At 44.2% G+C, this 141,533-nt stretch overlaps 2 protein-coding genes across 2 annotated transcripts in view; both read left to right on the top strand.

Moving 5' to 3' along the window:
• Window positions 1–71,372: 71,372 nt before the first annotated feature.
• On the top strand, window positions 71,373–114,878 carry nckap1l (NCK associated protein 1 like). Its single transcript, XM_039006534.1, has 31 exons — window positions 71,373–71,522; window positions 72,071–72,181; window positions 72,273–72,365; window positions 73,372–73,428; window positions 73,680–73,822; window positions 74,946–75,036; window positions 76,251–76,388; window positions 77,219–77,267; window positions 77,382–77,538; window positions 78,017–78,073; window positions 78,320–78,416; window positions 78,714–78,823; window positions 79,621–79,753; window positions 80,045–80,126; window positions 80,429–80,487; window positions 83,454–83,599; window positions 85,394–85,526; window positions 89,424–89,543; window positions 90,772–90,911; window positions 93,682–93,813; window positions 96,218–96,436; window positions 98,100–98,230; window positions 105,687–105,784; window positions 106,265–106,358; window positions 106,724–106,806; window positions 107,080–107,160; window positions 110,282–110,375; window positions 110,704–110,820; window positions 113,672–113,781; window positions 113,913–114,005; window positions 114,289–114,878. The coding sequence occupies exons 1-31, from the start codon at window positions 71,421–71,423 to the stop codon at window positions 114,403–114,405; spliced, it is 3,387 nt and encodes a 1,128-aa protein (XP_038862462.1). The 5' UTR covers window positions 71,373–71,420; the 3' UTR covers window positions 114,406–114,878.
• Window positions 114,879–122,577: 7,699 nt separating this feature from the next.
• LOC120023968 (calcium/calmodulin-dependent 3',5'-cyclic nucleotide phosphodiesterase 1B-like) overlaps window positions 122,578–141,533 on the top strand; it is a 47,122-nt gene continuing 28,166 nt past the window's right edge. Inside the window, exons 1-2 of the mRNA XM_038968068.1 lie at window positions 122,578–122,957; window positions 134,857–134,970. Of these exons, the coding sequence (XP_038823996.1) occupies window positions 122,905–122,957; window positions 134,857–134,970 (167 nt within the window). The 5' untranslated portion in view covers window positions 122,578–122,904. The remainder of the gene's footprint in view (window positions 122,958–134,856; window positions 134,971–141,533) is intronic.

Genomic DNA, 141,533 nt, shown 5'->3' on the forward strand with positions numbered 1-141,533 from the left:
TCTTTTCTGGATGGAGTGTATCTGGAAAGGTAACTAGAGGCTCTGGGAGTGATAGAGACGGGGGGAGAGAGAGTCAGAGAGAGGGGGAAAGATAGAGGGAGGGAGGGAGGGAGGGAGGGAGGGAGGGAGGGAGGGAGGGAGGGAGGGAGGGAGGGAGAGAGAGAGAGAGAGAGAGAGAGAAAGTGCAACACACACTGGAGGAGAGGCCTTAACTCATGCCGTATTAAATAACCACTGAAATAACAAAAGCCTAGGACATCACCCTGTTGGATTGCAGCAGAAATAACTAGTGTGACAGAAACCAGAGGTTTTATATTCGGTCTTTAAAACACTACTGCCCTTGTCACACCTTCAATATTACTATTAAGTCATACACCTGGCTCCCTATTCATAAAGCATCTCAGAAAATGAGTGCTGATCTAGAATCAGCCCCCCCCCCCCTGACCATATAATCATAGTTAGTATATAAAAGGCAAAACTGATCCTAGATCAGCACTAGGATCAACACTAGGACTGAAAATAACTAACCAGAGCCATTAACAATTAACCATGAGTCTTAGTACCATTAAGTTGTTAATTGACCAATAAGCTGCAAAGGGGCCTGGGATCTGTTTTGGAACTACAGTATATATAGTGGGGGCTAAATAACTGTCTACAGGACTGTCTAGGGGACTGTCTAGGGTTAGGGCTGTTAAGGACCTGTCTAGGGGACTGTCTAGGGGACTCTCTAGGGTTAGGGCTGTTAAGGACCTGTCTAGGGGACTGTCTAGGGGACTGTCTACAGAACTGTCTAGGGTTAAAAGTTCTGCTTGATTTGTGTGTTTTCTCTCTATTTAAGTCAATGTATATCACCTAACGCACTGTTTGTACTCATGAGGGAGAGAAGGATTTCAAGGACCAAGAGAGTTAAAAGTTATGAAGGCAAAACCAACGATGTACTTTTGTCCTGCCAATGGAACGTTTTAGATTTAACTGAGTAAAGAGAGTGTTGAGTGGGCATACTGAAAGGATTATGAAATTAGGTGATTTGGAGAAATAGAAAGAGAGAGAAAATGAAAGGAAAAAGAGGAACGTCAGAGAATGTGATGGCAAACTGGGATCCATGGAAATACCTCACAGAGGTGGGGGTGAGGAGCATTTCTCTCTCTATCTCTCTCTCTAGCTTTCTCTCTCTCTCTCTCTCTCTCTCTCTCTCTCTCTCTCTCTCTCTCTCTCTCTCTCTCTCTCTCTCTCTCTCTCTCTCTCTCTCTCTCTCTCTCTCTCTCTCTCTCTCTCTCTCTCTCTCTCTCTCTCTCTCTCTCTCTAGCTCTCCCTCTCTCTCTCTCTAGCTCTCTCTCTCTCTCTCTCTCTAGGTCTCTCTCTCTCTCCCTCTCTCTCCATCTCTCTCTCTCTAGCTCTCCATCTCTCTATCTCCCTCTAGCTCTCTCTCTAGCTCTCTCTCTCTAACTCTCTCTCTCTAGCTCTCCCTCTCTCTCTCCCTCTCTCTCTCTAGCTCTCCCTCTCTCTCTCTCTCTAGCTCTCTCTCTCTCTCTCTAGTTCTCTCTCTCTCCCTCTCTCTCCATCTCTCTCTCTCTAGCTCTCCATCTCTCTATCTCCCTCTAGCTCTCTCTCTAGCTCTCTCTCTCTAACTCTCTCTCTCTCTCTCTAGCTCTCTCTCTAGCTCTCTCTCTCTCTCTCTTTCTCTCTCTCTCTCTCTTTCTCTCTAGCTCTCTCTCTCTAGCTCTCTCTCTAGCTCTCTCTCTCTCGCTCTCTCTTGGACTACTTTGCAGAGAGAGAGAGAGAGAGAGAGAGAGAGAGAGAGAGAGAGAGAGAGAGAGAGAGAGAGAGAGAGAGAGAGAGAGAGAGAGAGAGAGAGAGAGAGAGAGAGAGAGAGAGAGAGAGAGAGAGAGAGAGAGAGAGAGAGAGAGAGAGAGAGAGAGAGAGAGAGAGAGAGAGAGAGAGAGAGAGAGAGAGAGAGAGAGAGAGAGAGAGAGAGAGAGAAAGAAAGAAAGAGAGAGAGAGAGAGAGACAGAGAGAGAGAGAGAGAGAGAGAGAGAGAGAGAGAGAGAGAGACAGAGAGAGACAGAGAGAGAGAGAGAGAGAGAGAGAGAGAGAGAGAGAGAGAGAGAGAGAGAGAGAGGATGAGAGGGAGAAGGGACAGGAACCAAGAGGGAGGGAAAGAGTGGAGGGAGAGAGAGAGAGGGTGAAATAAAGGGAGGGAAGAGAGGAATAGAGAAAGAGGGAAAGAGAGAAAGAGAAAAAGAAAGAAGGGAGGGAAGAGAGGGATAGAGAGATAAAGAGATGGTGGGAGAGAGGGTAAGAGGGAGAGAAGGAGAGAGAGAGGGGAGGGAGGGAGAGAGAGAGAGAGAGTGGAGGGGAAGAGAGAGAGGGGAGGGGGCAGGAATGGAAAATTCATGTGCATTATGTGAATGCTGACGTAGAGAGTTTAACTGTTGCCCATCCTTCTATCTTCTGAGACTTCCAAAGGAATATGAAGTATTTATGATGACCTGTCAAATACTATGACAGTAATCACACTCCACCCTTCTTCATCATAGCACAAACTGAAAATCAAATCAACTGATTGATTTAGGCATAGAAAGCATCTTCTCTTGAAGTGTTCTACTGCCTGATAATTCTGTAAATAGGTGCAAGAGGTTAAACATATTTAGAAAGTTAGCTGAAATATGACTGATCATCTTGTTCTCTCTGTGTGTGTGTGTGTGTGTGTGTGTGTGTGTGTGTGTGTGTGTGTGTGTGTGTGTGTGTGTGTGTGTGTGTGTGTGTGTGTGTGTGTGTGTGTGTGTGTGTGTGTGTGTGTGTGTGTGTGTCTGGTATGACCGTAAGCGTGCAGGCAGCTCTGTGAGGCTGGCTCTGACTGTAGGGATTTGAGAAGGGCTGTGTTACCACTGGCCTGTCTTGTTTCTTGGTAGCTGTTTTCAATACAACATTTACATCCAACAGTTTTCCAGGAGAGAGAGAGAGAGAGAGAGAGAGAGAGAGAGAGAGAGAGAAAAAGAGGCTATGTCATGGATTTCAAATAATAGGTTGAGTCATAGAGGTAGATAGAGGACTCACCTTTGTATCTCCATTTTGAAGTAGTCAATTTTCTTCTTCTTTGGTGTTTGAAAAAAGCGGGACTCTAATTTTAGTGATTCGCTGCTACTTTCAGTGCTTGAGTTATGAAACAAATCTTGTGTGTCATTCATTTATTGTGGCCGCTAGCTGGTGAGGATATAGGCTAAAATAATCTACAAACCATAGGCAACGTAATTTGATGAATTCTCTGATCATTGGCTGATCCACCCAACCCATGGGAATCCCCACCCAGTTGACTACTTTAAAATATAGTGCAAGTTTTCAATGGCAATGTCCCATGCTAAAACTGGTTTTATCCATCTAGAGTTCTCTATCTATCTCTATGGTGCAAGTGCACACTTCAGTAGAAGGTAACGGAGCACTTTAAACACTGAAACCACCCATGAAGACCCTGACTCTCAGACCTGCTCTGTTCCTTCCTCCCAACCCATCACATCTGCTCTCTATGGTCTCTCAGCTTCTCCAATAGCACTGTAGAGTTTTCAGACTGGCTATTCAGCAGCACTGTGAGCTATCTCTCATACACCCACATTAGCTCTCTCCATCATTCAGAGATTACACATGGATTAGTCAATAAATTATTGCTTTTTGGAAATGCACTATCCTCTTCAGTTGTTGTTGTTGATAAACTTGAGGGGAATTCTGCCTTTCCATTATCGATCTGAGAATAAGATGGTCACATTTCAGGACCTTTTCCTGTGTAGGAAAACAGATCATGATTTGAATGTTCAAGGTATCAGAGGTAACAGAATGGCATGGAAGACAGTTCTATGCTGCATCTCATAGCCTTGATGACACATATTTTCTTTCAGCTAGCCTGCAGCCATGAGAAACTTCCTTCAGCTAGCCTATAGCCATGAGAAGCTTCCTTCAGCTAGCCTATAGCCATGAGGAGCTTCCTTCAGCTAGCCTATAGCCATGAGGAGCTTCCTTCAGCTAGCCTATAGCCATGAGGAGCTTCCTTCAGCTAGCCTACAGCCTTGAGGAGCTTCCTTCAGGTAGCCTACAGCCACGAGAAGCTTCCTTCAGCTAGCCTGCAGCCATGAGGAGCTTCCTTCAGCTAGCCTATAGCCATTAGAAGTTTCCTTCAGCTAGCCTATAGCCACGAGGAGCTTCCTTCAGCTAGCCTATAGCCATGAGAAGTTTCCTTCAGCTAGCCTATAGCCATGACGAGCTTCCTTCAGCTAGCCTATAGCCATGAGGAGCTTCCTTCAGCTAGCTTATAGCCACGAGGAGCTTTGTTCAGCTAGTATATAGCCACGAGAAGCTTCCTTCAGCTAGCCTGCAGCCATGAGGAGATTCCTTCAGCTAGCCTATAGCCACGAGGAGCTTCCTTCAGCTAGCCTATAGCCATGAGGAGCTTCCTTCAGCTAGCCTATAGCCATGAGAAGTTTCCTTCAGCTAGCCTATAGCCATGAGGAGCTTCCTTCAGCTAGTCTATAGCATGAGAAACTTCCTTCAGCTAGCCTATAGCCACGAGGATCTTCCTTCAGCTAGCCTACAGCCTTGAGGAGCTTCCTTCAGCTAGCCTATAGCCACGAGGAGCTTCCTTCAGCTAGCCTACAGCCATGAGGAGCTTCCTTCAGGTAGCCTACAGCCACGAGAAGCTTCCTTCAGCTAGCCTGCAGCCATGAGGATCTTTCACTGCCGGGAATACACCTCAGTGTATGGACTAACTTCTGGCCATGGATGAGGCATGCGACAACATCAATTCAGACCAATGTCAAGCTTGGATTCGCCGTGCCAAAAGGTTTTTCCCGCTAACTAGCCATTTCGCATCGGTTACATATAGCTTAAAGTGAAAACTGGGTAATCTACTGTAATGTACAGTACTGTAGCATATTGCTTTCAGCACTTCTAAGTGCGATTTGAAACACATACAGTATCTTACATTGTTTGCTATTATGATTAACTGCTAGTTAAAGCGACTAAATTGAAATTATATCATGTTGTGTTTTGGTGATTAAACGAATGTTCTCATTACATTTTACAATAAACGTATATTTTGAATAAACTTATATTTTGAATAAATGTATATTTTGAATCAATGGATGTCACGTTCCTGACCTGTTTTCTGTTGTTTGGTATGTGTTTATTGGTCAGGGCGTGAGTTTTGGGTGGGCAGTCTATGTTTTCTGTTTCTATGTTGGTTTTGGGTTGCCTGGTATGGCTCTCAATTAGAGGCAGGTGTTTGACGTTTCCTCTGATTGAGAGTCATATTAAGGTAGGTTGTTCTCACTGTTTGTTTGTGGGTGATTGTCTCCTGTGTCAGTATGTTACGCCACACGGGACTGTTTCGGTTTGTTTGTTTGTTCATTGGTTTATGTAGTCTGTTCCTGTTTCATGCGTTCTTCGTGTCATGTAAGTTCCTATGTTCAGGTGCGTCTACGTCGTTTGTTGTTTTGTAGTTTGTTAAAGTGTATTTCGTTTCGTCTTTGTCTTGTTAAATAAATCATTATGAATTCACACCCCGCTGCACTTTGGTCCAATCCTTGCTACTCCTCTTCGGATGAAGAGAAGGAGGAGGCCCGTTACAATGGATGTGTGGCGAGAGATGTTTACAATTCAAATGAACGCACAATGACCGGTTTTGAATGAAATACTGGCTACAAAATACTGGCTACAAGTGTGCCCAGTTTGGAGTTACGTACTAAGAGTAGTGAACATGTATGACGTACTTGTGAAAATAGTACCAAAGGGATAATAAACAAACCCGAATGTGGTCTACTTGTGAATGCGTTCTCAACATTAGAACTGTAAAAAAAATGAACAAATCTGATGCAAGAGACATTTTTAAATTACTTTTTTCTTATGAAATAGTCAATATTTCAATACATTAAGACATTATTAACATGTTTTATTTTGACATCTACACATGTATTTCATTAGCAGTACTTATGTCTGTCAAAATGCAACTGAGTTGATATTTTCCTACATGGACATCAGATGGATCTCACTGTCACGGCCGTCGAAAGAAGTGGACCAAAGTGCAGCGTGGTGAGCGTACATTTCCTTTTATTATAGAATGTCGCCAACAAAACAAGAAACAAAATAAACGACCGTGAAGCTTACTATGTGGCTATAGTGCCACTAACAAAGACAACTACCCTCAATCACAGGTGTGGAAAAAGGGCTGCCTAAGTATGATTCCCAATCAGAGACAACGATAGACAGCTGTCCCTGATTGAGAACCATACCCGGCTAAAACATAGAAACACAAATCATAGAAATAAAGGACATAGAATGCCCACCCAAATAACACCCTGACCAAACCAAAAAGAGACATAAAAAAGGCTCTCAAAGGTCAGGGCGTGACACTCACACTATAAAACCCTACAGAGGAAGTCTGCTCAGCCAATCTTACTTTCCATCAGAGCAGGTTCAGTTATATTTTGTTTTGGCAAATATTTAGCTAAATATAGTTTCACACACGATGACAGCGAACAGTACAGTAGCTCCTTGAAAACATTGGTTCCATAGATATGTCATATACAGTAGTTGATGGCGATGGTTGGAGACTGGGCCCAAACAAGTCAGGTCGTTGTTGTGAGAGAGAGCTCAGTGTTACGCCTTATGATGAGATTCACATACCCTGTAGGTATGGAGTTAATTTCCTGCCATAGGGTTCCGGTGAAGGCATGAAAGGAGGGCTTTATGGAGCTAGCTATGAGACAGCTAGCTAAGAGACAGATAGCTAGGAGACAGCTAGCTAGCAGACCGCTAGTTAGGAGGCAGCTATCTAGGAGACAGCATGCTAGGAGACAGCTAGCTAGGAGACAGCTAGCTAGGAGACAGTTAGCTAGGAGACCGCTAGTTAGGAAACTGCTAGTTAGGAGACAGCTAGCTAGGAGACAGCTAGCTAGGAGACAGCTAACTAGGAGACTTCAGTGTGTTAGTAGAACAAGTTTGTGAACTCAGCCCCAGGACCAGCTGGATGAGGGGACTATTTCTTTGCTCAGCTCTTGGCATTGCAGGGCTTGGTAATGATATTGCTCTTTTTTTATTTTTTATTTTTTATTATTAGTGGATATTGGCCTAATTCTGCCCTGCATGCATTGTTTGTAGTTTTCCTCTGGACATGTAGGAGAATCTTACAGAACTCTGCATGCAGGGTTTCAATGGGGTGTTTGTCCCATTTGATGAAATCTTGTTTTGCAAGTGGACCCCACACCTCGCTGCCATAAAGTGCAATTGGTTCAATTACATATTCAATTATTTTTAGCCAAATTTTAATAGATATTCCAATTTGAATGTGCTTTTTAATGGCGTAGAATGCCCTGCGTGCTTTCTCTCTCAGTTCATTCACTGCCTCATTAAGGTGTCCAGTTGAGCTTATTTTTAAACCTAAGTAATTGTAGTGTGTGCAGTACTCTATATACAGTATTTTGTATCAATTGAGAACTTTGGTCTAATTCCCTGAGATCTGGATCTTCTCTGGAAAATCATTATTTTAGTATTTTTGGGGTTTACTGCCAGGGCCCAGGTCTGGCAGTACTGCTCTAGCAGGTCCAGGCTCTGATGTAGGTCATGTGCTGTGGGTGACAGCAGGCATAGGTCATCTGCAAAGAGTAGGCATTTAACCTCTGATTTGTGGAGACTAACACCAGGGGCTGAGGATTTTTCTAGAATAGTGGCCAATTAGTTGATGTAAATATTGAAGAGTGCAGGGCTCAGATTACAACCCTGATGAAGGCCCTGCCCCTGGTTAAAGAATTCTGTTATTTTCTTGCCAATTTTAATGCTGCACGTATTGCCAGTATAGTGATATTGATTTATATTGACAGTATATTGATTTAATTATGTCATATGTTTTACCCCCTACACCACTTTCAATAACTTTGTAGAACAGTCCTGTATGCCAAATAGAATCAAATGCTTTTTTGGAATTCGATAAAGCAAGCGTATATTTTGGTATTATTTTGGTGGACATGCTTATCGTTCAGGGTGTGTACGGTGTAAATATGATCAGTTGCGCGATGTTTTGGTATAAATCCAATTAGTTTTCTACTCAAGACATTGTGCTTATTAAGGAAGTTTAGAACTCTTACATTTATAATACTACAGAAAACCTTCCCCAGGTTACTGTTCACACAAATGCCTCTGTAATTGTTAGGGTCATATTTGTCTCCGTTTTTAAAGATTGGGGTTATGAGTCCTTGATTCCAGATGTCAGGGAAATAACCTACACTCAGGATCAAATTAAACAGTTTTAATATAGCCAATTGAAATTTTGCACTAGTGAGTTAGAACAGCTCATTTAGGATGCCATCAGGTCCGCATGCTTTTTTAAATTTGAGAGCCTGAAGTTTCTTATAGAGCTCCTGGTCAGTAATTGGGGAGTCTAATGGATTTTGATTGTCCTTTATAGCTTTTTCTAATCCATTCAACTTCTCATGAATTTGGCGTTGTTCTGCGTTTGTGTCAATTTGAACGGTGTTGAGAGTGTTTTAAAATGGGTTGTCCACATGTCACCATTTTGTATCGCTAATTCTCTCTCTCTCTCTCTCTCTCTCTCTCTCTCTCTCTCTCTCTCTCTCTCCTCCTGTCTCTCTCCTCCTGTCTCTCTCCTCCTGTCTCTCTCTCCTCCTCCTGTGTCTCTCTCTCATATAGATTATGTAAACAGATACACCGTACAAGGTCAGATGTGTAGCTTCATCTGCATCTCTGATATTAGTGCCCATCTTTAGTAGAAGCACTAGACGTATTTCTATATCCTCACTGAACCCATCAATTAAACTGTAAAAAAAAAAAATCAACCTCACTGAACCCATCAATTAGACTGTTAAAAAAAAATCAAAGGACAGCTTCGGCTACCAGATAATTATTCATCAAAAGATAAGTCAACGTCAAAGAGGACTGCAGGGTTTAAGATACCACACCTACATTTGGTAGTGATTACAAGGCTGGCTAACTGGCTGACTGGCTGGCTGACTGACTGGCACAGTGTGTTAATGGGTGAACCCTTACAGAGACACAAAGACTGTATAGACTACTGTACACATTAAGCGTTCACAGTAACCACCCTAATTCACCTCAGATCAGGCTTTACTCAACCTGAGGGAATATTAATAAAACACTTAATGCTATTGGCCGACTGGCTACACACTCATTGAATGAAGCTAGTATACTGTTTGATAATAGGGTCAACATACTGCATGCCAGACGTTTCATCGACCAATCACCAAGAGCTGTTTATAAATGGTGAGGTTAAAGCCTGCCAGTGTAGCAGATGACAGACATCCTGAACGAAAAACAGAAAACATGCCATTAAGTTGGTAAAGGAGCTGCCTATTTCCTTGAAGCTACTCTGTGTCGCTCGTGTCTTCAGCCAGTGGCTGCCTGCTATTCAACCGTTCAGCGCTCGGCTAAAAAGGAAGGCTGTACTAACTGACTGACTTATTTTGAGCTCCTTGCACAATCATCTCTAAATGACATGTATACATTATGGAGAAAAATCAAAGAGCTTTTCTGAGTCAGAGAACTACTAAACCTACAGCCCAGCAGAGACAATGACAGACAGCCACTGACATTCATTTTCACAAAAGAAAACTGCCAACTCAAGTATTTTTCATGAATCCTCAAGAAGTAGAATTTATTTATCTTGAGTCCTCGAGAAGTAGGATTTATTTATCTTGAGTCCTCGAGAAGTAGGATTTATTTATCTTGAGTCCTCGAGAAGTAGGATTTATTTTTCATGAATCCTCAAGAAGTAGAATTTATTTATCTTGAGTCCTCGAGAAGTAGGATTGAACAGCTGTCATATTTCTGTGTTGTAAACTGTCAATCACAAGTAAAAGACAAAAACCACTTACTGTCACATTCATATCCCTGGAGATAGTTAGTGTAGACAACAAATCAGTGTAAATCAAGCCAGTCATTGTTGTTCCGTAAGATGATAGTGATGAATGACATTAAACTCATTTTTTTTTCTTTCATATAATGACGTTCACATAAAAACAATGGAATACCTAGCTATGTAATAATAATAACTAGCTATTTCCCAATTCTCCACCTTTTAACTTGAAGTGGTGCACCCTACGTATATTTAACAGCATATGATTGGTGTACGATACAATAGTACTTTGAGCATAGGTTATGGGAAATAGTGCTGTATGTTTCATGAGAGAGAGAGAGAGACCGGCAAACATAAAAAGACATGGCTACCCAAAGAGGAGCGTGTATGTGGTCACTGCACGACAGGGGAGGTAGAAACAGAGATGCACTTTCTCCTTTACTGTGATAAATATTCCTCACCAAGAGATTCATTATTCACAGAAATGACTACATTTATTCCAAATTTTAACTTATTAAACCCAGAGGAAAAACTAAAAATACTCATGGGCGAAGGAGCAATGGCTCCTCTTGCAGCCAAATATGTATTTGCCTGCCATAGCCTGAGGGACACTGAATAATAACATCTGCATAGTAAGCAGTAACTTACTTATTATGACTGTTATTGTTATTACTGTTATTGTTATTACTATTATTATTGTTGTTTATCATTCCAAATAGTAGTGGTATGGGTGGTAATGGTAATGATAGCAGTTTAGTGATGGTGGTGGTGGTAGTGGTGGTAATGATGATAGTAGTTGTAGTACCGATGTAATGGTGAAGATGACCGTTATTTAGTTATAAGTTAGTTATAGTTTATTTTTTTATTTTTTTTATTACAATGTATATTGTATACATTGTTGCTTTGGCAATATTGACACAATGTTTTTCATGCCAATAAAGCAGCTTGAATTTGAGAGAGAGAGAGAGAGAGAGAGAGAGAGAGAGAGAGAGAGAGAGAGAGAGAGAGAGAGAGAGAGAGAGAGAGAGAGAGAGAGAGAGAGAGAGAGAGAGAGAGAGAGAGAGAGAGAGAGAGAGAGAGAGAGAGAGAGAGAGAGAGAGAGAGAGAGAGAGAGAGAGAGAGAGAGAGAGATAACTACTTCCTCTTGGATATCTGTAGTATCACTACACTGTCTGTAGTGGTGTAGGGGAACTAAAGGGTTATAATATATATATATATTCACACTGTACCACTTTATATTGCACACACACACACACACAACCCAATAATGTAATTATTATTTCAATACGCAGAGAACTAGGTGCTTCTCTGTGTGTACAGTAGAATCCCTTGAAAGACGTAGTTTATGGGAAATAGTGCTGTATGTTTCAGATATGTATCTGAGCTTGCTGCAGTGTCATTTCCAACATATTTCAATCTCTATTCCAAGAGAAAACCCACCGTAAAACCAGGTAGTTTTTGTCAGGAAATGATGGCGCTGGTGAATAGAATTGACATTGCATAATAGCGCAAGACAGGCAGGGTCTACTGCTTCCTACTGGTGGAATGTTCTGCTTATAGTTCCAGTGTTTCAGCTCCCAGCCAAGAATCATGTGTGTGTGTGTGTGTGTGTGTGTGTGTGTGTGTGTGTGTGTGTGTGTGTGTGTGTGTGTGTGTGTGTGAGAGTGAGTGAGTGAGTGAGTGAGTGAGTGAGTGAGTGAGTGAGTGAGTGAGTGAGTGAGTGAGTGAGTGAGTGAGTGAGTGAGTGAGTGAGTGAGTGAGTGAGTGAGTGAGTGAGTGAGTGAGTGAGTGAGTGAGTGAGTGAGTGAGTGAGTGAGTGAGTGAGTGAGTGAGTGAGTGAGTGAGTGAGTGAGTGAGTGAGTGAGTGAGTGACAGACAGACAGACAGACAGACAGACAGACAGACAGACAGACAGACAGACAGACAGACAGACAGACAGACAGACAGACAGACAGACAGACAGACAGACAGACAGACAGACAGACAGACAGACAGACAGACAGACAGACAGACAGACAGACAGACAGACAGACAGACAGACAGACAGACAGACAAAGAGAGAGAGAGAGAACTACTTCCTCTGGGATATCTGTAGTATCACTACACTGTCTGTAGTGGTGTAGGGGAACTAAAGGGTTAAAATAACTATATATATATATATACACACTGTACCACTTTATATTACACACACACTGTACCACTTTATATTGCACATGCATGCACACACACACACACACACACACACACACACACACACACACACTGAGCTAAAGCTGCTGCTTTCAAGGAGCAGGACTCTAACTCGGAAGCTTATAAGAAATCCTGCTATGCCCTCCGACGAACCATTAAACAGGCAAAGCGGCAATACAGGACTAAGATCGAATCGTACTACAACGGCTCCGACACTTGTCAGATGTGGCGGGGCTTGCAAACTATTACAGATTACAAAGGGAAGCACATCCACGAGCAGCCCAGTGACACGAGCCTACCAGACGAGCTAAATAACTTCTATGCTCGCTTCGAAGCAACTAACACTGAAACTTGGATTGGATTTGGTTTCTCCCTCCCTCCCTCTCTCTCTCTGAATTCCAGGGGAGCAACTTTCTCTAGGGACGGGGAGGACCTGAAATTGCATTTTTGTACAACCTAGGTTTATCCTTGGAATGTGATTCTGACGCCTCCGAGCGGTCAGGTAGGCTGTTTGGAGTGTTTATCCGACAGGATAAAAAATAAATAAAAAATGTCCCCCCCCCACTTCTAAAACCAAAGTTGTGCTAAATTCAATTCAATTCAAAGGACTTTATTGGCAATGGGAAACATTTGTTTACATTACCAAAGCAAGTGAAATACGGTGGGCAGAACCGAAAAAGGCGAGCAAAGAGGCCTACAAACCTGACTCAGTTACACCAGCTCTGTCAGGAGGAATGGGCCAAAATTCAAAATTCACCCAACATATTGTGGGAAGCTTGTGGAAGGCTACCCAAAACGTTTGACCCAAGTTAAACAATTTAAAGGCAATGCTACCAAATACTAATTGAGTGTATGTCAACTTATGACCCACTGGGAATGTGATGAAAGAAATAAAAGCTGAAATATTTCATTCTCTCTACTATTATTCTGACATTTCACATTCGTAAAATAAAGTGGTGATCCTAACTGACCTAAGACAGGGGATTTTTACTGGGATTAAATGTCAGGAAAGGTGAAAAACTGAGTTCAAATGTATTTGGCTAAGGTGTATGTAAACTTCCGACTTCAACTGTATGTGTCTCTAATATGGTCATACATTTGGCAGGAGGTTAGGAAGTGCAGCTCAGTTTCCATCTCATTTTGTGGGCAGTGTGCACATTGCCTGTCTGCTCTTGAGAGGCAGGTCTGCCTACGGCGTCTTTCTCAATAGCAAGGCTATGCTCACTGAGTCTGGATATAATCAAAGATTTTCTTAATTTGGGATCAGTCACAGTGGTCAGGTATTCTGCCACTGTGTACTCTCTGTTTAGGGCCAAATAGCATTCCAGTTTGCGCTGTTTTTTTGAAAAAATCTGGATGTTTATAATTAGCGGGTATCGGTCTAATTCTGCTCTTCATTTATGATAAGGTTAGGTGTGTTGGCTCCAGTAGGAGCCTGGATTTGATTGCTTTTTATTTACTGCTGTTTGTTCTTCACTGGTTGTCCTTTTCTTGTGGCCACAGACATTTTGCTGCGATGATTTGCACACTGCGGTATTTTGCATAACACATATGGGTGCTTGTCAATATTGGATGTGTTTTCAAATTATTTTGGGATCCTTGTAATCTGAGGGAAATGTGTATCTCATATCGTCATACAATTGGCAGGAGGTTAGGAAGTGCAGCTCAGTTTCCACCTCATTTTGTGGGCAGTGGGCACATATTCTGTCTTCTCTTGAGATCCAGGTCTGCCTATGGTGGCCTCTCAATAGCAAGGCTATCCTCACTGAGTCTGTTGAGAGCCAGGTCTGCCTATGGCGGCCTCTCTCAATAGCAAGGCCATGCTCACTGAGTCTGTACATTGTACAGTTTTCTATCATTCACTCTTTATCTCCCTGTAAAGGATGAAGAAAGGATCCCCAGCAGGTTAGCAGTGATCTATGACCGGCCATGCGCTCCATTATGTCCGGTGGTGATTTTATGAATTGTTCAGCAGTCTACTGGCTTGGGGGTAGAAGCTGTTGAGGAGCCTTTTGGTCCTAGACTTGGCGTGCGGTAGCAGAGAAAACAGTCTATAACTTGGGTGACTTGAGTCTCTGACAATTTTATAGGCTTTCCTCTGACACCGCCTATTGTAAAGGTCCTGGATGGCAGGAAGTTTGGCCCCAGTGATGTTCTGGGTTATTCGCACTACCCTCTATAGCGCCTTACGGTCAGATGCCGAGCAGTTGCCATACCAGGCAGTGATGCAACTGGTCAGGATCCTCTAGATGGTGCAGCTGTAGAACCTTTTGAGGATCTGGACACCCATGCAAAATCTTTTCAGTCTCCTGAGGGGGAAAAGGTTTTGTTGTGCCTTCTTCACGACTGTCTTGGTATGTTTGGACCATGATAGTTTGTTGGTGATGTGGACACCAAGGAACTTGAAACTCTCGACCCGCTCCACTACAGCCCTGTCGATGTTAATGGGGGCCTGTTCGGCCCGCCTTTTCCTGTAGTCCACGATCAGCTCCTTTGTCTTGCTCACATTGAGGGGGAGGTTGTTGTCCTGGCACCAAACTGCCAGTACTCTGACCTCCTCCCTATAGGCCGTCTCATCATTGTCGGTGATCAGGCCTACCACTGTTGTGTCGTCAGCAAACTTAATGATGGTGTTGGAGTCATGTTTGACCACGCAGTCGTGGATGAACAGGGAATACAGGAGGGGACTAAGTACACACCCCTGAGGGGCCCCAGTGTTAAGGATCAGCGTGGTAGACGTGTTGTTGCCTACTCTTATCACCTGGGGACGGCCCGTCAGGAAGTCCAGGATCCAGTTGCAGAGGGTGTTTAGTCCCAGAGTTCTTAGCTTGGCGATGAGCTTTGTGGGCACTATGGTGTTGAACGTTGAGCTGTAATCAATGAACAGCATTCTCACATAGATGTTCCTTTTGTCCAGGTGAGAAAGGGCAGTGTGGAGTGTGATTGAGATTGCATCATCTGTTGTGGCGGTATGCGAATTGGAGTGGGTCTAGGGTGTCCGGGAGGATACTGTTGATGTGAGCCATGACCAGCCTTTCAAAGCACTTCATGGCTACCGACGTGAGTGCCACGGGGCAGTAATCATTTAGGCAGGTTACCTTCGCTTTCTTTGGTACAGGGACTATGGTGGTCTGCTTGAAACATGTTGGTATTACAGACTTGGTCAGGGAGAGGTTGAAAATGTCAGTGAAGACACTTGACAGTTGGTCAGCGTATGCGTCCTGGTAATCCATCTGGCCTGTGGCTTTGTGAATGTTGACCTGTTTAAAGGTTTTGTTCACATCGGCTACCGAGAGCGTTATCACACAGTCATCCAGAACAGCTGGTGCTCTCGTGCATACTTCACTGTTGCTTGCCTCGATGTAAGGATAAAAGGCATTTAGCTCGTCTGGTAGGCTTGCGTCACTGGGCAGCTCGCGTCTGGGTTTCCCTTTTAGTCCGTAATAGTTTTCAAGCCCTGCCACATCCGACGAGCATCAGAGCCGGTGTGGTAGGATTCGATCTTAATCCTTTATTGACGCTTTGCTTGTTTGATGGTTCGTCTGAGGGCATAGCGGGATATCTTATAAATGTCCGGATTAGTCTCCCGCTCCTTGAAAGTGGCAGCTCTAGCCTTTAGCTCGATGCGGATGTTGCCTGTTGTCCATGGCTTCTGGTAGGGATATGCAGTACAGTCACTGTGGGGACGACGTCATCGATGCACTTACTGATGAAGCCGATGACTGAGGTGGTGTACTCCTCATTGCCATTGGATGAATCCCGGGAACATATTCCAGTCTGTGCTAGCAAAACAGTCCTGTAGTGTAGCATCTGTGTCATCTGATCACTTCTGTATTGAGCGAGTCACTGGTACTTCCTGCTTTAGTTTTTGCTAGCATGCAGGAATAAGGAGGATATAATTATGGTCAGATTTGTCAAACGGAGGGCGAGGGAGAGCTTTGTAAGCATCTCTGTGTGTGGAGTAAAGGTGGTCTAGGATTTTATTTCCTCTGATTGCACATGTAACATGCTGGTAAAAAATTTGTGAAACTGATTTAGTTTGCCTGCATTAAAGTCCCCGCCACTAGGAGCACCGCTTCTGGGTGAGCATTTTCTTCTTTGCTTATGGCATAGAGTTGGTTGAGTGCGGTCTTAGTGCCAGCTTCGTTCTGTGGTGGTAAATAGATGGCTACGAATAATATAGATGAGAACTCTCTTGGTAGATAGTGTGGTCTACAGCTTATCATAAGGTACTCTACCTCAGGTGAGCAATACCTCGAGACTTCTTTAATATTAGGCATCGCACATCAGCTGTTATAGACAAATAGACACACACCCCCACCCCTCGTCTTACCAGAGGTAGCGTCTCTGTTCTGCCAGTGCATGGAAAATCCCGCTAGCTCTATATTGTCCGTATCTTCGTTCAGCCACGTCTCGGTGAAACATAAGATGTTACAGTGTTTGATGTCCCGTTGGTAGGATAATCTTACTCGTAGGTCATCAATTTTATTTTCCAATGATTGCATGTTAGCAAGAAGAACGGATGGCAGTGTCACGGCCGTCGAAAGAAAGAAGAGGACCAAAGTGCAGCGTGGTGAGCGTACATTTTCCTTTATTATGGAATGACGGCAACAAAACAAGAAACAAAATAAACAACCGTGAAGCTTACGAGGGCTAAGTGCCACTAACACAAGTCAACATCCCACACTGAAAGGAGGGAAAAAGGGCTACCTAAGTATGATTCCCAATCAGAGACAACGATAGACAGCTGTCCCTGATTGAGAAACATACCCGGCCAAAACATAGAAATAAAGAAACATAGAAAACAAAGCATAGAATGCTCACCCCAAATCACACCCTGACCAAACCAAATAGAGACATAAAAAGGCTCTCTAAGGTCAGGGCGTGACAGTACCCCCCGCCCCTCCCCCCAAAGATGCGGACTCCGGCCGCAAAACCTGAACCTATAGGGGAGGGTCTGGGTGGGCATCTATCCGAGGTGGCGGCTCTGGTGCGGGACGTAGACCCCGCTCCACCTCTGGCTCACCCCACTTTGGTGGCACCTCTGGTGCGGGGACCCTCGTCGCCGACCCCGGACTGGGGACACTCGTTGCGGGCCCCTGACTGGGAACTCTCGTTGCGGGCCCCGGACTGGGGACCCTCGCTGCCGGCCCCGGACTGGGGACCCTCGTTGCGTGCCCTCTACTGGTGACCGTCGCTGGAGGCTCCGGACTGGAGACCGTCGCTGGAGACTCTGGACTGTGGACCGGCGCTGCGGGCTCCGGACTGGGGACCGTCGCTGGAGGCTCCGGACTGGGGACCATCGCTGGAGGCTCCGGACTGGGGACCGTCGCTGGAGACTCCGGACAGGGGACCGTCGCTGGAGGCTCCGGACAGGGGACCGTCGCTGGAGGCTCCGGACAGGGGACCGTCGCTGGAGGCTCCGTGCCATGGATCGTCGCTGGAGGCTTCGTGCCATGGATCGTCGCTGGAGGCTTCGTGCCATGGATCCTCGCTGGAGGCTTCGTGCCATTTATCATCGCTGGAGGCTTCGTGCCATGGATCATTGCTGGAGGCTTCGTGCCGTGGATCATCACTGGAGGCTTGGAGAGCAGAGCTGGCACAACCCGTCCTGGCTGGATGCTCACCCTAGCCCGGCAACTGCGGGGTGCTGGCACAGGACGTACTGGGCTGTGGACACGCACCGGAGACACAGTGCGCAGAGCCGGCGCATGATATCCTGGACCGAAGAGACGCACTGGAGGCCAGATGTGCTGAGCCGGCACCATCCGTCCTGGCTGGATGCCCACTCTAGCCCGGCCGATGCGGGGAGCTGGAATATAGAGCACCGGGCTATGAGAGCGCACTGGAGACACCGTGCGCTTCACCGCATAACACGGTGCCTGACCAGTACCACGCTCCTTACGGTAAGCACGAGGAGTTGGCTCAGGTCTCCAACCTGACTCTGCCAATCTCCCCATGGGTCCCCCAAAAAATCTGCCTCTCGTGCTTGCTCCGTGCTAGCCGTGTTCCCTCGTAACGCTGGGACCCTTTACTCGCTGCCTCCGCCTTCCTCGATGCTTCCACCTGCTCCCACGGCAGGCGATCCCTTCCGGCCAGGATCTCCTCCCATGTCCAGGATCCTTTGCCGTCCAGGATGTCCTCCCATTTCCAGTCCTCCTGAAAACGCTGCTCCCCCTTACCACGCTGCTTGGTCCGTTTGTGGTGGGTAGTTCTGTCACGGCCGTCGAAAGAAGAGGACCAAAGTGCAGCGTGGTGAGCGTACATTTTCCTTTATTATGGAATGACGCCAACAAAACAAGAAACAAAATAAACAACCGTGAAGCTTAAGTGGGCAATAGTGCCACTAACAAAGTCAACTATCCACAACCACAGGCGGGAAAAATGGCTGCCTAAGTATGATTCCCAATCAGAGACAGCGATAGACAGCTGTCCTTGATTGAGAACCATACCCGGCCAAAACATAGACATAAAGAAACATAGAAAACAAAGCATAGAATGCCCACCTCAAATCACACCCTGACCAAACCAAAAAGAGACATAAAAAGGCTCTCTAAGGTCAGGGCGTGACAGGCAGTATCTCTCTCTCTCTCTCTCTCTCTGTCTCTGTCTCTGTCTCTGTCTCTGTCTCTGTCTCTCTCTCTCTCTCTCTCTCTCTCTCTCTCTCGCTACCTACAGGAGCACGATTTCGTAATACCCCCCCCCCCATCCTCTGCTTTCCTCATCAATGCCCCGTTTTTGAGTTGTTGGTTGTTTAGGTAGAATAGAAACACAGTGATTGAGAGGAGGAGAAGGAGAAGTCTTGTTGACGATGGCCGGCATCCAACAGAAGTGGAAGTGTGAGTGGAGGGACGGAAGCAAGAGGGAGGTAGGGGGGGAGAGAGGGTGGGAGGGAGGTAGGTAGGTAGGTAGGGAGGGAGGGAGATAGGGGGGGAGAGAGGGTGGGAGGGAGGGAGGGAGGTAGGTAAGGGGGAAGAGAGGATAGGAGGAAGGTAGGAGGGAGAGAGGATAGTAAATTTTTACATTTTTAGTCATTTAGCAGATGCTCTTATCCAGAGCGACTTACAGTAGAGTGCATACATTTTATTACATTTACAAGTAGGGAGTAGGGAGATAGGGAGGGAGAGAGGGTGGGAGGGAGGGAGAGAGGGTAGGAGGGAGGGTGGATAAGAGGGAGGTAGGGAGGGAGAGAGAGGGGGGAGAGAGGGTGGGAGGTAAGTAGGGAGGGAAAGAGGATGGGAGGGAGGTAAGGAGGGAGAGAGGGAGGGTGGAAGGGCGGGAGACAGGGTGGGAGGGAGGGAGGGAGGGAGGGAGGGAGAGAGGGTGGGAGGGAGGGAGGTAGGGAGAGGGTGTGTGGATGGGGGGGAGGGAGGTAGGCAGGGAGAGAGGATAGGAGGAGGGGGGAGAGGTAAAAGAAGACCTGCTTGCTTCCATTTGAGGAATCTTAAGGTGATTCCAGTGGTTAACCTGGGTTTGGTGTGTGAGTGCTCTGACTGTGTGCTCTCCATCCCACTGCCCCGCTCACACAATGGAGCGCTGTATGACCTAGTGAGGAATGCAGTGAGATGGCAGGGCAGTGGGGAAAAGAGGGAGGGGTGGGTGGGTGTTAGGGGGGTGGAAGGAGGAAGGGTGGTAGGTAAGGCGGCCGGGGGGTAAGGTTGGGGTCGGGTATGAAGACTGAGTACTGGAGGTCGGGAAGGAAGGGGAGAGGGAAGGGAGGGGAGAGGGAAGGGAAGGGAGCGAGGGAGGGAGGGAAATGAGTGGTAAGGGGACAGGGGGTAAGAGTGGGGTATGTAGGTATGAGAACTAGGAGGTATAGGTGGAGGGAGGGAGGGGTAAGGGTGGGGTGAGGTGAGGTACGTTTGAGCACTTTAAGGTAGGGCAGGAGGTAAGGGTGGGGTATGTATCTATGACAACTGGGAGGTAAGGAAAAGAGGGAGGGAGGGATAGAGTTAGAGAGGAAGGGGGAAGGGGAGGGAGGGGGCGGCAGGAAATTCATTGACTCCAGTGTGTGAGGAGAGGAGGCTCCCGTGGTCTACAGGGTGAATGGGTCTCTGTGAGGCAGGCTGCCCAGTCAGGAGAGGGCAGAGCGGGGACTGAGAGGGGACAGAGAGGGGACAGAGAGGGGACCGAGAGGAGACAGAGAGGGGACTGAGAAGGGACAGAAAGGGAACTGAGAAGGGACAGAGAAGGGACAGAGAGGGGACTGAGAAAGGACAGAGGGGACTGAGAAGGGACAGAGGGGGGACTGAAGGGGGACAGAAGGGGGACTGAGAAGGGACAGAAAGGGGACTGAGAGGGGACTGAGAAGGGACAGAAAGGGGACAGAGAGGGGACAGAGAGGGGACAGAGAAGGGACAGAGAGGGGACAGAGAAGGGACAGAGAGGGGACTGAGAAGGGACTGAGAAGGGACAGAGAGGGGACTGAAGGGGGAGTGAGAGGAGTGTAGGGCTGGAACAAAAGATTGCACTCAAGAGTAGATGGTTGGCCACCCTTGTTGTTTCCCTATCTGTTTTAATGAGAACCAGACCCTTACTACTACAGCTCTGTGTCTCTGTGTTGCATCACAATCTGGACAGGCTGACAACACTGAGACAACAGACTCTGGTGTGGTGGATTCCCCCTACATGACATGTGCTGCCCACAGATACAGCCGGCCTGCTGCTTGCACACTGACATCTTCCTCTGCCAAGATACAGTGTGTTTAGTGACATACGGTTGGCTTTGAGTTGCTTGTGTTTTTTGTGGAGAAAGTTGTGAGTTTAAGCCCCACTCGGGGCAGAGCAGATTACACTCTTGTGAGGTACATACTGCACAGGAAGACAGGAAAGCAGGAAGACACAGGAAGACAGGGAGACACAGTAAGAAACAAAGACAGGAAGACAGGAAGACACAAAGACAGGAAGACACAAAGACAGGAAGACAGGAAGAAACAGGAAGAAACAGGAAGACAGGAAGAAACAGGAAGACAGGAAGACAGGAAGAAACAGGAAGAAACAGGAAGACAGGAAGACACAGGAAGAAACAGGAAGACACAGGAAGAAACAGGAAGAAACAGGAAGACAGGAAGACACAGGAAGAAACAGGAAGACAGGAAGACAGGAAGACAGGAAGAAACAGGAAGACAGGAAGAAACAGGAAGACAGGAAGACACAGGAAGACAGGAAGACACAGTAAGACACAAAGACAGGAAGATAGGAAGAAACAGGAAGACACAGGAAGACAGGAAGAAACAGGAAGACAGGAAGAAACAGGAAGACAGGAAGACACAGGAAGACAGGAAGACACAGGAAGACAGGAAGACACAGTAAGACACAAAGACAGGAAGATAGGAAGAAACAGGAAGACAGGAAGACACAGGAAGACAGGAAGACACAGGAAGACAGGAAGAAACAGGAAGACAGGAAGAAACAGGAAGACAGGAAGACACAGGAAGACAGGAAGACACAGTAAGACACAAAGACAGGAAGATAGGAAGAAACAGGAAGACAGGAAGACACAGGAAGACAGGAAGACACAGTAAGACATAAAGACAGGAAGACAGGAAGACAGGAAGACACAGGAAGACACGAAGACAGGAAGACAGGGAGACACAGTAAGAAACAAAGACAGGAAGACAGGAAGAAACAGGAAGACACAGGAAGACACAGGAAGACAGGAAGACACAGTAAGACATAAAGACAGGAAGACAGGAAGACACAGGAAGACACGAAGACAGGAAGACAGGGAGACACAGTAAGACATAAAGACAGGAAGACAGGAAGACACAGTAAGACATAAAGACAGGAAGACAGGAAGACACAGGAAGACACGAAGACAGGAAGACAGGGAGACACAGTAAGAAACAAAGACATAAAGACAGGAAGACAGGAAGACAGGGAGACAGGAAGAAACAAAGACATAAAGACAGGAAGACAGGAAGAAACAAAGACAGGAAGACACAAAGACAGGAAGACACAAAGACAGGAAGACACAAAGACAGGAAGACAGGAGGACACGGGAAGACAGGAAGACGGGAAGACAGGAAGACAGGAAGACACAGGAAGACAGGAAGACACAAAGACTGGAAGACAGGAGGACACGGGAAGACAGGAAGACGGGAAGACAGGAAGACAGGAAGACACAGGAAGACAGGAAGATAGTAAGACACAAAGACAGGAAGACGGGAAGACAGGAAGACACAGGAAGACAGGAAGACAGGAAATCAGGTGACTTGGGCAGCAGAGAGAGGTAGAAACAGACAAGACCTAGCATTCTGGAGAGGTTAAAAGGACACTTCTGACCTGTAAATGGACTCACCCTAACTTTAACCAAACCCTTGAACCTAATCCTAACCCATACCATAACCTTAACCTAATTTCGACCAATTCTAAAATTAAATATCGTTTTGCAGGTCAGGAATGTCGATATAGCCTTTTCCTTATTATTCACTCAGAAATATATGAAGAAAACCCAAACATGTTGATGTGATTTCTTAGGATACAGAAATACTGTTTACCATTGAAAAAAGGACAGAGCGATATCGTGTGTGTGTGTGTCTGTGTGTGACACACAATGATGTCTGTGTGATTTATATGAGAGTGAACCTACTCTACCAAACATGCGTCGTCTATACATCTGTAATTATGATGGCGCCCCCTTGTGGAAGGAATGCAGGAATGCACCACTCTACTCTCACTTGCTGACGAAGCTCCACAAAACCCTGTCAGCAAAACAGCCCAAATCCTGTAAAGCACCTTAACAATGGACACTTATTAACAGACGCATGGAGGTTTACCACTGAATACAAAGAGAGTCTAAGTGTGTCTTTCAACTGTCCTTCAGACCTCATAGACCGGGACTGTATCATAACACACTTTACACACACCATACTATTACAGACTTAACTTTCACAAACTGTATTGCTGTGATGTGGCTGACCAGACCTATAGAAGCAATGCTCAAAATTCGCATTGAGTCTCAACAAAATCCTGTGGGTCTGGTTAAAGTGCTTCTTCTGAATTGCTTGGTGTGTGTGTGTGTGTGTGTGTGTGTGTGTGTGTGTGTGTGTGTGTGTGTGTGTGTGTGTGTGTGTGTGTGTGTGTGTGTGTGTGTGTGTATGACGTTAAGACGTGCAGTATGCCATTAAGACGTGCAGTATGACATTAAGACGTGCAGTATGACATTAAGATGTGCAGTATGACATTAAGATGTGCAGTATGACATTAAGATGTGCAGTATGACATTAAGATGTGCAGTATGACATTAAGACGTGCAGTATGACATTAAGATGTGCAGTATGACATTAAGAAGTGCAGTATGACATTAAGACATGCAGTATGACATTAAGACGTGCAGTATGACATTAAGATGTGCAGTATGACATTAAGACGTGCAGTATGGCATTAAGACGTGCAGTATGACATTAAGACGTGCAGTATGACATTAAGATGTGCAGTATGACATTAAGATGTGCAGTATGACATTAAGACGTGCAGTATGACATTAAGGCGTGCAGTATGACATTAAGATGTGCAGTATGACATTAAGATGTGCAGTATGACATTAAGATGTGCAGTATGACATTAAGATGTGCAGTATGACATTAAGACGGGCAGTATGACAATACGGCGTGCAGTATGACATTAAGATGTGCAGTATGACATTAAGACGTGCAGTATGACAATACGACGTGCAGTATGACATTAAGACGTGCAGTATGACATTAAGACGGGCAGTATGACATTAAGACGTGCAGTATGACAATACGACGTGCTTTCAAACTGTAAGATTTACTCAGTTACTAAGGTATTGTCCTCAGCCTACACCAACGCCTAACACATATCTGAGGTTGGAAACGACAGGTGGAAGAACTTTATATAACAACACAAGGACAGCTGTCCATATTGTATACATTTATATTTGAATAATTTAGCAGACGTTCTTATCCAGAGCCAGTGATAGTAGTGAGTGAATACATTTTAGTACTGTTTGTGTTTAGACGGTAGCAGGTAGCAAAACACCAGAGAGTGAATGTAGTCAGTCAGTCAGTCAGTCAGTCAGAGACTAAGAGGTATAATTTATGTAACACTATGCTGCTAGTCTGTGAGTCACACACAGGGCTCTTTTAGGCTGTGAAATTAGGAACAAACTAATTAACAAAGACTCCGTGGTTGTGTGCGTGTGTGTGTGTGTGTGTGTGTGTGTGTGTGTGTGTGTGTGTGTGTGTGTGTGTGTGTGTGTGTGTGTGTGTGTGTGTGTGTGTGTGTGTGTGTGTGTGTGTGTGTGTGTGTGTGTGTGTGTGTGTGCGTGTGTGTGCGTGGACACATGCGTATGTGTGTGCACAATGATATTTGTGTGCGTCAACCTGTACTGTGACATAACAGTCCACCTGTAATCTGTACAACATTCCTCTCCACTCTGGGGCCACACCTCCAACTATTAGTTGTACCAGTATTCCAGTCTGGGAGAGAGTATTGATGGCTGTCTCGTAGCAGTATTCCAGTCTGGGAGAGAGTATTGATGGCTGTCTCGTAGCAGTATTCCAGTCTGGGAGAGAGTATTGATGGCTGTCTCGTAACAGTATTCCAGTCTGGGAGAGAGTATTGATGGCTGTCTCGTAGCAGTATTCCAGTCTGGGAGAGAGTATTGATGGCTGTCTCGTAGCAGTATTCCAGTCTGGGAGAGAGTATTGATGGCTGTCATGTACCAGTATTTCAGTCTGGGAGAGAGTATTGATGGCTGTCTTGTAGCAGTATTCCAGTCTGGGAGAGAGTATTGATGGCTGTCTCGTACCAGTATTCCAGTCTGGGAGAGAGTATTGATGGCTGTCTCGTACCAGTACCAGAGAAAGAGTTCTGTCACTACACAGAACTGTCATTTATAAAAGAGTGTCACTAATTGTAGTCAAAGCTGCCTAACCTTGTTCTGCAGATCTGTTTACAGATTTTAGATGAGAGAAAGTGACAGAGAGAGTGACAGAGAGAGTGACAGAGAGAGTGACAGAGAGAGTGACAGAGAGAGTGACAGAGAGAGTGACAGAGAGAGTGACAGAGAGAGTGACACAGAGAAAGGAAGAAGGAGATACTATGTGAGGCCAGTGTGAATCTATATAGAAAAGGGGAATATCTGCTCACTATTTTGCTGCTCTCAGGTATGATATGTTGACAGCGCTTAGATGATACAATCCCTCTCCAATCAGAGTTCATTTACACATTTGCAAAGCTGTGTCTGTATTAAGAAGCAGATTGCTGAACAATATTGTATCACTTATTCAGAAACTAGGGCAGAATAAATAGTTTGTAGCTACAGGATATACGTGTTGGTGATTAAACCCCAAATTTATATTTTCTGAATAATCACACATATTCCTCACATTCTTTTCTTCACCTGAAGTGATTTTTTACTCAAGTCAACTTCCATTTACCTGTATACCAAAGGAAAAAAGACTACTCTATTCACTTGTACAGGGAACCTGAACCTTTCACTGGACACATTAACAACTGGCCATTCTGAATTCTAATTCTGAATTACCAATGGCTGGAGTTTAAAATGCTAGCCAAACATTTGCTGGGTCCATGTCGAGGGAGAGAAATAGTTTGTCTTGTCTCATTCTTTCGACCTCTACCTCAGAGAGTTTACCTGTGGTATCAGCACAGGTAGGGGAGATTGTAGTGCTTCAACTAAACTTCAGCTATGTGGATGTGTCTCTAGACTCAACTTTAAAAGATAGATCAAATCAGAATAAAATAGATCAAATCTACAGTATTTGTCATTTTTAAGAAGAAGAAACAACAAAACTGTACTGAATAGTCAGAACCAGAGAAGAAGAAGACATCTGACCTCAAAAAGAAAGACAAATCTAACTCTTCTGCATCTGGCCTCTTTCATCTAAAATGGCGGAAATGTGGCTGACTCCCTCTGTGATCTGCATGTGAGACAGACAGACAGACAGACAGACAGACAGACAGACAGACAGACAGACAGACAGACAGACAGACAGACAGACAGACAGACAGACAGACAGACAGACAGACAGACAGACAGACAGACAGACAGACAGACAGACAGACAGACACAACAGCTTAGTCAATCCGTCTTCCATGTCAGCTGAAAGGCAGGAAGCATTGCACAGCCCACTACTACTGCTGTCTTTCCTCTAGCTGTCTGAGGCCTGCGTGTTAGATTAGGAGATCTGGTGAGAAAGAGCTGTTTAATGACTGACTGCTCCGCTCTGCTCTGCTACACAGTCAGCTGCTTGCACTGGAACTATTCCAATACTATAGATGCTAGCTGTAGATACTAGCTGTAGATACTAACTGTATATACTAGCTGTTGAAACTAGCTGTAGATACTAGCTGTAGATACTAGCTGTAGATACTAGCTATAGATACTAGCTGTATATACTAGCTGTAGATACTAGCTGTAGATACTAACTGTATATACTAGCTGTTGAAACTAGCTGTAGATACTAGCTGTAGATACTAGCTGTAGATACTAGCTATAGATACTAGCTGTATATACTAGCTGTAGATACTAGCTGTAGATACTAGCTGTAGATACTAGCTGTAGATACTAGCTGTATATACTAGCTGTAGATACTAGCTGTAGATACTAGCTGTATATACTAGCTGTAGATGCTAGCTATAGATGCTAGCTATAGATACTAGCTGTAGATACTAGCTGTAGATACTAGCTGTATGTACTAGGTGTAGATACTAGCTGTAGATACTAGCTGTAGATACTAAGTGTAGATACTAGCTGTAGATACTAGCTGTATGTACTAGCTGTAGATACTAGCTGTAGATACTAAGTGTAGATACTAGCTGTAGATACTAGCTGTAGATACTAGCTGTAGATACTAGCTGTATATACTAGCTGTAGATACTAGCTGTATATACTAGCTGTAGATGCTAGCTATAGATGCTAGCTATAGATACTAGCTGTAGATACTAGCTGTAGATACTAGCTGTAGATACTAGCTGTACATATTAGCTGTAGATACTAGCTGTAGATACTAGCTGTATATACTAGCTGTATATACTAGCTATAGATACTAGCTGTAGATACTAGCTGTAGATACTAGCTGTAGATACTAGCTGTAGATACTAGCTGTATATACTAGCTGTATTTGCTAGCTATAGATGCTAGCTATAGATACTAGCTGTAGATACTAGCTGTAGATACTAGCTGTAGATACTAGCTGTAGATACTAGCTATAGATACTAGCTGCAGATACTAGCTGTAGATACTAGCTGTAGATACTAGCTGTAGATACTAGCTGTAGATACTAGCTGTATGTACTAGCTGTAGGTACTAGCTGTAGGTACTAACTGCATGTACTAGCTGTAGATACTAGCTGTAGATACTAAGTGTAGAGACTAGCTGTAGATACTAGCTGTATGTACTAGCTGTAGATACTAGCTGTAGATACTAAGTGTAGATACTAAGTGTAGATACTAAGTGTAGATACTAAGTGTAGATACTAGCTGTAGATACTAGCTGTATGTACTAGCTGTAGATACTAGCTGTAGATACTAGCTGTAGGTACTAGCTGTATGTACTAGGTGTAGATACTAGCTGTAGATACTAGCTGTAGATACTAAGTGTAGATACTAGCTGTAGGTACTAGCTGTATGTACTAGCTGTAGATACTAGCTGTAGATACTAAGTGTAGATACTAGCTGTAGATACTAGCTGTAGATACTAGCTGTAGATACTAGCTGTATGTACTAGCTGTAGATACTAGCTGTAGATACTAAGTGTAGATACTAGCTGTAGATACTAGCTGTAGATACTAGCTGTAGATACTAGCTGTAGATACTAGCTGTAGATACTAAGTGTAGATACTAGCTGTAGATACTAGCTGTATGTACTAGGTGTAGATACTAGCTGTAGATACTAGCTGTAGATACTAGCTGTATATACTAAGTGTAGATACTAGCTGTATGTACTAGCTGTAGATACTAGCTGTAGATACTAAGTGTAGACACTAAGTGTAGATACTAAGTGTAGATACTAGCTGTAGATACGAGCTGTATGTACTAGCTGTAGATACTAGCTGTAGATACTAGCTGTATGTACTAGCTGTAGATACTAGCTGTAGATACTAAGTGTAGATACTAGCTGTAGATACTAGCTGTAGATACTAGCTGTATGTACTAGCTGTAGATACTAGCTGTAGATACTAGCTGTAGGTACTAGCCATAGATACTAGCTGTAGATACTAGCTATAGATACTAGCTGTAGATGCTAGCTATAGATACTAGCTATAGATACTAGCTGTAGATGCTAGCTATAGATACTAGCTGTAGATACTAGCTGTAGATGCTAGCTGTAGATACTAGCTGTAGATACTAGCTATAGATACTAGCTGTATGTACTAGCTTTAGATGCTAGCTATAGATACTAGTTATAGATACTAGCTGTAGATGCTAGCTATAGATACTAGCTGTAGATACTAGCTATAGATACTAGCTGTAGATACTAGCTATAGATACTAGCTGTATGTACTAGCTGTAGATGCTAGCTATAGATACTAGCTGTAGATACTAGCTATAGATACTAGCTGTAGATGCTAGCTATAGATACTAGCTATAGATACTAGCTGTATGTACTAGCTGTAGATGCTAGCTATAGATACTAGCTATATATACTAGCTGTAGATGCTAGCTATATATACTAACTGTAGATACTAGCTATAGATACTAGCTGTAGATACTAGCTGTATGTACTAGCTGTAGATACTAGCTGTAGATGCTAGCTGTAGATACTAGCTGTAGATACTAGCTGTAGATACTAGCTGTAGGTACTAACTGCATGTACTAGCTGTAGATACTAGCTGTAGATACTAAGTGTAGAGACTAGCTGTAGATACTAGCTGTATGTACTAGCTGTAGATACTAGCTGTAGATACTAAGTGTAGATACTAAGTGTAGATACTAAGTGTAGATACTAGCTGTAGATACTAGCTGTATGTACTAGCTGTAGATACTAGCTGTAGATACTAGCTGTAGGTACTAGCTGTATGTACTAGGTGTAGATACTAGCTGTAGATACTAGCTGTAGATACTAAGTGTAGATACTAGCTGTAGGTACTAGCTGTATGTACTAGCTGTAGATACTAGCTGTAGATACTAAGTGTAGATACTAGCTGTAGATACTAGCTGTAGATACTAGCTGTAGATACTAGCTGTATGTACTAGCTGTAGATACTAGCTGTAGATACTAAGTGTAGATACTAGCTGTAGATACTAGCTGTAGATACTAGCTGTAGATACTAGCTGTAGATACTAGCTGTAGATACTAAGTGTAGATACTAGCTGTAGATACTAGCTGTATGTACTAGGTGTAGATACTAGCTGTAGATACTAGCTGTAGATACTAGCTGTATATACTAAGTGTAGATACTAGCTGTATGTACTAGCTGTAGATACTAGCTGTAGATACTAAGTGTAGACACTAAGTGTAGATACTAAGTGTAGATACTAGCTGTAGATACGAGCTGTATGTACTAGCTGTAGATACTAGCTGTAGATACTAGCTGTATGTACTAGCTGTAGATACTAGCTGTAGATACTAAGTGTAGATACTAGCTGTAGATACTAGCTGTAGATACTAGCTGTATGTACTAGCTGTAGATACTAGCTGTAGATACTAGCTGTAGGTACTAGCCATAGATACTAGCTGTAGATACTAGCTATAGATACTAGCTGTAGATGCTAGCTATAGATACTAGCTATAGATACTAGCTGTAGATGCTAGCTATAGATACTAGCTGTAGATACTAGCTGTAGATGCTAGCTGTAGATACTAGCTGTAGATACTAGCTATAGATACTAGCTGTATGTACTAGCTTTAGATGCTAGCTATAGATACTAGTTATAGATACTAGCTGTAGATGCTAGCTATAGATACTAGCTGTAGATACTAGCTATAGATACTAGCTGTAGATACTAGCTATAGATACTAGCTGTATGTACTAGCTGTAGATGCTAGCTATAGATACTAGCTGTAGATACTAGCTATAGATACTAGCTGTAGATGCTAGCTATAGATACTAGCTATAGATACTAGCTGTATGTACTAGCTGTAGATGCTAGCTATAGATACTAGCTATATATACTAGCTGTAGATGCTAGCTATATATACTAACTGTAGATACTAGCTATAGATACTAGCTGTAGATACTAGCTGTATGTACTAGCTGTAGATACTAGCTGTAGATGCTAGCTGTAGATACTAGCTGTAGATACTAGCTGTAGATACTAGCTGTAGGTACTAACTGCATGTACTAGCTGTAGATACTAGCTGTAGATACTAAGTGTAGAGACTAGCTGTAGATACTAGCTGTATGTACTAGCTGTAGATACTAGCTGTAGATACTAAGTGTAGATACTAAGTGTAGATACTAAGTGTAGATACTAGCTGTAGATACTAGCTGTATGTACTAGCTGTAGATACTAGCTGTAGATACTAGCTGTAGGTACTAGCTGTATGTACTAGGTGTAGATACTAGCTGTAGATACTAGCTGTAGATACTAAGTGTAGATACTAGCTGTAGGTACTAGCTGTATGTACTAGCTGTAGATACTAGCTGTAGATACTAAGTGTAGATACTAGCTGTAGATACTAGCTGTAGATACTAGCTGTAGATACTAGCTGTATGTACTAGCTGTAGATACTAGCTGTAGATACTAGCTGTATGTACTAGGTGTAGATACTAGCTGTAGATACTAGCTGTATATACTAAGTGTAGATACTAGCTGTAGATACTAGCTGTATGTACTAGCTGTAGATACTAGCTGTAGATACTAAGTGTAGACACTAAGTGTAGATACTAAGTGTAGATACTAGCTGTAGATACGAGCTGTATGTACTAGCTGTAGATACTAGCTGTAGATACTAGCTGTATGTACTAGCTGTAGATACTAGCTGTAGATACTAAGTGTAGATACTAGCTGTAGATACTAGCTGTAGATACTAGCTGTATGTACTAGCTGTAGATACTAGCTGTAGATACTAGCTGTAGGTACTAGCCATAGATACTAGCTGTAGATACTAGCTATAGATACTAGCTGTAGATGCTAGCTATAGATACTAGCTATAGATACTAGCTGTAGATGCTAGCTATAGATACTAGCTGTAGATACTAGCTGTAGATGCTAGCTATAGATACTAGCTGTAGATACTAGCTATAGATACTAGCTGTATGTACTAGCTGTAGATGCTAGCTATAGATACTAGTTATAGATACTAGCTGTAGATGCTAGCTATAGATACTAGCTGTAGATACTAGCTATAGATACTAGCTGTAGATACTAGCTATAGATACTAGCTGTATGTACTAGCTGTAGATGCTAGCTATAGATACTAGCTGTAGATACTAGCTATAGATACTAGCTGTAGATGCTAGCTATAGATACTAGCTATAGATACTAGCTGTATGTACTAGCTGTAGATGCTAGCTATAGATACTAGCTATATATACTAGCTGTAGATGCTAGCTATATATACTAACTGTAGATACTAGCTGTAGATACTTGCTGTAGATACTAGCTGTATATACTAGCTGTATGTACTAGCTATAGATACTAGCTATAGATACTAGCTGTAGATACTAGCTGTATGTACTAGCTGTAGATACTAGCTGTAGATGCTAGCTGTAGATACTAGCTGTAGATACTAGCTGTAGATACTAGCTGTAGATACTAGCTGTATGTACTAGCTGTAGATACTAGCTGTAGATGCTAGCTGTATTTATTTGCTGTAGATACTAGCTGTAGATACTAGCTGTAGATACTAGCTGTAGATACTAGCTGTAGATACTAGCTGTACATATTAGCTGTAGATACTAGCTGTAGATACTAGCTGTAGATACTAGCTGTAGATACTAGCTGTATGTACTAGCTGTAGATACTAGCTGTAGATGCTAGCTGTATTTATTTGCTGTAGATACTAGCTGTAGATACTAGCTGTAGATACTAGCTGTAGATACTAGCTGTATTTATTTGCTGTAGATACTAGCTGTAGATACTAGCTGTAGATACTAGCTGTAGATTCTAGCTGTAGATTCTAGCTGTAGATACTAGCTGTAGATACTAGCTATAGATACTAGCTGTAGAACTAAGGCCAGGAGTTTTTCCTGGACTGGTGACACGATGAGGAGAAACTAATGACCCCGTGACCCGTCTCTTAGATAAAGCAACTCCAGTATCATAAACTGTCCATTTAGCTTGTGTCTCTCATCTTGCTCTGAGGTCTTTTCTGGAGCTGATCTCCTTCCCAAATCCACACTATTCTTTTCTCAGCATTTGATATTGTTCACTACAGGTTTGTGGCCTGGTTGCCATGTGAGTTAGCTGGAGCAGGCTCTTTCTGAATGATTCTGGGTGAATAAACAGAAAGCTATTTAACACAGCCAGTTTATTCAGCCTAATGTTGTCAAACCAATCTGACACTGGCTGATTAAAACACATGACGGCGCAGGGAAGGCAGGGGCACTGTCGACCGGGCTCCCCCACTGAGAAGTCAGGTGGGGAGGTGGTGCATTGGTGGTTTGGTTCCACCCTCCACATTCACACAAACACACACACACACACACACACACACACACACACACACACACACACACACACACACACACACACACACACACACACACACACACACACACACACACACACACACACACACACACACACACTAGTTCACAAACATTCCAGATAAGAAATCTGTAAACCCACTCAACTTTCAAACTTCTCTGATCCTATTTTACTCAATGAATAAATCCAATATTTAGTTTCACAGTAAATGAAATAAACCTAGGTCCAGGAGAGTGATGGCTTGAGGAAAAGTTTGGTGGGTAGTGAGGTCCGTTTGAGTACCACAAGAAACAATAGTGTAGCCTTGGTTAGAATATCCTCTCTCCATTGTAGGGTAACTTCCATGATTAATCCAACATTAACTAGATCAAAGTAGCCTGTGTGGAGAAAGAGGTTTCTGTTTCTATGTTTCCTAAACTGAAGGAAATGACTCTGTACTCCCAGAGGAGAGGAGGCAGGAGAGGAGGCAGGAGAGGAGGCAGGAGAGGAGGCAGGAGATGAGGCAGGAGATGAGGCAGGAGATGAGGCAGGAGAGGAGGCAGGAGAGCACAAGTCCTCTCTGTATTCTAGAGAAGAAAAACACTGCAGTACTGGCAATGCGCCCCAAATACCACCCTATTCCCTATATAGTACACTACTTCAAAAGTAGTGAACCACCCTATTCCCTATATAGTACACTACTTCAAAAGTAGTGAACCACCCTATTCCCTATATAGTACATTACTTCAAAAGTAGTGAACCACCCTATTCCCTATATAGTACACTACTTCAAAAGTAGTGAACCACCCTATTCCCTATGTAGTACACTACTTCAAAAGTAGTGAACCACCCTATTCCCTATATAGTACACTACTTCAAAAGTAGTGAACCACCCTATTCCCTATGTAGTACACTACTTCAAAAGTAGTGAACCACCCTATTCCCTATGTAGTACACTACTTCAAAAGTAGTGAACCACACTATTCCCTATATAGTGCACTACTTCAAAAGTAGTGCACTATATAAGGAATGGGTGTAACGATCGTCTGTGGTGGTAGAAGGATCGGACCAAAGCGCAGCGTGGTAAATGTTCATGTCTTTTTAATAAACAAAACTGAACACTGGAACAAAACAATAAACGAAGTGAACAAACGAAACAGTACCGTGTGGCGACAAACACTGACACGGAAGACAAACACCCACAAACCAAAAGACAAAACAGGCTACCTAAATATGGTTCCCAATCAGAGACAATGACAAACACCTGCCTCTGATTGAGAACCATATCAGGCCAAACGACAAACCCAACATAGAAACACAAAACATAGATAACCCACCCAACTCACACCCTGACCACACTAAAACAAAGAAAATACAAAAGAACTATGGTCAGAACGTGACAATGGGGTGCAATTTGGTACTCATGCTCAGTGTTTTACTGGGGATGAAAATACCACCGTGGTTTTTTATCTTGGCTGGGGAAAGTGTAATATTTTAGGGCAAATACTGTATGGCCAGTCAGCAACCTTAGATATTGATTTTCGCTCTCCAATCAGTACTTGACTCTTTCTTCACACAGCCTTTTGGAGGCGTTATCACTCCGCTGTCTCACACTATCCTGCCGACCCCAACCAGACTGTTCTGGCTCAGATCATTTATTTTCACATTGTCCGTTTCAGAACGGTTCCAATAACAGGCCATCTTAGTACAGTTCGGTTTAGCTCGGCTCAGCTCGGTTCGGCTCGGCTCAGCTCGGTTTAGCTCGGCTCAGTTCGGTTTGGCTCGGTTCAGCTCGGTTTGGCTCGGCTCAGTTCGGTTTGGCTCGGTTCAGTTCGGTTTGGCTCGGCTCAACTCGGTTTGGCTCGGCTCAGCTCGGTTCGGCTCGGCTCAGCTCGGTTTAGCTCGGCTCAGTTCGGTTTGGCTCGGTTCAGCTCGGTTTGGCTCGGCTCAGTTCGGTTTGGCTCGGTTCAGTTCGGTTTGGCTCGGTTCAGTTCGGTTTGGCTCGGCTCAGCTCGGTTCGGCTCGGCTCAGCTCGGTTCGGCTCAGCTTAGTGTGAAATGCTCTATTTATAGAGCTCACACTCTTACCTCTGAGTAGTACTGTATCATCCAGTCTGTTTCCCAGTCAGTCAAGTCAGACTCTTGTGTGGAAAGGGAAAGGAAAGAGGATATCTAGTCAGTAAGAGGTCAGTTGCACAACTGACTGCGTTCAACCAAAATGTGTCTTCCACATTTAACCTCTCTCAATCAGGAGGCCAGTGTATTGTGTTTCTGGCCAGACTGGGGCTTCTTTGAGTGCCACTCTTTCGGGTTATTCAGCACTTTTGGCAACAGACCACACACTACGCCTCTCTCCCCCTCCCTCCTTCCACCCCCCTCTCAGCCCTCTCATCCTCCTCTCCAGCACAGTAGCAGGGGGTCCACCATACAGCACATTTACTGTACAGTAAATACGCAGAAGAAAGAGAGTAAGAGAAAAAAAGACAGGGAGAGAGAAGAGACAGGGAGAGAGAAGAGACAGGGAGAGAGAAGAGACAGGGAGAGAGAAGAGACAGGGAGAGAAAAGACAGGGAGGGAGAGAGAGAAGAGACAGGGAGAGAGAAGAGACAGGCAGTGAGAGACAGGGAGAGAGAGAAGAGACAGGGGGAGAGAGAGAGCCGGAGAGAGAAGAGACAGGGAGAGAGAAAGAGACGGGGAGAGAGAAGAGACAGGGAGGGAGAGACAGGGAGAGAGAGAAGAGACAGGGAGAGAGAAGAGACAGGCAGTGAGAGACAGGGAGAGAAGAGACAGGGAGGGAGAGAGAGACAGACGGGGAGAGAAGAGACAGGGAGAGAGAAAGAGACGGGGAGAGAGAAAGAGACAGGGAGAGAGAAAGAGACAGGGAGAGAGAAGAGACAGGGAGAGAGAAGAGACAGGGAGAGAGAAAGAGACAGGGAGAGAGAAGAGACAGGGAGAGAGAAAGAGAGAAAGAGACAGGGAGAGAGAAGAAACAGGGAGAGAGAAGAGACAGGGAGAGAGAAGAGACAGGGAGAGAGAAGAGACAGGGAGAGAGAAGAGACAGGGAGAGAGAAAAGAGACAGAGAGAGAGAAGAGACAGGGAGAGAGAAAGAGAGAAAGAGAAAGGGAGAGAGAAAGAGAAAGGGAGAGAGAAGAGACAGGGAGAGAGAAAAAAACTATACATACCTCGGCCTAAACATCAGCACCACAGGTAACTTCCACAAAGCTGTGAACGATCTGAGAGACAAGGCAAGAAGAACATTCTATGCCATCAAAAGGAACATAAATTTCACCATACCAATTAGGATCTGGCTAAAAATACTTGAATCAGTCATAGAGCCCATTGCCCTTTATGGTTGTGAGGTCTGGGGTCCGCTCACCAACCAAGATTTCACAAAATGGGGCAAACACCAAATTGAGACTCTGCATGCAGAATTCTGCAAAAATATCCTCCGTGTACAACGTAGAACACCGAATAATGCATGCAGAGCAGAATTAGGCCGATACCCACTAATTATCAAAATCCAGAAAAGAGCCGTTAAATTCTACAACCACCTAAAAGGAAGCGATTCCCAAACCTTCCATAACAAAGCCATCACCTACAGAGAGATGAACCTGGAGAAGAGTCCCCTAAGCAAGCTGGTCCTAGGGCTCTGTTCACAAACACAAACACACCCCACAGAGCCCCAGGACAACAGCACAATTAGACCCAACCAAATCATGAGAAAACAAAAAGATAATTACTTGACACATTGGAAAGAATTAACAAAAAAAACAGAGCAAACTAGAATGCTATTTGGCCCTAAACAGAGAGTACACAGTGGCAGAATACCTGACCACTGTGACTGACCCAAACTTAAGGAAAGCTTTGACTATGTACAGACTCAGTGAGCATAGCCTTGCTATTGAGAAAGGCCGCCGTAGGCAGACATGGCTCTCAAGAGAAGACAGGCTATGTGCTCACTGCCCACAAAATGAGGTGGAAACTGAGCTGCACTTCCTAACCTCCTGCCCAATGTATGACCATATTAGAGACACATATTTCCCTCAGATTACACAGATCCACAAAGAATTTGAAAACAAATCCAATTTTGATAAACTCCCATATCTACTGGGTGAAATTCCACGGTGTGCCATCACAGCAGCAAGATTTGTGACCTGTTGTCACAAGAAAAGGGCAACCAGTGAAGAACAAACACCATTGTAAATACAACCCATATTTATGCTTATTTATTTTAACTTGTGTGCTTTAACCATTTGTACATTGTTACAACACTGTATATATATAATATGACATTTGTAATGTCTTTATTGTTTTGAAACTTCTGTATGTGTAATGTTTACTGTTAATTTGTATTGTTTGTTTCACTTTGGTTTAATATCTACTTCACTTGCTTTGGCAATGTTAACATTCCCATGCCAATAAGGCCCCTTAAATTGAATAGAAATTGAGAGAGACAGGAAGAGGGAGAGACAGGGAGAGAGACAGTGAGAGAGAAAGAGACAGGTAGAGAGAGAGAGTGTGTAGAGAGAGAGAGAGCGTGAGAGAGGGAGTAAGTGTGAGAGAGTAAGAGAGCGAGAGAAAGAGAGAGAGAGAGAGAGAGAGAGAGAGTGGGGTCTGGGTTCAAGCAATCTACAGCTGCAACAGGGTCCTTTCTCTGCAGTCACATCACTCTCCTCACGCCACCCCCCCACCACATCAATCTCCTCACGCCACCCCCCCACATCACTCTCCTCACGCCACCCCCCCACCACATCAATCTCCTCACGCCACCCCTCCACCACATCAATCTCCTCACGCCACCCCCCCCACATCACTCTCCTCACGCCACCCCCCCCACCACATCAATCTCCTCACGCCACCCCCCCCACATCACTCTCCTCACGCCACCCCCCCACCACATCAATCTCCTCACGCCACCCCCCCCCCACCACATCAATCTCCTTTGTCCTCACTCTCCTCACGCCACCCCCCCCCCCACCACATCAATCTCCTCTGTCCTCACTCTCCTCACGCCACCCCCCCACCACATCAATCTCCTCCATCCTCACTCTCTCACCCCTCTCCCCTCACCCCAATCTGCTGTATCCTCACTCCCTCACCCCTCTCCCCTCACCCCAATCTCCTCCATCCTCACTCCCTCACCCCAATCTGCTGTATCCTCACTCCCTCACCCCAATCTCCTCTATCCTCACTCCCTCACCCCAATCTGCTGTATCCTCACTCCCTCACCCCTCTCCCCTCAACCCAATCTGCTGTATCCTCACTCCCTCACCCCAATCTGCTGTATCCTCACTCCCTCACCCCTCTCCCCTCACCCCAATCTCCTCCATCCTCACTCCCTCACCCCAATCTGCTGTATCCTCACTCCCTCACCCCTCTCCCCTCAACCCAATCTGCTGTATCCTCACTCCCTCACCCCAATCTGCTGTATCCTCACTCCCTCACCCCTCACTCCCTCACCCCAATCTCCTCCATCCTCACTGCCTCACCCCAATCTCCTCCATCCTCACTCCCTCACCCCAATCTCCTCCATCCTCACTGCCTCACCCCAATCTCCTCCATCCTCACTCCCTCACCCCAATCTCCTCCATCCTCACTCCCTCACCCCAATCTCCTCCATCCTCACTCCCTCACCCCAATCTCCTCCATCCTCACTCCCTCACTCCTCCGCCCTCCCCTCTCTTCTCACAGAAGCCTGTAATCGTACTGTAATAGTATAGTCTTATTCAGGATGCACAAGCTAAATAATTATGACATTGTTGAAATGGTTACTTGACCTGGGAAAGAGCCTTCTGCATGTCAAAACTAAAATCAAATTCATTGTGTAACAGAGATATGAACATAAGAACCATCAACGCTATACAGTTGTAGGATCTTAATTTGATCACTCTTTTGTTACAGAGAGTTTTTCCTGGACAGCAGGAAATATATACTAGTTGTGTATTCAAGGTTTAAATAGGCTTCTAAAGTTTATAATTTGGACTTTCCATAACATAAAATCAACCCCTACAAAAAAATATCCATTAATTATAATCTGCATAATAATTCACATTTCCTGTTTCTGCAGGATTATTTTCTCATCAGACCTACTCTATATCTATGAGAGATACTCTGAGATTTAACTCTCATAATTGCTCATGTACTTTCCCCAAATGGACATGCTTGAAGAGCTACTGTACTTCACTTCAATTATTCCAACATTGACTCTGGTCTGGAGAGGGAAGCAGGACAGTCCATATGATGGAGGAAGCTAGTATACCACATCACATGGTCTGATCATGGCATTCCTTGATACCATGCTACCAAACAATAAGCATTCAGTTGAGGACATGCAGGTTGATTGGTTTGTCAGACACTGTCCCTCAACTTATGGCAGGCAGCAACGTAGTGCGCTGCCAACCCACAGCTATCTGCGTCCTCCCCCAACAGCACGGGTAGCCTACTGTCATCAGAGAGGTCTTTGAAACCTTGAATAAGGGTTTCAAATTTGGGGAAATTACACTCTCTAATTGTTTTCTATTTTTGAAATTTTGTCAGGAAATGCAGCTCTGTCTCGTGTTCTGCTGTGGTGCAGTGGTTGGTTGCACAGCCTTTCCTCTACAGGGAGCCAGGTTTTCCTGTGTCTACCCTTCTCAATGGCAAGGTTGTGCTCACTGAGCCTGTACTTTGTCAAGGTTTTTCTCAAATAGTTAGCCACGGTGAACTGTCGATTTAGGGCCAGATAGCACTGCATTTTGCTGTTTGTGCTTGTGTTTCCTAATAGGTAATGTAGTTTTGTTTTGACTGTGTTATAATTTGGTTTATTCTGATTGGTTGGATGTTCTGGTCCTGAGGCTTCAGTGTGTTAGTAGAACAGGTTTGTGAACTCAGCCCCAGGACCAGCTGGATAAGGGGACTCTTTTCTTTGCTCAGCTCTTGGCATTGCAGGGCTTGGTAATGATATGAGAGGGGGTCACTGTATTTTAGATGTTTCCAAAACATAATTGCTCTTTTTTTCGTTTTTTTTTATTAGTGGATATTGGCCTAATTCTGCCCTGCATGCATTGTTTGTAGTTTCCTCTGGACATGTAGGAGAATCTTACAGAACTCTGCATGCAGGGTTTCAATGGGGTGTTTGTCCCAATTGATGAAATCTTGTTTTGCAAGTGGACCCCACACCTCGCTGCCATGAAGTGCAATTGGTTCAATGACAAATTCAATTAGTTTTAGCCACATTTTAATAGGTATTTCAATTTGAATTTGTTTTTTAATGGCGTAGAATGCCCTGCGTGCTTTCTCTCGAGCTTTCTCTCTCAGTTCATTTACTGCCTCATTAAGGTGTCCAGTTGAGCTTATTTTTAACCTAAGGAATTGTAGTGTGTACAGTACTCTATATATTTTGTACCAATTGAGAACTTTGGTCTAATTCCCTGAGATCTGGATTTTCTCTGTAAAATCATTATTTTAGTCTTTTTGGGGTTTACTGCCAGGGCCCAGGTCTGGCAGTACTGCTCTAGCAGGTCCAGGCTCTGCTGTAGGCCATGTGCTGTGGGTGACAGCAGAAATAGGTCATCTGCAAAGAGTAGGCATTTAACTTCTGAATTGTGGAGACTAACACCAGGGGCTGAGGATTTTTCTAGAATAGTGGCAAATTTGTTTATGTAAATATTGAAGAGTGCAGGGCTCAGATTGCAAACCTGGCGAAGGCCCTGGTTAAAGAATTTAAAAAAAATCTTTCCAATTGTAATGCTGCACGTATTGCCAGTATACTGATATTGATTTATATTGACAGTATATTGATTTAATTATGTCATATGTTTTACCCTCTACACCACTTTCAGTAACTTTGTAGAACAGTCCTGTATGCCAAATAGAATCAAATGCTTTTTGGAAGTCGATAAAGCAAGCGCATATTTTGGTATTATTTTGGTGGACATGTTTATCTATCAGGGTGTGTACGGTGTAAATATGATCAGTCGTGCGAAGTTTTGGTGTAAATCCAATTAGTTTTCTACTCAAGACATTGTGCTTATTAAGGAAGTTTAGAACTCTTACATTTATAATACTACAGAAAACCTTCCCCAGGTTACTGTTCACACAAATGCCTCTGTAATTGTTAGGGTCATATTTGTCTCTGTTCTTAAAGATTGGAGCTATGAGTCCTTGATTCCAGATGTCAGGGAAATAACCTTCACTCAGGATCAAATTAAACAGTTTTAATATAGCCAATTGAAATTTTGCGCTAGTGAGTTTGAGCATCTCATTTAGGATGCCATCAGGTCCGCATGCTTTTTTAAATTTGAGGGCCTGAAGTTTCTTATAGAGCTCCTGGTCAGTAATTGGGGAGTCTAATGGATTTTGATTGTCCTTTAGCTTTTTCTAATCCATTCAACTTCTCATGAATTTGGCGTTGTTCTGCGTTTGTGTCAATTTGAACGGTGTTGAGAGTGTTTTAAAATGGGTTGTCCATATGTCACCATTTTATATCGCTAATTCCTCTTGTTTTGATTATTTTTCTTTCCAATTTTGCCAGAAGTTGTTTGTGTTTATGGACTCCTAGTGTCAGCTGCTTTCTGTTGTACTGGGCTTTTTTGGTTCTGAGTGGTACGTTTATAGAGTTTTAAAGCCTCACAGTAATAAAGGTGTAATTCACCATTATTTGGGTGTCTGTGCTTTTGGTTGGATAGTGGACTAATTTTTTTCCTTATAATTTTACAATCTGCATCAAACCAGTTGTCATCTGTGGTCTTTTTTGTTTAGTTTAATTATCAATTTCAGTTGTGCTTCTTTTGCCGTTTGCCTGAATATATAGTTGATGTTTTTAACTGCTAGAATGATGCCTTCTTTACTGTGAGTGAATGTGGTATCCAGAAAGTTATCTAAGAGTGTTTGGATATTTTGGTTACAGGTTGCTTTCTGGTATTCTTCTTTGCTGTTTTAAGCCCATCTGTATGAATGTCTGATGTTGTACAGCTTACTGGGCTGTGAATGTGTGGTTGTTTCCATGTCTGTTCTTTTGAGGAACAACGTAATTTGGCTGTGATCAGACAGAGGTGTTAGTGGCTTGACAGTGAATGAGCTGAGAGAGAAAGGGTCAATGTCTGTAAACATATAGTCTACTGTGCTGTGGCCAAGATGTGAGCAGTAGGTGATTAAGGCAGTTAGAAACAGTATGGCCTGTAATAAAGCTGTCCCCTCGTGTAGTTGTTAGATCAAGTTCTCTCTCTCTCTCTCTCTCTCTCTCTCTCTCTCTCTCTCTCTCTCTCTCTCTCTCTCTCTCTCTCTCTCTCTCTCTCTCTCTCTCTCTCTCTCTCTCTCTCTCTCTCTCTCTCTCTCTCTCTCTCTCTCTCTCTCTCTCTCTCTCACACACACCAGGTAAATGATCTGAGCTCTCAACTTCAATTTCTTGTCTGTCTGTGACATGACAGTAGCCATGGCAGTAGCTCTGTTGTTCAGAGTATATGTAGTCCGGCATACTGTAGAAAGGGAACCATCCTCTGTTGCAGAGCACAGCCAGGTTCATTTCAGAAATTTGAGGAGTCTATTTTTGAGTTCTGCCCTTTACCAGAATGAGTGGAAAAGACATTAGACAAGCTAAAGTGCCTTGTGTTGTTGTCAGAAAAGAGATTTGGCTTACAGACAGTCACCCAGTTAAATGTTCTCTCTCAATTCAATTCAATGGGCTTTATTGGCATGGGAAACATGTGTTAACATTGCCAAAGCAAGTGAGGTAGCAATACACAAAAGTGAAACAAACAATACAAATTAACAGTAAACATTACACATACAGAAGTTTCAAAACAATAAAGACATTACAAATGTCATATTATATATATATACAGTGTTGTAGCAATGTACGAATGGTTAAAGCACACAGGTTAAAATAAATAGGCATAAATATGGGTTGTATTTACAATGCTGTTTGTTCTCTCTCTCTCTCTCTCTGCAGCAGTGTTACACTCCATGGCATCAGGCCTTGATCTTTCTATCTGACCGTGCCCAGTAATCAGACAAAGGAAACCTCCTAGCACACACAGATAAAAAAAACACAAGCAAAACAAGGAATGTGAAGGGAAATGAAATGAATAAAGGCATCTCTCCCTCATAATTAGACATCACAATTCTAGAACAAAGACTGAAATCATTGTAATTATTAGAGGCCATGAGTTTTCCTGACCACATGACCTGAACAGGAAACATAAACAAACTCGTGTTAAAGTCTATAACTTGAGTCGAGAGTTTTTCCTGGTCGGATCACAAAAGCTCCTGGTCTTGGCATTGGGACTGATGTAATTAGGTGGACAGACCCACATGAAAATATACTACAGTTTACTATCAAATAGAATACTACAGTACTCACTATACAATTCTGTAGTGAAGCTCTCCTGAGTGGCGCGGCGGCCTAAGGCACTGCGACGCAGTGCTTGAGGCGTCATACAGCCCCAGGTTGGATCTCAGGCTGTGTCACAGCCGGCCATGACCGGGAGACCCATGAGGTGGAGCACAATTGGCCCAGCGTCGTCCGGGGTAGGGGACGGTTTGGCCGGCCCGGGATTTCCTTGTCACATCGCGCTCTTGCGACTCCTTGTGTTGGGCTGGGCACCTGCAAGCTGACTTTGGTCTCCAGCTGGACGGTGTTTCCTCTGACACATTGGTGTGGCTGGCTTCAGGGTTAAGCGGGCAGCGTGTTAAGAGGCAGTGCGGCTTGGCAGGGTTGTCTTTCAGAGGACACATGGCTCTCGACCTTCACCTCTACTACAAACTATAGTATCCCTCAATCATGTGTAGTACTTACTATAAAATGTTGCAGTGTACTGTAGAATAATCTAGTAAACACTACAGTATTATCTGGAGAAAAAGAACTGTAGTAAATAGTGCAATAATGTCCATAAAAACACTAAAGTTCACAAAAAACACTACACTTGTAACTATAGTTATACTACTGTATTTAATTACCATATTGTCACGCCCTGACTGTAGAGATCCTTTTTATGTCTCTATTTTGGTTGGTCAGGGCGTGAGTTTGGGTGGGCATTCTATGTCTGGTGTTCTATGTTGTCCTTGTTTTGTATTTCTATGTGTTTGGCCTGGTGTGGTTCCCAATCAGAGGCAGCTGTCTATCGTTGTCTCTGATTGAGAATCATACTTAGGTAGCCTGTTCCCACCTGTGTTTGTGGGTGGTTATTTTCTGTTTAGTGTTTGTCGTCACCTTTACGAACTGTTTGTTTGTCGTGTTGTTGTTTTGTTAGTGTTCATATTTATTAAAGAAACGTGTTGATGAATACTTACCACTGTAACGGTCGTCATAGTCGTTCTCCTCCTCCGACGAGGAGGAGCATGGATCGGACCAACACGCAGAGTGGGTAGTGCTCATGATAATTTATTAAATCGAAACCGAACACTAACATGACACAAAATAACAAAATGAATACAACCGACAACAGTCCCGTGTGGCACGAATACAAACACGGAAACAAACACCCACAACACACACGTGAAACCCAGGCTGCCTAAGTATGATTCTCAATCAGGGACAACGATTTACAGCTGCCTCTGATTGAGAATCATACCCGGTCGAACACAAACATCCCAACATAGAAAATCACACATAGACAAACCCACCCAACTCACGCCCTGACCAACTAAATAAATACAAGACAAAAGAAAACAGGAACGTGACAACCACGCTGCACCTTGGTCCTCTTCTCTTTCTCCAGACGACGTTCGTTACACATATACTCTGCCCATTCGCCTCCCCCAAATCCAAATTTGTGCCACCCATAAATTAGAAACCTACATGCCAAGAACATATACAGCATACCCTACAGGTTGTTAAAAATCTATCTGTTCAGACCCCAATCCTACGTACCTACAGGTTGTTAAAAATCTATCTGTTCAGACCCCAGTCCTACGTACCTACAGGTTGTTAAAAATCTATCTGTTCAGACCCCAGTCCTACGTACCTACAGGTTGTTAAAAATCTATCTGTTCAGACCCCAGTCCTACGTACCTACAGGTTATGGAACATCTATCTGTTCAGACCCCAGTCCTACGTACCTACAGGTTATAGAACATCTATCTGTTCAGACCCCAGTCCTACGTACCTACAGGTTATAGAACATCTATCTGTTCAGACCCCAGTCCTACGTACCTACAGGTTATAGAACATCTATCTGTTCAGACCCCAGTCCTACGTACCTACAGGTTATAGAACATCTATCTGTTCAGACCCCAGTCCTACGTACCTACAGGTTATAGAACATCTATCTGTTCAGACCCCAGTCCTACGTACCTACAGGTTATAGAACATCTATCTGTTCAGACCCCAGTCCTACGTACCTACAGGTTATAGAACATCTATCTGTTCAGACCCCAGTCCTACGTACCTACAGGTTATAGAACATCTATCTGTTCAGACCCCAGTCCTACGTACCTACAGGTTATAGAACATCTATCTGTTCAGACCCCAGTCCTACGTACCTACAGGTTATAGAACATCTATCTGTTCAGACCCCAGTCCTACGTACCTACAGGTTATAGAACATCTATCTGTTCAGACCCCAGTCCTACGTACCTACAGGTTATAGAACATCTATCTGTTCAGACCCCAGTCCTACGTACCTACAGGTTATGGAACATCTATCTGTTCAGACCCCAGTCCTACGTACCTACAGGTTATGGAACATCTATCTGTTCAGACCCCAGTCCTACGTACCTACAGGTTATGGAACATCTATCTGTTCAGACCCCAGTCCTACGTACCTACAGGTTATGGAACATCTATCTGTTCAGACCCCAGTCCTACGTACCTACAGGTTATGGAACATCTATCTGTTCAGACCCCAGTCCTACGTACCTACAGGTTATAGAACATCTATCTGTTCAGACCCCAGTCCTACGTACCTACAGGTTATAGAACATCTATCTGTTCAGACCCCAGTCCTACGTACCTACAGGTTATAGAACATCTATCTGTTCAGACCCCAGTCCTACGTACCTACAGGTTATAGAACATCTATCTGTTCAGACCCCAGTCCTACGTACCTACAGGTTATAGAACATCTATCTGTTCAGACCCCAGTCCTACGTACCTACAGGTTATGGAACATCTATCTGTTCAGACCCCAGTCCTACGTACCTACAGGTTATAGAACATCTATCTGTTCAGACCCCAGTCCTACGTACCTACAGGTTATAGAACATCTATCTGTTCAGACCCCAGTCCTACGTACCTACAGGTTATAGAACATCTATCTGTTCAGACCCCAGTCCTACGTACCTACAGGTTATGGAACATCTATCTGTTCAGACCCCAGTCCTACGTACCTACAGGTTATAGAACATCTATCTGTTCAGACCCCAGTCCTACGTACCTACAGGTTATAGAACATCTATCTGTTCAGACCCCAGTCCTACGTACCTACAGGTTATGGAACATCTATCTGTTCAGACCCCAGTCCTACGTACCTACAGGTTATAGAACATCTATCTGTTCAGACCCCAGTCCTACGTACCTACAGGTTATAGAACATCTATCTGTTCAGACCCCAGTCCTACGTACCTACAGGTTATAGAACATCTATCTGTTCAGACCCCAGTCCTACGTACCTACAGGTTATAGAACATCTATCTGTTCAGACCCCAGTCCTACGTACCTACAGGTTATAGAACATCTATCTGTTCAGACCCCAGTCCTACGTACCTACAGGTTATAGAACATCTATCTGTTCAGACCCCAGTCCTACGTACCTACAGGTTATGGAACATCTATCTGTTCAGACCCCAGTCCTACGTACCTACAGGTTATAGAACATCTATCTGTTCAGACCCCAGTCCTACGTACCTACAGGTTATAGAACATCTATCTGTTCAGACCCCAGTCCTACGTACCTACAGGTTATGGAACATCTATCTGTTCAGACCCCAGTCCTACGTACCTACAGGTTATGGAACATCTATCTGTTCAGACCCCAGTCCTACGTACCTACAGGTTATAGAACATCTATCTGTTCAGACCCCAGTCCTACGTACCTACAGGTTATGGAAAATGTGCTCTTTTAGCACTTCTCCAGTAGGTTTCCTCAATGAAAAAGCCCCCACTTCTTTGTCAAAAATAAATAAAACACTAGAGTAAATAATAAAGTAATGGCCGTATAAATGTAGTATTTATACTAGAGTATTTTTTAATGTGGAGAATGATTAATCACAGACAGAGGGAAACATAGTAGGCTGAGCATCACTGTGTCACTGGGTGGTGGGTTGTAGGTGGCACTCCGCCTAGCTGAGTCTCTCTATCCCTGGGTGGTCACTCAGCCTAGCTTGGTCTCCCTCTCTCCCTGGGTGGTCACTCAGCCTAGCTTGGTCTCCCTCTCTCCCTGGGTGGTCACAGCCTAGCTTGGTCTCCCTCTCTCCCTGGGTGGTCATTCAGCCTAGCTTGGTCTCCCTCTCTCCCTGGGTGGTCACTCAGCCTAGCTTGGTCTCCCTCTCTCCCTGGGTGGTCACTCAGCCTAGCTTGGTCTCCCTCTCTCCCTGGGTGGTCATTCAGCCTAGCTTGGTCTCCCTCTCTCCCTGGGTGGTCACTCAGCCTAGCTTGGTCTCCCTCTCTCCCTGGGTGGTCACTCAGCCTAGCTTGGTCTCCCTCTCTCCCTGGGTGGTCACTCAGCCTAGCTGGGTGTCTCTCTCTCCCTGGTTGGTCACTCAGCCTAGCTGGGTCTCTCTCCCCCTGGGTGGTCATTCAGCTTAGCTGGGTTTCTCTCTCCCTGGGTGGTCACTCTGGGTGTCTGGGTGTCACGCCCTGGCCTTAGTATTCTTTGTTTTCTTTATTATTTTAGTTAGGTCAGGGTGTGACATGGGGAATGTTTGTGTTTTGTCTCGTTTTGGGTGGTTATATGGAAAAGGGGGTGTTGGGTTTAGTGTATGGGTTTGTGTTGAGTGAATGTTTCTAGGTATGTCTATGGTTGAGTGAATGTTCTAGGTATGTCTATGGTTGCCTGAGTGGTTCTCAATTAGAGACAGATGTCTTTCATTTGTCTCTGATTGGGAGCCATATTTTAGGCAGCCATAGGCATCATGTTTTTGTTGGGTCATTGTCTAGGTCTGTGTCTGTGTCTAGGTTGCATGTTTGCATTTTGTTCGGTTATAGCTTCACGGTCGTCTATTTGTTGTTTTGCTTCGTTCGTTCATCTCCTAAATAAAGAGAAGATGTATTTTTTACACGCTGCGCCTTGGTCCTCTCTCTCTCCCATGGTCGATCGTGACAGAATGACCCAACCACTCAGGACCAAGCAGCGTGAAAGGAGGGAGCCAGAGCCAGTTGTGCAGATACTGGAGGTGAGCAATGGGAAGGATACAGAGACTGTTAAGGATTTATTGAGGAGTTTGGAGGAGAGTGAAAAGAGGGAGCTGCTGTGTTGGTGCGTGAGGCACAACATCCACCCGACAGAGCGTGTGCGGGATGTGATGTTACCTGAGTCAGCTCTTCATGCTCGTCCTGAGTTGCGTGCTAACCGTCTGGGAATGACAGTCCCACGAACCAGGCCTCCTGTGTGCCTTCCTAGTCCTACACCTCCTGTAACACCTTCCCGCCCCAGCCCGGTACCACCAGTTCCGGCACCACGCCCCAGGATTCCAGGGTGTCTCCAGAGCCCTGTTCGCATTGTTGCTTCTCCCCGCACTCGCCCTGAGGTGCGTGTCCTCATCCCGGTACCACCTGTGCCGGTACCACGCACTAGGCCTATAGTGCGCTTTGAGAGCCCAGTGTGTCCTGTTGCTGCTCCCCGCACTAGCCCTGAGATGTGTGTCCCCAGCCCGGTACCACCAGTTCCGGCACCACGCACTAGGCCTAATGTGCGTATCCAGGGTCCAGTATGCCCTGTTCCTTCTCCCCGCACTAGCCTTCAGGTGCGTGTCCCCAGCCCGGTACCACCAGTTCCGGCACCACGCACCAGGCCTATAGTGCGCCTCAGCCGGCCAGAGCTGCCCGTCTACCCAGTGCCATCTGAGTCATCCGTCTACCCAGTGCCATCTGAGTCATCCGTCTACCCAGTGCCATCTGAGTCATCCGTCTACCCAGTGCCATCTGAGTCATCCGTCTACCCAGTGCCATCTGAGTCATCCGTCTACCCAGTGCCATCTGAGTCATCCGTCTACCCAGTGCCATCTGAGTCATCCGTCTACCCAGTGCCATCTGAGTCATCCGTCTACCCAGTGCCATCTGAGTCATCCGTCTACCCAGCGCCATCTGAGTCATCCGTCTACCCAGCGCCATCTGAGTCATCCGTCTACCCAGCGCCATCTGAGTCATCCGTCTACCCAGCGCCATCTGAGCCGTCAGCCAGCCATGACCAGCCCGAGCCGTCAGCCAGCCATGACCAGCCCGAGCCGTCAGCCAGCCATGACCAGCCCGAGCCGTCAGCCAGCCATGACCAGCCCGAGTCGCCCGCCAGCCATGAGCAGCCAGAGCCTTCCGCCAGCCATGAGCAGCCAGAGCCTTCCGCCAGCCATGAGCAGCCAGAGCCTTCCGCCAGACCGGATCAGCCAGAGCCTTCCGCCAGACCGGATCAGCCAGAGCCTTCCGCCAGCCATGACCAGCCAGAGCCTTCCGCCAGCCATGACCAGCCAGAGCCGTCCGCCAGCCATGACCAGCCAGAGCCGTCCGCCAGCCATGAGCAGCCAGAGCCTTCCGCCAGCCATGAGCAGCCAGAGCCTTCCGCCAGCCATGAGCAGCCAGAGCCTTCCGCCAGACCGGATCAGCCAGAGCCTTCCGCCAGACCGGATCAGCCAGAGCCTTCCGCCAGCCCGGATCAGCCAGAGCCTTCCGCCAGCCATGACCAGCCAGAGCCTTCCGCCAGCCATGACCAGCCAGAGCCGTCCGCCAGCCATGACCAGCCAGAGTCGCCCGCCAGCCATGAGCAGCCAGAGCCTTCCGCCAGCCCGGATCAGCCAGAGCCTTCCGCCAGCCCGGATCAGCCAGAGCCTTCCGCCAGCCCGGATCAGCCAGAGCCTTCCGCCAGCCCGGATCAGCCAGAGCCTTCCGCCAGCCCGGATCAGCCAGAGCCTTCCGCCAGCCCGGATCAGCCAGAACCTTCCGCCAGACCGGATCAGCCAGATCCGTCAGCCAGCCATGAGCAGCCAGATCCGTCAGCCAGCCATGACCAGCCGGATCCGTCAGTCAGCCATGAGCAGTCAGATCCGTCAGCCAACCATGAGTCATCCAGCCAGGATCCGTCCCTCAGTCCGGAGCTGCCGTCCCTCAGTCCGGAGCTGCCGTCCCTCAGTCCGGAGCTGCCGTCCCTCAGTCCGGAGCTGCCGTCCCTCAGTCCGGAGCTGCCGTCCCTCAGTCCGGAGCTGCCGTCCCTCAGTCCGGAGCTGCCGTCCCTCAGTCCGGAGCTGCCGTCCCTCAGTCCGGAGCTGCCCCTTATCCTGGTGCTGCCCTTTATCCTGGTGCTGCCCTTTATCCTGGTGCTGCCCTTTATCCTGGTGCTGCCCTTTATCCTGGTGCTGCCCCTTATCCTGGTGCTGCCCCTTATCCTGGTGCTGCCCCTTATCCTGGTGCTGCCCCTTATCCTGGTGCTGCCCCTTATCCTGGTGCTGCCCCTTATCCTGGTGCTGCCCCTTATCCTGGTGCTGCCCCTTAGTCCGGTGCTGCCCCTTAGTCCGGTGCTGCCCCTTAGTCCGGTGCTGCCCCTTAGTCCGGTGCTGCCCCTTAGTCCGGTGCTGCCCCTTAGTCCGGTGCTGCCCCTTAGTCCGGTGCTGCCCCTTAGTCAGGTGCTGCCCCTTAATCCAGTGGGGTTAAGTTGGAGGATGGCCATTTGGAGGAGGCTACGAAAGCGGGTAGTGACTATGGTGGGGTGGGGACCACGACCAGTGCCGGAGCCGCCGCCGTGGACGGACGCCCACCCAGACCCTCCCCTAGACTTTGTGCTGGTGCGCCCGGAGTTCGCACCTTAAGGGGGGGGTTATGTCACGCCCTGGCCTTAGTATTCTTTGTTTTCTTTATTATTTTAGTTAGGTCAGGGTGTGACATGGGGAATGTTTGTGTTTTGTCTCGTTTTGGGTGGTTATATGGAAAAGGGGGTGTTGGGTTTAGTGTATGGGTTTGTGTTGAGTGAATGTTTCTAGGTATGTCTATGGTTGAGTGAATGTTCTAGGTATGTCTATGGTTGCCTGAGTGGTTCTCAATTAGAGACAGATGTCTTTCATTTGTCTCTGATTGGGAGCCATATTTTAGGCAGCCATAGGCATCATGTTTTTGTTGGGTCATTGTCTAGGTCTGTGTCTGTGTCTAGGTTGCATGTTTGCATTTTGTTCGGTTATAGCTTCACGGTCGTCTATTTGTTGTTTTGCTTCGTTCGTTCATCTCCTAAATAAAGAGAAGATGTATTTTTTACACGCTGCGCCTTGGTCCTCTCTCTCTCCCATGGTCGATCGTGACACTGGGTGTCTCTGAGTTTAGATACCTTAATAGATACTTTAATAGAAAGTTACTCAAGTTAAAGTTAAAGTCACCCAGTAAAATACTACTTGAGGAAAAGTCTAAAAGTATTTAGGTCTAAATATACTTAAGTATCAAAAGTAAAAGTATAAATAATTTCAAATTCCTTTATATTAAGCTAAGCAGACGGGACCATTTTCTTTTTTGAAAAACGTACAGATATCCAGGGGCACATTCCAACACTCAGACATAATTAGCAAATTATGCATTTGTGTTTAGTGAGTCCGTCAGATCAGAGGCAGTAGGGATGACCACGTGTTCTCTTGATAAGTGCTTGAATTCGACCATTTTCCTGTCCTGCTAAGCGTTCAAAATGTAATGATTACTTTTGGGTGTCAGGGAAATGGAGTAGAAAGTACATTATCTTCTTTAGGAAAGTAAAAGTTGTCAAAAAATAAACAGTAAAGTAAAGTACAGATACCCCCCCAAAAATACTTAGTTGTACTTTTATGTCTCTTTACTAGAAATCTCGCAAAAATATGATCAATGGCTCATTCGAAAGAGCAATAACCGCATTATGACATCGACCAGTGTTGGAATCTGACATGTATGATAGTCGTTTTCACAAAATCTAAAAGTCTTATTCCCATTAACTTCCAGTGTAGTGAGTGAGACTTTATCACAGTACTACGTCATACCCGACGAATTTCTGCCTGCTTGAACGCCAATAGCTCAGATACACATGAGAACATGGAACGACCCCGGGAATCGATAGAACATGGCTCAGAGATGCACAAAACATTCAAAATGGGTTACTCCTTTAAGCTTCACTAATAAATAGGCACTATATTTATTTAATTTGGAAGACATATTGAGAACTAGGTCTCTTTTTCAAATGCGCCCTGTGTAATACAATATAAATAAATAACCCATTGTACACAATACTATATATATATAAACTCCCTTTTTCAGGACCCTGTCTTTAAAAGATAAAAAGTAAACATTCAAATAACGTCACAGATCTTCATTGAAAAGGGTTTAAACACTGTTTCCCATGTTTGTTCAATGAACTACAAACAATTAATGAACAATCACCTGTGAAATGATCGTTAAGACACTAACAGCTTACAGACGGTAGGCAATTAAGGTCACAGTTATGAAAACTTAGGACAGTAAAGAGGCCTTTCTACTGACTCTGAAAAACACCAAAAGAAAGATTCCCAGGGTGCAATGTCCGTACTGTGAGACGCCTAAGACAGCGCTACAGGGAGACAGGATGGACAGCTGATTGTCCTCGCAGTGGCAGACCACGTGTAACAACACCTGCACAGGATCGGTACATCTGAACATCACACCTGCGGGACAGGTACAGGATAGTAACAACAACTGCCTGAGTTAAACCAGGAACACACAATCCCTCCATCAGTGCTCAGACAGTCCGCAATAGGCTGAGAGAGGCTGGACTGAGGGCTTGTAGGTCTGTTGTAAGGCAGGTCCTCACCAGACATCACCGACAACAACGTCGCCTATGGGCACAAACCCACCGTCGCTGGACCAGACCGGACTGGCAAAAAGTGCTCTTCACTGACGAGTCGCGGTTTTGTCTCACCAGTGGTGATGGTCGAATTTGCGCTTATCGTCGAAGGAATGAGCGTTACACAGAGGCCTGTACTCTGGAGCGGGATCGATTTGGAGGTGGAGGGTCCGTCATGGTCTGGGGCGGTGTGTCACAGCATCATCAGACTGAGCTTGTTGTCATTGCAGGCAATCTCAACACTGTGCGTTACAGGGAAGACATCCTCCTCCCTCATGTGATACCCTTCCTGCAGGCTCATCCTGACATGACCCTCCAGCATGACAATGCCACCAGCCATACTGCTCATTCTGTGCGTGATTTCCTGCAAGACAGGAATGTCAGTGTTCTGCCATGGCCAGTGAAGAGCCCGGATCTCAATTTCATTGAGCACGTCTGGGACCTGTTGGATGGAGGGTGAGGGCTAGGGCCATTCCCCCCAGAAATGTCCGGGAACTTGCAGGTGCCTTGGTGGAAGAGTGGGGTAACATCTCACAGGAAGAACTGGCAAATCTGGTGCAGTCCATGAGGATGGTTTGTAGGCCTGTTGCACTGCAGTACTTAATGCAGCTGGTGGCCACACCAGACACTGACTGTTACTTTTGATTTTGATCCCTCCTTTGTTCATGGACACATTATTTCATTTCTGTTAGTCACATGTCTGTGGAACTTGTTAAGTTTATGTCTCAGTTGTTGAATCTTGTTATGTTCATACAAATATTTACACACATTAAGTTTGCTGAAAATAAACGCAGTTGACAGTGAGAAGGCGTTTATTTTTTTCCTGAGTTTATATATATATGGTAAATATATATATTAAAATGCAAAAATACAGTCATGGGAATCACAAATAAAATGTCACAAATCACCCAGAAAAACAGTTACATTCCTCCACAAATAAGTCCCCAATCAATACTTTAAATCGCCCGAACAGCACCAACGACGTCCAGATGAAACGTATTTTGTAATTTCGTTCCAGCAATACGGTGCATTAAACTAAAAGCAGATTTACCTAGCTCGGGGGAGACCCTAGGAACCTCAAGAGTTAACCAATCCTGTGAATGTGTTAGACAATTAAGGTGTCTATACTTCATCAGCAAAGTTAGAAAAGACGGAATTTTATGAAGTAGTGCCATGTAAATAAAAAAGGCAGTAATGTAGAGACTTACGGATCTTTAGCAAGGTCCAGCCAACCTTTTGATACAAAATGCATGATGAGTATCAAAACTGTCACCTGTAACAAAGGGCATTAATATCACATAAATCTACTAACAATATTTTTTCGGAGAGATTTAGGCTGGTAGTTTAGCTGGAGTGTGTGGTTTTTGTCTTGTTATGATACAAATTATACTCTCTGTAATCACTTTCAACTACAGTACTTCTCCTGCACCTCCATTTCAAAATGAGGGTTTTCCTAAAGACTCATTGTCCACATCTGTAGCAGCCAGCCAGAGCGGTAGATCTAATTAAAACAACTGTCAGAAATTCTTCACCCCTCAGACACTAAAACTGGTCAGTTAATCAAAGGGATTTTCTAAAGCGTGGTATTTCAGCTAATCAAAAGGATTTTTTAAAGCGTGGTATTTCAGCTAATCAAAGGGATTTTCTAAAGCGTGGTATTTCAGCTAATCAAAGGGATTTTTTTTAAGCGTGGTATTTCAGCTAATCAAAGGGATTTTCTAAAGCGTGGTATTTCAGCTAATCAAAGGGATTTTCTAAAGCGTGGTATTTCAGCTAATCAAAGGGATTTTTTAAGCGTGGTATTTCAGCTAATCAAAGGGATTTTTTTAAGCGTGGTATTTCAGCTAATCAAAGGGATTTTCTAAAGCGTGGTATTTCAGCTAATCAAAGGGATTTTCTAAAGCGTGGTATTTCAGCTAATCAAAGGGATTTTCTAAAGCGTGGTATTTCAGCTAATCAAAGGGATTTTCTAAAGCGTGGTATTTCAGCTAATCAAAAGGATTTTCTAAAGCGTGGTATTTCAGCTAATCAAAAGGATTTTTTAAAGCGTGGTATTTCAGCTAATCAAAGGGATTTTCTTAAGCGTGGTATTTCAGCTAATCAAAGGGATTTTCTAAAGCGTGGTATTTCAGCTAATCAAAAGGATTTTCTAAAGCGTGGTATTTCAGCTAATCAAAAGGATTTTTTAAAGCGTGGTATTTCAGCTAATCAAAGGGATTTTTTAAAGCGTGGTATTTCAGCTAATCAAAGGGATTTTTTAAGCGTGGTATTTCAGCTAATCAAAAGGATTTTTTTAAGCGTGGTATTTCAGCTAATCAAAAGGATTTTCTAAAGCGTGGTATTTCAGCTAATCAAAGGGATTTTCTAAGGTGTAGTATTTCAGCAAATCTTGCTCACTCTGCATGGGAAAATCAGAACAGTTACTTGACAAAAAAGACCATGGACACAAAGTAAGTAAACCCAATATACATTTTCTCTGACTCTTCTGGAGGGGCTTGGGGGAACGAAGGACAATAAACACACACAGACACACATTCCCTTAGCTAAAGGGTCTATAACAAAAGCAAATACCCTTGGTGGTGTTTAGGTCCTAGTTGTATTAGCGACCAGCTGTTTTCCCTTAGCAAAGCTTTGTGAAACTGCTAGCTGTCTCTTTCACAGGAATCGCAAACAAACTTACCCTTTCTCTGTTTGTCTCTGTGTCCGACCTCTCCTTGCGATGGCAGCGGTTCATCCAAACACGACCCATGGATACCAGACATCTTCTCTAACAGTGGGTCAAACCTAGAGACTGAGACCTCCCTGGTTCCTGGTCAGTGTTGTAGCTAACTACCACTAGGATAAAACACCTGCTGGTGGTCCATGAGATTTAGTTGGATTAAGGGCGTCTTTGTACAATATGGTCAATATAAAGTACTCATCCAAATATGGCGGCAAGGCATTTTGAGATTGCTTGACGTAGTTCTGACGTAGCCTGTCATAACAGTCATTTTTGGATTGGAGTGGCTCTCAAAAACGAATTTAATCCTTTTTCTTTTTTACACCAGTCGGCTAAATCCGGGTCACACAGAGTATTTCTTGGTAGTCTTGAACAAATATTCTTTGGAACAAAAGTATACACCTGGTTACGGGCTTAAAAAAAGAAGTCACCTGTACCATTTGTTTTACTAGGCAAGTCAGTTAAGAACAAACTCTTATTTACAATGACAGCCTAGGAACAGTGGGGTAACTGCCTTGTTCAGGGGCAGAACAACAGATGTTCACCTTGTCAGCTCAGGGATCTGAACTTGCAACATTGCGGTTACTAACCCAACGCTCTAACCACTAGGCTACCCTGACGCACCAAAAAATGTCAGACATAGAGTTGAAATGTGTTCAATCTTGAGTTTGCATCCCAATACTACACTTTACATACATCACAGAAGAATTAAATAAAACAAAACTGTTTGACATAGAAACACAGGATTTTCTGCATAAAAATCAACATGTTTATTCATTATGAAATTATGAAAAATATTAATAACATTCCACCCATGAGGCCACTAGAGGGCGCTTTGGTCATTCTACTGCAGGAAAGGGGTACCGTAGTAAGACCTGGGTCTGATCCTCTCTGCTCAGACAATAACATCAGAATACCCATAGCGCTATTATGCTGAAGGAGTAGATCTATCATCCACCCAGAGAGCCCCAGTAATGGACCTTCCACTGATCTATATCAGAGCCTATATTCACAAAGCGTGTGAATGCTGATATAGGATCAGGTCTCCCCTTTCTATATCATCTTATTGATTATGATCTAAAAGACAAAACTGATCATAGAATAGCCCTTTCTAAGAGTCTTTGTGTACACATGCCCAAGGCCCCAAGCCTCAGAGACGCTCCACATAGAAGCTGCCTCTAACCTCAGATCTAGGATCAGATTCCCCCCACCCTGCTCCCAATCTTAACCTTATTCATAAAAAGGGTGGCAGCTGATCCTGGTTACCCAGCTCCATTGTGACTGCTGAAATATAATTAAATAAATCACATACGTTATACTGTGTAACTTGTTGGCCGTCTTTTACATATGGGTAACTTCTACCTAGAGGAGTGTTAGCCTATGATGTGCTGTCTATGGTCCGTGTTAGCCTATGATGTGCTGTCTATGGTCCGTGTTAGCCTATGATGTGCTGTCTATGGTCCGTGTTAGCCTATGATGTGCTGTCGATGGTCCGTGGAGAGCTGAGTTGAGACGGGCCTTTCATTTCCCGGTCTGCTGTGGCCAACATGCAGACGCTGTCTGGTGCTTTTAACCGCGTCAATATTTGACTATAGCCCCGTAGGCGGGTATTTGAGCGTTCTGTTGCCCCCCCCCCCCCCCCCAGGCTAGTTGATCCTAATCCTGGGCCCCCCTCTAGCCTGTTTCTTTAGCAGTGGTTCCTCAGTTCTGAAGAAAATACCTTTTCCATTCCTGTTTAGAGGATGAATGGCAGCTTTGTCCCACTCCCATCTGAGCCTCCATATTGAGTCTATGACCTTTGAGGAACCACCCTCCATCCCTTCACCCTAAATACCCCCAACCTAAACCCCTCCCTTCCTCTCCCTCCCTGCGTTAGAGACAGGAAGAGAGACATACTGGGCGGCCTCTGGAGATGCTTTGATACAGATGGTTGTGGTGGTGGTGGCACGGAGGGATGGTGGGGAGGTGAGGCGGTGGGAGTTATGAGTAAGACCCAGGAGTCTGTGGATCCAACAATGGATGCTTAGTCCTCCAGGCATGACCAACTTCATTTGCTGCAGCAGCAGGAGGAGGAGAGTAGAAAGGCTTCTCTCTCTGTTTCCCCCTGCCGCTGCCTGCCTGTCCACAGTTCATTTCAGCACATTCTTCAAAACAGAGAGTTGTGTTTCAAATTCCCATTCACGCACGCACGCACGCACGCACACGCACGCACGCACGCACGCACGCACGCACGCACGCACGCACGCACGCACGCACGCACGCACGCACGCACGCACGCACACACACACACACACACACACACACACACACACACACACACACACACACACACACACACACACACACACACACACACGCACGCTGGCTGACACATATTCAACACAATATCAGATTGACCTCTCAGGACCTGATGCTATTAGATAACGCCATACACAACACACCCATAACAAAAACTAAGAGTTGTCACGATTGCTTACAGTAGATTTTTCAGGAAACACAAAGTAGAGGATTTAATTTTACACAGCAATATGTTAATGCCATTGATATTGGAACGGACATACTTCTGTACTGGCAAACTAAGAAATGTAATGATTTGGTTAGAGGCTCTGAGAAAGCAGAGGACGGGATGATCATTCTTTGCAATGTCTTCGCATCCTGAATCCCAAGAAACCCCAGCTCCTTAATACGTTTTAAAAAATTAATTAAACATTTAAGGGGCAGATCAGCTTTAATTAATAAGTTAAGTCAACAACCTCTCTTCCCAGCCTCAGGCTTTTATCATTGTGCCTGTCTGTCGTGTCCTTACAAAGACTTTCCCTAAAATATATGACCTAATCAGGACCTTTGTGTCGTGTACTTTCATCAAGTGGCCAATTGCAACAAACAAAGAATAATATTACAAAACGTCAATTAAGTAATAATCAAGGCCTTCAAAGCTTCTTTGAACTGAGAGACGAGGACACAAAGAAACTTTTCTCTCTTCAGGAAACAGGAATCTCCACTGGGCGGTCTGAGTCCGAGATGCCTTAATCAACATAAATAAATAAAATAAACTGTTCCCAATACACGGAATGTGGCAACCGGAAGCCGCGAGAAGCACAGAGAGGCTATCCTCAGTTACAAAGTGAGCTGCTGTATCCAAGGAAAACAGCTTTCTGTGTAACTTTGTCAAAGACAGAGAAGGAAAGACACTTCAGAATAAAGACTGTTATGTTTTTAACTAGTTTTCCCACAGTTTTTCCTGGTCAGGTCACGTTGTTAGCAAAAACTCTTGGCCCGACAAATACATCATTACTGCTGTCTCTACTTCTATGTGGTGGACATTTAGCTGCTTCTAACTGTCTGTTTACAGGGCTACCTGACCGGCTTTTTCCGTCCTCATTTACCTAGTTTTTATTGGCTCTTTCTTTCCTCATTTACCTAGTGTCTATTGGCTCTTTCCTTCCTCATTTACCTAGTTTTTATTGGCTCTTTCTTTCCTCATTTACCTAGTTTCTATTGGCTCTTTCCTTCCTCATTTACCTAGTTTTTATTGGCTCTTTCCTTCCTCATTTACCTATTTTCTATTTGCTCTTTCCTTCCTCTTGTACCTAGTTTCTATTGGCTCTTTCTTTCCTCATTTACCTAGCAGCTATTGGCAGGTTAGGCAAAGAAATGTACTAATTTGAGAGGGGTGGATGTTACACCACTCTGAAACAAGATGTTACACCACCCTGAAACAAGATGTTACACCACCCTGAAACAAGATGTTACACCACCCTGAAACAAGATGTTACACCACCCTGAAACAAGATGTTACACCACCCTGAAACAAGATGTTACACCACCCTGAAACAAGATGTTACTCCAACCTGAAACAAGATGTTACACCACCCTGAAACAAGATGTTACTCCACCCTGAAACAAGATGTTACACCACCCTGAAACAAGATGTTACACCACTCTGAAACAAGATGTTACACCACCCTGAAACAAGATGTTACACCACCCTGAAACAAGATGTTACACCACCCTGAAACAAGATGTTACACCACCCTGAAACAAGATGTTACACCACCCTGAAACAAGATGTTACACCACTCTGAAACAAGATGTTACACCACTCTGAAACAAGATGTTACTCCATCCTGAAACAAGATGTTACACCATCCTGAAACAAGATGTTACACCACCCTGAAACAAGATGTTACACCACCCTGAAACAAGATGTTACACCACCCTGAAACAAGATGTTACACCACCCTGAAACAAGATGTTACACCACCCTGAAACAAGATGTTACTCCACCCTGAAACAAGATGTTACACCACCCTGAAACAAGATGTTACACCACCCTGAAACAAGATGTTACACCACCCTGAAACAAGATGTTACACCACCCTGAAACAAGATGTTACACCACCCTGAAACAAGATGTTACACCACTCTGAAACAAGATGTTACACCACCCTGAAACAAGATGTTACTCCATCCTGAAACAAGATGTTACACCATCCTGAAACAAGATGTTACACCACTCTGAAACAAGATGTTACACCACCCTGAAACAAGATGTTACACCACCCTGAAACAAGATGTTACTCCATCCTGAAACAAGATGTTACACCATCCTGAAACAAGATGTTACACCACTCTGAAACAAGATGTTACACCACCCTGAAACAAGATGTTACACCACTCTGAAACAAGATGTTACACCATTCTGAAACAAGATGTTACACCACCCTGAAACAAGATGTTACACCACCCTGAAACAAGATGTTACACCATCCTGAAACAAGATGTTACACCACCCTGAAACAAGATGTTACACCACCCTGAAACAAGATGTTACACCACCCTGAAACAAGATGTTACACCATCCTGAAATAAGATGTTACACCATCCTGAAACAAGATGTTACACCACCCTGAAACCCTGTTATACCAAGGGAGAGATGGAGGGAGAGATGGAGGGAGAGGGGAGGTGGAGGGAGAGGAGAGGTGGAGGGAGAGGAGAGGTGGAGGGAGAGGAGAGGTGGAGGGAGAGGGGAGGGGAGAGGAGAGGTGGAGGGAGAGGAGAGGGGAAGGGAGAGATGGAGGGAGAGATGGAGGGAGAGGGGAGGGGAGAGGAGAGGTGGAGGGAGAGGTGAGGGGAACGGAGAGATGGAGGGAGAGATGGAGGGAGAGGGAAATAAGAGGGGAGGGAGAGGGGAAGGGAGAGATGGAGGGAGAGGGGAAGGGAGGGATGGAGGGAGAGATGGAGGGAGAGGGGAGGGGAGAGGAGAAGTGGAGGGAGAGGAGAGGGGAAGGGAGAGATGGAGGGAGAGATGGAGGGAGAGGGGAGGGGAGAGGAGAGGTGGAGGGAGAGGTGAGGGGAACGGAGAGATGGAGGGAGAGGGGAAGGGAGAGATGGAGGCAGAGGTGAGTGGAGCAGAGAGTGATGCACAGCCAGACTCCTCAATCATGGGCTGCTGGGTCCGAACACTGGGCCTCTGTGTGTGGAGGTGAAGGCCACTGGGAGATGCTATCTTTACCACTGATACAATGGCTTCATAGACAGAGCCAGAGCAGGGCCAGTCAGGCAGAGTCTAGGGTAAAGCGCAGAGCTACAGTCAGGATGATTACGCCACCTGCTGGTAGTCAAGTTCACAAGTGCTTCTGTTTTTTGGGAAATTAAGTAGTGAAATTGAGAGAGATTGGACTGAGCTGCTGGAATTGGTGCACTTTAAACACACACACACACACACACACACACACACACACACACACACACACACACACACACACACACACACACACACACACACACACACACACACACACACACACACACACACACACACACACACACACACACACACACACAGGTTTAACTATATTTTGTACAGAGACCCATTGTTCTTGTCATTAACTATTCTTTCTGTGGCAGCATAGACATTGCATCTATCCTTCTATTGATGTAGTTTAGTGCAGAGTTATTTTGCAGAGTCATTTTCCCTCTCTCAGTACTCTGGGAGCCCCAGGCTCAGTGGGTTTGGATGCATAATGGCAAGGGCTATTTCCCTTGGCATACTCTGAGCCCTTTCTCATGACGAAACGTTTTGGCTGGCTCGGAAGGAGGGAAGATGAGAAAGGAGGAAAGGAGAGGTAGAGTGGTACATTTTGCCATTCAAACAGCGAGAACAGAAACTAGGTCTCTCTCTCTCTTTCTTTCTTTCTCTCTCTCTCTCTCTCTCTCTCTCTCTCTCTCTCTCTCTCTCTCTCTCTCTCTCTCTCTCTCTCTCTCTACCTCTCTCTCTCTCTCTCTTCTCTTCTCTTCTCTTCTCTTCTCTTCTCTTCTCTTCTCACTTACCTTACCTCCCTCTCCTCTTTCTGACCTCTTCTCTCTCCCTTATACCCTCTCTCTGTCCTCCCCCTCACACGTTATACCAGTCAACTGATGCTTTCAAATAAACTCTAGAATGATTTTTATGGAATTCCGGGAATTCTGCCTGGAATAGAATTCCACAACGATCCATTTGTCTGAGTACAGTCGTCTATTTTTCATTATGATATGAATCACAAACCTCAAAGAGTAAAACACAAGCAGAATTCCAGACTAAAATGCAATCATAACACTACGATAAATTGGTCAAGACGGTCATCTGAGCTCAGTGGTATTAGGGCTAAATTCAAGCTAATGTTTTTAGGTAATCCTCAAGCCTCACACAATCACTGACCCAGAGAAACCATGACCTACAAACAGCAGTAGGAATTACAGAGCAGAGCAGACCAGCACAGGAAGGGAGGCATCTCGCCTCAACTATTTCTCCTCCAGCCTCCAAATATGTACTCTACAGAACTACGTTTCTTCAGGGTATTTTGCTTTGCTGAGGCAGAGTAGCTACCAGACCTGGGTTCACAGGTGAAATCCTTTCAAATACTACAAATATATTCTGAAATGGTTTTTAAATACAATTCAAACACACTATAGTGGCAGCAGCAGGAAAAGAAGCAGAACTAATTGGAAGGAGAATGTGCAAATAAGACCACCTGTTTTTTTATTTTATTTTGTGGTGGGGGGGCAAATTTGCACCCTATTCCCTATTTAGTGCACTAGTTTTGACCACACAGAGAGAGACATAGAACACAGCCTGATTTGGGACATAGCCCTAATCCGAGAAGCTGGCTGAGAGCTGACCTGTTTTTACGACGGGAGGCGTCCTGTGCCTGTGAACAATTTTCATTCTTTTCATTGTAGGCTTGACTTCCTAACCTCCCTCGTTAATAAAATGAAACGCAGATAGATCAGCTTCAAAGACAGTCCACCACTATAATGACGAGGGGTGGACTTCTCAGCTACTGTTTCTAGAGTAGTTCTCTACAGGGTGTTTTCTGTTACTGTTTACAAATCATAGATCGTTTTTACAGGTGTTGAATAAGACTTGAATATTTAAAATGATTGAACTTGTTTCACAACAAAAGGATGAATCAAATAATGTCTCTCTCAGTTGTGTCTTGTATTCTCTCTCTCTCTCTCTCTCTCTCTTTCTCTCTCTTTTAATAGGTAGTCTGTGCTTCTCATATTTCCACAGACACCAAACTGTGGGCATAATCTTCTTGGTAGTCTGTTCAAAGGCTTGGAAAGACAGAGAGAACAAAGATAGGAAAGAAAGAAAATACAGAGTAAAGAAAGAGAGAGAGGGAGAGAGAGAGGGAGAGAGAGAGGGAGAGAGAGAGGGATAGAGAGAGGGAGAGAGAGAGGGAGAGAGAGAGAGAGAGAGAGAGAGAGAGAGAGAGAGAGAGAGAGAGAGAGAGAGAAAGAGAGAGAGAGAGAGAGAGAGGGAGAGAGAGAGGGAGAGCGAGGGAAAGACAGAGAGGGAGAGAGAGAAGGAGATATTATCTACCTCACTTGCTTGGCAATGTTAACATGTGTTTCCCATGCCAATAAAGCCCCTTGAATTGAATTGAATTGAGAGAAAGACAGAGAGGTAGAGAGAGAGGGAGAGAGAGAAAGACAGAGAGGTAGAGAGAGAGAGAAGATTTGATTAGGATCTCTTCCTCATTTGGAATAATTTTCCAAGAATTAAACTACAATGTATAAATACGATCACATTTTTCACATTTAACACACTGTTGCAAACAGACATAATACACTGACATATTGACCAGATAAATACTCAGAGAGAGAGAGAGAGAGAGAGAGAGAGAGAGAGAGAGAGAGAGAGAGAGAGAGAGAGAGAGAGAGAGAGAGAGAGAGAGAGAGAGAGAGAGAGAGAGAGAGAGAGAATGTTGCCCAATTCATAGTAAATGCATGCCTGCTCTGCTCTTGTCTGTGTAGTAAAATGAGGGCCAACTGGATGCCTGTTGCAGTCACTGCCACATCCAGTGTAAAATATGGTCTGTCAGGCCTGGTGAACCAGACCAGAGGGATACACAATTCTGGGACAATCTGACAACACAAGAAAACTAAAAGTTAAAGAATAGATACATTTGCGTATGATGGATGCAGTATTTCTTTAATGTTAGAAAGGAAAGTTTCACAACCTGGGAAATGATGTGATCACAAAACGAATCAGTCCATTCCATTAGGGATTACAGGGATTCTGGACTGGTCTGACCCAGACTGAGCTCCAGTAGCAAGATGGCCTGTTCCCAGACATGAGCTGAACCCTGAGGTAACAGGATTAAACTGTCTGATCACCTTCCACCTCTCACTGTTAACTCCCAGATTCTCCCCCACTCTTCCCCTTTTCTCTGTCCCTGTTTCTCCCCTCTCCCACTGGCTCTGTTCCTTCCCCCTTTCCGCCTGGTCCTGTGTTGCTCTGCCATGCTGGCATATTTACAGATCTCTTGCCACCTTGCCCTGTCAGCTGGGTGGTTGGTACCATTGGACATCCTGTTGGCTAAATGAGCCGAGTTCTGCTTGTCCCTGACATGTCTCCATAACATATTCCTCAACCTCGGAGTCTCTAATTATCACCTCACAGTGAACACAGCCTGAACACTGAAACATCTGAGACTTATAGGAAGATATATATTATAGGAAGCGATACATATTATAGGAAGACATATATATTATAGGAAGACATATATATTATAGGAAGAGATATATATTATAGGAAGATATATATTATTGGAAGACATATACATTATAGGGCTGCAGGTTAATTCATCTCTCTATCTCTGTTTTGATCTATCTTTCTCCCTCTGTCTCAGTCTCTACCTTCTCTCTTTCTCTTTCCTTCTCTTTTCTTCTCTCTCATTCTCTCTCTCTCTCTACTTGGTTCTCTCATAACCCTCTCCCTCCCTCCCTCTCTCTCTACTTGGTTCTCTCATAACCCTCTCCCTCTCTCTCTCTCTCTACTTGGTTCTCTCATAACCCTCTCCCTCCCTCCCTCTCTCTCTACTTGGTTCTCTCATAACCCTCTCCCTCCCCCTCTCTCTCTCTCTACTTGGTTCTCTCATAACCCTCTCCCTCCCTCCCTCTCTCTCTACTTGGTTCTCTCATAACCCTCTCCCTCCCTTTCTCTCTACTTGGTTCTCTCATAACCCTCTCCCTCTCTCTCTCTCTACTTGGTTCTCTCATAACCCTCTCCCTCTCTCTCTCTCTACTTGGTTCTCTCATAACCCTCTCCCTCCCTCTCTCTCTACTTGGTTCTCTCATAACCCTCTCCCTCCCCCTCTCTCTCTCTACTTGGTTCTCTCATAACCCTCTCCCTCCCCCCCTCTCTCTCTACTTGGTTCTCTCATAACCCTCCCACTCTCTCCCTCCCTCCCCCTCTCTCTCTCTACTTGGTTCTCTCATAACCCTCCCACTCTCTCCCTCCCTCCCTCTCTCTCTACTTGGTTCTCTCATAACCCTCTCCCTCCCTCCCTCTCTCTCTACTTGGTTCTCTCATAACACTCCCACTCTCTCTCTCCCTCCCTCTCTCTCTCTCTCTCTCTCTCTCTACTTGGTTCTCTCATAACCCTCCCACTCTCTCCCTCCCTCTCTCTCTCTCTCTACTTGGTCCTCTCATAACCCTCTCCCTCCCTCCCTCTCTCTCTACTTGGTTCTCTCATAACCCCCTCTCTCCCCCCTCCCCCTCTCTCTCTCTACTTGGTTCTCTCATAACCCTCCCCCTCTCTCCCCCCCCTCCCCCTCTCTCTCTCTCTAGTTTCTACATTCCACTGTCAGTTCCACTAGGATCCCTGAGGGAGTATCGTGGAGGAAAGTGGATATGAGCAATAATGAAAAGAGAAAAACTATAAGTTGAAAGGTTTTCCTTTGCCAGTAATTGTTATTTCTGTTCCCCTTATTTTCTTTGTTTTAAGTGTGTAAATTAATTCTCACTCTTTTGCTCAAGCTTTATGTTGTCTTTTTTTTGGTCTTTTGTTGTGACTCAAAACCAAGATCCAACAGAATGTGTTCTCTTTCATCGTCTCCATATGTAGAAGCAGATACATCGCTAATAATTACCCTCTGACAAGCAACAAGATGCCATGGCCCAGCGTCTAAACTCACTGAGAACTGAGGAGAAGGGGAAATCCCAGATACAGTACTGTTATTATTCAGTCACAGCAAAATAAGTGAGAAGTCAAAGAAAAAGGAGAGAGGAGAAAAGATGAGAGGAGAGGAAACGAGAGGAGAGGAAATGAGAGGAGAGGAGAGTACGACTGGGCACTGAACTGACAGTCACCTGAATCAACACAAACATTCTGCAGCACACCTCTGAATAAACTTAGGTTTAATGAAAAACACATTCCAAGGATCCAAATGTGTCATATTATGTGCTGTGTGTTTAATCCCCATCTCTATTTGGGATTTTCTATAGTGTATACCAAAATCCCCCCTGTCTATAGCTGATCTGAATTCTTTCAGGATGGGTCAGAGAGAGGCCTTGGAAACAGCTGAGTCAAAATGAATATGGTATGAAATATTATTCCCTCCCCCTCCACTGTGACATAACGGCAGTGAAGGTTTAGCGGGGTTCTTCCCATGCTGTAGCCAGTACCTCTCCTGCATCTCCACATGGCTCAGACCTGTGAGCTTCTCCACTGACGTCTGGGGTGCAGCCTGGCCTATAGCAGCCCCACCCAGCCAGCCTCTAGCCTAACCCACCACCTCTAGACCTACCCCCTGTCTTCCAAGCCTACCCACAACCACACCCCCAGGTTCTACTCTTACCCCAGTCTTCCAAGCCTACCCACAACCCACAACCGCACCCCCAGGTTCTACTCTTACCCCTGTCTTCCAAGCCTACCCACAACCGCACCCCCAGGTTCTACTCTTACCCCAGTCTTCCAAGCCTACCCACAACCCACAACCGCACCCCCAGGTTCTACTCTTACCCCTGTCTTCCAAGCCTACCCACAACCGCACCCCCAGGTTCTACTCTTACCCCAGTCTTCCAAGCCTACCCACAACCCACAACCACACCCCCAGGTTCTACTCTTACCCCAGTCGCACCCCGGGCCCAAACCCTACTCCCAGCCTCACCCACCAATCACAACCCATCTCCCAGCCTCACCCATCAATCACAACCCATCTCCCAGCCTCACCCACCAATCACAACCCTATTCTCAGCCTCCCCCACTGAACACAACCCATCTCCCTCCACCTGTCCTGTTTTCCTCCCCCAACCTCCCCCACTGAACACAACCCATCTCCCCCAACCTCCCCCACTGAACACAACCCATCTCCCCCAACCTCCCCCACTGAACACAACCCATCTCCCCCAACCTCCCCCACTGAACACAACCCATCTCCCCCAACCTCCCCCACTGAACACAACCCATCTCCCCCAACCTCCCCCACTGAACACAACCCATCTCCCTCCACCTGTCCTGTTTTCCTCCCCCAACCTCCCCCAGACAACCTTGTTAACGTGTCTTAACTCCCTCAGACTCAGTGTGAAACTAAACACGTCGTCTTGAGGCTCATTCTAGTGGATGTCAATCATTGGTTTTCTGCTCTGTGTGGTTGATGAAAATGAATTCCATCATCCAATATTTTTTGAATCCAATAGGGTATGACTCCAACCATCTGCCTCCTGTGTCTGCAGTACTGCTGTCTTTCTGAGAGTTCAGACCTGGGTTCAAATACTATTTGAGATCATTTCAAATACTGTATATGTATCATGACACAAGGCCAGAAGCAGATGCAGACACAGTAGGCAGATGGTTGGAGTCATACCCTATTGGATTCAAAAATATTGTAAGACAAGAGAATGGTCGTGGACAGGCAAAAAGGGTCAAAACCAGTTCAGAGTCCAAAAGGTACCGAAGGGCAGGCAGATTTAAGGGCAGGGCAGTCAGGATGATCAGGCAGGCAAGACAGTAGTCCAGAGTCAGGCAGGGGTTAAAACCAGGAAGACAAGCAAAAGATAATATATATATATTTTTAAACAGAGTACAGCGAAAAACACCCTCGTTGACTTGACTAAATATACAAGATGAACTGGCACAGAGAGACAGGAAACACATGGATAAATACACCGGGGAAAATAAGCGACACCTGGAGGGGGTGGAGACAATCACAAGGACAGGTGAAACAGATCAGGGCGTGACAATATGTAATTGACTGTGATTCATTTTGCTTGGTGCAACTAAACCAGGAGCATAGACTCAAAAGTCCAAACCCGGGACATCTGGAATTCTAGGCAGCTGGTAAAGCAAACACTTAAAGCATTTGAAATGTTTCAAATACTATTTGAACCCAGGTCTGCTGAGAAGTTCTCTGCTAAGACAGTTTATGGCATCTGGTTAAGAAAGATAGAGAAAGACACAGGGTTACTGAACAGCTGGAGTTTTCTCTAGTGAGCTTGGCTATCTCTTTAGTGAGTCATTATGTCTGTAAATAGCAGTGTTTGTTATGTATCTCAGAGCTATTAGCCAGGTTAATGAAGACCTTATTGTTTGTTATGTATCTGAGCTGTTAGCCAGGTTAATGAAGACCTTATTGTTTATGTATCTGAGCTGTTAGCCAGGTTAATGAAGACATTATTGTTTGTTATGTATCTCAGAGCTGTTAGCCAGGTTAATGAAGACCTTATTGTTTGTTATGTATCTGAGCTGTTAGCCAGGTTAATGAAGACCTTATTGTTTATGTATCAGAGCTGTTAGCCAGGTTAATGAAGACCTTATTGTTTATGTATCTGAGCTGTTAGCCAGGTTAATGAAGACATTGTTGTTTATGTATCTGAGCTGTTAGCCAGGTTAATGAAGACCTTATTGTTTATGTATCTGAGCTGTTAGCCAGGTTAATGAAGACATTATTGTTTATGTATCTGAGCTGTTAGCCAGGTTAATGAAGACATTATTGTTTATGTATCTGAGCTGTTAGCCAGGTTAATGAAGACCTTATTGTTTGTTATGTATCTGAGCTGTTAGCCAGGTTACTGAAGACCTTATTGTTGTTTATGTATCTCAGAGCTGTTAGCCAGGTTAATGAAGACCTTATTGTTTGTTATGTATCTGAGCTGTTAGCCAGGTTAATGAAGACCTTATTGTTTGTTATGTATCTGAGCTGTTAGCCAGGTTAATGAAGACCTTATTGTTTATGTATCTGAGCTGTTAGCCAGGTTAATGAAGACATTATTGTTTATGTATCTGAGCTGTTAGCCAGGTTAATGAAGACATTATTGTTTATGTATCTGAGCTGTTAGCCAGGTTAATGAAGACCTTATTGTTTGTTATGTATCTCAGAGCTATTAGCCAGGTTAATGAAGACCTTATTGTTTATGTATCTGAGCTGTTAGCCAGGTTAATGAAGACCTTATTGTTTATGTATCTGAGCTGTTAGCCAGGTTAATGAAGACATTATTGTTTATGTATCTGAGCTGTTAGCCAGGTTAATGAAGACCTTATTGTTTGTTATGTATCTGAGCTGTTAGCCAGGTTAATGAAGACCTTATTGTTTATGTATCTGAGCTGTTAGCCAGGTTACTGAAGACATTGTTGTTTATGTATCTCAGAGCTATTAGCCAGGTTAATGAAGACCTTATTGTTTGTTATGTATCTGAGCTGTTAGCCAGGTTAATGAAGACATTATTGTTTATGTATCTCAGAGATGTTAGCCAGGTTACTGAAGACCTTATTGTTCCAGACAGAAATCTAGAAACACATTTTCTATTGTTTGTCCCATAACTGTCAAAATATATGAACTTATTTGAATTGGGCTGTCAAATCACTAAGTATTGAAGTAATTGTTTTCACACGTAAGTTGAAAATAGGTCTGCTTGTGAATGTGTCATGTATAGTTTATGAATTTGTCATAAAGTCATTATGTCTCGCTTACTCTCTCTCGCTCTCTACCACACCTGCTGTCTCGACCGCTGAATGCTCAGCTATGAAAAGACTATTGTCATTTACTGCTGCGGTGCTGACCTGTTGCACCCTCTACAACCACTGTGATTATTATTTGACCCTACTGGTTATCTATGAACGTTTGAACATCTTGAAGAACGATATGGCCATGTACTGTTTTAATCTCCACTCTGTACAGCCAGAAGAGGACTGGCCACCTCTCAGAGCCTGGTTCCTCTCTACCCAGCACAGCCAGAAGAGGACTGGCCACCCCTCAGAGCCTAGTTCCTCTCTAGGTTTCTTCCTAGAGTTTTTCCTAGCCACCGTGTTTCTGCATTGCTTGTTCTTTGGGTTTTTAGGCTGGGTTTCTGTATAAGGACTTTGTGACGTCTGCTTATGTAAAAAGGGTTTTATAGATAGTCTTAGCTCCAAAAAACAGTTTCCCAGACTCAAGGTAAGTCTAGCCTGGTCCTAGATCTTTTTTTGCTGTCTTACCAAGTCCATGAGACAATTACCATACAATGGCAAGACGGCACAAACACATCTTGGACCAGGCTAGGTTAAGCCTATATATTCTTGTACAAAAAAGCCCTTTGAGGGGAGATTCTATATTGAGTCCAGGAGCAGAGTAGGTAGGCTTCATCGCTGTATGTCAAAACCAGCCTATACTGCAGCATGGTATTTAGCTCAGCCACAAGCTGGTATAGGGTGCCATCTAATGGAGACTGATGGAACACTGTTCTCTAGTCTATTCTCACCATTCACTCACAAACTTGCAGTGTTGTTAATTAAAACCTCTACAGGATCGGTGTCCCCCACCCCCCGCGGGATGGTTGAGCTAATGTAGGCTAATGTGATTAGCATGAGGTTGTAAGTAACAAGAACATTTCCCAGGACATAGACATATCTGATATGGGCAGAAAGCTTACATTCTTGTTAATCTAACTGCACTGTCAAATTTACAGTAGCTATTACAGTTAAATAATGCCATGCTATTGTTTCAGGAGGGTTCACAGCGATGAACTTGAAAAGTTATAAATCAATTTGGCACATTTGGGCGGTCTTGTTCTCCAGAAATTCAATGGTTCATTGTATCAGCGCCTGGGCTGGAATAATACATTATGGCCTTTCTCTTGGATTTCAAAGCTGACGGTACAAAACAAAATACAAAAAAAACAGTTGGTTTTATTCTTTCTATTTTCTTTTATCAGATCTAATGTGTTATATTCTCCTACATTCCTTTCACATTTCCACAAACTTCAAAGTGTTTCCTTTCAAATGGCATCAAGAATATGCATATCCTTGCTTCAATGCCTGAGCTACAGGCAGTTAGATTTGGGTATGTCATTATTGGCAGATCCTTAGAACATTTACATAATTTAGCAGATGCTCTTATCCAGAGCAACTTACAGTAGTGTGTACATTTTCATGGGAATCGAACCCACAACCCTGACATTGAAAGCACCATGCTCTACCACCTGGCCACACGGGACCCCGATGTCAATTGGTGATTTTTTGAGATAATGCCTATGTACTTGTTATGTATGTGTAATAAAGTGCTTATAGTACCCTTCAAATAAAGGAGGACCATATCCTTTCTCCTGATTGGGGAGGTACCATTTACAGTAAACGACTACCAACTCTGTTTGACATGTCAAAATACACACAACGAGCGAGAGTTTAACGGTTGGCTTAACTGACACCGACAGGAAGTCCACAACTCCAGTTCTGTTATTTAGCATAGCTCCACCAATCACGTGACAGCAGGGTGACAGGGTGTGGTTGGGTGCACTTGTCTTCGAGTCTGGCTGTCACAGACTGTTTCCTGATCTGAAGGAGAGGAGACAGACCCGGGCTGTAACAGTAGGGGGGAGAGGAGCATCATGTCCATGGCCATGGCTTACCAACAGAAGCTAGCTGAGAAGCTCACCATCCTCAACGACAGAGGGAGAGGGGTGCTGCTGCGTATGAACTACATTAAGAAGGTGAGAGAGGAGGAGGGAGGTCTGTTGAGGAGAATGGCGACACTTAAAAAAAAAAAAAGGAACTTGAAAGAAAGTCACAGGTTTTTCTCCTGATACATTCACAGCTTTTTGCCCTGTTTGTGATGGAGAACAGTGTGGATGGAAACACTGGCATGGGAAATGATCGATCATTAACATTCTAGAATTTTAAAAATCTCTCAATATAGTTAGCTTGGTGGCTGCTGCGGGTAAGAATATGTATTTTCTGAGTGTCAGCTTGCCGTGAAGAGGAAGTTCACACAGGAAACCAGACTGATCTACATCCACTCAGGCTTCGGCACACTCACAAAGCCTCAGCACAGATCTGCTATCTACTTTGTCCAAATATTGGTGTCACTTTAAACAAAACACAACCGAACTTTTCAGGCCCCATAAATAATTTATTAGGCCCATAATCCATGTCAGGAGCCTAATAAACGACATAGATTATACTAAATTCAATAGTTCATTTCCTGAATTGAGTGGATCAAAATGTCATTGACCCTAACCCCCACCCGGTTCTGTTCCAGACATGCTTGGATCCCAAGCTTCGGCCACAATACCTGACAGACAAGACCATGGAAGCATCTGTCAAATACATCAACAAGAAGTTCCCCAACATCGACTTCAGGGGGAATAGTGTAAGTAGCTGCCCTTAATCTGAATCCAATAAAAACGTTTAATGATAATCTGTCTAATGTGTCTAATGTGATATGTCATGAATGAAAGCAGCAGTATCTGGTAGGCGTCCAGAAACACAAGTCTGAGGTGATGGCGGCCATGTCCAGCTACTATGATTCCTTCATAGACGTCATGGAGTTCAGGGTGAGTCTTTCCAGATCACTGTTCCCCCCCCCCCCCCAGACCAGGTCCACTTATTTTATGTATTGCCGGTCAACTAATCATCAAGCCCTTCGTTAGTTCAATCAGGCATTCTAGTTCTGGAATACATGGAATGTGTGGAATTGGCTCGGGAAACACTATTCTATGCAGGTATTACTGCATTTGGTATTCAAAGCATAAAAACGACAATTATCCAAACAGAATTAACATATAAAGTGACTTTTTCTTTTCCTCCTCTGAATGAAATCATATAAATTTCAAGGGAAGTCAAATCGAGTTCTGTTATTATACAGAGGGAAGTGCGTCCTGTGCCTTATTCATTATGTGTGATGACTGACACAGTAGTGGACTGTAGGGGGGGGTCACGCAATAATAAAGAGACGATTGTGATGAGAATACACATAAAATTATACACATCAATATATCACCCAATTTCAGAATATAACATTTTAAAATATATTAAAATGCTGATACAACAAAAATAATACACTGTGATGTTTCGATCAATTTCTTTGGATAGGCTGTGGCATTTCTAAAAGGAGTCTGTATTATTCATAATGAGCCCATGAGGATAGCCATGAGTTGCAGGTGATTATTCCCTGTTGCTGTCTGTAGTGTTACAGAGCATCACGAACACATCAACCCACTGCATTATGTGATGTCTGTACTGTTACAGAGCAATACGAACACATTAACCCACTGCATTATGTGACGTCTGTACTGTTACAGAGCAATACGAACACATCAACCCACTGCATTATGTAACGTCTGTACTGTTACAGAGCAATACGAACACATTAACCCACTGCATTATGTGACGTCTGTACTGTTACAGAGCAACACGAACACATTAACCCACTGCATTATGTGACGTCTGTACTGTTACAGAGCAACACGAACACATCAACCCACTGCATTATGTGACGTCTTATCTGGCTGTACCGAGCCTGTGTTCTGACCACAGATTAACTATTTTTTTTTCCTTCAGGATCATGTTTATGAACTGCTGAATACAATTGATGCCTGCCAGTGCTTCTTCAACATTGTGAGTACAACATCCCACACTAGTAGATAGGATAGGGTATATACTTTGTCCCCTAGGGCCACTGTAAGTATCACAACATACAGTTCACTTATATGGTATCGTGTTAACCTACTTTTTAACCTGAATCATTAATTCAAAAACATGTCATGCATTTATTTATGCATTCATGTATTTATGCATTAATTTATTAATTCATGCATTTATTCATGCATTCATTTATTCATTCATTCCTTCAATTATTCATTCATTAGGCGGTGAACTTTGACTTCACCAAGAACTACCTGGATCTGATCATCACATATACGTCTGTCATCGTCATGCTTTCACGCGTCGAAGACAAGAAGGTCCTGGTGGGCATGTACAACTGTGCTCACGAGATGTCCAATGGCAGCAGGTGGGGCCGGTTACGTCTATCAACTATTCAAATACAGTCGATTTTAAGGAAGTGATTCAGAATTCAAAATTGGAATGGAAAACAATCCTCATTGAAAATGATTGAGCTCGTGTTCAATACATCTTTCATTGACATTTCTGAACAGACAATGAATTTATTAATTTTCATATGCAAATACCTAACCAGATCACATACTCGCAATGCAAGCTCATTTCACTCTTAATTAAATTTCTGACAGAAATGAGCTGACATAGGTTTTTCCCACTCATCCAATGGAAGATGGCATTTAAATGTCAGTTTATGATAGAAAACCTGATGTTTTCATCATTCCTTAAAGGATGGTATTAGCTGCAGTACGGCTGGGCAAACACCCAGTCACAACAACTTAAATCCTCTGACTGGAGCTATCAATATAGCCAAGCATCTCAAAGATGATTACCCATAATTAATAGCTTTTTAATTGGCAATAACAACACATTCTTCCATTCATTTCCCAGAGTGCATTAACAGTACAATTACATTTTCAGTCCTCCCATTTCACACCATATTTATTTATGTAGCCAACATGGCAGGAGGACGTTTATCTTGATCAGACACTGAGGAGGAGGAAAATACTGCACAGACAGGAAACAAAGAAATTGAATGTCAGTCATTTTCCACCAGTTACTTCATAATAATCCTCAGTGGTAGAAGATGGAGAGCCACTGGAGTTTAGAAGGAGAGGTGTACCGTACTGTTACAGCAGGGTAGCCTAGGTGTTGGACTAGTAACCGAAAGGTTGCTGGATCGAATCCCCGAGCTGACAAGGTAAAAATCTGTTGTTCTGCCCCTGAACAAGGCAGTTAACCCACTGTTCCTAGGCCGTCATTGAAAATAAGAATTTGTTCTTAACTGACTTGCCTAGTTAAATTTAAAAAAAAATACAGCTCCCAACAGTGAAAATGAATGGATGGTGAATCTGATTTGTTTTTTTGTGTGGCCAAGAAAGAAGATGGAGTTATGGAGTGGCACCACATGATATTGATGTTGGCATGAGTTGGTACTGTACATGGCAGTGTATGTGTATACATTTATGAATGTGTGGTTGATTGACTAAGTCTTGATTGATTGGTTGATCCTCCAGTGACCCTGCGTACCCCCGCCTGGCTCAGATGTTTATGGAGTATGAACAGCCCATTAAGAAACTCACTGAGGAATTCGGCCCTCACACTAAGGTAATGTCAATTGCATATTCACATATATTCAATTCACATATTCACAAAGATGCCAGAGATTCCGAGTTGGATGACAGTTTGGAAAAAAAATCCCAGTCGGATCTCGTTTTTTTTCTTGACCGCACTGATATCGGAAGTCATAGATTTCTGAGTTCGCCGTTGTTTTGAACACAGCGTTAGTCTTAGCGCAGGGAGGGAGAAAGCAGCAGAGGATCCGCCTCTCACGGTCCCTGCTCTCTCCTTCCTTTCCTCCGGTGAGACTGACCAGAGAGAGGGGACACCTTTTTTCCCCCTGATGGTGAAACTCAAGTCACACCGAATCTGCCTCATGCACAATTCATGTTGTTCCTAGGACTAGAAAAAGTTAAATACTCCTCGATATTAAAATAGACATGACGAGCTGCTAATAATAATAAAAAACGCGGAGCTATCGATACACTTGGCTACTCATTCAATGCAGCGCGACTGGAAGTAAGGAGAAGCACATTTTATGTTTTGTAATAGTGTTGAATAAAAACAGTGTTGACAGTGCTGAATATATATATATTTTACAATAACCCTTTGCTGGATTATTTGACAGTCTCTTTGTGGTCAGGGTTTTAAAAGTTATAAAATCTTACGTAGGCTAGTATCAAACACTGCTGTGGCCAGGGTCGTGGAAGTTCTGTAGGCACGGTGATTTGATCTATCCGATTGGCCAGCACAGCTGGCAAACTCGATTTAGCCACAGATCCCCTATCACCAGATAGGCAGAGTTTGTCATTTCAGACAAATTAAATGGTGCAAAATTAAAACACTTTGTTTACCCGATGCTCAGGGCTTCTGAATCAAGCGCGTCTACCACCAACAGCGCAACACAATTTAAAAAAAAAAGGAACGCAAGCCTTTATAACACAGCCTTTATCGTGGCTTGAAGATCGACCAGTTGATCGTGATCAACCGGTTGGTCACCACTGCACTAGGGTAAATTCACGATTGTATATTCTCTAGGGTAATGTTAACTGTATATTTAAAACGACTGTAAATGTTAGCGTGGGGCATTATTCCTGAATACCAATGGAGGTCATGATTTTTACTGCTATTCGGCCTTATAACGCTATCATGGAAATATAACTCTCCCTATCTCTCCCTCTCTATCTCGCGCCCTCTCTCTCTCTCCCTCTCACTCCCACCCTCTCCCTCCTTCCCCACTCCTCTCCCCCCTCTCTTCCCAGGCTGTGACGGGGGCCCTCCTGTCCCTACAGATGTTGTACCCCAGGAGGAACCTTCCTGCAGAACAGTGGCGCAGCGCTCAGCTCCTCAGTCTCCTCAGCGCACCTGCTGCCATGCTGGACCCTGCCTGCTGCGACACCGTGAGACTCCCCTTTACCGCATCTCTCTCCCTCTTCTCTCCTATCCTCCTCTCCTCTCCCCCCTCTTCTCTCCTCTCCTCTTTTTCCTCTTCTCTCTCCCCCTCTCCTCTCCTCTTCTCTCTCCCCCTCTCCTCTTCTCCTCTTCTCTCCTCTCCCCCCTCTTCTCTCCTCTCCCCCCCTCTTCTCTCCTCCTCTTTTTTCCTCTTATCTCTCCCCCCTCTTCTCTCTCCCCCTCTCCTCTTCTCCTCTTCTCTCTCCCCCTCTCCTCTCCTCTCCCCCCTCTTCTCTCCTCTCCTTTGGACCCTGCCTGCTGTGACACTGTGAGACTGTCCTTTCCCCTTTTCTGCTCTATTCTGTTTTCTTTTCTCTTCATCTCTTATCTTCTGTTTTCTTATCTTTTCCTCTCTTCACTTTTTCTATTTTATTTTCCTCTTCTGTCCCCCCTCCCTAGAATGTCCTGTCTGCTGATTTCAAAGGCAGCCGCTGGCGTCTTTGATGTACCATAGTGTTCTGTGTTAGTCTCTGTGCCCCGTGGTTCTCTTCATGTGGGATTCAAAACTTCAGCCAAGAAACGGAGACCACTACACAAACACACAGTGTATACCTAATATCATGGCACATAATATATTTTGTAATGAGTATTGTGTCTGGATACAAATCCCTTTTAGAAGAAGTTAGCGTGTGTGTCTGCAACAGCAAAATATGATCGTCAGCGTGTATGTTGTGTTATCATAAAGTACAATAATTCACATGACATCAGTAAATAATCACAAACAACTATTGATGACTTATTGTTAACTAATTAAATGACTAACTTGTGTTTCCCACAGATGGCCTGTGAGTACTTGTCCTTAGAGGTGATGGAGCGCTGGATCCTTTGTGAGTGCTAGCTATTATCTTCAGACTCAGTCTAGGCTACCTTCTGGGGGAAAAAAAGGCTTTAGTGGTTGAACTCTATTCCCCATATTCACGCTGATCTCTCCTCTCCTCCAGTGGGTTACCTGCTGTGTCATAGCAGTCTGAACACCAACCAGTCATCTCAGGAGCTGTGGAAGATGGCCCTACGCAGTGGCCTTTATCTCACCATCATCAGGGACGAGACAATCAACATCCATAAGATCACAGAGGACCACTTCGATGGCCTGAAAGGGTATGACATTATTATGATATTTACCCTCTGTCCTCAGAGTGATTGGACTGGGTGTCAAGCTGATTCTAGTTCCCAATGTTCTGGGCCCTGGTTCCCAATGTTCTGGGCCCTGGTTCCCAACGTTCTAGGCCCTTCTTTCCAATGTTCTGGGCCCTGGTTCTCAATGTTCTGGGCCCTGGTTCTCAATGTTCTGGGATCTGGTTCTCCAATGCTCTTGGAGACAACAAAAAACATTGCTGGTTAGCATATTTTAGCGTATTTAACAATGCTCCTACAAAGGTTTTGGTTAGCATATTTTCACATATTTAGCAATGCTCCTACAAAGGTTTTAATTGAATTATGATGGTGGCTCTAAGGTGATGTTGGTAGAGGCCCTGTCTGGTAACGTGTACTGTACTGAACTATAATCTGGGCAAAACTGGTCAATTTTTGTCAGCTCCATTCTTACTGATCGCCCTTCCTCGTTTCGTTGTGACAGGTACAGTAAGCGTATCGCAGATATCAAAGAATGCCGCGAGCATGTGATAGTCAACAGGTGAGTTATCTGCTTGTGTATAAAACTATTATTTATTTTTACTCAAACTGAGCCTGAAATGATGGACCTGCTTCAGATAGTGCCACCAATTGGTTGAACGGTCTCCCATTTTAACATCAACAACAAGTAGCACTCTTTTTCATGGTCTTTCGAGACGGATTTGAACCAGCAACCAGGGCCACCATATGATTAACTGTTTAAAGTCAAGAATATAGATAACTATGTGTGTTGTCATATGTATACCAGTGGAGCCATGCACAGAGAGAGGAGAGGTTTCCTGAGGAATGCCTTGAAGGAGCTGGTCAAAGTCCTGGAGGATGAACCTGGACTTCTGGGACCCAAGGTACATAACCTCATTTAGTTGATCTGGCTAATAGTGCCAATCTATTGCATGTTCAGCTTCCCTGTATGTTTTACCATGGTCATCAGAGATACATTACATTATTGGCATTGACCTCTCATTCTGTACAATACTAAACAGACAAACTGCTCTGTGTTTATTTCCGAGCTCTCTATGTTCAGTACATGACTATGGTCAAACAGTGATGGGTCTTTTGCTAAATATTTGTTTTATTTTTTCTCTCACTCTACCCCCCCCCCCCCCCCCCCCCCACCCTTTAAATATCAATCCATCCCCTAGGTGCTGTTTGTCTTCATGGCTCTGTCGTTTTCCCGTGACGAGGTTCTGTGGCTCGTCAGATATTCAGAGAATATTCCCAAGACCAAGACTCCAGAGGACTACGTAGACTCGTACGTTTGAAGTTAGACCCACAGCAGACCCTCTAACCACAGCAGACCCTCTAACCACAGCAGACCCTCTAACCACAGCAGACCCTCTAACCACAGCAGACCCTCTAACCACAGCAGACCCTCCTGCCATGCCACTTTCTATCAATCTCCAATGTCAGCCATAAATATATACAGTACCATATTAGCATGCTGAGCAGAATGCATGAAAAATATGTTTCAGTTTCAAGCGGCTCTCCTGTACATTTTAAAGTTTTGCAAGTTGCACCTAACATTAGCATTCAAGTCACACAACTAAACAATGTAGAAGAAGCTTATACAACAGCTACTGTGTCTGGCTGTTAAAGCACAGTTTAGTCCTACTGTTGATACAGTAGTCACTAGTTAATGTACTGTATATTCCTACTAGTTTTATGTGTTCATATACACAGTTTAGTCCTACTGTTGATACAGTAGTCACTAGTTAATGTACTGTATATTCCTACTAGTTTTATGTGTTCATATACACAGTTTAGTCCTACTGTTGATACAGTAGTCACTAGTTAATGTACTGTATATTCCTACTAGTTTTATGTGTTCATATACACAGTTTAGTCCTACTGTTGATACAGTAGTCACTAGTTAATGTACTGTATATTCCTACTAGTTTTATGTGTTCATATACACAGTTTAGTCCTACTGTTGATACAGTAGTCACTAGTTAATGTACTGTATATTCCTACTAGTTTTATGTGTTCATATACACAGTTTAGTCCTACTGTTGATACAGTAGTCACTAGTTTTATATGTGTTTGCTGCAGGCAGATGGCTGAGCTCCTGTTCTACATGGAGAGGTTGAGGACCCTGATGACTAAGTACACCCGTGTGGTGCAACGCTACCATGTCCAGTACCTGGCCCAGTTTGATGCCCTGCTCCTCAATGACACCATGCAGGTACTGGGGGGGGGGGGGGGGGGGGGGGGGGGGGTGTATTCCAAACGAATATTCAAAACTCCTTGCACACAGAACACCCAGCTGGTGATGGTGATATAACTGAGTAGAACAATCCTTCTACACCAGACGGACAACATTACCTACATCCTTCATTCCTATACATTTCAAAGCAATAAAATAGAGACACAATACAATGTGGTGTACCTCAAGGATCTACTCTTGGGCCTTTATTATTTCAGAGCATACCGAAATAATAGCTTCTATTACTGTTTTGACTGTTCTGTCCTGTAGAATATGTATGTCTGTCCAGAAGAGGAATCAGTCCTGATGACATCATTTGTCTCAACACTGTCTGCACTGACTATCAAGCAAGGTAAACAAAATGTATCTGAAATCTAGATTTGATATGTAATGCTAGGCCTACTTCATGTGTGATACTACCGCATGGGGCGGCAGGTAGCCTAGTGGTTAGAGTGTTGGACTAGTAACTGAAAGGTTGCAAGATCGAATCCCCGAGCTGAAAAGGTACAAATCTGTCGTTCTACCCCTTGAACAAGGCAGTTAACCCACTGTTCCTAGACCAGTTAACCCACTGTTCCTAGACCATCATTGTAAATAAGAATTTGTTCTTAACTCACGTGCCTAGTTAAATAAAGATAAAATGTCCCTCAACAGTGGAAAACGGAGAGGAGTTTGACTTCAGGGCTCTGAGACTGGACTGGTTAAGATTACAGGTATAGTACTTCACTTACCCTATAAATACTTTACAACTTTATCTACAACACACTGTGTCATGTTATAAGCCTACACTGTAAACACACTGTGTCATGTTATAAGCCTACACTGTAAACACACTGTGTCATGTTATAAGCCTACACTGTAAACACACTGTGTCATGTTATAAGCCTACACTGTAAACACACTGTGTCATGTTATAAGCCTACACTGTAAACACACTGTTCCATATTATAAGCCTACACTGTAAACACACTGTGTCATGTTATAAGCCTACACTGTAAACACACTGTGTCATGTTATAAGCCTACACTGTAAACACACTGTGTCATGTTATAAGCCTACACTGTAAACACACTGTGTCATGTTATAAGCCTACACTGTAAACACACTGTGTCATGTTATAAGCCTACACTGTAAACACACTGTTCCATGTTATAAGCCTACACTGTAAACACACTGTTCCATATTATAAGCCTACACTGTAAACACACTGTGTCATGTTATAAGCCTACACTGTAAACACACTGTGTCATGTTATAAGCCTACACTGTAAACACACTGTGTCATGTTATAAGCCTACACTGTAAACACACTGTGTCATGTCATAAGCCTACACTGTAAACACACTGTGTCATGTTATAAGCCTACACTGTAAACACACTGTTCCATATTATAAGCCTACACTGTAAACACACTGTGTCATGTTATAAGCCTACACTGTAAACACACTGTGTCATGTTATAAGCCTACACTGTAAACACACTGTGTCATGTTATAAGCCTACACTGTAAACACACTGTGTCATGTTATAAGCCTACACTGTAAACACACTGTGTCATGTTATAAGCCTACACTGTAAACACACTGTGTCATGTTATAAGCCTACACTGTAAACACACTGTTCCCACTCAGACCTCATGATAAGAAGCTATTTGTGTTTCTTCTGGACCAATATAATTGAAAACAATCACAGTAAAGTAATTTTTCCCCTGAAATTATTTAAAATTGAGATAGAAATGTCTCGATTGAACCTTTTAAACATGCCTTGTTGTGTCCAACTCAGATGGTGTCTGTAGTGTCCCAAGTGGATATATGTATTTTTGTTATATATTTAAATCATACTTAGTTAACATATTCTAAGTAAATTGGAACAATTTTAAATACATTTAATGCATTTAATGTCAATTGTATTTTATTAGCATTTAAGTACATTAAATACATTTAAAATTATCTAAATTGGGACACCTTTTCTGTACTTAAGTATATTGTTAGTGTATTAGATAAAGAACAAAACAAATATACTTGAATAGACCTTTAGTATATTGTATGTACTAAATATCATAAGGATAAATATCATAAATATCATATGGATATCATAAGGTGAATGCACCAATTTGTAAGTCGCTCTGGATAAGAGCGTCTGCTAAATGACTTAAATGTATGTATATTTCTCATGAATTATACATCTACTAAAATGGTTTTTGAATAAGAATTCCTGTATTGTCTTTACAAAAAAATATATATTTATAATATGTTTTCAAGTATACTTTTATAAAGACACTTCTCCTCATTAACCACATTAGCTATTATAATTAGCCATGTAATTAGCCAGTCTTGATTGACAGAGGTATCTAGTCAGCCAATGTTAACGTGTTATTTACAAAGTAGCTGTGGCTGGAGCAGCAATTTACAAGCGATACTTCAAAAACTGTGCACCGTTGGCATTTCAAACTTTCGTTGTTCACATTACTGGAATAAATTAAGATTTCAATACTTTAAAACTTCAGTTGCAGAAAAGGATGATGGGGAATATGCAAATGCTTGTGCACATGCGTTTTTGAAGGTTTACTTTATATATATTTTGTGGACATTTTAAGTTAAATATATTTTTTTGAAAGTATACTTAAGTATATTAAAACATTTACTCTCAGGAAGCATGTTTCTCAGCAGTGAAATAAATAAATAACTTGGGCGGCAGGTAGCCTAGTGGTTAGAGCGTTGGGCCAGTAACCGAAAGGTTGCTGGATCGAATCCCCGAGCTGACAAGGTAAAAATCTGTTGTTCTGCCCCTGAACAAGGCAGTTAACCCACTGTTCCAATGTAGGCCGTCATTGTAAATAAGAATTTGTTCTTAACTAACTTGCCTAGTTAAATAAAGATAAAAATAAACAATTGTTGTCATTGTCAACGTTCTCTGCACTCTTACGAACAGGAATTCAGAAAGTCCTTTCAAACTCATTATTGGCACTGAAACTACAACAGTATTTATACCCCTTGAATTTATTCTAATTTTGTTACAAAGTGGGATAAAAATGGATTTAGTTGTCATTTTTTGTTAACAATCTAAATAAAATACTCTGTCCAAGTGGAAGATTTCTATACATAAAAAAAAAATAAAGATTTGAAAGAAAGTAAATAACTGAAATATAGTCGTGGCATAAGTATTCAGCTCCCTCAGTCAATACATGCTAGAAATACAGTGATTGCAGAGGTGAGTCTTCATGGGTAAGTCTCTAAGAGCTTTCGACACCTGGATTGTGCAATATTAGCCCTGTATTCTTTTCATAATTCTTCAAGCTCTGTCAAGATGGTGTTTATGGCTACTTAGCAATTTTCAAGCAGATTTAAGTCGAAACTGTAATTTGGCCACTCAGGAACATTCATTGTCTTAGTAAGAAAGTCCATTGTAGATTTTGCCTTGTGTTGTAGTTTATTGTCCTGCTGAAAGGTGAATTTAAAGACTGAAAAACAATTAATTTGGAGTACACTTTTAATAAGTGCATTGAAGTGTGATGACAGCATATTTATAGTATACTATAAATATACAAGAAAAATAGATATAGTTTTCAAAGTATATTATTTGATTTTTTTGTATATTAAAATATATATTTTTTGCTCTTGGGGTGTCATATTTCCTCCCTACACCAGTGTATCAAGATGTCTGTGCTGTCTCATGTTACAGGCCTACACCAGTGTGTCCAAGGCCCCACTCTCCCTCAAGGAATACCCAGACCTGGCTAAAGTGATGAACATGACCCAATTCCACACCAAGATGTTGGACAACGTGCAGGAGATGCTTCACGAAACCTCCGATCTCTCCATCCTCTGGTCAGTCTGCCCCCCCATGGGCCCCATAGAAAAAACATCCTCTACTCCAGTGGTATTAAAAGTCAATAAGGGTTGTGACCCCTTGTGGCGTCATGGGGAATTGCAGTGGGGAAATTCTGTTGAAAAAAAAGGTTTCCCACTGAGAAAGTTTGAATACTGCTTCACTAGTCCCTACCCCCACTAGACCTTACCCCCACTAGACCTTACCCCCACTAGGCCCTACCCCCACTAGGCCCTACCCCCTCTAGTCCCTACACCCTCTAGTCCCTACACCCTCTAGTCCCTACACCCTCTAGTCCCTACCCCCACTAGTCCCTACCCCCACTAAACCCTACCACCACAAGTCCCTCTAGTCCCTACCCTCTCTAGTCCCTACCTCCACTAGACCCTACCCACACTAGACCCTGCCCCCTCTAGTCCCTACCCCCTCTAGTCCCTACCCCCACTAGTCCCTACCCCCACTAGTCCCTACCTCTCTAGTCCCTACCCCCACTAAACCCTACCACCACAAGTCCCTCTAGTCCCTAGCCCCACTAGTCCCTACCTCTAGTCCCTACCCCCAATAGTTTCTACCCCCACTAAACCCTAGTCCATATAGTCGCTACCCCCACTAAACCCTAGTCCCTCTTGTGCCTACTCCCACTAGACCCTACCCCCACTACTCCCTCATCCCTTGGTACTTCTGTAGATCAGAAGGGATTGGATAAAAGCAATATGGCAATAAGTCTACCTTGCCAATGACCTAGTCCAAGATATTACAGTATAGACAAATAATCTACTGTACATGATGTGCATAGGGTCTATGGCAGGGGTCCCCAACAGGGTCTATGGCAGGGGTCCCCAACAGGGTCTATGGCAGGGGTCCCCAACAGGGTCTATGGCAGGGGTCCCCAACAGGGTCTATGGCAGGGGTCCCCAACAGGGTCTATGGCAGGGGTCCCCAACAGGGTCTATGGCAGGGGTCCCCAATTTACATTCAGCTGCGGGCCGATTATATTGGGATACGTTAACATAACGCCGACTATTAGCCAGGCCTAATCGCCCAACATCAGTGCCCGACCTCACTAATGCTCTTGTGGCTTGATGGAAGCAAGTCACTGCAGCAATGTTCCAAAATCTAGTGGAAAGCCTTCCAGGAAGTGGAGGCTGTTATTGCTGGAAAGTGCAGACCAACCCGTGATTTTGGATTGAGATGTCCGACAAGCCGGTGTCCATATACTTTTGGTCATGTAATATGTGTGTGTATATGTACAGTACCAGTCAAAAGTTTGGACACACCTACTCATTCAAGGGTTTTTCTTTATTTGTACTATTTTCTACACTGTAGAATAATAGTGAAGACATCAAAACTATGAACAAACACATAGAATCATGTAGTACTTTTGACTGGTACTGTGTGTGTGTGTGTGTGTGTGTGTGTGTGTGTGTGTATATATAAAATATATATATATATATATATCACCCGTGGGCCGCCTATTGGGGAATATTGTTCTCGGGACTGGGGCCCACACATGTATTAAAAAAAACAGAACAACTCTTATCATTGATGAATTCAGCGTGTGAACCACTGATGTCTTAAACCAACACGTTCATGCACACCCTTTGGTTGTGTATGTCTAGCTCCTACCCTAAAACGAACTTCTGAGCCAATGAAGGTTGGAGCTGATATATGTAACACCATTGTTGCATACAAAATGGCAGCCTATTCCCTACGCAGACCACATGGTGTGTGTGTGTGTGTGTGTTAACCCTTTCACTCCTAAACACTGAAACATGTCTGTGTTCGTAATGCAGCTTCTACCCGCGGGTGTTTGAGAAGATGTTCTCTCAGAGCAGTGAGGAGGTTTCTATGCAGCGATACCTCATGTCTTTCCCTCTGGTCTGCTCCCACTTCAACCAGACTGTCCATCAGCTCTGTCCAGAAGAGGTCAGTACCCAGACACTATCGCAACTAAATCTACTATATACTACTGGAATAGGTTAAACTATATACTACTGGAATAGGTTAAACTATATACTACTGGAATAGGTTAGAGCATATACTACTGGAATAGGTTAAAGCATATACTACTGGAATAGGTTAAAGCATATACTACTGGAATAGGTTAAAGCATATACTACTGGAATAGGTTAAACTATATACTACTGGAATAGGTTAAAGCATATACTACTGGAATAGGTTAAACTATATACTACTGGAATAGGTTAAAGCATATACTACTGGAATAGGTTAAACTATATACTACTGGAATAGGTTAAACTATATACTACTGGAATAGGTTAAAGCATATACTACTGGAATAGGTTAAACTATATACTACTGGAATAGGTTAGAGCATATACTACTGGAATAGGTTAAACTATATACTACTGGAATAGGTTAAAGCATATACTACTGGAATAGGTTAAAGCATATACTACTGGAATAGGTTAAACTATATACTACTGGAATAGGTTAAAGCATATACTACTGGAATAGGTTAAACTATATACTACTGGAATAGGTTAAAGCATATACTACTGGAATAGGTTAAACTATATACTACTGGAATAGGTTAGAGCATATACTACTGGAATAGGTTAAACTATATACTACTGGAATAGGTTAAACTATATACTACTGGAATAGGTTAAACTATATACTACTGGAATAGGTTAAAGCATATACTACTGGAATAGGTTAAAGCATATACTACTGGAATAGGTTAAACTATATACTACTGGAATAGGTTAAACTATATACTACTGGAATAGGTTAAACTATATACTACTGGAATAGGTTAAACTATATACTACTGGAATAGGTTAAACTATATACTACTGGAATAGGTTAAACTATATACTACTGGAATAGGTTAAACTATATACTACTGGAATAGGTTAAAGCATATACTACTGGAATAGGTTAAACTATATACTACTGGAATAGGTTAAACTATATACTACTGGAATAGGTTAAACTATATACTACTGGAATAGGTTAAAGCATATACTACTGGAATAGGTTAAAGCATATACTACTGGAATAGGTTAAACTATATACTACTGGAATAGGTTAAAGCATATACTACTGGAATAGGTTAAAGCATATACTACTGGAATAGGTTAAAGCATATACTACTGGAATAGGTTAAACTATATACTACTGGAATAGGTTAAAGCATATACTACTGGAATAGGTTAAACTATATACTACTGGAATAGGTTAAACTATATACTACTGGAATAGGTTAAACTATATACTACTGGAATAGGTTAAACTATATACTACTGGAATAGGTTAAAGCATATACTACTGGAATAGGTTAAACTATATACTACTGGAATAGGTTAAAGCATATACTACTGGAATAGGTTAAACTATATACTACTGGAATAGGTTAAAGCATATACTACTGGAATAGGTTAAAGCATATACTACTGGAATAGGTTAGAGCATATACTACTGGAATATGTTAAACTATATACTACTGGAATAGGTTAAACTATATACTACTGGAATAGGTTAAACTATATACTACTGGAATAGGTTAAACTATATACTACTGGAATAGGTTAAACTATATACTACTGGAATAGGTTAAAGCATATACTACTGGAATAGGTTAAACTATATACTACTGGAATAGGTTAAACTATATACTACTGGAATAGGTTAAAGCATATACTACTGGAATAGGTTAAAGCATATACTACTGGAATAGGTTAAAGCATATACTACTGGAATAGGTTAAAGCATATACTACTGGAATAGGTTAAACTATATACTACTGGAATAGGTTAAAGCATATACTACTGGAATAGGTTAAACTATATACTACTGGAATAGGTTAAACTATATACTACTGGAATAGGTTAAACTATATACTACTGGAATAGGTTAAACTATATACTACTGGAATAGGTTAGAGCATATACTACTGGAATAGGTTAAAGCATATACTACTGGAATAGGTTAAACTATATACTACTGGAATAGGTTAAACTATATACTACTGGAATAGGTTAAAGCATATACTACTGGAATAGGTTAAACTATATACTACTGGAATAGGTTAAACTATATACTACTGGAATAGGTTAAACTATATACTACTGGAATAGGTTAAACTATATACTACTGGAATAGGTTAAACTATATACTACTGGAATAGGTTAAACTATATACTACTGGAATAGGTTAAACTATATACTACTGGAATAGGTTAGAGCATATACTACTGGAATAGGTTAAAGCATATACTACTGGAATAGGTTAAACTATATACTACTGGAATAGGTTAAACTATATACTACTGGAATAGGTTAAAGCATATACTACTGGAATAGGTTAGAGCATATACTACTGGAATAGGTTAAAGCATATACTACTGGAATAGGTTAAACTATATACTACTGGAATAGGTTAAACTATATACTACTGGAATAGGTTAAAGCATATACTACTGGAATAGGTTAAAGCATATACTACTGGAATAGGTTAAACTATATACTACTGGAATAGGTTAAACTATATACTACTGGAATAGGTTAAACTATATACTACTGGAATAGGTTAAAGCATATACTACTGGAATAGGTTAAACTATATACTACTGGAATAGGTTAAAGCATATACTACTGGAATAGGTTAAAGCATATACTACTGGAATAGGTTAAACTATATACTACTGGAATAGGTTAAACTATATACTACTGGAATAGGTTAAACTATATACTACTGGAATAGGTTAAAGCATATACTACTGGAATAGGTTAAACTATATACTACTGGAATAGGTTAAACTATATACTACTGGAATAGGTTAAAGCATATACTACTGGAATAGGTTAAACTATATACTACTGGAATAGGTTAAACTATATACTACTGGAATAGGTTAGAGCATATACTACTGGAATAGGTTAAACTATATACTACTGGAATAGGTTAAAGCATATACTACTGGAATAGGTTAAAGCATATACTACTGGAATAGGTTAGAGCATATACTACTGGAATAGGTTAAAGCATATACTACTGGAATAGGTTAAAGGTTATATCAAGGTTATTTAAATTCAGCTGTACTATTTCATATATATTGATTTTTTTCAGAAAAAATGTGTATATATATATATAACTACCCAGAACAGGTTCATGGAAAAACTCCTGGCCCTAATTCTGAAAAATATCAAGGTTGATATTGTAACGGCAGATTTCCTCCTCTTCGTCTGAAGAGGAGGTGTAGTGATCGGACCAAGACGCAGAGTAGAAAGTGTCCATTATTTAATGAAAGTAAAACAGAACACTTCAAGATACAAAACAACAAACGTAACCAAACCGAAAACAGTCCCGTGTGGCACGAACACTGACACGAGATACAAACACCCACAAACACACACGTGAACCCCGGCTGCCTAAGTATGATTCTCAATCAGGGACAACGATTGACAGCTGCCTCTGATTGAGAATCATACCAGGCCGAACGCACAAAACCCCAACATAGAAAACAACACATAGACAACCCACCCAACTCACGCCCTGACCATACTAAATAAATACAAAACAAGAGAAAACAGGTCAGGAACGTGACAGATATTGATAATTTTCAGAATTAGGGCCAGGTAAGGTCAGGAAACACTCCTGGCCCTAATAATTTAACCAGTGAGTGAAACATCTCAATCAACCTGAGAAAAACAAATACAAACTCTCTCTGAGTATCAGTGATTTAGTGTTGGGATAACTCTAAGGAACACCTCTTTCCTTGTCCTGGCTCATTGTGTCTTGTATCTTGCCTGTGTCTTGTCTTGTTGTCGTGGTGTGTCATGTCATGTCTGTGTCTAGACGGAGGGTGTTGAGAAGAGGAGTCTGCGTCTGTGTGTGACCTTCCTGGAGGAGATTGCCAAACAGACCAGCTCCGTCATCTTAGAGATCTGTAGCGAACAGTGCAACCTCAATGACCAGGTGTGTGTGTGTTCGAGATATGCAACCTCAATGACCAGGTGTGTGTGTGTTCGAGATATGCAACCTCAATGACCAGGTGTGTGTGTGTTCGAGATATGCAACCTCAATGACCAGGTGTGTGTGTGTGTTCGAGATATGCAACCTCAATGACCAGGTGTGTGTGTGTGTGTTCGAGATATGCAACCTCGATGACCAGGTGTGTGTGTGTGTTCGAGATATGCAACCTCAATGACCAGGTGTGTGTGTGTTCGAGATATGCAACCTCAATGACCAGGTGTGTGTGTGTGTTCGAGATATGCAACCTCAATGACCAGGTGTGTGTGTGTTCGAGATATGCAACCTCGATGACCAGGTGTGTGTGTGTTCGAGATATGCAACCTCAATGACCAGGTGTGTGTGTGTTCGAGATATGCAACCTCGATGACCAGGAATCTGGGGGAAGTGTACAGGTCACACAACTAATTAACTATAAGACTGATGCAGTCAATCGACAGTATTTAAAAAAAATATATATTATAACACTCCCGTAGTCACCACAGACGCCGTATAAAGATACAAAAAATGGGATCTGGGAGACTGTTCAATGGTCATTTCAATTCTAGATATTTAGCCATTGATAAAAAACAGATCCCAGGTTGTAGCTTTAATGTAGGAGTGCCTCTGTTGGAAGACTAAGGATGACTCTGAGAAGGTGTAGTAAGACTAAGTTGGAAGACTAAGGATGACTCTGAGAAGGTGTAGTAAGACTAAGTTGGAAGACTAAGGATGACTCTGAGAAGGTGAAGTAAGACTAAGTTGGAAGACTAAGGATGACTCTGAGAAGGTGAAGTAAGACTAAGTTGGAAGACTAAGGATGACTCTGAGAAGGTGTAGTAAGACTAAGTTGGAAGACTAAGGATGACTCTGAGAAGGTGAAGTAAGACTAAGTTGGAAGACTAAGGATGACTCTGAGAAGGTGTAGTAAGACTAAGTTGGAAGACTAAGGATGACTCTGAGAAGGTGTAGTAAGACTAAGTTGGAAGACTAAGGATGACTCTGAGAAGGGGAAGTAATGGCAACGTGTTGTTTTTCTCTCTGGTGGAAAACATTGTGTTTTAATTTTACTTTAGACTCCTGACGGGCTGAAGCATAGCGGACAAAAGTTAAAATCACTCACAATGCAATGTAGAATACACTTTAACTGAACATGTTTATTCTCTGTGGTCCTCTTAATCGTGTTTCCTACTAGCTGTTGCCCAAACACTGTGGCCAGACCATAAGTGCAGCCCGCAATAAGAAGCAGAAGAAACAGATGCCGAAAAAAGGAGACGTGCAGAAAGAGAAACCTGGAGCAGAGAGCCAGAGGAAGGACCGTGCCATCGTCACCAAGTCGGTGCTTTTACCCTTCCTCCCTGTATTTCTCCATTCCTAAATCAAAATGTTATTTTCACTGTGCTTCATAAACAACAGGTGTATGCTGACTTCCCAACAGAGAGAAAATAATAGAAAAAACATAACACAAGCAATAAATAGACAATAAGTAACAATAACTTGTCTTTTATACATGGGGTAACAGTACTGAGTCCCTGTGCAGGAGTATGAGGTAATTGAGGTAGATCTGTGCATATAGGTAGGGATAAAGTGACAAGGCAACAGGGTGTATTAATAAACAGTAACGGTAGCGTATGTGACTTTTTACATTGACCCCCCCCCCCCCCCCCCCCCCCCCCCCCTTGTTTTTACACTGCTGCTACTCGCTGTTTATTAACTATTGCATTATCCCTTCACCCCTACCTACATGTACAAATGACCTCTAACCTGTACCCCCGCACACTGACTCGGTACCGGTACCCCCTGTATATATCCCCGCACACTGACTCGGTACCGGTACCCCCTGTATATAGCCTCCACACTGACTCGGTACCGGTACCCCCTGTATATATCCCCGCACACTGACTCTGTACCGGTACCCCCTGTATATAGCCTCCACATTGACTCAGTACCGGTACCCCCTGTATATAACCTCCACATTGACTCAGTACCGGTACCCCCTGTATATAGCCTGCACACTGACTCTGTACCGGTACCCCCTGTATATAGCCTCCACATTGACTCTGTACCGGTACCCCCTGTATATAGCCTCCACATTGACTCTGTACCGGTACCCCCTGTATATAGCCTCCACATTGACTCTGTACCGGTACCCCCTGTATATAGCCTCCACATTGACTCTGTACCGGTACCCCCTGTATATATCCCTGCACACTGACTCGGTACCGGTACCCCCTGTATATAGCCTCGTTAATGTATTGTTACTTTTTTTCCCACCTGTCCCATTTATCCATCATTCTTTTCATTCATCCATCCATCCCTCTATTCATCCTTTTCATCCATCCATCCCTCTATTCATCCTTTTCATCCATCCATCCCTCCATTCATCCTTTTCATCCATCCATCCCTCTATTCATCCTTTTCATCCATCCATCCCTCTATTCATCCATCATTCTTTTCATTCATCCATCCATCCCTCTATTCATCCATCATTCTTTTCATTCATCCATCCATCCCTCTATTCATCCATCATTCTTTTCATTCATTCATCCATCCATCCCTCTATTCATCCATCATTCTTTTCATCCATCCATTCCTCCATTCCTTCTTCACCCCACTCTTCCATTCCGTTTGACCTCCATTCATCTCTCCTCCAAATCGAATAATGTTCGGTTAAATCACTCATTTCGGGAACTACAACTATGCAGCGTAAAGTCTCTCCTCTCACATTTTAAGTGTTTTGTCGATTGATTGGATATTTCATGGGTTTCAATTTTGAAAGAAAAGTAGACCAGCAATTTCTCAAGTCTCTCTCTCTCTCTCTCTCTCTCTCGTCGCTCTCGCTCTCTCTATTTAAGTAAACATTACACTCACAAAAGAATAAAGACATTTCAAATTACATATTATGTGGAATTAGTATAAGTACAAAAAGGGAGGATAAATAAATATGGGTTGTATTTACAATGGTTTTGTTCTTCTCGGGTTGCCCTTTTCTTGTGGCAACAGGTTACACATCTTGCTGCTGTGATGGCACACTGTGGTATTTGAGAGTTTATCAAAATTGGGTTTATTTTCAAATTATTTGTGGGTCTGTGTGTCTCTAATATGGTCGTACATTTGGCAGGAGGTTAGGAAGTGCAGCTCAGTTTCCACCTCATTTTGCGGCCTTTCTCAATAGCAAGGCTATGCTCACTGAGTCTGTACATAGTCAAAGCTTTCCTTAAGTTTGTGTCAGTCACAGTGGTCAGGTATTCTGCCACGGTGTACTCTTTGTTTAGGGCCAAATAGCATTCTAGTTTGCTCAGTTTTTTTCTTAATTCTTTCCAATGTGTCAAGTAATTATATATTTTTAATTGTTTTCTAATGTTTGTTTGGGTCTAATTGATTTGCTGTCCTATTTGTTTGGCTCTGTGGGGTGTGTTTGTGTTTGTGAACAGAGCCCCAGGACCAGCTTGCTTAGGGGACTCTTCTCCAGGTTCATCTCTCTGTAGGTGATGGCTTTGTTATGGAAGGTTTGGGAACCGCTTCCTTTTAGGTGGTTGTAGAATTTAACGGCTCTTTTCTGGATTTTGATCATTAGTGGGTATCGGCCTAATTCTGCTCTGCAGGCATTATTTGGTGTTTTACGTTGTGCACTGAGGATATTTTTGCAGAATTCTGCATGCATAGTCTCAATTTGGTGTTTGTCCGATTTTGTGAATTCTTGGATGGTGAGTGGACCCCAGACCTCACAACCATAAAGGGAAATGGTTTCTATAACTGATTCAAGTATTTTTAGCCAGATCCTAATTGGTATGTCGAATTTCTCTCTCTCTTTCTCTCGCTCCTTCTCTCTCTCTCTCTCTCTCTCTCTCTCTCTCTCTCTCTCTCTCTCCTTCTCTCTCTCTCTCTCTCCTTCTCTCTCTCTCCTTCTCTCTCTCTCCTTCTCTCTCTCTCTCTCCTTCTCTCTCTCTCCTTCTCTCTCTCTCTCTCTCTCTCTCTCTCTCTCTCTCTCTCTCTCTCTCTCTCTCTCTCTCTCTCTCTCTCTCTCTCTCTCTCTCTCTCTCTCTCTCTCTCTCTCTTTCTTTCTTTCTTTCTTTCTTTCTTTCTTTCTTTCTTTCTTTTCCAGTATGGACAAGCTGCATCTGACTCTGACTGAGCTATGCTCCTCCTTCAGTGGGAGCAGTGACTTCACAGTGTTCAACCACATCGTCACTCCTGCAGAGTTCCTCATATCTCACTTGGAGACACGCCTCACCAAGTACGCCACACACCTTTTGCCTATAACATGATCTCTGTCTTATTATCTATTGCTTTATAATGTTGGATCGTTAAATCCTTTTCTCCACCTAAATCTCAATTTCTCTGTTAAAACAAGACATGAAAGGAGACCTTTATAATGCAGAGAAGATTTGTATTGTATTTTGTTTTTATTTAACCTTTATTTAACTAGGCAAGTCAGTGAAGAACAAATTCTTATTTACAATGACCTCCTGCAGAGACGGAGCTGGGTTTAAAAATATAGGACAAAACACACATCACAACAAGAGAGACAACACTGTATAAAGAGAGACCTAAGACAACAACACAGCATGGTAGCAACACATGACAACACAGCATGGTAGCAACACATGACAACACAGCATGGTAGCAACACATGACAACACAGCATGGTAGCAACACATGACAACACAGCATGGTAGCAACACATGACAACACAGCATGGTAGCAACACAACATGACAACACAGCATGGTAGCAACACATGACAACACAGCATGGTAGCAACACAACATGACAACACAGCATGGTAGCAACACATGACAACACAGCATGGTAGCAACACATGACAACACAGCATGGTAGCAACACAACATGACAACACAGCATGGTAGCAACACATGACAACACAGCATGGTAGAAACACAACATGACAACAACATGGTAGAAACACAACATGACAACAACATGGGTAGCAACACAACATGACAGCAACATGGTAGTAACACATGACAACATGGTAGTAACACATGACAACATGGTAGTAACACATGACAACAACATGTTAGTAACACAACATGACAACAACATGGTAGCAAGGCAACATGACAACAACTTGGGTAGCAACACAACATGACAACAACATGGGTAGCAAGACAACATGACAACAACATGGATAGCAACACAACATGACAACAACTTGGGTAGCAAGACAACATGACAACAACTTGGGTAGCAAGACAACATGACAACAACTTGGGTAGCAAGACAACATGACAACAACTTGGGTAGCAAGACAACAACTTGGGTAGCAAGACAACATGACAACAACTTGGGTAGCAAGACAACATGACAACAACTTGGGTAGCAAGACAACATGACAACAACTTGGGTAGCAAGACAACATGACAACAACTTGGGTAGCAAGACAACATGACAACAACTTGGGTAGCAAGACAACATGACAACAACTTGGGTAGCAAGACAACATGACAACAACTTGGGTTGCAACACAACATGACAACAACTTGGGTAGCAAGACAACATGACAACAACTTGGGTAGCAAGACAACATGACAACAACTTGGGTAGCAAGACAACATGACAACAACTTGGGTAGCAACACAACATGACAACAACTTGGGTAGCAACACAACATGACAACAACATGGTAGCATGACAACATGACAACAACTTGGGTAGCATGACAACATGACAACAACTTGGGTAGCAAGACAACATGACAACAACTTGGGTAGCAAGACAACATGACAACAACTTGGGTTGCAACACAACATGACAACAACTTGGGTAGCAACACAACATGACAACAACTTGGGTAGCAACACAACATGACAACAACTTGGGTAGCAACACAACATGACAACAACTTGGGTAGCAAGACAACATGACAACAACTTGGGTAGCAAGACAACATGACAACAACTTGGGTAGAAACACAACATGACAACAACTTGGGTAGAAACACAACATGACAACAACTTGGGTAGCAAGACAACATGACAACAACTTGGGTAGCATGACAACATGACAACAACATGGATAGCAACACAACATGACAACAACATGGTAGCAACATGACAACAACATGGTAGCAACATGACAACAACTTGGGTAGCAAGACAACATGACAACATGGTAGATACTTTATTGAACTAAATATTACAGAGGTCAGGAGTTCAGACAATTATAGCTACAGTAGGTTGCTATTTCAAAATGAACATTCATACCAACCCAAGCATGCACCATAATGGTCTGTGTACATGTTCTGCTTCCGTTTCAGCACAGTGTAATTGATCAATCAATTAATTAAGTAACGAATGTAAATATAGCGGGGGTGGGGGGGGAGTTGAGGAGAGGGATAGAGAGAGACAGAGAGTGTAATGTTTACTGTTAATTTTTATTGTTTATTTCACTTTTATATATTATCTACCTCACTTGCTTTGGCAATGTTAACATATGTTTCCCATGCCAATAAAGCCCCTTGAATTGGGAGCGGGAGAGACAGAGAGAGGCAGAATAATCATTACATGGTTCGTTGAGCCTGACTGTTATTCATTCAGCATGCCATGCCATGTAGCCCTGTCTGATTCCATGACGTTAGTTTGTGTGTCTGTGTCTGTGTGTCTGTGTGTAATGTTCCAGGATCATCGTGAGAATGGCCCATTACAACCAGACCACCCAGGAAATAGGACGTCCGTCTGACCTCCTGGCCGGGATTCAGGCCTACACAGCCAGCCTGCACACCCTGTCACGTTACCTCAGTCTGGACGTCACTAGGCTGGTCAAGAATGTCTTACTGCAGCAGACACAGCCGCTGGACTCCTACGGAGGACAGACCATCACCACGCTGTATACCAACTGGTAACGTGATACCAGCAGCAGTCCTCCAATTGCTATTTCATGTCCCACATGTCCCGCAAAAAAAGAAACGTCCTCTCACTGTCAACTGGGTTTATTTTCAGCAAACTTAACATGTGTAAACATAACAAGATTAAACAACTGAGACATAAACTGAACAAGTTCCACAGACATGTGACTAACAGAAATGGTATAATGTGTCCCTGAACAAAGGGGGGGTCAAAATCAAAAGTAACAGTCAGTATCTGGTGTGGCCACCAGCTGCATTAAGTACTGCAGTGCATCTCCTCCTCATGGACTGCATCAGATTTGCCAGTTCTTGCTGTGAGATGTTACCCCACTCCTGTAAGTTCCCGGACATTTCTGGGGGGGAATGGCCCTAGCCCTCACCCTCCAATCCAACCGGTCCCAGACGTGCTCAATGGGACTGAGATCCGGGTTCTTCGCTGGTCATGGCAGAACACTGACATTCCTGTCTTGCAGGAAATCACGCACAGAATGAGCAGTATGGCTGGTGGCATTGTCATGCTGGAGGGTCATGTCAGGATGAGCCTGCAGAAAGGGTACCACATGAGGGAGGAGGATGTCTTCCCTGTAACGCACAGTGTTGAAATTGCCTGCAATGACAACATGCTGTGACACACCGCCCCAGACCTCCACCTCCAAATCGATCCCGCTCCAGAGTCGGTGTAAGGCTCATTCCTTCGACGATAAACGTGAATCCGACCATTGGTGTGACAAACCGCGACTCCTCAGAGAAGAGCACTTTTTGCCAGTCCTGTCTGGTCCAGCGATGGTGGGTTTGTGCCCATAGGTGACGTTTGTTGTCGGTGATGTCTGGTGAGGACCTGCCTTACAACAGGCCTACAAGCCCTCAGTCGGCCTCTCTGTCTATTACGGACAGTCTGAACTGTGCGTTCCTGGTGTAACTCTGGAAGCTGTAGTTGCCATCCTGTCCCACAGGTGTGATGTTCGGATGTACCGATCCTGTGCAGGTGTTGTTACACGTGGTCTGCCACTGCGAGGACGATCAGCTGTCCCTCCTGTCTCCCTGTAGCACTGTCTTAGGCGTCTCACAGTACGGACATTGCAACTTATTGCACTTGCCACATCTGCAGTCCTCATGCCTCCTTGCAGCATGCCTAAGGCACGTTTACGCAGATGAGCAGGGACCCTGGGCATATTTCTTTTGGTATTTTTCAGAGTCAGTAGAGAGGCCTCTTTTGTGTCCTAAGTTTTAATAACTGTGACCTTAATTGCCTACCGTCTGTAAGCTGTTAGTGTCTTAACGACCATTCCACAGGTGCATGTTCATTAACAGTTTATGGTTCATTGAACAAGCATGAGAAACAGTGTTTAAACCCTTTACAATGAAGATCTGTGAAGTTACTTGGATTTTTAAGAATTATCTTTGAAAGACGGGGTCTTGAAAAAGGGACATTTTCTTTTTTTTGCTGAGTTTAGGATTTGAACTGACAACCTTCTGTAACTTGCCTTCATCTCTTACTTCTCCAGGCTAACAGACATTATATCAGTCACTGAACCGTTTCCTCTGTCACCGCATTGCTACATGCATGTAGTTATAGATGTTCATCAGCAGCTAGTAGCACCTGTGTTGTGCATTTGAATGCGTTAGGAAGAGGATATGACGTCTGCCTCTCCACAGGTACCTAGAGGGCCTTCTGCGTCAGGCCAGCAGCAACCTGATCGTTCACTGCCCCGCAATGCACTGCTTCGTCAACCAGACCATCGAGAACGAGCAGAGTTTCAGAGCAGAGGAGTACTCTGATATCTCAGGTGAGACCTGCCTGCAGTAGGGTAGCCTGGTGACCTCTAAATACTTCTCCACCCTCTCCACCTACCTCCACCCTCTTCACCTACCTCCACCCTCTTCACCTACCTCCACCCTCTTCACCTACCTCCACCCTCTGCACCTACCTCCACCCTCTGCACCTACCTCCACCCTCTTCACCTACCTCCACCCTCTCCACCTATCTCCACCCTCTCCACCTACCTCCACCCTCTCCACCTACCTCCACCCTCTCCACCTACCTCCACCTACCTCCACCCTCTTCACCTAGCACCACACTTTTCACCTAGCACCACACTCTTCACCTACCTCCACCCTCTTCACCTACCTCCACCCTCTTCACCTACCTCCACCCTCTTCACCTACCTCCACCCTCTCCACCTACCTCCACCTACCTCCACCCTCTTCACCTACCTCCACCCTCTCCACCTATCTCCACCTACCTCCACCCTCTCCACCCTCTCCACCTACCTCCACCCTCTCCACCTACCTCCACCTAGCTCCACCCTCTTCACCTAGCACCACACTCTTCACCTAGCACCACACTCTTCACCTACCTCCACCCTTTTCACCTACCTCCACCCTCTTCACCTACCTCCACCCTCTTCGCCTACCTCCACCCTCTCCGCCTACTTCCACCCTCTTCACCTACCTCCACCCTCTTCACCTACCTCCACCCTCTCCACCTAGCTCCACCTACCTCCATCCTCTTCGCCTACCTCCACCCTCTCCGCCTACCTCCACCCTCTCCGCCTAGCTCCACCCTCTCCACCTAGCTCCACCCTCTCCACCTAGCTTCACCCTCTCCACCTAGCTTCACCCTCTCCATCTACTTCCACCCTCTTCACCTACCTCCACCCTCTTCACCTACCTCCACCTACATCCACCCTCTCCACCTACCTCCACCCTCTCCACCTACCTCCACCCTCTTCACCTACCTCCACCCTCTTCACCTACCTCCACCCTCTTCACCTAGCACCACCTACCTCCACCCTCTTCACCTACCTCCACCCTCTCCACCTAGCACCATCTACCTCCACCCTCTCCACCTACCTCCACCTAGCACCACCTACCTCCACCTAGCACCACCTACCTCCACCCTCTCCACCTACCTCCACCCTCTCCACCTACCTCCACCCTCTCCACCTAGCACCACCTACCTCCACCCTCTCCACCTACCTCCACCCTCTCCACCTACCTCCACCCTCTCCACCTAGCTCCACCCTCTCCACCTAGCTCCACCCTCTCCACCTAGCTCCACCCTCTCCACCTAGCTCCACCCTCTCCACCTAGCTTCACCCTCTTCACCTACCTCCACCCTCTTCACCTACCTCCACCTACATCCACCCTCTCCACCTACATCCACCCTCTCCACCTACCTCCACCCTCTCCACCTACCTCCACCCTCTCCACCTACCTCCACCCTCTTCACCTAGCACCACCTACCTCCACCCTCTCCACCTACCTCCACCCTCTTCACCTACCTCCACCCTCTCCACCTAGCACCACCTACCTCCACCCTCTCCACCTACCTCCACCTAGCACCACCTACCTCCACCCTCTCCACCTAGCACCACCTACCTCCACCCTCTCCACCTACCTCCACCCTCTCCACCTAGCACCACCTACCTCCACCCTCTCCACCTAGCACCACCTACCTCCACCTAGCTCCACCCTCTTCACCTAGCTCCACCCTCTTCACCTAGCTCCACCCTCTTCACCTACCTCCACCCTCTTCACCTACCTCCACCCTCTTCACCTACCTCCACCCTCTTCACCTACCTCCACACTCTTCACCTACCTCCACCCTCTTCACCTACCTCCACCCTCTTCACCTACCTCCACCCTCTTCACCTACCTCCACCCTCTCCACCTACCTCCACCCTCTCCACCTACCTCCACCTAGCACCACCTACCTCCACCTAGCACCACCTACCTCCACCTAGCACCACCTACCTCTACCTAGCACCACCTACCTCCACCTAGCACCACCTACCTCCACTCTCTCCACCTAGCACCACCTACCTCCACTCTCTCCACCTAGCACCACCTACCTCCACTCTCTCCACCTAGCACCACCTACCTCCACCCTCTCCACCTAGCACCACCCACCTCCACCCTCTCCACCTCCACCCTCTCCACCTAGCACCACCCACCTCCACCCTCTCCACCTACCACCACCCACCTCCACCCTCTCCACCTACCTCCACCCTCTCCACCTACCTCCACCCTCTCCACCTAGCTCCCTCTCCAGCTAGCCCCGCCCTCTCCAGCTAGCTCCGCCCTCTCCAGCTAGCTCCGCCCTCTCCAGCTAGCTCCGCCCTCTCCACCTAGCTCCACCCTCTCCACCTAGCTCCACCCTTTATGATCTCATGTCTGCTCTATATATTTTCCATCCACTTTGCATAAGCCCTGAGAGATCTAATACCTCCTACAGACTCATCATTATAGCATCCCAAATGGCACTCTATTCCCTATAGTGCACTACTTTTGACCAGGGCCCTTTATAATAGGGTGCCATTTTGGACTCAAATAATGTATTGTTTCAGTACTCCTTCTGTGTGTCTCACTCTGGCTTGACATTTACCAGGTGGTTTACCTGCTATCTATACTATCAAGGCGTCGTATTGAACCGTCATAGTAGTGTTTGTTAAGTCAGTGTCTTTGTTTACAAACTGCTGTCCACGTACACACAGATCTGATACACATCCAGGGGCCTATACTCTGCCAGAGCCCTGTACTACGAAGTAGGTGTTCAGGAGTTAGCCAGGTAACTTCGGTCAACTCTGAGTTCAACTCGGGATAACTGGCACCACGAAAGTAGCTCACCTTTTAGCTAGGTACATTTCTATGGCAACAAATCCTTCAGAACTAACCTGCTGCTGGGCAGGCTAACTCAGGGATAACTCTGTTTATCCTGCATTCAGAACTAACCTGCTGCTGGGCAGGCTAACTCAGGGATAACTCTGTTTATCCTGCATTCAGAACTAACCTGCTGCTGGGCAGGCTAACTCAGGGATAACTCTGTTTATCCTGCATTCAGAACTAACCTGCTGCTGGGCAGGCTAACTCAGAGGATAACTCTGTTTATCCTGCATTCAGAACTAACCTGCTGCTGGGCAGGCTAACTCAGGGATAACTCTGTTTATCCTGTATTCAGAACTAACCTGCTACTGGGCAGGCTAACTCAGGGATAACTCTGTTTATCCTGCATTCAGAACTAACCTGCTGCTGGGCAGGCTAACTCAGAGGATAACTCTGTTTATCCTGCATTCAGAACTAACCTGCTGCTGGGCAGGCTAACTCAGAGGATAACTCTGTTTATCCTGCATTCAGAACTAACCTGCTACTGGGCAGGCTAACTCAGTGGATAACTCTGTTTATCCTGCATTCAGAACTAACCTGCTACTGGGCAGGCTAACTCAGGGATAACTCTGTTTATCCTGCATTCAGAACTAACCTGCTACTGGGCAGGCTAACTCAGTGATAACTCTGTTTATCCTGCATTCAGAACTAACCTGCTACTGGGCAGGCTAACTCAGTGGATAACTCTGTTTATCCTGCATTCAGAACTAACCTGCTGCTGGGCAGGCTAACTCAGGGATAACTCTGTTTATCCTGCATTCAGAACTAACCTGCTGCTGGGCAGGCTAACTCAGTGGATAACTCTGTTTATCCTGCATTCAGAACTAACCTGCTGCTGGGCAGGCTAACTCAGGGCTAACTCTGTTTATCCTGCATTCAGAACTAACCTGCTGCTGGGCAGGCTAACTCAGAGGATAACTCTGTTTATCCTGCATTCAGAACTAACCTGCTGCTGGGCAGGCTAACTCAGTGGATAACTCTGTTTATCCTGCATTCAGAACTAACCTGCTGCTGGGCAGGCTAACTCAGGGATAACTCTGTTTATCCTGCATTCAGAACTAACCTGCTGCTGGGCAGGCTAACTCAGGGATAACTCTGTTTATCCTGCATTCAGAACTAACCTGCTGCTGGGCAGGCTAACTCAGGGATAACTCTGTTTATCCTGCATTCAGAACTAACCTGCTACTGGGCAGGCTAACTCAGGGATAACTCTGTTTATCCTGCATTCAGAACTAACCTGCTGCTGGGCAGGCTAACTCAGGGATAACTCTGTTTATCCTGCATTCAGAACTAACCTGCTGCTGGGCAGGCTAACTCAGAGATAACTCTGTTTATCCTGCATTCAGAACTAACCTGCTACTGGGCAGGCTAACTCAGGGATAACTCTGTTTATCCTGCATTCAGAACTAACCTGCTGCTGGGCAGGCTAACTCAGGGATAACTCTGTTTATCCTGCATTCAGAACTAACCTGCTGCTGGGCAGGCTAACTCAGGGATAACTCTGTTTATCCTGCATTCAGAACTAACCTGCTACTGGGCAGGCTAACTCAGGGATAACTCTGTTTATCCTGCATTCAGAACTAACCTGCTACTGGGCAGGCTAACTCAGGGATAACTCTGTTTATCCTGCATTCAGAACTAACCTGCTACTGGGCAGGCTAACTCAGGGATAACTCTGTTTATCCTGCATTCAGAACTAACCTGCTACTGGGCAGGCTAACTCAGAGGATAACTCTGTTTATCCTGCATTCAGAACTAACCTGCTGCTGGGCAGGCTAACTCAGTGGATAACTCTGTTTATCCTGCATTCAGAACTAACCTGCTGCTGGGCAGGCTAACTCAGTGATAACTCTGTTTATCCTGCATTCAGAACTAACCTGCTGCTGGGCAGGCTAACTCAGTGGATAACTCTGTTTATCCTGCATTCAGAACTAACCTGCTGCTGGGCAGGCTAACTCAGTGGATAACTCTGTTTATCCTGCATTCAGAACTAACCTGCTGCTGGGCAGGCTAACTCAGGGATAACTCTGTTTATCCTGCATTCAGAACTAACCTGCTACTGGGCAGGCTAACTCAGAGGATAACTCTGTTTATCCTGCATTCAGAACTAACCTGCTACTGGGCAGGCTAACTCAGGGATAACTCTGTTTATCCTGCATTCAGAACTAACCTGCTACTGGGCAGGCTAACTCAGGGATAACTCTGTTTATCCTGCATTCAGAACTAACCTGCTGCTGGGCAGGCTAACTCAGGGATAACTCTGTTTATCCTGCATTCAGAACTAACCTGCTACTGGGCAGGCTAACTCAGAGGATAACTCTGTTTATCCTGCATTCAGAACTAACCTGCTGCTGGGCAGGCTAACTCAGAGGATAACTCTGTTTATCCTGCATTCAGAACTAACCTGCTGCTGGGCAGGCTAACTCAGTGGATAACTCTGTTTATCCTGCATTCAGAACTAACCTGCTGCTGGGCAGGCTAACTCAGTGATAACTCTGTTTATCCTGCATTCAGAACTAACCTGCTGCTGGGCAGGCTAACTCAGTGGATAACTCTGTTTATCCTGCATTCAGAACTAACCTGCTGCTGGGCAGGCTAACTCAGTGGATAACTCTGTTTATCCTGCATTCAGAACTAACCTGCTGCTGGGCAGGCTAACTCAGGGATAACTCTGTTTATCCTGCATTCAGAACTAACCTGCTGCTGGGCAGGCTAACTCAGGGATAACTCTGTTTATCCTGCATTCAGAACTAACCTGCTGCTGGGCAGGCTAACTCAGGGATAACTCTGTTTATCCTGCATTCAGAACTAACCTGCTGCTGGGCAGGCTAACTCAGAGGATAACTCTGTTTATCCTGCATTCAGAACTAACCTGCTACTGGGCAGGCTAACTCAGGGATAACTCTGTTTATCCTGCATTCAGAACTAACCTGCTGCTGGGCAGGCTAACTCAGGGATAACTCTGTTTATCCTGCATTCAGAACTAACCTGCTGCTGGGCAGGCTAACTCAGAGGATAACTCTGTTTATCCTGCATTCAGAACTAACCTGCTACTGGGCAGGCTAACTCAGGGATAACTCTGTTTATCCTGCATTCAGAACTAACCTGCTACTGGGCAGGCTAACTCAGTGGATAACTCTGTTTATCCTGCATTCAGAACTAACCTGCTGCTGGGCAGGCTAACTCAGAGGATAACTCTGTTTATCCTGCATTCAGAACTAACCTGCTACTGGGCAGGCTAACTCAGAGGATAACTCTGTTTATCCTGCATTCAGAACTAACCTGCTGCTGGGCAGGCTAACTCAGAGGATAACTCTGTTTATCCTGCATTCAGAACTAACCTGCTGCTGGGCAGGCTAACTCAGAGGATAACTCTGTTTATCCTGCATTCAGAACTAACCTGCTGCTGGGCAGGCTAACTCAGAGGATAACTCTGTTTATCCTGAATGAAGTGTCTGAGCTGAGAGTTGAGGACCAATGAAATCATATTCCCTCCCTCTTGCAAAGATTGCTTCATCATTCCCTTCATTTGAGGAAGAAGATTGATTAATAATAATGTTGTTTTTTGTGTTACAAAAATTGTCATACAATATCACATTATACATTTAGTAATGACAGAATTAATTTTAAACTTTTGTATGAAAATTATTGTATAGATTAGGAGTGGGAAAAAAGGTGTTTGTCCACTGAAAAGCACACCAAAGACATCATTAACGATAAGTAATAAAATAGCCTATTTCACTCCAAAGCCTGCTGAATTTGAAAACGTTTTTCATTTTGGCACAAATGAAAATGTGACACTGACTCGCCCCTGAATTGATGTTGCAGTATTGTCTCAATAAAGAGTTTGGCATTCAACTAGTTTACAAGCCTGCTAGAGTTAGCAGCAGGCGGACAAGGTATATCCACCGTCGTAGTATGGATGAAACCTGAGCTGGAATGTGAAGATAACTGAAGCTGGCTAGCTTTAGAAAACCCAGAATAGATCTAGCTTACTTTTGTAGTTTACCCCTCAGGTGTTGTAGCCCTCAGGTGTTGTAGCCTGCAGGTCCTAACTGCAGTCTAAACTACAGTCTAAACTACTATCAAGGCACAAGGTTGAGACCCAGATGCAGACACAGGAGGCAGATGGTTGGAATCTTACAATGTTTATTAATCCAAAAAGAGGTAGACAAGAGAATGGTCGTGTACAGGCCAAAGGTCAAAACCAGTTCAGAGTCCAATAGGTACCGAAGGGGAGGCAGATTCAAGGGCAGGCAGGTGGGAAAGTAGTCCGGAGTCAGGCAGTGTTCAAAACCGGGAAGACTAGCAAAAGAGAATAGAAAAGGAGTACGGGGAAAAACACGCTGGTTAACTTGACTAAACATACAAGACAAACTGGCACAGAGAGACAGGAAACACAGGGATAAATACACTGGCACAGAGAGACAGGAAACACAGGGATAAATACACAGGGGAAAATAAGCGACACCTGGAGGGGTGGAGACAATCACAGGAACAGGTGAAACAGATCAGGGCGTGACAACTACATTCTAAACCACACATCCATATTCTCCCCTTCATCCCTAATCTGCCCAGAGATGCAGGCCCTGGCCGAGCTGATTGGTCCGTACGGCCTCAAGTTCCTCAGTGAGAACCTGATGTGGCACATCACCTCACAAGTCGGAGAACTCAAGGTAGGATTAAGCTTCAAACAATTACAGACGGCTCATCTCTCTCAGAGGGCTGGCTGGCGGTCTATCTCTGATCTGCCGCTGTTGAACTATGAAGTCACTCTTACTCTCCCACACAGTCCGAAAGGAGATGATGAAGGTCATTGTGACCTGAACATCCCTTGTTTTAAATTATATTTAAAAAATGATCTCATTTGTCCCTGCTTAAATAAAGGTTAAATCAACATACCGTCTGAAAGAGAGAATGTCTCCTGATCAATGTGTTATTTCAGCTCCTACAGTAAATGGTAGAAAGTTGACAATAAGATTGAACTAGACATTAACTCTGTGATTGCACTCATAACCTGGTAGTTTAACAGTATCTCACAATTCTATCCATCTATTTTCATTTTTCCTCTGCTCTTCTCTTTGCTTCTCTTTTCTCCTCTCCTCTCATTTCCTCTGCTCTTCTCTCTTCTCTCTTCTCTTTTCTCTCCTCTTCAGAAACTGGTGATAGAGAACATGGACGTGCTAGTTCAGATGAGAGCTAACTTTGACAAACCTGAGGCCATGGCTAACCTCCAGAAGAGACTGCCTGGTAACACATGCAGATGCACACACACACACACACACACACACACACACACACACACACACACACACACACACACACACACACACACACACACTAACCTCCAGGGAAGTGAGCTGCATGGGGGAACAGGAGGAAGATGAGAAGACAGCCAAACAGAATGCTTTATCAGTTGATGTGAAACACCTCAGGGGGACTGAATCCTGTCTGATCCTGTCTGATCTGTGCAGTGTGTGTAATATAACTGGAGCTTCTCCAACTGACATCAATGCATGATTTCAGAGACGTCAAAACATCTCCGTGCCTCACGATACTAAAAGGATAATAGATTGAATGAACATAGCTTTAATCCCTCGTGTGTTCCTGTCCAGCGGGAGAGAACGTTCTGAAGAGGATGACCATCATCGGAGTGATCCTGTCCTTTAGGGCCATGGCACAGGACGCACTGGAAGACGTGAGACACACTAACACTTAAAATATATTGAATGGAGAATTTCATTTCATTCCCCTCGCGTGGGTATACGGCTGTTGTTGTTGTGTATTGTTTGTGTCATGTTATAACACTGTGAAGTCAGTTGCCATGAGGTGACGCCAGCTGCCACAACTGTTTATGACATCTGTCGCCCTTATGACGGAGGCTTCAAATAAAGTATTCATTTCCTGCAGAAAACACTCTTGGTCTTAAGTACCCTATGACCAAGCTAATCCCTCTGTTCTCCGTCTTCAGATCATGCAGAAGCATTGCCCCTACCTGATGGGGCCCATTGAGAGCCTAAGGGACTTGGTCTCCCCTGACACAGACATCAAGGTACAGCGTGTTTTGCTTAGGTTAGGAAAATTGAATATAATCTGAGAGTAAAGGATAGGGTAGGGTAGGATAGGGTTTGGATGGGTAGTGTTGGGAAGGGTAGGATACGATATGGCAGGGTAGGATAAGGTGGGATAGGATAGGGAAGGGTAGGATACAGTAGGGTTGGATAGAATATGGTATTGTAGGGTAATTCAGGGTAGGATTGGATAGGATATGGTATGTAGGAGAAGGTAGATTATTATAGGATACGGTAGGGTGGGATAGGGTAGGACAGGAAAGGATAGGGTTGGATAGGATACGGTATTATAGGATATGATACAATAGGATAGGGTAGGGGTGGATATGGTAGGTTTGGATAGGGTAGGATATGGTATGTAGGAGAAGGTAGATTATTATAGGATACGGTAGGGTGGGATAGGGTAGGACAGGAAAGGATAGGGTTGGATAGGATACGGTATTATAGGATATGATACAATAGGATAGGGTAGGGGTGGATATGGTAGGTTTGGATAGGGTAGGATATGGTATGTAGGAGAAGGAAGATTATTATAGGGTAGGATACGGTAGGGTGGGATAGGGTAGGATAGGATAGCGTAGGGTAGGGTTGGATATGATAGGATAGGATAGGAAAGGGTGGGATAGGATAGGGTATGGTAGGGGATGGATTGATAGGTACGTCATAGGGTAGAATCGGATAGGGTAACACATGATAGGGTGTGTTAAGGTAGGATAGGATAGGGTGGGGTAGGGTTGGATAGGATAGTGTCGGATAGGATACAGTATTATAGGGTAGGATACAATATGGTGGGATAGGATAGCGTAGGGGAGGATAGGGTAGGGCTGGGTAGGATAGAATCGGATAGGGTAGGACATGATAGGGTAGGATAGTTTAGGGTAGGGTATGATAGGGTAGGATATGGTAGGGTTGGATAGTATAAGGTAGGATCGGATACGGTATTATAGGGTAGGATAGGATAGGGTTTGATACAATAGGATAGCATAGGGTAGGGTTGGATAGGGTAAGGTTGGATAGGATATTGTATGGTAGGAGAGGTTAGATTAGGGTAGGGTGGGATATGGTAAGGTTGGGTAGGGTTGGATAGGGTAGTGTAGGATAGCGTAGGTTTGGATATGATATGGTATGATAGGGTAGGATTGATTGGGTACGTTATAGAGTAGAATCGGATAGGGTAGCGCATGATAGAGTAGGATAGGATGGGTTAGGGTAGGATAGAACAGAGTAGTGTATGTTAGGGTAGGATATGGTATGGTAGGACACATTAGGGTTGTATAGGGTAGGGCAGGTTGGATAGGGTAGTGTTGGATAGGGTAGGGTGTTATAGGGTAGGACAGGATAGGGTGGGATAGGGTAGGATATTATAGGGTAGGATGATAGGGTATGTTATAGGGTAGAATCGGATAGGGTAGGATAGGGATCGCATGACAGGGTAGGGTAAAACAGGATAGGATAGAATAGGGAATGGTAGGACAAGATATGGTAGGATAGGTTAGAACAGGGTGGGGTAGGATAGGGTAGGAGGGTATAGGGTAGGGTGGGATCAATACCAAAAAAACAACGGTTCATACGATGAATTACAGTGTTATTCAGAGGAGTAGAGAGCAGTAGAGAGGAGTAGTAGAGTAGTAGAGAGCAGTAGAGAGGAGCAGTAGAGAGGAGCAGTAGAGAGGAGTAGTAGAGAGGAGTAGTAGAGAGCAGTACGGTAGATAGTAGAGAGGAGTAGTAGAGAGTAGTAGAGAGGAGAGTAGTAGAGAGCAGTAGAGAGGAGTAGTGGAGTAGTAGAGAGGAGTAGTAGAGAGCAGTAGAGAGTAGAGAGCAGTAGAGAGGAGCAGTAGAGAAGAGTAGAGAGGAGTAGAGAGCAGTAGATGGTAGAGTAGAGAGGAGTAGTAGAGAGCAGTAGAGAGTAGAGAGGAGCAGTAGAGAGCAGTAGAGTAGAGAGGAGTAGAGAGGAGCAGTAGAGAGGAGCAGTAGAGAGTAGAGAGGAGCAGTAGAGAGGAGCAGTAGAGAGGAGTAGTAGAGAGCAGTAGAGAGTAGAGAGGAGCAGTAGAGAGTAGAGAGGAGCAGTAGAGAGTAGAGAGGAGCAGTAGAGAGTAGAGAGGAGCAGTAGAGAGTAGAGAGCAGTAGAGAGGAGCAGTAGAGAGCAGTAGAGAGGAGTAGTAGAGAGGAGTAGAGAGGAGCAGTAGAGAGGAGCAGTAGAGAGTAGAGAGGAGCAGTAGAGAGTAGAGGAGTAGTAGAGAGGAGTAGAGTAGAGAGGAGCAGTAGAGAGTAGATAGGAGTAGTAGAGAGGAGCAGTAGAGAGTAGAGAGGAGCAGTAGAGAGTAGAGAGGAGTAGTAGAGAGGAGTAGAGTAGAGAGGAGTAGAGTAGAGAGGAGTAGAGTAGAGAGGAGCAGTAGAGAGGAGCAGTAGAGTAGAGAGGAGTAGAGTAGAGAGGAGTAGAGCGGCAGAACAGTAGAAAGCGTATTTTATGAGATGTGGATCTGACTGTGGAAAGCCCCCTGGCCTGCTTATGTCTTCCCCCTGAGCGTGAGAGTAGGACATACAAAGCAGACATCCCAGACCCGGGTGTAAATACTATTGGAAATCATTTAAAAATACTTTATCTGTGCTGGTTAGAGTTTGTATAGTGCTATGGAAACCAATAGAACAGTCAAACCCTGCCAACCTGGCACGTCAAGCAGGCTAAAACAAACACTTAAAGTATTTGAAAGATTTCAAACATTATTTGAACCCAAGTCTGCAGAGAAAACATAACATGCCTGGTTTAGGATAAACCCTAAGACGTCAGCAGGCACCAAGCAGAGGCAAGCTGACCTCCATGTAAGAGACGCATCATGTCTGTCTGGTCTGCAACCTCTCAACTAAAATAACCACCTCAACGGAAACATTCTGAACCCCCCCCCCCCCCAAATACCCCCACCCCGTGCTACAGAAAGAGGGAACAGTAGTTACCCAATGCTTTATAGTTCCAGTTTAAGAAATATTTACTTAATGGAGGCTTTTATGCTCAGCTAGAAGATAAAGAGAGCAAGTAAGCCAAATAAGTAAAGGAAGGCATCTTTAAGATTAAAAAACAGTTGACAACATCTTGTTTTGATTCAGGTAACCCTGACGGTGTTTGAGCTGGCGTCTGCAGCAGGTCTGACTTGTGACATCGACCCTGCCTTGGTGGCAGCCATCACTAGTATGCGTACAGGTAAATACAATAGTCTCTGGTGGGATGTCAGTTTTTATACTGGTCATGTTCCAAGACAATTGTCACTATCCGGCTCGAAGGACTACATTTATTGGTTTTGTACAATATATCTTTATGACAAAACAGCAGGATTCCACAACCTATCCTCCCCTTTTATAGCTGGACTCCAATTGGCTAAAACGTCAAACAAATGAACAAATATTTAACCTATTAATGCATGTCTTTCAACTTCCCTTTTGTTTATTTCCTATGAATGTTTTCTAGAGTTTAGAAGAAGAGAAAAAAGATTTAAAAGGGAAGTTTGCTAAATATGAGTTCTACTCTCCAGATAACTCGTCAGTTGATGAGGAGTACAAGCTAACCTGCCTTCTCCTGGTTTACATCGCTGTGTCTCTGCCCATCCTGGCTTTGGATCCCAACTCCTACTACAGCAGACATTATGGTGGTAAGGACTGGGTTATTGACTTGTGATAAATGTACTTAGATGTCCCTCTTCACTCCCTGTTGAACATATGGTCACATTAACCCCAGTGATACATTTAGTTCAGTGCAAATCCAACACCATTACATTTTGTCTCTGCCTTCTCTGACGCTGGATCCCCGACTCCTCCTACATTCGACAGGATGTTCATTTCATCTAATAATCTTTATTATAAACTGGTTGGTTCCAGCCCTGAATGCTGATTGGCTGACAGCCTTGCTATATGAGACCGTATACCATGGGTATGACAAAGCATGTATTTTTACTGCTCTAATTACTTTAGTAACCAGTTTAAAATAGCAATAAGGCACCTCTTGGGTTTGCAATATACGGCCAATATACGGCCAATATACCACGGCTAATGGCTCTTTCCAGCACTCCGGGATGCGTCGCGCTGAAGAACAGCCCTTAGCCGTGGTATATTGGCCCTATACCACACCCCCTCTGTGCCTTATTGCTTAATTTAACCCTTGGGGAAATTCTTCAAGCAGGGTTGTCTGTTCACTCAAACATTTTAAAAGCATTTTTTTTTTTTCTTTCCAGATCTGATTTATGTGTTCATTTGGATCCTCATTGGGTGTTACAATAGCAACAGCTGCCCTACTCATGTCATCTGTTGTGTGTAGATTAGTGCTAAGCGATTAACCAAAATGAATGAGCGATTGTGAGGGGATGTAGAGAGCAGCTGTTGCTTCGCGAGGCATCTCTACCTGAAAATACATGATCCAAGTGATTTGATAGTTGGTATTCAGCAGTCTTAAAAGTAGGCCTTATTTACTTTGAAGAACTACAAAAATAGTGATGTTGTCAGACAGCAGCTCTATAGAGATGAGATGATGACTTTGAAAGAAATATTAAAGTCATTAAATAAAACTAATGTAAAATACACAACTGAAATATTTTAGTAAAGTAATGTGAGTAAATGTTGGTTAATAAGTGATAAGCAGTAATGGACAGTCACTACCATCAGGGGACTTGTATTCATTGTTTTATTCTGTGTTGTTACAACATTCAATCCAGCCTTTTTAATAATCAAACCAAAACTGATCCAACCTTAAAAAGCTGTAATCGCTCGGCACTAGCGTAGATCCAGCTGTATGCTTCAATCCTAACTGATTAGGAAAGACGCTCAATAGGCACTGGCTCATTTTGAATCTTTCAGGGGTGAATCATAAGTAACATTTCCACCTAATCTCCCATCGACGTCAATGCACGTCTAAGTGAAATTCGACACAAGTGGAATTTGCCACAGTTATGCTAACTGGTTCAATGTGGTTGACATTCCATGGACACTGGTCACGCCAGTTTACCAGAACTTGGGGGAACAGTGACATCATCACAGTCATCACTGTGACACCTTGGAATTCTTCTAATTCCCCGTTGACCTTAACTCAGACAGGTTGACTAATGAAATACTTGTTTTTACCAAGGACTCTGGGTAGCGTCCCAAATTACACCCTATCCCCAATAGTGCACTACTTTTGACCAGGACCCATAGGGAAGTGCACTACTTTTGACCAGGACCCATAGGGAAGTGCACTACTTTTGACCAGGACCCATAGGGCAGTGCACTACTTTTGACCAGGGCCCATAGGGAAGTGCACTACTTTTGACCAGGGCCCATAAGGAAGTGCACTACTTTTGACCAGGGCCCATAAGGAAGTGCACTACTTTTGACCAGGGCCCATAGGGAAGTGCACTACTTTTGACCAGGGCCCATAGGGAAGTGCACTACTTTTGACCAGGGCCCATAGGGAAGTGCACTACTTTTGACCAGGGCCCATAGGGAAGTGCACTACTTTTGACCAGGGCCCATAGGGAAGTGCACTACTTTTGACCAGGGCCCATAGGGAAGTGCACTACTTTTGACCAGGGCCCATAGGGAAGTGCACTACTTTTGACCAGGGCCCATGGTGAAGTGCACTACTTTTGACCAGGGCCCATGGTGAAGTGCACTACTTTTGACCAGGACCCATGGTGAAGTGCACTACTTTTGACCAGGACCCATGGTGAAGTGCACTACTTTTGACCAGGGCCCATGGTGAAGTGCACTATATAGGGAATAAGGTGCCGTTTGGGATGCTGTTGTTTGTTTTTTAAATCTTTTTTTCCCCTTTATTTAATTAGACAAGTCAGTTAAGAACAAATTCAAATTTTCAATGACGGCCTAGGAAGAGTGGGTTAACTGCCTTGTTCAGGGGCGGAATGACAGATTTTACCTTATCAGCTCGGGGATTCGATCTTGCAACCTTTACGGTGACTAGTCCAACACTTTAACCACTAGGCTACCTGCCGCCCCATAGTTTATTGTGTCAGACGACATAGACTTTTCATGAAGTTGTCTCATGAGTTGGCACAGAGCCGGATGGAGAACTCTCTAAGAGCATCAAATAACAACCGTGGATCAAAGTCAGAGAGATGGTGACATCAGAGATGGCGTTCAGGTTTTAGTCTGTCTGCGTTTTAAACATGACCTGGAATTAAAGGATTCAGAAACCCTGATGAAGACGGGATCCGTCGAAGCGTCGGTAGGATTGTTGTTGTTACATCGGAGCTACAGAATGTGTGGCCACCTTCTTTTGTTATTGGCAGTGCTGGATCTAAAGGACACCTCCTACGGTCTAGGGAGTTGACTGTTCCTGTAAAAATAATAAAAAGTGGTGTCTTTCATTTAGTTTGGTTTCCCACTAACTGTGTGGCTCTGGCTTCTGCTTTGATAATTGATTGATTGACAGCAGGGAACCACAACTTTCATTGTCTGGCCACTGCCGTCACCCAACTAATTGATTGATTGATTTTAATTGATCGACCGCAGGGCATCAGAACAACATCCACTGTCTGGCCACGGCCGTCAACCAGCTGTCCGCAGCCATGTTCACCGTCGAGAGCAAGAACATAGAGCAGCACCTTAAGGAGTTCCTCCTGGTACGTGATCAACCCGAAAACACCGTCTCTAAAGAGGTCATGTTGACACACGAGACATTTTCATCTGATAAACAGTTATCCTGTAGTTGAAGATCTATTCCTACTGCTAAATGTGAATCCTGTTCTTCTAGGTGGCGTCTTCCACTCTGCTCCAGCTGGGTCAGAATGTAGAGAATAGGGTGGACAGCAAGAACAGAGACTCCATCTACCTTCTCCTGCACATGGTAGGCTCAGGTCTTCTTGGAAACATGCACATCCTACAGTATTTCTACTTAGGGTAATGTTGAAAATGTCAGGGGCCATATCTAGGTCCTTTATGGGTCGTTCTGGCTCGGACAAGGATTACTGACTGACTCGTAACAAGGTCCCAGACGTTTTCCCCTGTCAGGTCACATGGTTCAGGAGAAAAAGTCAATAATCATGTATACTGTACATTTAAACTTTTTTATTTTCTATACATGAATAATGTATTCTCTTCATCTCATTGGCCACCTACCTCCTCTACAGATCGTGGAGGCGTCTCCGTTCCTGAGCCAGGACATGTTGGAGAGCTGCTTCCCTTATGTCCTGTTGAGGAACGCCTACAGAGAGGTCTACAAGAACTCTATCATTACACTGGGCTAACACACACACACACAGACACACACAGACACAGGCACAGATGAGGAACGTCTACAGAGAGGTGTACAAGGCCTTCATCAAATCCCTGGGCTGGCGGCACTGAGTATCCAATATACCCTCTTCTAGGTTGGGATTCAATCCGCTCGCTTTTGTAGACAGTGTGGCTTTCAAAGGCAATGTTAACCGTGTTCGTCAGGCCTGCTATAGCACCGTTTCAGATTGAATCCTGGCTCTAGTCTCTGATGTCGCCAAATACTGCCTTCTGCTCTGTAGGGTCTAGGTCTTGTTACTGTAAAAGCTCTATGGGGTCAACGTTGGATTACTGTAAAAAGCACTTTGTAACAACTGATGATGTAAAATGGGATTTATAAATAATAATGATTGATTAATTTGTTACTATGCACAGCTAACACAATTATTTGTAGCTTTGTAAACTTTCAGAAATGCTATAAGCTTTATTTAGCCATTAAAGGGTTTATGAAAGAAAATGTCAAATCGTTTTTTGGAGAGATCTTGGAAAAAATACAATACTTACTCCCATTGTCTATGAATACAGGTTACTGGTATTAATTTAAATGTGTGTTTAACAGTACAAGAGAATAACAACATACACTCATATTAGTGTAATGTGTATGTCATTCCCAACGCTCAGAAAGACTACCTACCCCAACCTGTACCAAGCGTCCCCTGTGTTCAGCCCTCGGGTCTGTTGTTAGGCTGGGGAGAGTGTGTCCCATCCTGTAGTGTGTGTGTGTGTGTGTGTGTACTGGGCCTCCCCAATGGTCTAGAAGTTCTCGGTAGGGACTCTATGGAACGACTCAGTGGAAAGGAACACCCCAGTAGGTAGGACCACCTCACATGGAGTGCATTGAGACATGGCGAACTAAGTGACTGAACAGCTCCTCACTATTTAGCACAATTATACTACAGTATACCACGTTAGCCTTGTTCATACCTGGTGCTAACATTCACCCTTTTGTCATGATCTTGTCCACATTCTGATTGTGCCCACATTTTTACACATGTGTAGATGATTGAAAGCTCTGTGATCTGATTGTGATCAGATTTTCCTGCTCACATCTGGAGGTGGTCTGAAACGCATTGTGTCTGGATACCAGTCAAGTGTAAACAGATGTTGATGTTCAAAGCATTTAAATCAGTATTATACTGGGCCTCTGATACTGGGCCTCTAATACTGGGCCTCTAATACTGGGCCTCTGATACTGGGCCTCTAATACTGGGCCTCTAATACTGGGCCTCTGATACTGGGCCTCTGATACTGGGCCTCTAAAATCATCGACAGGTAGCACCATCGAACTTATGGTATCAGTACATAAATAAATCAATATTATTTTGAAACAATATCTGTCATATAATTTGCCTACAAGGGAGGCACCGGCTAATCTGGTCACAATGCGGACATAGTGGACGGATAAGAGACGCAAAAAAATCTTGATCAGATAGTGATTAGGACATATTGATCAGATCAAGAATCTCGCGTGTAAGCACAAGGTGTAAACAAAGCTTCTGTGTATGGGTGGGGTGGAAGGAGTGTGTGTGTGTGTCTGGGTGGGGTGGAAGGAGTGTGTGTGTTTGGGAGGGGTGGAAGGAGTGTGTGTTGGGGGGGGGGGGGGGTGGAAGGAATGTGTGTGTTTGGGGGGGGTGGAAGGAGTGTGTGTTGGGGGGGGGGGGTGGAAGGAGTGTGTGTGTTTGGGGGGGGTGGAAGGAGTGTGTGTGTGTGTGTTTGGGGGGGGGGTGGAAGGAGTGTGTGTGTGTTTGGGAGGGGTGGATGGAGTGTGTGTGTGTGTGTGTTTGGGTGGGGTGGAAGGAGTGTGTGTGTGTGTGAGTGTGTATGGGGGGGTGGAAGGAGTGTGTGTGTTTGGGGGGGGTGGAAGGAGTGTGTGTGTGTTTGGGGGGGGTGGAAGGAGTGTGTTTGGGTGGGGTGGAAGGAGTGTGTGTGTGTTTGGGGGGTGGAAGGAGTGTGTGTGTGGGGGGGGGGGGGGGGTGGAAGGAGTGTGTGTGTTTGGGGGGGGGGGGGTGGAAGGAGTGTGTGTGTGTTTGGGGGGGGTGGAAGGAGTGTGTTTGGGTGGGGTGGAAGGAGTGTGTGTGTGTTTGGGGGGTGGAAGGAGTGTGTGTGTGTCTGGGTGGGGTGGAAGGAGTGTGTGTGTGGGGGGGGGGGGGGGGGTGGAAGGAGTGTGTGTGTTTGGGGGGGGGGGGGGTGGAAGGAGTGTGTGTGTGTTTGGGGGGGTGGAAGGAGTGTGTGTGTTGGGTGGGGGGGTGGAAGGAGTGTGTGTGTGTGTGTTTGGGGGGGGTGGAAGGAGTGTGTGTGTGTGTGTGTGTTTGGGGGGGTGGAAGGAGTGTGTGTGTGTGTGTGTGTTTGGGGGGGTGGAAGGAGTGTGTGTGTGTCTGGGTGGGGTGGAAGGAGTGTGTGTGTGGGGGGGGGGGGGGGGGGTGGAAGGAGTGTGTGTGTTTGGGGGGGGGGGGGTGGAAGGAGTGTGTGTGTGTTTGGGGGGGGTGGAAGGAGTGTGTTTGGGTGGGGTGGAAGGAGTGTGTGTGTGTTTGGGGGGTGGAAGGAGTGTGTGTGTGTCTGGGTGGGGTGGAAGGAGTGTGTGTGTGTGGGGGGGGGGGGGTGGAAGGAGTGTGTGTGTTTGGGGGGGGGGGGGTGGAAGGAGTGTGTGTGTGTTTGGGGGGGGTGGAAGGAGTGTGTGTGTTGGGTGGGGGGGTGGAAGGAGTGTGCGTGTGTGTGTTTGGGGGGGGTGGAAGGAGTGTGTGTGTGTGTGTGTGTTTGGGGGGGTGGAAGGAGTGTGTGTGTGTGTGTGTGTTTGGGGGGGTGGAAGGAGTGTGTGTGTGTGGGTGTGTTTGGGGGGGGTGGAAGGAGTGTGTGTGTGGTGTGTGTGTGTGTGTGTGTGTGTGTTTGGGTGGGGTGGAAGGAGTGTGTGTGTGTGTGTGTGTGTGTGTGTGTGTGTGTGTGTGTGTGTGTGTGTGTGTGTGTGTGTTTGGGTGGGATGGAAGGAGTGTGTGTGTGTGTGTGTGTGGGGGGGTGTATTGAGAAAGAAGAATAGGGGGGCTCTTGATAGATGAAAATTCTACAAAGCAGATATTTGAGTCTAGGTCTGATGGTCCATTTATTATTAGATTTATATTCCAAATCTAAGATCAGTTGGTAAATGACCCTGAGGCCTTGTCCCAGCTCCCCCCTGAGGCCTTGTCCCAGCTCCCTCCTGAGGCCTTGTCCCAGCTCCCTCCTGAGGCCTTGTCCCAGCTCCCTCCTGAGGCCTTGTCCATGCTCCCTCCTGAGGCCTTGTCCCAGCTCCCTCCTGAGGCCTTGTCCCAGCTCCCTCCTGAGGCCTTGTCCCAGCTCCCTCCTGAGGCCTTGTCCATGCTCCCTCCTGAGGCCTTGTCCATGCTCCCTCCTGAGGCCTTGTCCCAGCTCCCTCCTGAGGCCTTGTCCCAGCTCCCTCCTCCTGAGGCCTTGTCCCAGCTCCCTCCTCCTGAGGCCTTGTCCCAGCTCCCTCCTCCTGAGGCCTTGTCCCTGCTCCCTCCTGAGGCCTTGTCCCTGCTCCCTCCTGAGGCCTTGTCCCTGCTCCCTCCTGAGGCCTTGTCCCTGCTCCCTCCTGAGGCCTTGTCCCTGCTCCCTCCTGAGGCCTTGTCCCTGCTCCCTCCTGAGGCCTTGTCCCTGCTCCCTCCTGAGGCCTTGTCCCTGCTCCCTCCTGAGGTCTTGTCCCTGCTCCCTCCTGAGCCCTTGTCCCTGCTCCCTCCTGAGGCCTTGTCCCTGCTCCCTCCTGAGGCCTTGTCCTTGCTCCCTCCTGAGGCCTTGTCCCAGCTCCCTGTGCTGTAGGTCTTGTTCAGGGGACATCCTACTGTACTCCACAGTGGCTGCTCTGTCCCGAGGCGCTGATGACGAGTACTGGTGGGAAAATGGGCTTACGTAAAGGATCACAGCTTGTAGTGTTGGTGACAGAGTTGGTAGAGATGCTCACCTGCTGAGAGCCACAGGACCTATGCACACACAAACACACAGATATACACATACACACTCTCACACACACTCTGTCACATTCATTCAGTCACATACATTTTCAGATACACACACACACACACACATACACACACACACACACACACACACACACACACACACACACACACACACACACAGCCTCTGCAGCACCAACCAGCAGCCAGGAACCACGCTATGAATCCCAGAATACCGAACACTGACATCAGCCTGGAGACGTTCAAAAAGTAAGAACCAGAGACACACCGGTAATGTGCTATAGATCCACATAGAAGTACGTTACAGTTTCATGATGGTCGACAGAGTAGTAGTTGTAAAATAACTAATGTGGAAGTTAACCTTTTGCTTCTATCATTGACGGTTTCATGAGACTAGGTTGTATGTTCCACACTGGATAATGTTAGCCAAGATAATAACACGTCCCTAATTTATGATCGGTTGGTGAAACATTTTAAAATATAAGATGAGATAATTGAGTAAGTTACTTTTAGATCTTCAAACTGCTCCTGATAATGCTAAGTCCTCAAAACAGTTTTATACTGGGACTAAAGGTTCCCCTTTCTCTGGGATTTATAGAGATATATCAAAACAGTTTTATACTGGGACTAACGGTTCCCCTGTCTCTGGGATTTGTAGAGATATAAAAAGTCAAATCTCTCTCCAGTAAAAGTAAACATTCAATGAATTATGTCTGGGGGGGAGAGACACTCACTCACTCTGGGGGATGACGGGAGTGGACAGGACCTAACTAACATGTTTAATTCAGACTAGAGGAAGAGGATGTCCAACAGTTATTATGAAATCAGATCAATCACGTTTAAATCAAACTTGTTGAAGAGGATATCCAACCGTCATTCAGACTAGATGAGCAGGATGTCATGCCAATCCTTATGACACGAGATCAATCATGTTTTAATTCGGACTACGTGTGGAAAATGTAATGTAGCCGTTATGAAATCAGATCTAACATTCTAAATGAAATCAGATCTAACATTCTAAATGAAATCAGATCTAACATTCTAAATGAAATCAGATCTAACATTCTAAATGTTAGAATGTCCTCCCGGGTGGCGCAGTGGTCAAGGGCACTGCATCGCAGTGCTAGCTGCGCCACCAGAGTCTCTGGGTTCGCGCCCAGGCTGGGCTGGGTTCGCGCCCAGGCTCTGTCGCAGCCGGCCGCAACCGGGAGGTCCGTGGGGCAACGCACAATTGGCATAGCGTCGTCCGTGTTAGGGAGGGTTTGGCCGGTAGGGATATCCTTGTCTCAGTATGTAAAATGTAATAAAAAATGTATGCACTCTACTGTAAGTCGCTCTGGATAAGAGCGTCTGCTAAATGACTAAAATGTAAATGTAAATGAAATCAGATCTAGCATTCTAAATGAAATCGGATCTAGCATTCTAAATGAAATCAGATCTAACATTCTAAATGAAATCAGATCTAACATTCTAAATGAAATCCGATCTAACATTCTAAATGAAATCAGATCTAGCATTCTAAATGAAATCAGATCTAACATTCTAAATGAAATCAGATCTAACATTCTAAATGAAATCAGATCTAACATTCTAAATGAAATCAGATCTAGCATTCTAAATGAAATCAGATCTAACATTCTAAATGAAATCAGATCTAGCATTCTAAATGAAATCAGATCTAACATTCTAAATGAAATCAGATCTAGCATTCTAAATGAAATCAGATCTAACATTCTAAATGAAATCAGATCTAACATTCTAAATGAAATCAGATCTAACATTCTAAATGTTAGAATGTCCTCCCGGGTGGCGCAGTGGTCAAGGGCACTGCATCGCAGTGCTAGCTGCGCCACCAGAGTCTCTGGGTTCGCGCCCAGGCTGGGCTGGGTTCGCGCCCAGGCTCTGTCGCAGCCGGCCGCAACCGGGAGGTCCGTGGGGCAACGCACAATTGGCATAGCGTCGTCCGTGTTAGGGAGGGTTTGGCCGGTAGGGATATCCTTGTCTCAGTATGTAAAATGTAATAAAAAATGTATGCACTCTACTGTAAGTCGCTCTGGATAAGAGCGTCTGCTAAATGACTAAAATGTAAATGTAAATGAAATCAGATCTAGCATTCTAAATGAAATCGGATCTAGCATTCTAAATGAAATCAGATCTAACATTCTAAATGAAATCAGATCTAACATTCTAAATGAAATCCGATCTAACATTCTAAATGAAATCAGATCTAGCATTCTAAATGAAATCAGATCTAACATTCTAAATGAAATCAGATCTAACATTCTAAATGAAATCAGATCTAACATTCTAAATGAAATCAGATCTAGCATTCTAAATGAAATCAGATCTAACATTCTAAATGAAATCAGATCTAGCATTCTAAATGAAATCAGATCTAACATTCTAAATGAAATCAGATCTAGCATTCTAAATGAAATCAGATCTAACATTCTAAATGAAACAGATCTAACATTCTAAATGAAATCAGATCTAGCATTCTAAATGAAATCAGATCTAACATTCTAAATGAAATCAGATCTAACATTCTAAATGAAATCAGATCTAGCATTCTAAATGAAATCAGATCTAACATTCTAAATGAAATCAGATCTAACATTCTAAATGAAATCAGATGGCACTGAGAAGCCTTGGTTAACCAACACTGGAAGACTCCTCCCACTCTGCTGTTTGAGGGTTCTCGTTTGTTTTTTTAATGCAACTACTTCCACAAAGTAATTTTATCCAGCGGAAAACAAAGATGAAGGATCTTTTTTAACACTTTTTTCCCCCCTTTGAGATGGTGATGATTTCCACCCGGATGCCAACATGTAAACATCATGTTTGGTTACATGGCAAACGTATAACAACCAACTAATTGAAATTGCTTTTGAATGTAATTTTTTGTTTATCTTTACATCTGTCACAGGTTACTGTGACAGATGTTGAAACATGTAAATCGACTTCAACATGTCTTTTGTTTTTCACACTTTTCTTAGACACAACGTATGTCGCAATGCCATTTCTCCAATAGAAAAACAAAACATCTTTTTAAAGTGATCGACTTGAGGAAATCGATCCTCCAGATTTAAATGCGGTCATGCACTGTGAATTGAAGAGGCACATCAAGGAGCATGGGAATGACCCAGCCACCAAGAAAGACAAGCAACCAGGGGAAGTCACTCTGCTGTGAGCAGAATGGACATGTCCCCGGTGACCTCGCCAGACAGCTCTCACATCCCCACAGCTATAAAATGAGGCTTAATTAATTGAAGATATACGTAGTGTATGTATGCCCCAGCAGTACTCAAGTTAAAACCTGAAATGAATTGAATTGCTGATCTTGTAAATGACTAGAATCTCTTTGATTTGAAGATTCCACTGTACTGGAGGAGGAGTTTCAGCCTCCACACCTGGGATGTTGTCGTTGTTATGAGAAATGTGCAGAATTCAAAGAAACTGCTGTACTGTGTTGTAATGTAACATGTAGCCTCAGGTTATCGTTGTATGTTTTCATTTGACATGTAAGGTTGATTGGTTTTCTGGGTAATCGAATAGCAGTTTGAATTGTTGTGGGTGACTTTGGAGGACAGTTTAAATTGGTTTATTTTGGTTTGGTCACTACAAGCCCTGTAGTGAAAAAGACTTTGGTCTGTGCTTTGCCAGTGCAGTGGAAAATTCTCATTGGGGTTTAGAGTACACACACTGCCTTGAAAGCATAGCAGTCAACACCCCATCAGTGAAGTTGGCTCGGTTCTCTATTTTACTCTCTCTCTCCTTCCCCCCATCTCTCTCTCTCTCTCCCTCTTTCTCGCTCTGTCTTTCTCGCTCTGTCTATCTCTCTCTCTCAATGCTCTCTCTCTTTCTCTCTCTCCCTCTTTCTCGTGCTGTCTAACTATCTCTCTCTCTCAACTCTCTCTCTCCCTCTCTCGTGCAGTCTCTCTCTCTCAACTCTCTCTCTCCCTCTCTTGTGCAGTCTCTCTCTCAACTCTCTCTCTCCTTCCCCCATCTCTCTCTCTCTCTCTCTCTCTCTCTCTCTCTCTCTCTCTCTCTCTCTCTCTCTCTCTCTCTCTCTCTCTCTCTCTCTCGCCCTGCTTCCTTTCACAGCACTGACATAACTGACACACTTTGGCCTAGACCTATCACAGTTCAGCTAGGTCCCCCCAGATGGGTGCAGGCTACGCAGGCTGGGGTGTACCAGAAGTGTTTCTCGGGACAGAGAACTTTGGGTGGTTCCGTTGAACAGTAGGTTATCTGAGAGACCTTTTACTTTCCAGTTTTTTTCCCCAGGAGAGTCTACTCTCTCTCTTTCAGTGCTCTGTGTCACTATGCCTGAGCTCTGTGATTAGGATTGTAAAGGACAGGAGAGTCTACTCTCTCTCTCTCAGTGCTCTGTGTCACTATGCCTGAGCTCTGTGATTAGGATTGTAAAGGACAGTACCATTGGGTTGTGCAGGGAGTGTCAAACTGTGAGTCTAAGGGTTTTTCCTTACTGTGACTGTGGGCTGGATGGCTGAGCTGGTGAGAGTGAGGAAGAAACACCTCCAGATGCCTATCTCCAGGTAAGAGAAAGGAACTCTGGGAAATAGGAACAGGGGCGAAAAAGTGGTAATGCATTTCCAAAGTAGTGTAAACCTTTCCTGTTTGTGATAAGGTAGGATTTAGGAGGTTATTGTGACATGCTGAGGTTACTGTGACATACTGAGGTTACTGTATGTACTGAGGTTACTGTATGTACTGAGGTTACTGTATGTACTGAGGTTACTGTATGTACTGAGGTTACTGTATGTACTGAGGTTACTGTGACATGCTGAGGTTACTGTATGTACTGAGGTTACTGTGACATGCTGAGGTTACTGTGACAAGCTGAGGTTACTGTGACATGCTGAGGTTACTGTGACATACTGAGGTTACTGTATGTACTGAGGTTACTGTGACATACTGAGGTTACTGTGACATACTGAGGTTACTGTGACATACTGAGGTTACTGTGACAAGCTGAGGTTACTGTAACATACTGAGGTTACTGTGACATGCTGAGGTTACTGTGACATACTGAGGTTACTGTATGTACTGATGTTACTGTGACATACTGAGGTTACTGTGACATACTGAGGTTACTGTGACATGCTGAGGTTACTGTGACATACTGAGGTTACTGTATGTACTGAGGTTACTGTGACATACTGAGGTTACTGTATGTACTGAGGTTACTGTGACATGCTGAGGTTACTGTGACATGCTGAGGTTACTGTGACATACTGAGGTTACTGTATGTACTGAGGTTACTGTGACATGCTGAGGTTACTGTGACATGCTGAGGTTACTGTGACATACTGAGGTTACTGTGACATACTGAGGTTACTGTGACATACTGAGGTTACTGTAACATACTGAGGTTACTGTGAAATGCTGAGGTTACTGTGACATGCTGAGGTTACTGTAACATACTGAGGTTACTGTATGTACTGAGGTTACTGTGACATACTGAGGTTACTGTATGTACTGAGGTTACTGTGACATGCTGAGGTTACTGTGACATACTGAGGTTACTGTATGTACTGAGGTTACTGTGACATACTGAGGTTACTGTATGTACTGAGGTTACTGTATGTACTGAGGTTACTGTGACAAGCTGAGGTTACTGTATGTACTGAGGTTACTGTATGTACTGAGGTTACTGTATGTACTGAGGTTACTGTATGTACTGAGGTTACTGTGACATGCTGAGGTTACTGTGACATGCTGAGGTTACTGTGACATGCTGAGGTTACTGTGACATACTGAGGTTACTGTATGTACTGAGGTTACTGTGACATGATGAGGTTACTGTGACATACTGAGGTTACTGTGACATACTGAGGTTACTGTGACATGCTGAGGTTACTGTGACATGCTGAGGTTACTGTGACATACTGAGGTTACTGTGACATGCTGAGGTTACTGTGACATACTGAGGTTACTGTATGTACTGAGGTTACTGTATGTACTGAGGTTACTGTGACATACTGAGGTTACTGTGACATACTGAGGTTACTGTGACATACTGAGGTTACTTTGACATACTGAGGTTACTGTATGTACTGATGTTACTGTGACATGATGAGGTTACTGTGACATGCTGAGGTTACTGTGACATACTGAGGTTACTTTGACATACTGAGGTTACTGTGACATACTGAGGTTACTGTGACATACTGAGGTTACTGTGACATACTGAGGTTATTGTGACATACTGAGGTTACTGTGACATGCTGAGGTTACTGTATGTACTGAGGTTACTGTGACATACTGAGGTTACTGTATGTACTGAGGTTACTGTGACATGCTGAGGTTACTGTAACATACTGAGGTTACTGTGAAATGCTGAGGTTACTGTGACATGCTGAGGTTACTTTGACATACTGAGGTTACTGTGACATACTGAGGTTACTGTGACATGCTGAGGTTACTGTGACATGCTGAGGTTACTGTGACATGCTGAGGTTACTGTATGTACTGAGGTTACTGTAAGTACTGAGGTTACTGTGACATGCTGAGGTTACTGTGACATGCTGAGGTTACTGTATGTACTGAGGTTACTGTAAGTACTGAGGTTACTGTGACATACTGAGGTTACTGTGACATGCTGAGGTTACTGTGACATACTGAGGTTACTGTGACATACTGAGGTTACTGTGACATACTGAGGTTACTGTATGTACTGAGGTTACTGTATGTACTGAGGTTACTGTAAGTACTGAGGTTACTGTGACATGCTGATGTTACTGTAACATACTGAGGTTACTGTGACATGCTGAGGTTACTGTGACATACTGAGGTTACTGTGACATACTGAGGTTACTGTATGTACTGAGGTTACTGTATGTACTGAGGTTACTGTGACATACTGAGGTTACTGTGACATACTGAGGTTACTGTATGTACTGAGGTTACTGTGACATACTGAGGTTACTGTGACATACTGAGGTTACTGTATGTACTGAGGTTACTGTGACATGCTGAGGTTACTGTATGTACTGAGGTTACTGTATGTACTGAGGTTACTGTGACATACTGAGGTTACTGTGACATGCTGAGGTTACTGTATGTACTGAGGTTACTGTATGTACTGAGGTTACTGTGACATGCTGAGGTTACTGTGACATACTGAGGTTACTGTGACATGCTGAGGTTACTGTAACATACTGAGGTTACTGTGACATACTGAGGTTACTGTGACATGCTGAGGTTACTGTAACATACTGAGGTTACTGTGACATGCTGAGGTTACTGTGACATACTGAGGTTACTGTGACATACTGAGGTTACTGTAACATACTGAGGTTACTGTGACATACTGAGGTTACTGTGACATACTGAGGTTACTGTAACATACTGAGGTTACTGTAACATACTGAGGTTACTGTGACATGCTGAGGTTACTGTGACATACTGAGGTTACTGTGACATACTGAGGTTACTGTGACATACTGAGGTTACTGTGACATGCTGAGGTTACTGTAACATACTGAGGTTACTGTGACATACTGAGGTTACTGTGACATGCTGAGGTTACTGTGACATGCTGAGGTTACTGTGACATGCTGAGGTTACTGTCTGTACTGAGGTTACTGTGACATGCTGAGGTTACTGTGACATACTGAGGTTACTGTGACATACTGAGGTTACTGTAACATACTGAGGTTACTGTGACATGCTGAGGTTACTGTGACATGCTGAGGTTACTGTGACATGCTGAGGTTACTGTATGTACTGAGGTTACTGTATGTACTGAGGTTACTGTAACATACTGAGGTTACTGTAACATACTGAGGTTACTGTAACATACTGAGGTTACTGTATGTACTGAGGTTACTGTGACATAACGAGGTTACTGTGACATACTGAGGTTACTGTGACATACTGAGGTTACTGTATGTACTGAGGTTACTGTGACATAACGAGGTTATTGTGACATGCTGAGGTTACTGTGAAATGCTGAGGTTACTGTATGTACTGAGGTTACTGTGACATACTGAGGTTACTGTGACATGCTGAGGTTACTGTGACATGCTGAGGTTACTGTGACATACTGAGGTTATTGTGACATGCTGAGGTTACTGTGACATGCTGAGGTTACTGTGACATACTGAGGTTACTGTGACATGCTGAGGTTACTGTGACATACTGAGGTTACTGTGACATGCTGAGGTTACTGTGACATGCTGAGGTTACTGTGACATACTGAGGTTATTGTGACATGCTGAGGTTACTGTATGTACTGAGGTTACTGTGACATACTGAGGTTACTGTGACATGCTGAGGTTAATGTAACATACTGATGTTACTGTGACATACTGAGGTTACTGTGACATACTGAGGTTACTGTGACATGCTAAGGTTACTGTGACATACTGAGGTTACTGTATGTACTGAGGTTACTGTGACATGCTGAGGTTACTGTATGTACTGAGGTTACTGTGACATGCTGAGGTTACTGTGACATGCTAAGGTTACTGTGACATACTGAGGTTACTGTAACATACTGAGGTTACTGTGACATGCTGAGGTTACTGTATGTACTGAGGTTACTGTGACATGCTGAGGTTACTGTGACATGCTGAGGTTACTGTGACATACTGAGGTTACTGTATGTACTGAGGTTACTGTGACATGCTGAGGTTACTGTATGTACTGAGGTTACTGTATGTACTGAGGTTACTGTGACATGCTGAGGTTACTGTGTGTACTGAGGTTACTGTATGTACTGAGGTTACTGTGACATGCTGAGGTTACTGTATGTACTGAGGTTACTGTATGTACTGAGGTTACTGTGACATACTGAGGTTACTGTGACATACTGAGGTTACTGTATGTACTGAGGTTACTGTGACATGCTGAGGTTACTGTATGTACTGAGGTTACTGTATGTACTGAGGTTACTGTATGTACTGAGGTTACTGTATGTACTGAGGTTACTGTATGTACTGAGGTTACTGTATGTACTGAGGTTACTGTATGTACTGAGGTTACTGTGACATGCTGAGGTTACTGTGTGTACTGAGGTTACTGTATGTACTGAGGTTACTGTGACATACTGAGGTTACTGTGACATACTGAGGTTACTGTAACATACTGAGGTTACTGTGACATGCTAAGGTTACTGTGACATACTGAGGTTACTGTATGTACTGAGGTTACTGTGACATGCTGAGGTTACTGTGACATGCTGAGGTTACTGTATGTACTGAGGTTACTGTGACATGCTGAGGTTAATGTGACATACTGAGGTTACTGTGACATGCTGAGGTTACTGTGACATGCTAAGGTTACTGTGACATACTGAGGTTACTGTATGTACTGAGGTTACTGTGACATGCTGAGGTTACTGTGACATACTGAGGTTACTATGACATGCTGAGGTTACTGTGACATACTGAGGTTACTGTATGTACTGAGGTTACTGTGACATACTGAGGTTACTGTGACATGCTGAGGTTACTGTGACATGCTGATGTTACTGTGACATACTGAGGTTACTGTGACATACTGAGGTTACTGTGACATACTGAGGTTACTGTATGTACTGAGGTTACTGTGACATACTGAGGTTACTGTATGTACTGAGGTTACTGTGACATACTGAGGTTACTGTATGTACTGAGGTTACTGTGACATACTGAGGTTACTGTATGTACTGAGGTTACTGTGACATACTGATGTTACTGTGACATACTGAGGTTACTGTATGTACTGAGGTTACTGTGACATGATGAGGTTACTGTAACATACTGAGGTTACTGTGACATGCTGAGGTTACTGTGACATGCTGAGGTTACTGTGACATGCTGAGGTTACTGTGACATACTGAGGTTACTGTGACATACTGAGGTTACTGTGACATACTGAGGTTACTGTGACATGCTGAGGTTACTGTGACATGCTGAGGTTACTGTATGTACTGAGGTTACTGTGACATACTGAGGTTACTGTGACATGCTGAGGTTACTGTGACATGATGAGGTTACTGTGACATACTGAGGTTACTGTATGTACTGAGGTTACTGTGACATACTGAGGTTACTGTGACATGCTGAGGTTACTGTGACATGCTGAGGTTACTGTGACATGCTGAGGTTACTGTGACATGATGAGGTTACTGTGACATGCTGAGGTTACTGTGACATGATGAGGTTACTGTGACATACTGAGGTTACTGTATGTACTGAGGTTACTGTGACATACTGAGGTTACTGTGACATGATGAGGTTACTGTGACATACTGAGGTTACTGTATGTACTGAGTTTACTGTGACATACTGAGGTTACTGTGACATGCTGAGGTTACTGTGACATGCTGAGGTTACTGTGACATGCTGAGGTTACTGTGACATGCTGAGGTTACTGTATGTACTGAGGTTACTGTATGTACTGAGGTTAATGTATGCACTGAGGTTACTGTAAGTACTGAGGTTACTGTGACATACTGAGGTTACTGTGAAATGCTGAGGTTACTGTATGTACTGAGGTTACTGTATGTACTGAGGTTACTGTGACATGCTGAGGTTACTGTGACATACTGAGGTTACTGTATGTACTGAGGTTACTGTGACATACTGAGGTTACTGTGACATACTGAGGTTACTGTGACATGCTGAGGTTACTGTGACATACTGAGGTTACTGTATGTACTGAGGTTACTGTATGTACTGAGGTTACTGTGACATACTGAGGTTACTGTGACATACTGAGGTTACTGTGACATGCTGAGGTTACTGTGACATACTGAGGTTACTGTATGTACTGAGGTTACTGTGACATACTGAGGTTACTGTGACATACTGAGGTTACTGTAACATACTGAGGTTACTGTGACATGCTGAGGTTACTGTGACATGCTGAGGTTACTGTGACATGCTGAGGTTACTGTGACATGATGAGGTTACTGTAACATACTGAGGTTACTGTGACATACTGAGGTTACTGTGACATACTGAGGTTACTGTGACATACTGAGGTTACTGTGACATACTGAGGTTACTGTGACATGCTGAGGTTACTGTGACATGCTGAGGTTACTGTGACATACTGAGGTTACTGTGACATGCTGAGGTTACTGTATGTACTGAGGTTACTGTGACATACTGAGGTTACTGTGACATACTGAGGTTACTGTGACATACTGAGGTTACTGTGACATGCTGAGGTTACTGTGACATACTGAGGTTACTGTAACATACTGAGGTTACTGTGACATACTGAGGTTACTGTATGTACTGAGGTTACTGTATGTACTGAGGTTACTGTATGTACTGAGGTTACTGTGACAAGCTGAGGTTACTATATGTACTGAGGTTACTGTATGTACTGAGGTTACTGTATGTACTGAGGTTACTGTATCTACTGAGGTTACTGTGACATGCTGAGGTTACTGTGACATGCTGAGGTTACTGTATGTACTGAGGTTACTGTGACATGCTGAGGTTACTGTAACATACTGAGGTTACTGTGACATGCTGAGGTTACTGTATGTACTGAGGTTACTGTGACATACTGAGGTTACTGTATGCACTGAGGTTACTGTGACATGATGAGGTTACTGTGACATGATGAGGTTACTGTGACATACTGAGGTTACTGTGACATGATGAGGTTACTGTGACATACTGAGGTTACTGTATGCACTGAGGTTACTGTGACATGATGAGGTTACTGTGACATACTGAGGTTACTGTAACATACTGAGGTTACTGTGACATACTGAGGTTACTGTGACATACTGAGGTTACTGTGACATACTGAGGTTACTGTAACATACTGAGGTTACTGTGACATACTGAGGTTACTGTGACATACTGAGGTTACTGTGACATACTGAGGTTACTGTGACATACTGAGGTTACTGTAACATACTGAGGTTACTGTGACATACTGAGGTTACTGTGACATACTGAGGTTACTGTATGTACTGAGGTTACTGTATGTACTGAGGTTACTGTGACATACTGAGGTTACTGTATGTACTGAGGTTACTGTGACATACTGAGGTTACTGTGACATACTGAGGTTACTGTGACATACTGAGGTTACTGTATGTACTGAGGTTACTGTATGTACTGAGGTTACTGTGACATACTGAGGTTACTGTGACATGCTGAGGTTACTGTGACATACTGAGGTTACTGTGACATGCTAAGGTTACTGTGACATACTGAGGTTACTGTAAGTACTGAGGTTACTGTGACATACTGAGGTTACTGTGACATACTGAGGTTACTGTATGTACTGAGGTTACTGTGACATACTGAGGTTACTGTGACATACTGAGGTTACTGTGACATGCTGAGGTTACTGTGACATACTGAGGTTACTGTGACATGCTGAGGTTACTGTGACATACTGAGGTTACTGTGACATACTGAGGTTACTGTATGTACTGAGGTTACTGTGACATGATGAGGTTACTGTGACATGCTGAGGTTACTGTGACATACTGAGGTTACTGTGACATACTGAGGTTACTGTGACATGATGAGGTTACTGTGACATGCTGAGGTTACTGTGACATACTGAGGTTACTGTGACATGCTGAGGTTACTGTGACATACTGAGGTTACTGTGACATGCTGAGGTTACTGTGACATACTGAGGTTACTGTATGTACTGAGGTTACTGTGACATACTGAGGTTACTGTGACATACTGAGGTTACTGTAACATACTGAGGTTACTGTGACATACTGAGGTTACTGTATGTACTGAGGTTACTGTGACATGATGAGGTTACTGTGACATGCTGAGGTTACTGTGACATGCTGAGGTTACTGTATGTACTGAGGTTACTGTAACATACTGAGGTTACTGTGACATACTGAGGTTACTGTAACATACTGAGGTTACTGTGACATACTGAGGTTACTGTGACATACTGAGGTTACTGTGACATGCTGAGGTTACTGTGTGTACTGAGGTTACTGTGACATACTGAGGTTACTGTATGTACTGAGGTTACTGTGACATACTGAGGTTACTGTGACATGCTGAGGTTACTGTGACATGCTGATGTTACTGTGACATACTGAGGTTACTGTGACATGCTGAGGTTACTGTATGTACTGAGGTTACTGTGACATGCTGAGGTTACTGTGACATGCTGAGGTTACTGTGACATACTGAGGTTACTGTGACATACTGAGGTTACTGTGACATGCTGAGGTTACTGTGACATGCTGATGTTACTGTGACATGCTGAGGTTACTGTGACATACTGAGGTTACTGTATGTACTGAGGTTACTGTGACATACTGAGGTTACTGTGACATGCTGAGGTTACTGTGACATGCTGAGGTTACTGTGACATGATGAGGTTACTGTGACATGATGAGGTTACTGTGACATGCTGAGGTTACTGTCTGTACTGAGGTTACTGTGTGTACTGAGGTTACTGTATGTACTGAGGTTACTGTGACATGCTGAGGTTACTGTATATACTATAATATATTTGCTGCGTCTAGTTCTGAGAACACATCCCTCGGTCCCTATTTCTCTACGTCATGCACACTGAAACACTCGACTGCTTTTGTTTCATGAATGTGTTTGCTCGTTCGTTTCCTTGTCCATCTATCTATTGGCTCCACACTGGGTTGTTCTGCACTTTGTAATGTGATTGCAAGACGTTTATTTTGACAGTTGGTATGCAGGCTCTTGGGTGAAAAGCCAGGGTTGATGTGAATTGTTTAGTTTGGAGCCACGCTTTTCTGTAGTGCTCCGTACTGCTCCGCACTCAGCGTTGATTAAACATTGAGTTAAGTGCTTACGTCGGTGTCTGTGGACCATCACGGCCGTCCTGGTCCTGGGCCAGCGGCCATACGCTAACACAATCAGCTCTCTCTCTGTTTTGCCCGAGATTGTAGCGTCCACACTTGTATCAGTCATAACAGCATCATAACACTACAACTGAAAGAGGTGTAGATTAAACATTCTTCCACTGTTTTCTTTCCTGCTTTGAACAACAGCAGAAGTTATCGAACAGATTACCGGGACTCTTAAATTCACAATGAAACGTTGAGTCCTCTGCAACAGCGTTCCAATTCCTGCTATTTTTTATGACTCTACAGCTTTCAGAACCCCCACTAGCCAACGTGTGATAATAAACACTTGAAAAACTCATGTCGCTCGCACCGCGTTGGCACCGTCTTCGTTTGTTACCTAACAGTATAACTGTGTTTAGAAATGAAGTGATTGTGGTCCCACTGTGAATAACCTCTTCATAATGCATTCCAAGTACACATATATAATGCCTTATAAGCTGTACATAATGTACTATAATGCAGGACATAGGTGTTAATTGCTGCTCATGAACATATATAACTACAAGGTATTATGAGCAGGCAGCTCAATGGTTAACCACAACGACTTGATCCCCATAAACTCTTTTTTTTTTAATGAGAAATGGATAATCACTATCTTTTAAAATCAAATTTCAAATGTCAGTGTCGGTTTTTAAACCCTTGAAGTGCAGTGTAGTTTACTCTGGGGTATTTTATGTTCTAAGGTTGGAAAATGAGCTCGGAGCAATAGTATGTGAGTTAGTGTTGCTGATTTCCCCTGTCCATTTCATTTCCTGTGTAAGTATTAGGCCCTCAGGGGGGGGTTGTAGTTTTAGCCTGGGCTGTGTTTGATCCCAGTACACTGTAGCCTGTGTTTTTTTGATGCTCTTGAAATAGCAGCTGTATACCATATTTCTAGCAGCTGTATACCATAATTATAGCAGCTGTATTCAGAAATGTTGTTGTCACGATCGTCTTTGGGAGAGAGAGAGGACCAAGGCGCAGCGCGTGGAAAGTACATCTTTTATTTTAAAGAAGGAAAAAACAAAACAAACCAACAAAACAGACGACGTGAAGCTATACAAACATAAGTGCTGACACAAAACACTTCGACATAGACAATTCCCCACAAACAGCTAAAGCCTATGGTTGCCTTAAATATGGCTCCCAATCAGAGACAACAATAACCAGCTGTCTCTAATTGAGACCCAATTCAGGCAACCATAGACTTTCCTAGATACCTACACTCAACCATAGACACAGCTAGACTTCTATACTAAACATAAACCCAACTACTCTAATAAACCCCCTAAACTTTAGGGCCTAAACCTTACAACCACCCTAGACACTACAAAAAACACATACATTCCCCATGTCACACCCTGACCTAACTAAAATAATTAAGAAAACAAAGAATACTAAGGCCAGGGCGTGACAGTTGTGCAACACTTGACGTGTTAGGAATCTGTGTGAAGGAACTAGTAAAGAACCAGAGAAAAGGTTTTGATTTACGTTTATGTATCACTGTGAAGCACCATCAGCATTCTATCAGGGTTCTGTCAGGGTTCCATCAGGGTTCTATCAGGGTTCTATCAGCATTCCATCACGGTTCCATCAGGGTTCCATCAGCATTCTATCAGGGTTCCATCAGCATTCTATCAGGGTTCCATCAGCATTCTATCAGGGTTCCATCAGCATTCTATTGTTCCATCAGCATTCTATCAGGGTTCTATCAGGGTTACATCAGCATTCTATCAGGGTTCTATCAAGGTTACATCAGCATTCTATCAGGGTTCCATCAGCATTCTATCAGGGTTCTATCAGGGTTCTATCAGGGTTACATCAGCATTCTATCAGGGTTCTATCAAGGTTACATCAGCATTCTATCAGGGTTCCATCAGCATTCTATCAGAGTTCTATCAGGGTTCTATCAGCACTCAATCGGCCGATTAAACCCTTTGAAGTGAGTTAACTAATTCTGCATGCATGCCATTTTAAGAGAATGCGGTGGCTGTATACGCCAATGATGGTAAGTTAGGGCAGTTTACCACTGTCATGGAAAATGTGGGTCTATTTACGCACTCTGTCACTGGTCATCTCCACACGTCATGCTATTGTATTAAAACGCTTCCAAATGATTTATCTTTTTCACTATCTTGCTCTTTCCCTTTCTCTCGGTCTCTCTATCTTTTTCCCTCTCGCCCAGTTTCCCAGACATTTCAACCTGTTGCCAAAGCAGTTACTGGACATCTGCGCTGAGTTGCCAGCTCATAACATTGAAGCACAACATACAAATATGGGGGAAATTGCTTAGTAATTGCTGCCATCACACACCTGACTGTGTTTTGACCACAGTGCTGTCTCGCTGAAGATCTTGTACCTGATTATACTGTTGTGTTATGACAGGAACCAAGGTTATTCGTCACCGAAATGACTTTTTCACTCCTACTGTAAATGAAACAACTTTTAAGGCTTAAAAACGCTGACGAAGGGCTGATACAAAGCTGATACTAAGCAAGTGCAGTGTGCAAGATTTTAAATTCTCTAAAAGCTTATTATTCACAAGACCAAAATCCTTCGTAAGGCCTATAGCATAAAGTGCGTATGAAGACTGTGGAAGCTGTTAGTTCAAAGTGGGACTCTCTTTCCAGGCTGAGGTGTATGATCAAACAACTGGAGGAGAAAGAAGTGGACTTTGAAGATCTGAAGAAGAACTTGGACTACACAGCATCCTTACTGGAGGCAGTTTACATTGATGGAACCAGGTACAGTACCAACTTTTATTTGTGTTTATTTAACCTTTATTTAACGAGGCAAGTCAGTGAAGAACAAATTCTTATTTACAATGACGGCCTTCCAAAAGGCAAAAGGCCTCCTGCGGGGACGGAGGCTGGGATTAAAAATAAAAATGAATATGAAAATATAGGACAAAACACACACCACAACAAGAGAGACACCGCAACACTACACGAAGAGAGACCTAAGACAACAACATAGCATGGCAGCAACACATGACAACACAGCATGGTAGCAACACAACATGACAACAGCATGGTAGCAACACAACATGACAACACAGCATGGTAGCAACACAACATGACAACAACATGGTAGCAACACAACATGACAACAACATGGTAGCAACACAACATGACAACACAGCATGGTAGCAACACAACATGACAACACAGCATGGTAGCAACACAACATGACAACAACATGGTAGCAACACAACATGGCAACAGCATGGTAGCAACACATGGTAGCAACACAGCATGACTACAACATGGTAGCAACACAACATGGCAACAGCATGGTAGCAACACATGGTAGCAACACAGCATGACTACAACATGGTAGCAACACAACATGACAACACAGCATGGTAGCAACACAACATGACAACAACATGGTAGCAACACAACATGGCAACACAGCATGGTAGCAACACAACATGACAACAACATGGTAGCAACACAACATGGCAACAGCATGGTAGCAACACATGGTAGCAACACAGCATGACTACAACATGGTGGCAACACAGCATGGTAGCAACACAACATGACTACAACATGGTAGCAACACATGGTAGAAACACAACATGGCAACAGCATGGTAGCAACACATGGTAGCAACACAGCATGACTACAACATGGTAGCAACACAACATGGCAACACAGCATGGTAGCAAAACAACATGACTACAACATGGTAGCAATACAACATAACAACAGCAAGGTAGCAACACATGGTAGCAACACAGCATGGTAGCAAAACAACATGACAACATCATGGTAGCAACACAACATGGCAACACAGCATGGTAGCAACACAACATAACAACAGCAAGGTAGCAACACAACATGGCACCATGGTAGAAACAACATGATGACAACATGGTAGCAACACAACATGACAACAACATGGTAGAAACAACATGACAACAACATGGGTAGCAATACAACATGGCAATACAGCATGGTAGCAACACAACATGACAACTCAGCATGGTAGCAACACAACATGACAACATGGTAGCAACACAACATGACAACAGCATGGTAGCAACACAACATGGCAACTCAGCATGGTAGCAACACAACATGACAACATGGTAGCAACACAACATGACAACAGCATGGTAGCAACACAACATGGCAATACAGCATGGTAGCAACACAACATGGCAACAGCATGGTAGCAACACAACATGATGACAACATGGTAGCAACACAACATGACAACAACATGGTAGCAACACAACATGATGACAACATGGTAGCAACACAACATGACAACAACATGGTAGAAACACAACATGACAACACAGCATGGTAGCAACACAACATGGCAACACAGCATGGTAGCAACACAACATGGCAACAGCATGGTAGCAACAAACATGATAACATGGTAGCAACACAACATGACAACAGCATGGTAGCAACACAACATGACAACAGCATGGTAGCAACAAACATGACAACATGGTAGCAACACAACATAACAACAGCATGGTAGAAACACAGTATGGCAACTTTTGTGTGATTATACTGCATGATACTGTAAGTTCTACAACACAAACTTCCAACTTACCTGACTATAAAAGAATGAGCTACCAAACCCGCTCACAAGGTTGCTTAATTCTTGAGTTCCTGGTGGTCTCCACAGATTTAGTGCCTCCCATTGTTGGGATAACCTGCCAAATTCCTTGCATCTTGATTCCCTGGTGCTGCTAGGGCCGTTTACGACTCCGGTCTTAAATTGAGGATTGCAGTTGTTTCCATTGATTGTAATGGTTTATTTGTTGAAATTATAGTGTTGTAATTGTACCTTGTTTTGTAATTGTAGTGTTGTAATTGTAGTGTTGTAATTGTGGTGTTGTAATTGTGGTGTTGTAATTGTGGTGTTGTAATTGTAGTGTTGTAATTGTGGTGTTGTAATTGTACCTTGTTTTGTAATTGTAGTGTTGTAATTGTGGTGTTGTAATTGTGGTGTTGTAATTGTGGTGTTGTAATTGTAGTGTTGTAATTGTGGTGTTGTAATTGTACCTTGTTTTGTAATTGTAGTGTTGTAATTGTGGTGTTGTAATTGTGGTGTTGTAATTGTGGTGTTGTAATTGTGGTGTTGTAATTGTAGTGTTGTAATTGTGGTGTTGTAATTGTAGTGTTGTAATTGTAGTGTTGTAATTGTAGTGTTGTAATTGTGGTGTTGTAATTGTACCTTGTTTTGTAATTGTAGTGTTGTAATTGTGGTGTTGTAATTGTGGTGTTGTAATTGTAGTGTTGTAATTGTGGTGTTGTAATTGTGGTGTTGTAATTGTGGTGTTGTAATTGTAGTGTTGTAATTGTACATTGTGTTGTAATTGTACCTTGTGTTGTAATTGTGGTGTTGTAATTGTAGTGTTGTAATTGTACCTTGTGTTGTAATTGTGGTGTTGTAATTGTGGTGTTGTAATTGTGGTGTTGTAATTGTAGTGTTGTAATTGTAGTGTTGTAATTGTAGTGTTGTAATTGTAGTGTTGTAATTGTGGTGTTGTAATTGTAGTGTTGTAATTGTAGTGTTGTAATTGTAGTGTTGTAATTGTAGTGTTGTAATTGTGGTGTTGTAATTGTGGTGTTGTAATTGTAGTGTTGTAATTGTAGTGTTGTAATTGTAGTGTTGTAATTGTACCATGTCATTTTTTTTATTTTTATTTTATTTTAATTTCCCTACTGCCTGCTTAAGGCTAGAAACACGTGCACACACACTAACTACATAATCATATCCTTGTTTTTACTCTGAACACAAAGCTCCACAATATTAGGCAAATTGAAAGGCCTATCCACTGCCCCATGTTTTTTTTACACAAGTGTAGACTTGTCTATATGTAGTATTTCCCTAAGCCAGTAGGCGTTCGAAGGCCAACGTGTCTCCAATGCTATGACCCCAAAGCACACTGATGAAGGATGTAATGCCGAAACAAGTTTCCCTTCTAGTTAAATTTTTCATCCAACAGATCTGTTCTCTCTCTCTCCCGTCTCAGACAGGGTCTGATCTGTTCTCTCTCTCTCTCCCGTCTCAGACAGGGTCTGATTTGTTCTCTCTCTCCTCTCAGACAGGGTCTGATTTGTTCTCTCTCTCCCGTCTCAGACAGGGTCTGATTGTCTCTCTCTCCCGTCTCAGACAGGGTCTGATTGTTCTCTCTCTCCCGTCTCAGACAGGGTCTGATTGTTCTTCTCTCCCGTCTCAGAAAGGGTCTGATTTGTTCTCTTTCTCCCGTCTCAGCAGGGTCTGAATCTGTTCTCTCTCTCTCTCCGTCTCAGACAGGGTCTGATTTGTTCTCTCTCCGTCTCAGACAGGGTCTGATTGTTCTCTCTCTCTCCGTCTCAGACAGGGTCTGATTGTTCTCTCTCTCTCTCCTCTCAGACAGGGTTCGATTTGTTCTCTCTCTTCGTCTCAGACAGGGTCTGATTTGTTTCTCTATCTCCCTCGACAGGGTCTGATCTTTCTCTCTCTCTCTCCGAGACAGGTCTGATCTGTTCTCTCTCCTCTCCCGTCTCAGACAGGGTCTGATTTGTTTTTTCTCTCTCTCCCGTCTCAGACAGGTCTGATTTGTTCTCTCTCTCCTCCGTCTCAGACAAGGTCTGATCTGTTCTCTCTCTCTTCTCAGACAGGGTCTGATTTGTTCTCTCTTCGTCTCAGACAGGGTCTGATTTGTTCTCTCTCTCTCCGTCTCAGACAGGGTCTGATTTGTCTCTCTCTCCCCTCAGACAGGGTCTGATGTTTCTCTCCTCTCTCCCGTCTCAGACAGGGTCTGATCTGTTCTCTCTCTCTCCTCCTCTCCGACAGGGTCTGATTTGTTCTCTCTATCTCCTCTCAGACAGGTCTGATTTGTCTCTCTCTCTCTCCCGTCTCAGACAGGGTCTGATTTGTCTATCTCCCGTCTCAGACAGGGTCTGATCTGTTCTCTCTCTCTCTCCCGTCTCAGACAGGGTCTGATCTGTTCTCTCTCTCTCTCTCCTCTCAGACAGGGTCTGATTTGTTCTCTCTCTCTCCCGTCTCAGACAGGGTCTGATTTGTTCTCTCTATCTCCAGTCTCAGACAGGGTCTGATTTGTTCTCTCTCTCTCCCGTCTCAGACAGGGTCTGATCTGTTTCTCTCCTTCCCGTCTCAGACAAGGTTCTGATTGTTCTCTCTCTCTCTTCGTCTCAGACAAGGTCTGATCTGTTCTCTCTCTCGTCTCAGACAGGGTCTGATTTGATCTCTCTCTCGTCTCAGACAGGGTCTGATTTGTTCTCTCTCTCTCCCGTCTCAGACAGGGTCTGATTTGTTCTCTCTATCTCCCGTCTCAGACAGGGTCTGATCTATTCTCTCTCTCTCTCCCGTCTCAGACAGGGTCTGATCTGTCTTCTCCTCTCTCCTTAGACACGGTTGATTTGTTCTCTCTCTCTCCCGTCTCAGACAGGGTCTGATTTGTTCTCTCTATCTCCGTCTCAGACAGGGTCTGATTTGTCCTCTCTCTCTCCCGTCTCAGACAGGGTCTGATCTGTTCTCTCTCTCTCCCGTCTCAGACAGGTTCTGATTTGTTCTCTCTCTCTCTCCCGTCTCAGACAAGGTCTGATCTGTTCTCTCTCTCGTCTCAGACAGGGTCTGATTTGATCTCTCTCTCGTCTCAGACAGGGTCTGATTTGTTCTCTCTCTCTCCCGTCTCAGACAGGTCTGATTTGTTCTCTCTCTCCCGTCTCAGACAGGGTTGATCTTTCTTCTCTCTCTCCCGTCTAGACAGGGTCTGATCTGTTTCTCTCTCTCTCTCCTCCAGACAGGGTCTGATTGTTCTCTCTCTCTCTCCCGTCTCAGACAGGGTCTGATTTGTTCTCTCTATCTCCGTCTCGACAGGGTCTGATTTGTCTCTCTCTCTCCAGTGATCTCAGACAGGGTTTGATCTTTTCTCTCTCTCTCTCCCGTCTCAGACAGGGTCTGATTGTCTCTCTCTCCGTCTCAGACAGGGTCTGATTGTTCTCTCTCTCTCCCGTCTCAGACAGGGTCTGATTTGTTCTCTCTCTCTCTCCCCTCTCAGACAGGGTCTGATCTGTTCTCTCTCTCTCTCCCCTCTCAGACAGGGTCTGATTTGTTCTCTCTCTCTCCCCTCAGACAGGGTCTGATCTGTTCTCTTTCTCTCCCGTCTCAGACAGGGTCTGATCTGTTCTCTCTCTCTCTCCCGTCTCAGACAGGGTCTGATCTGTTCTCTCTCTCTCTCCCGTCTCATGCAGGGTCTGATTTGTTCTCTCTCTCTCCTGTCTCAGGCAGGGTCTGATCTGTTCTCTCTCTCTCTCCCGTCTCAGACAGGGTCTGATTTGTTCTCTCTATCTCCAGTCTCAGACAGGGTCTGATTTGTTCTCTCTCTCTCCCGTCTCAGACAGGGTCTGATCTGTTCTCTCTCTCTCCCGTCTCAGACAGGTTCTGATTTGTTCTCTCTCTCTCTCCCAGACAAGTCTGACTGTTCTCTTCTCGTCTCAGACAGGGTCTGATTTGTCTCTCTCCGTCTCAGACAGGGTCTGATTTGTTCTCTCTCTCTCCCTCTCAGACCGGGTCTGATTTGTTCTCTCATCTCCGTCTCAGACAGGGTCTGATTTGTTCTCCTCTCTCCCGTCTCAGACAGGGTCTGATCTGTTCTCTCTCTCTCTCCCGTCTCAGACAGGGTCTGATTTGTCTCTCTCTCCGTCTCAGACAGGGTCTGATCTGTTCTTCTCTCTCTCCGTCTTCAGACAGGGTTGATTTGTTCTCTCTCTCTTCCCCTCTCAGACAGGGTCTGATCTGTTCTCTCTCTCTCTCCCTCTCAGACAGGGTCTGATTGTTCTTCTCCTCTCCCCTCAGACAGGGTCTGATTGTTTCTTTCTCTCCCGTCTCAGACAGGGTCTGATTGTTCTCCTTCTCTCCCGTCTCAGACAGGGTTTGATCTGTTCTCTCTCTCTCTCCCGTCTCAGACAGGGTCTGATTTGTCTCTCTCTCTCCCGTCCAGACAAGGTTGATTTGTTTCTCTCTCTCGTCTCAGACAGGGTCTGATTTTTCTCTCTCTCCCGTCTCAGACAGGGTCTGATTTGTTCTCTCTCTCTCCTCTCAGACAGGGTCTGATTTGTTCTCTCTCTTCCTCCAGAAGGTTGATTTTCTCTCTCTCTCAGACAGGGTCTGATTTGTTCTCTCTATCTCCCGTCTCAGACAGGGTCTGATCTGTTCCTTTCTCTCTCCCGTCTCAGACAGGGTCTGATTGTTCTCTTCTCTCTCCCGTCTCAGACAGGGTCTGATTGTTCTCTCTCCTCTCAGACAGGGTCTGATTTTTCTCTCT

This window comes from Salvelinus namaycush, chromosome 2, assembly GCF_016432855.1.
Source record: "Salvelinus namaycush isolate Seneca chromosome 2, SaNama_1.0, whole genome shotgun sequence".
Lineage (NCBI taxonomy): Eukaryota > Metazoa > Chordata > Actinopteri > Salmoniformes > Salmonidae > Salvelinus > Salvelinus namaycush.

What these genes read in the sequence shown, in the direction of transcription:
- nckap1l (XM_039006534.1), top strand. Translation starts at nt 71,421, where the DNA reads ATGTCCATGGCCATGGCTTACCAACAGAAGCTAGCTGAGAAGCTCACC. An exon ending in CACTTCGATGGCCTGAAAGG is followed by an intron (nt 77,539 to 78,016) that starts GTATGACATTAT and finishes TCGTTGTGACAG; the next exon opens with GTACAGTAAGCGTATCGCAG. An exon ending in TCTACCTTCTCCTGCACATG is followed by an intron (nt 114,006 to 114,288) that starts GTAGGCTCAGGT and finishes CCTCCTCTACAG; the next exon opens with ATCGTGGAGGCGTCTCCGTT.